This window comes from Caretta caretta, chromosome 5, assembly GCF_965140235.1.
Source record: "Caretta caretta isolate rCarCar2 chromosome 5, rCarCar1.hap1, whole genome shotgun sequence".
NCBI lineage: Eukaryota > Metazoa > Chordata > Testudines > Cheloniidae > Caretta > Caretta caretta.
In genome coordinates this window covers 22,618,853-22,745,265 of record NC_134210.1, presented here as the reverse complement: position 1 = coordinate 22,745,265, position 126,413 = coordinate 22,618,853, and the positions used below count along the sequence as shown (strand labels likewise).

At 41.6% G+C, this 126,413-nt stretch overlaps 3 protein-coding genes across 4 annotated transcripts; all 3 read left to right on the top strand.

The window, feature by feature from the left end:
• The first annotated feature begins 4,831 nt into the window (after window positions 1-4,831).
• Window positions 4,832-34,169, top strand: LMAN1 (lectin, mannose binding 1). 2 transcript variants are annotated; one of them, XM_075128403.1, is made up of 13 exons: window positions 4,832-5,152; window positions 7,405-7,559; window positions 7,647-7,754; window positions 13,853-13,914; window positions 14,839-14,938; window positions 17,882-18,005; window positions 19,375-19,433; window positions 20,173-20,305; window positions 23,000-23,193; window positions 23,317-23,387; window positions 28,843-29,011; window positions 30,625-30,746; window positions 31,269-34,169. In XM_075128403.1, the coding sequence occupies exons 1-13, from the start codon at window positions 4,927-4,929 to the stop codon at window positions 31,303-31,305; spliced, it is 1,560 nt and encodes a 519-aa protein (XP_074984504.1). In that variant the 5' UTR covers window positions 4,832-4,926; the 3' UTR covers window positions 31,306-34,169. The 2 variants fall into 2 exon arrangements, with proteins under 2 accessions (XP_074984504.1, XP_048707626.2); XM_048851669.2 differs by having other exon boundaries at window positions 4,836-5,152; window positions 28,858-29,011.
• A 16,030-nt stretch (window positions 34,170-50,199) lies between these two features.
• Window positions 50,200-87,244, top strand: CPLX4 (complexin 4). Its single transcript, XM_048851553.2, has 3 exons — window positions 50,200-50,460; window positions 53,736-53,823; window positions 83,682-87,244. Exons 1-3 carry the CDS (start codon window positions 50,294-50,296, stop codon window positions 83,907-83,909), a joined length of 483 nt encoding a protein of 160 aa, XP_048707510.1. The 5' UTR covers window positions 50,200-50,293; the 3' UTR covers window positions 83,910-87,244.
• Window positions 87,245-104,576: 17,332 nt separating this feature from the next.
• RAX (retina and anterior neural fold homeobox) lies at window positions 104,577-108,079 on the top strand. The gene is made up of 3 exons (XM_048850373.2): window positions 104,577-105,258; window positions 105,448-105,674; window positions 107,193-108,079. Exons 1-3 carry the CDS (start codon window positions 104,985-104,987, stop codon window positions 107,646-107,648), a joined length of 957 nt encoding a protein of 318 aa, XP_048706330.1. The 5' UTR covers window positions 104,577-104,984; the 3' UTR covers window positions 107,649-108,079.
• Window positions 108,080-126,413: the final 18,334 nt, after the last annotated feature.

Genomic DNA, 126,413 nt, shown 5'->3' with positions numbered 1-126,413 from the left:
GGGAGGGCCATTTGCTCTCAGAAAAGTCTCCCTTTGTTTGAGTGCCAGTGGAACTCTTTGCAGTCCCTCTCAATTCAGAAGATGGGGGAAAGTCAGACTGCCACCTCAGAAGGTCTCCCTCGGAGACATCAGTTGTAATGGAGGGAGAATCTTGACTTGGTGGATTGGGGTGGCTATGTCATTAATTTTCCCTAGGTGAAATTTTCCCTGGGTCAGTCAAGGATCTTCATCTCCTCTTCTAATGGAAGCATGTAGAGGAACCAACAGGAATAATGGGTCTTCTCTCTCTCTGTTCCTTTGTATAGGGAAGAGGAGAAAGAGAATTTTATGGTCATTAAAAAAAAATTCAAACTGTTGGGCTCCCAAGTTGTAGCAACTTCAAGCTGAAGGTCCTCAGCATCTCTGAAAGTCAGACCCCAGGGAGACCTATTTTGGGACCACAAAAACTGGAGCACCAAGAATTAGTGGATAGTTCTGCAACATGTTGCCTTTGCTTCTTTTTTAAATTGACATTGGTATGCTGAGAGTCAATTTGAAAACAAATCCCAAATACTCCCAAACACTTGAATTTTGTATTTTGAATAAGGTACAATCAAGAATTTGCTCACCTCACCTATGCTCCCCAAAATGCTACACTAATTGAATTTTAAACAAATGCATTGTTCCCTCCTTTTGCCATGTCCTTGTCCCATAGTACAAGGATAACTTTACTTTGTACAATAATGCTTTGCACGTCTATAGTATTTTTCATCCTAGGATCTCAACATACTTGGCAAATAAATTAACTTCACAGCTAGTCAGTGAGATAAGTAATGGATACATAGGAATCACTTATTCCACCCTCTCCCTCAATGTGAAGACAAATATGCATAGCTTCTTGCCCGCCTAGATATGGATTGCACAAACTGGGTTATTTTATAAACAGGAAATAAGTTTATTAACTACAACACAGATTTTAAGCGGTTATAAGGGATAGCAAACAGAATAAAGAAGATTACTAAGAAAATAAAACAAAATATGCAAACTAAGCTTGATTCACCAAAGAAACAGGTCACAAAATGTAATTTCTCACCCTAGATGTTGAATTAGGCAGGATGCAGATTTTCTGTAGATTAGAGTTCCAGTTATCTTTTCTTACAGACTGGACCCCTGTCTCAGTCTGGACTCACACCTGCCTTTCCCCTCAGGTACTTTCAGCAGTCTTTCTTCTTGGGTAGGCAATGGAGGAGAGTCAAGACCAACCCCCTCCCTAGCCTTAAAAAGGATCCACCTAAGGCAGGAAACCTTTGTTTGATCCCCATCCCCCTAGAGAGGAAAAGTACCAGCAATGTCCAAGGTGGTATTTTGCATCAGGTGACATTATCACCTGACTTTGCAGTGTCAATGTATCATCCCAGGAAACTCCTCAGGAAGGTGAGAGATTAGTATCTTCCAAGTTCTATTGTCCTTCTTAAATGGCTCATTCCGGCTGATTGCTTACTGTCTGGTGGGCGTTTTCTCAAGTACACACATAATTGTAATTGTTACATAGTCAATATTCCTAACTCCAGATACAGAAATGATACATGCATTCAAGTTGGATAATCACATTCAATAAATCATAATCTTTCCAATTATAAATTACATTAACCATCTTGCATAAAGTATATCTTAGTTATGCCATAATTATATCATAACCATATTCCTATGAAGAATATGGGGTGTAACATCACACACTCTAATACCTTATTACTAATATGAATAATCCTGCATAGTGGATGCACAGGGTTGTCTCAGAATTTCTCATTGTTCTCAAGGTGGTACTACCAGAGCAGAGTTAAGGGACTGGGGGTTATGTAAGCTTTTGTACCACGTTGTGAAAGGAAAGATCTTAGCAGGTAACATATTATCCTAATTGGAGTGGCTGGTGGAGGAGAGCATAGTTTGCTTTATTTCATGCAAATCAGATATAGTCTCCTGGCACTGTGCTAATACAGAACCCTCAATTGGGCAAAGTTTGGGTAGGACCCCTGCTCTAATCTCAATTTGCTGCTCTCCCTCCCCGCATAATAACCAACCAATAGTTGAAAAGTTAGTTAGTTGAAAGCTAACATCAAGAAAGACACTTTCTGAAAACAGGGATATTCCTCTTCCAGCTAGGTAGAAATGTTGCCCATCATTTCAAAATGGAACAGTGCATGCTATAGGCCCTGGCATCCCTGTGAGATGCCTTTCTACATTAAAGCTAAGGGGTGCTTCCAGCAGGAGGGTGCATCTGTATTGTGGGGGCACGGCAGTTTGCAACACCATGCACCCTTGTGCATTTAGCCAGAGGGGAGGGAGTGACACTGACTGCAATCTACTGTCCCTTCCTTCTCCCCAGGGGGGACTCCCCTCCTCCTCAAGACATCCATAGGAAGCTCTTTCCCCTCCCTATGGACCTTCTCCACCCCACCTATATATGACGTTCCCTTCTGTCTCCTCTCTGACTCTTGTGATAACTGGGCCTACAAATTTCCCCAATTTGTGAGCTCAACTGTAAAAAGTGAGTGAAAGTATATAAAAGGTCACAATAACATATAATAACAAATGTTGATGGGAAAAGGTACAAAAGGGAGTCAGAAAGCCTGAATTAGTCCAAACCAAAAGACCTCCTGTCATAAATATAAAGGGAAGGGTAACCACCTTTCTGTATACAGTGCTATAAAATCCCTACTGGCCAGAGGCAAAACCCTTTAACCTGTAAAGGGTTGAGAAGCTAAGATAACCTAGCTGACACCTGACCCAAAATGACCAATGAGGGGACAAGATACTTTCAAATCTGGAGACGGGGAAACACAGGGTTCTGTCTGTCTGTGTGATACTTTTTCCGGGAACAGATCAGAAATGCAAGCCTTCCAACTCCTGTTAAGTTAGTAAGTAATCTAGCTAGAAAATGCGTTAGGTCTTCTTTTGTTTAATGGCTGGTAAAATAAGCTGTGCTGGAGGGAATGCATATTCCTGTTTTTGTGTCTTTTTGTAACTTAAGGTGTTGCCTAGGGGGATTCTCTATATTTTGAATCTGATTACCCTGTAAGGTATTTACGATCCTGATTTTACAGAGGTGATTCTTTTACTTTTCTTTAATTAAAATTCTCTTTTCAGATTGCTGATTGCTTTTTCATTGTTCTTAAGATCCAAGGGTTTGGGATCCAAGGGTTCACCTATGCAAATTGGTGAGGATTTTTATCAAGCCTTCCCCAGGAAAGGGGGTGTAGGGCTTGGGGGGATATTTTGGGGGAAGACATCTCCAAGTGGTCTCTTTCCCTGTTCTTTGTTTAAAACACTTAGTGGTGGCAGCATGCTGTTCAAGGACAAGGCAAAGTTTGTACCTTGGGGAAATTTTTAACCTAAGCTGGTAAGAATAAGCTTAGGGGGTCTTTCATGCAGGTCCCCACATTGTACCCTAGAGTTCAGAGTGGGGAAGGAACCTTGACACCTCCTGACATAACTCAAGGACTGTGTTAAGATCATGCTTGGTAAACAAGAAAAGGGGGGAAACCAGAAATCAGTGAACTAAAACTGGTGTGTCAGAAACTAGGCTTAACTGGTGCACAAAATAATGAGAGGGCTATTCTAACCAGCACTCTTTTTGGTGGGTCCTTAAAGAAAGAGACTTTTGGGGGAAAATTCACTACTGGCACAAGTTTCATCATCATGATTGTTACCCCACCATTTCCTAGGATCTTGGACCTTCTTCATCCTAATTCTGACAGATGTCCTGAGCAGACCAGGATGGAGAGAGGGAGCCAGATGACATCACCACCTCCATCCATTGCAGTTGACTTCTGAACACCATCTGAGATATGAGACTTTATCTCTTCCCCCACCCCCATATGTCCTTTTATTTCTCTACCTTACTTTTTCTTTCTCTCTCTCTCCTTTTTCCTTCTGTCTAATAAGAGTGTGGCTTTGCGAGCCAAGACTGTATATTTTGCAACACTGCTGTAAGGCTGTGACCCGAAAGAGGTGTCTAAAATAAATTCCCTAAACTGCTCGCAGCTGGTACGAGTTTGCCAGGTCTAGGCATGCCTGATAAGACTGTGTGCTGTTCCTGTGTTTGTTCAGCAGTGAGGTTACAAGTGAGAGTCAACACCACAGATGGAAGCTGCATTTTTAATCTTTGCTGTTCTTTTCTTTCTCCCTTCCTTTGTATGTGTTTGTCTTGTTATGGCTTTTAGGTTCCCTTTAACAAGAGCAGCTGCCCATCTCAACTAACTTTTCCCCAAAAAGGACAGTTATTACCATCTTTAATATCACCTAAAAGACTGTCAAATGGGTGGAGGGCAGGCCCGGAGGTTCCTTCTAAAGACCCTTTACAGCCAAAGGGAAAGGGCACAAGGGCTAGTGTTAAAATTAAAGCCTCATCTAATGCTGTTCGAAGCCTTCCACTGTTTTTCCTTCTTTTCTGTATCTTTAATGACAAGTTGGAAGGATTTTTCACAGGGTGTTTGCCATGGAACTGAGCCGGCAACCCCCCGCACCTGCTTGAACACTGTTTGAGGCTGGACAGCCCATATATGCCATCTAAACTAATAGAAGAGGCCCGCCTCTCCATGGATGCCACCTCCCCTCCCACTCCGCCCCTCCAGGGGAGCCGTTTCCCGCCCTTTGTGGCGCCCCCTCCGCTCTGCCGCCCCCTCCTGGCCTGGGGGGGGTGGGGCGGGGCGGGGGAAAGGAGGAGACTGAGAGCAGTGCGGGCGACGGAGTGACGCACTGACGAGGCAGAGGAAGAGAAGGGGGAGCGGGGCGTCCTGGGGGGCGGGGCCTCTCCTTCCCTGTCCCCGCCCCCGCGAGCGGCGCTGACATGTAGCCCCGCGCTCAACTTTGCCCTTTGGCCCGCAGACTCCGCAGCCAATCAGGCAGCGCCCTGTTGGCCGTGCCGGGCTCCCCGTGGCAGAGTCCAAGATGGCGGTCTCCATGCAGCGGGGCTGCCAGGCTGGGGGGAACGTGCTTTGGGCCGCGTTGCTTTGCCTGGGCTGCCGTCTGCTCCTCCCCGCCGGGGCCAGTAGCCTGGGGGCAGCGGGAGGGGTCGCTGTCCAGCCGCACCGCCGCTTCGAGTACAAGTACAGCTTCAAGGGGCCGCACCTGGTGCAGGCGGACGGGTCGGTGCCGTTCTGGGTCCACACGGGCAGTAAGTATCCGCGGCCCGCGCTGGGGCGAGGAGTGACCTGTGACCCCCGCAACCCCCGGTAGCGCCAGTTGGGGGGGGCGCCTGCCTCGTTGGCCCCGCCCCCCCGCAGTACTGACTCCCTCTGGCTGAGGGGAGACCTGGCCTACCTCACACCCCCCCCCCCCACTTACGGCCCCCTCTGGGCCCCTGGGCATTCCCCTGCTAGTGCTGGTCCCCTAAGGCCCTGGGAGATGCCCGGCTCCGTTGGCGCGTCCCTGGGGGGCGCCTGGCTCTGTGGGCGTGATTCCCGGACTACTGGCCCCCATATGAGCGTGGGGACACCGCACACAAGCGTACATGGAGCTTGAGGCTCTGTAGTCATAGTTATCTACGGTACCTAAGCTCCTCAACTACCTGAGAGGTGGTTCCAGAGAGGATGGTTCTAGACTATTTTCAGTGGTAGAAGAGGACAGGACAAGGAGTAATGGTCTCAAGTTGCAGTGGGGGAGGTTTAGGTTGGATATTAGGAAAAACTTCTTCACTAGGAGGGTGGTGAAACACTGGAATGCGTTACCTAGGGAGGTGGTAGAATCTCCTTCCTTAGAAGTTTTTAAAGTCAGGCTTGACAAAGCCATGGCTGGGATGATTTAATTGGGCATTGGCCCTGCTTTGAGCAGGGGGTTGGACTAGATGACCTCCTGAGGTCCCTTCCAACCCTGATATTCTATGATTCCTCGCTCCCACCCACAGAGACCCAGGAGCAAAGCGTTGTGGGGGGACGGGGGGTGTGTATAATCATACACCCCTGAAATCATCCCCTTGTGCCCTGTGCTGTGTTTGGTAGCACAACTGGCTTTGGGGATCACAGTAAAAGTAGGTGAAGAATTCAGGGTGACTATTTTTTTTAAAAAAAGTTTCTCATCACTGTACTGTGGATGCAGCTCTATGTCATGACAACCAGGTATGTAGTGTAATTGTAACCCTGTTGGTCCCAGGATATTAGTGAGACAAGGTGCGTGAGGTAATATCTTTTATTGGCCCAACTTCTGTTGGTGAGTGAGACAAGCTTTCAAGCCACACATAGATTTTCTTCAGATCTTTGAAAGGTGCTCCGAGCATCACAGCCAAATGCAAGGTGGAACAGATTGTGTAGTGTATGTAATTAGCACACATTTTGAGGAAGCTTAAATTCATAACTGTACTATGATGCTTGGAATATATTTCCCCAATTTGAAGAAGAGCTCTGGTGACTCAGAAGCTTGTTTCTCTCACCAGCAGAAGTTGGGCCAATAAAAGATATTACCTCACCCACCTTGTTGCTCTGGTAAATACGGTGTCATTTGTGGCAGGGTGGAATGTCAAGTCACTTTAAAACAATTTTGTGGGAGAAAGACTGATGCACATGTAGTTAAATCCTTGGAACAAGTCCAGTGACAATATGGCATCTGGTCTGTACGGCTATAAACAAATTAGGGTGTCCATACGCAATTTCAAGAGGGTACCTGGCGACTTTGGTCGTGTCCTTGGCATATGCTTTCCTCACATTTATTGCATAAAAGAAACTTGGTGCTGATGGATTATCTTTCCATGATCTCCAAGCACTGTGTTATTGTTAAAGAATTAAGCCTCACAATGCACCTTTTAGACAGGCAAGTAGAATCATTTATCACAATTGTGGTATAGGTAGATTTTGCCTTTACCTCTCTATCTATAATTAGACACCTAAATAAGTGGTTTGACTCTTAAAAGGTGTGCTGAAAATGAAGCTACTAGTTCAGGTTCCTCAGCCAATTATTTTGAAGTGACTTGCTCAAGGTCATGCAGGCAGTCAGTAGCAAGCTTGATAATAAAGCCATGTGTAAATAACCACTTGATAACTCTCCCATTTGCTGTTTATCTTCTACAGCAAATGTATGTTATGTTAGCTCTTTGGCTACAGAGCAGGATTAGGAGTTTCAGATTGTTTTTGGCCTCTTGTATGAATTTGAACAAGTCATTAACCTCTAGGTGCCTTAGCTGTAAAATTTTGACAATGAAATGTTAAATTTAAACATGTTGCTACTTTAATTGCCCCTTAACTGTTCAAATGTTAGGTTCTTAAAACTACAACCCGAAAACAGTTGGCTCTTCAGTTAGAGGGACCATCTATCTGCAAAATTATAAGGTAAAGTGCGCTTAGCAAATCCAGTATTTGCCTTATAATTGCAGGATGTGCTCTTCATGTTCTCTCATGTTCACTGTTGATTTTCTTTTTTTCTCTCTTTCTTTTTCAGATGCCATACCTAGTGCAGATCAGATTCGAATAACTCCATCTTTAAAAAGCCAGAGAGGATCAGTGTGGACAAAAACCAAGTCCATATTTGAATACTGGGAGGTTGAGGTGACATTTCGAGTGACAGGGAGAGGCCGGATTGGAGCTGATGGACTAGTAAATGAACTTGATTTAATTTTGAAAACAAATTTGTTTTGTAAATTTGAATCTTAATTTATTACTTTATTTAATTTCTGTGCACAGGCAATCTGGTTTACTGAAGGTCAAGGCTTAGAAGGTCCAGTTTTTGGGGCAGCTGATACTTGGAATGGTGTTGGCATTTTCTTTGACTCTTTTGACAATGATGGAAAGGTTAGTTGGAAGCAAACTCTTGTAATAAAGGTTCCAGAATGGTTTCACTTTTACCATTTTGTGTTCACGCATCGTTATACTTTTTGTGAAAAATTTGCTGTTTTATATTGGGTTTTTTTGGTGTTCAGCTAGATGCAGGTTTAAAAAAAAAAAAGAGAAAATGAAGCTTTACAACTTTTCTGTTATGCAGTTTCCTAAAAGACTCCTTTTTGACCAGGCTATGGGTTTTTTTTAAATGCTGAAGCTTGAAAGATGAACCTTGCTGTAATTGAGGATCAGTTCCTTTGATAGATTTGAAGGAAAAATGGTTTTGATAGTTAAACAGTTTGAAACCCCTTGTATTTTATTAGGTGTAAATGTTTATGCGTAAGGAGAGGGATACTGGCATATGTATGCAGATCAGGAAGTGCATGTTTTTGAAGCTTTGCATGACCATTGCTTCTTTATTTTAGATTCTTCTGCATCCAACTGCCCTGTACTCTACCTAATTAATACAGCATGGCAGTTTTTTGTTCTTAATCTGAGACATTTCAATCTCTCTCAGTCCAAATTTCCTATTTGCTTGGACTTTTTTGTCCCAGAATGATGCAGACTTTCTACATCACAGGAAATTTTAAAAATAACTGGCCAGAATACTCCCTTGCTCCTCAGGCAGTTTTAGTTCTGTCCTCCCTAGCTGGAGGAATGGGTAGTGAGGTGTTTTCTAGATTCCTTGTCCCTGTCTACTCCTCGGTACCTTTCCACTATCTGGAAAGTGGTTTCTTAACTCCTAAGTGCTTACTACTTTTATAGGCACTGTTATGGTACTACCAAGAAGTATACCTGTGCCCCTGGTATTTTCTGGTTTTAAAAAAAAAAAAGTAACAGTAGGGAACTAAATGTATATAAAAATTCTATTAGGGCAAGGGCATCATTAAGGTTGAATAGTTAAAATGAGTAATGTAATACAGTTGTTAATGTTCCTACAGTGATGTTAACTTTGCATGTATATCCCTGAGTTTTTTCTTATCTAAATATTAAGGCATTTTTGACATCCTAAAATATACAGAATTTGCAGTGTGATCAAGTTGCTTTAGGGATCCAAACTTTTGTATCATTTGTTGAAGATGTTTTGTAATAATGTCCAACTATGAACTTTTTCTTTTTTTCTTTTGGTAATTCTAATAAGCAGGTGAGTCTTATGGATTCTGATAGTCAAATTTTACACAGTAGACAGACGAGAATAAATTCTTCAATTTTGAAATACTGTCAGAACTATCTGTACATATGTTAACCACACTTATTAATACACAGCACAGAAGTTTAAAGACCACAGGTGTAGTACCTCTAAAGGGTATAGCACAGAACTCACAGCCTGGGGACAAGGAGTAAGGGTGTCTTTAAGTCACCATTATGTTCCCCCAGTTTTGGGAAGATCTAGGAACCAGAGTGGACCCTGGCATCTAATTTGATAACCCTGGAGGACTGAGTTGTGGCATCCTGTCAGTGCTGCTCAGAATTGCCACAGCATTATGTCTCGGAATGTATTCTACGCTGAGATTTTTGAGAGTGTCCACGAAAGACAATCTGTGGCTGTCTTCCTCAGTTCCTGTGCCAGAGGCGTTCTCTCTCTGGATGGATCCAAATCTATTTGATTGTCTTTACATAGCTTTGGCCCCTTAACGCTGCATATGGGGAGGGGAGCGGAGGTAAGAATCGAACCACCCCAAAGTCTCATGAATCATGCCCTCAATATCATGAAATTGATTTAAAAATCACAAGGTTTTTTAAAATTCTCTCTCTGCCTTCTGCTTTTTGAGCCTTAAGTTTCACTTGTGTCTCTCTTTTCCATATTTTCTCTGCAACCATGGTGGCAAGAATCTTTTTTTTTTTTTCATTTTTTAAATGACAACTGAAATTCTCATGATTTCAGGAGCTGGAGCTTTAGAAAAAACACCAAATATCACAAGACTTGTGATAATATTGTGGGATAATATTGCAACCCCATCATCTGATGTTAAGATCTCTTTAAGGAGCAAAAATTGTCTTTTTATTCTCTTTGATTTTGATTTCTTTGGCTCTTTTCAAGGCATTATATCTCCTTTCGCTATTTGTCCACTCTTATTTCCAGACATGACCTTTTACAGAAATCAGTTCGCTGGTTAACAATTAATGCAGAATGCTTCAAGTTAGCAGCTCATGTAATCTCTTCTAAAATACTTAAAATCTTAATTGACTGTTCATTAGCCTTTGAAATGCGAATAATTTGTAAACTTAGTCTGAGCTATGTGCAAATATTTTAAAAACTCACTAGTCCCAGTTGAATATTGACACTTTTAAACTTAAATGAACAATTAAATGGTACTAATAAAGTATTTTAACTTCACTAAAACACTTAGGCCACGTCTACACTGCACACCTTAAAACAGCCCAGCTGTGCCGCTGCAGCCATGCCATTTGAAGGTGCGCACTGTAGCCGCTCTTTGTCGCCGGGGAGAGCTCTCCCAGTGACAAAATAAAACCACCCCGAATGAGGGGCAGTAGCTTCGTCGACAGGAGAGTGGCTTATGATAGTGAAGTGCTGTTCGTTGCTGTGCTTTTCCTCTTTAAAACTTTTTTTGCTCAGGGGTGCAAAAAAATAGTTTTATCAAGGAATGTCTTTTCACACCCCTGAGCGACAAAAGTTTTAATGACGAAAGTGTAAGTGTAGACATGGCCTAACTCCAGGATAAACACTGACCTAATTGAATGTGGTTGTATAATTAACCTACAAGATTAACTGTAGCCATAGAAAAGAAAAAAACCAAACAATTATTTCTTGTTTTTGTTAAGTATAATTCCCTATAGTCCTCACACTCGAGGAACTTTTTTGTATTTTGTCATGCTGCAGGGACACAGTCAAATAGGTTAGGGTCTGTAGTGAGGTGGGCAAACTTTTTGGCCCGAGGGCCACATCGGGGTTACAAAATTGTATGGAGGGCTGGATAGGGAAGACTGTGCCTCCCCAAGCAGCCTGGCCACCGCCCCCATCTGCCCCCTCCCACTTCCCATCCCCTGACTGCCCCCCTCAGAACGCCCCGCTGCTCCTTGTCCCCTGGCTGCTCTCTCCCAGGACCTCCCGCCCCTAACCGCGCCCCTGGGACCCCATCCTGTATCCAACCTCCCCCCCCCCCCCCAACTGCCCTGACCCCTATCCACACCCCCGCCCCCTAACAGGCCCCTGGGGACCTCACGCTCTATCCAACTCCCCTGTTCCCCGTCCCCTGACCACCGCCCCCCAGAACCCTCAACCCATCCAACCCCCCTTGTTCCCTGTCCCCTGACTGCCCTCAGGGACCCCCTGCCTCTTATCCAACCCCCCCAGCACCCCTACCATGCTGCTCAGAGCGGCAGGAGCTTGTAGCCCAGCCAGAGCCCGCTGCGCTGTCGGCAGGAGCGGCGGGCCAAAGCGCTGTCTGCATGGTAGTGTCACTGTGGGGGAGGGAGGACACGGGGAGGAGCTGGGGGCTAGCCTCCCCAGCTGGGAGCTCAAGGGCCAGGCAGGACGGGCCCACAGGTCAGATGTGGCCCTCAGGCTGTAGTTTGTCCACCTCTGGTCTATAGTCAGAACTTATTTTAAAAGATTACTTAAAAAACAAAACTGCTGGAGACTTTAACATGGAGGAATTCCCAAATACAATTCAAGAACAATGGGGGGAAAAAAGTGAACTCCAAATTTATATTCCTATTTTAGATTTCTTTCCTTCTTTCTAAGGGCATTTCCTTACTCTTTCTCAAAGGAGTATGTTGTAGAGAATGCAAAGAATTATATAGAATTCTAGTGGAATAATATGTATTTTGAGGGGAAGGAAAGAATTTTTTTCACCTTTTTAGGGGTCTCCCAACTCCATGTTTTCTGCATAACTAATTCATCTTTTCAACTCTTGGAGGCTTTCAGTTAGTATGGTGTTGTAAATTTTCTCTTCTTATATCTTTTTAGTTTCTTCCAAGCTTATAACAACTTAAACCAACACTTTCAAATATATCTCTGTCTGTTATATGTGTAGTCTCTTAGAAGTTATTTGTGTTTTTTTTATGAATGTAATGAAGTCAACTTAGATTCATAGATTCCAAGACCAGAAAGGACCATTATGATGATCTAGTCCAACCTCTTGTATAACACGGGCCATAGAACTTCCCCAAAATAATTTCTACAGCACATCTTTTAGAAAAACATACCATCTTGATTTAAAAATTGTCAGTGATAGAGAATCCACCACTACCTTTGGTAAACTGTTCCAATAGTTAATTGTTCTCACGGTTAAAAATTTGACTTATTTCCAGTCTGAATTTGTCTAGCTTCAACTTCCAGACATTGGATTGAATTATGCCTTTCTCTGCTATATTGAAGAGCTCATTATTAAATATTTGTCCTCCATGTAGATAATTTATGGATTGTAATCAAGTCACCCCTTAAAATTCTCTGTGTTAAACTAAATAGATTAAGCTCCTGGAGTCTATCGCTATAAGGCACGTTTTCTAATCCTTCAGTTATTTACATGGCTCTTCTCTGAACCCTGTCTAATTTATCAACGTCCTTCTTGAATTGTGGGCACCAGAACTGGACACAGTATTCCAGCAGTGGTCACACCAGTGCCAAATTCAGAGGTAAAATAACCTCTCTACTCGTTCTTGAGATTCCCCTCTTTATACATCCCAGGATCGTATTGGCACTTTTGGCCACAGTGTCACACAGGGAGCTCATGTTCAGCAGATTATCCTCCACCCCAAATCTTTTTAATTATTGCTTCCCAGGTTAGAATTCCCAATCACTCAAGTAGGGCCTGCATTTTGTTACTAGATGTATACATTTACATTGTTCGCTTGTGCTCAGTTTACCAAGCAATCCAGATTGCTCTACATCAGTGATCTCTCCTTGTCGTTATTTACCACTCCCCCAATTTTTTGTGTCCTTTGCGAATTTTATCAGTGATGATTTTGTTTTCTTCCATGTCATTGATAAAATTTTTTAAATAGCATGGGGCCAAGAGCTGGAAACAGGCCCATTCAATGACTGTCGCCTGTTTATAGTTACATTTTGAGAACGATCAGTTAGCCAGTTTTAATCCATTTAATGTGAACCGTGTTTGTTTTATATTGTTCTAGTTTTTTAATCAAAATGTCATGATGTACCAAGTCAAATGCCTTACAGAAATCTGAGTATGTTATGTCAATGCTATGACCTCATCAACCAAAATTATACTCTCATCGAAAAAGATGAGTTAGTTTAACAGGACCTGTTTTCCATAAACCCATGTTTATTGGCATTAATTACATTACCCTTGTTTAATCAAGACTTGTATCAGCCACTCCATTATGTTGCTCAGGATCAATGTCAGGCTGACAGGCCTATAATTACTCAGGTCATCCTGATACCTTTTTAAAAATTAGCAGACCATTAGCTTTCTTCCAGTCTTCTGGAATTTCTCCAGTGCTCCAAGACGTATTGCAAATCAACATTAATGGTCCAGTGAACTCATCAGCCAGCTCTTTTAAAGCTCTTGGATGCTTGTTATCTGAACCTGCTAATTTTAAAATGTCTAACTTAGCAGCTTTTGTTTCACATCCTCCAAAGATACTAGTGGAATGGAGGGTCAGTCCTTTACCCACTGCTCCTGTTGTTGTGTAACCAAAGGCAGACGTGCTTATTTCTCCCATCAGTATATAGTGTTTAGGAATTAAATGCTGAACCTTTATTGGATTTGATCATCTTTCAACTAATACCTTCTGTTTTTATTTTTAAATTATCAAATTGCAAGAATAAATAGTAAATATGAAAATAGCCTGCCCATAACTGAACGCCCGTACTTTTTTTTCACTAACAGATCTTTTCTAGAACAAAAGCAGGGTGCTGTTCTTCGTGTTGACTGACACAGTGCCATTTCATCAAACTGTTCAGTTTTCCTACTCCCCTCCCACCAAAGCTGCATCAGAGTTAAGACTTTGGCTGTCTCTATAGCCTACTACTGTGGTGTTGGGAAGGCTGTTAATGAAATTGTATATTGAATCTGTTTATAATTTGTAAAATTACTTAATTTTAAATTTTAAAACCCTGTTTGTTCATATGGTTTGTCTTTCAGAAAAACAATCCATCAATAATTGTTGTAGGCAACAATGGAAAACTTCTTTATGACCATCAGAAGTAAGTCTGTTTAATTTTATGTGAATGAGATAGACCTGTAGTACTGATTGCTGAAATGTTCAGAGGCTTTTTAAACAAGGTTGAAGACACTTAATTTTTATTGGTAAAAGAATGTCAAATAGTTTTTGTTGTGTTCCATGTAGGTGCACATGCCAGTCAGTGTGTGTGTGTGTTATAATATAACTGCATTGATTGAAATCACTTAGAAGCATACACTTTTCCTACAGATTCTTCTTCCATGGAGGGGTTGAATTTGAGTAGAACTATAAAATGCTTTTTTTTGTGTTGGTGGTTCACTAGTATAATTTAATAGCTTTGAATTTTATTTTATCTGTTGTGAATTTAGCAGAAGCTGCACAGGAGCACCAAAATTTTTAAAAAATAGCATAGTGAATGTTGTGGTAATATAATACCGAGTGTACTGGGACAAGGTGGCTCAAATAAATAGGTGAGGTACAGAACCTTTCACCTGTAGATCACTCATTCAGATATGCCACAAATTCTCAGTGATCACAAGTAGCTTCCAGTTTATAACTGTGACACCTTTGTGAAATGAATTGGTGGTCTCATTCCTATTCCTGATGGACGAATGTCTACATCACATTTGGCACCCTTGTTAGCTGTCTGAATAGAGAGATGGTCCCTCTGGGTCAGTACTGAAGCACATTGGAAAGGTAGCATTGGGAAGCTTGTACTGCCTCTGCCCATGCTTGTGTCCTGTGCTAAAGGACTTCACTTCCAGTGCTGTCAATCCTAAACCTTTTGGAAATGCAAAACTTAATTTAACTATCCAGAGGGCTTTTGTTCTTGGAAAGATTTGCTTGACATTTGTAATCCACTAAAATAATGAAATTTTCATGCCTTTTTTTCTAGCTAGTACATAGTAAAGATGTAGTTCTGTAAGCAGATTCTCTTCTTTCGTAGTGATGGTTCCACACAAGCATTGGCATCTTGTCAGAGAGATTTTCGTAACAAGCCCTATCCTGTCCGAGCAAAGATTATATATTACGAAAAAACACTAACTGTAAGTACTCTGGTAGTCTTGAGATAACGCAGTACATTATTCAACTTCTGGAGCTTTAAGAGTTCAAGAAAATTTCATACTTAATTTAAAAAAAAAAAAGGCAAGTGAACTATAGGACTTTATGAAGATGAGGGACTGATAGAAATCAGAGAAAAGTATAGTGTGGACAGCCACTCTGCAAGCTTCCTTAACTCTGCTATGCACCTGCAACATTCTTGCTTCTACATTCCGAGGCTGCTTTTGGCAGGTATGTCCAGTTTTGGTGTTTTTTATGATGTAAGGAAATGTCCAAGAAATTGTTTTAAGTTTGTGATGAAATGAACCCACTCTGGATTAAGAAATGGCACTAGGATGAGGTAGCTATGAAATACACGTTTGTTCTATTTTTAACCTTAATTCTGGGCTTCCATAAAATGTGCCCAAGTACCAAGTTCCAGCTAATTAATATGTTCAACTCTTTTGCTTTGGGGTAAAAGTAGTAAAAGATGTCCTCCAAAAAGCAAACACCGGGAAGCCTCAGAAAAGATGCATCTTTCCTGGAGCCCTTAATTGAGTGGGTCCTGACACTTTCACCAATACTTTAGATCTCAGAGCTGTTAGCCCAAGCAACTCAGTGCATTTTGTGGTGAAGGAGGCCCTCTCTAAGCCTTGGTTGTACATTGAAGCCAAGCTTTTGAGTGGCATCATAAAGCATATAGGAAATTATTACATTTGTCAGAACTTGTGTAATACTCTTGCATGCTGGATAAGAGAACTACTTTCTGAATTCTGTAGACTCTACTTGTATTACTCCAGGGATGCTTAGACTGAGGCTCGGGAGCTGCAGGTGGCTCTTTAATGTGTCTTATGCTCTTTGCAGCATGATATTAAAACACTGTGATTTGGTTAATAACTTATGTTAATAATTAATCAGGATGCTTTTACTCAATTGTAGTTGATAAAATAATACTTGGTCAGTCATTTTGCTGTGAGAATAACATAAATTAGGGCTGTTAAATGATTAAAAAAATAATAGAATACAATTTATTTAAATATTTTTGGATGTTTTGAACATTTTCAAATGTGTTTTCAATTAGAACACAGAATACAAAGTGTACAGTCCTCACTCTATATTTATTTTTGATTACAAGTATTTGCACCTAATACAAGTACTTCACTGCAATCTCTTTATCATGACAGTTGGACTTACAGATGTAGAATTATGTACAAAAATAACTGCATTCAAAAACAAAATAGTGTAAAATTTTAGAGCTGCAAGTCCACTTAGTCCTACTTCTTGTTCAGCCAATCAGTAAGACAAACAAGTTTGTTTACATTTACAGGAGATAATGCTGTCCACTTCTTGTTTACAATGTCACCAGAAAATGAGAACAGGCATTTGCATGGCACTTTTGTGGCCGGCATTGCAAGATATTTACGTGCCAGGTGCGCTACAGATTCGTATGTCCCTTCCAGCGGACATGTCCATGCGGATGATGGGTTCTGCTTGATAACAATCCAAGGCAGTGCTGCCCGACACGTGTTCATTTTCATTATCTGAGTCAGATGCCACCAACAGAAGGTTCATTTTCTTTTTTGGTGGGTCAGGCTTTGTAGTTTCTGTATCAGAATTGCTCTTTTAAGATTTCTGAAAGAAAGCTCCACACCTCATCCCTCTCAGGTTTTGGAAGGCACTTCAGGTTCTTAAATCTTGGGTCGAGTGCTGTAGCTATCTTTAGAAATCTCCCATTGGTACCTTCTTTGTGTTTTGTCAGATCTGCAGTGAAAGTGTTCTTAAAATGAACAACATGTGCTGGGTCATTATCCGAGACTGCTATAACATGAAATATATGGCAGAATGTGGGTAAAACCGAGCAGGGGACATACAGTTCTCCCCCAGGTAGTTCAGTCACAAATTTAATTAACGCATTATTTTTTTAACGAGCATCATCAGCATGGAAGCATGTCCTCTGGAATGGTGGCCAAAGCATGAAGGGGCATACGAATGTTTAGCATATCTGACACATGAATACCTTGCAATGTCGGCTACAAAAGTGCCATGCCAATGCCTGTTCTCATTTTCTGGTGACATTGTAAACAAGAAGAGAACATATCTCCTGTAAATGTAAACAAACTTGTTTGTTTTACTGATTTACTGAACAAGAAGTAGGACTGAGTGGATTTGTAAGCTCTGAAGTTTTATATTTTGTTTTTTGAATGCAGTTATGTAACCAAAAACACCTACATTTGTAAGTTGTGCTTCACAACAAAGATTGCACTACAGTACTTGTATGAGGTGAATTGAAAAATACTTTTTTGTTTATTAAACTATTTAGTAAATTTTAATTGGTATTCTATTGTTTAACAGTGCGATTAATTGCGATTAATTTTTTTGTGTTAATCGCATGAGTTGACAGCCCTAATATAAATGTGCTTTGAGATATATTTGAGATACAAGTATTTCCCCTATCACACTGTTTAAATATGAATATATAGTACTATGATAAATGAAGCCATGAATTCTCCCCACTGTGGTTCTTTTGGGTAATGTTGATCACTTATTTGGCTCCTGAACCACTGAGCTCTGAATATCATTGACTTGGGGAGCTAGCTTTGAATCAGAATTTTTTTTTTTCTCACTGCTACACTTTGGAAAATTTAAGTTCTAACTGCTTTCTTTCACTGTTGGTGTCCTTTGGTATAAAAGATCTGTATTTCATAGCCTGTATGTCTAATGTCTAATTTTATAGTTTTATAAAATAAAGAAATAAAGCATTTGCTGCATACTCCATAATTAGAACTTTAATAGCTAAAATTATGAGGAGTTTTACTACTTATTTCTAGAGCCTCTTTCTAACTTACCTAACGCACTTCGCTTTATGCGAGTTCTATGCTAATTAAACTGGCATGTTTTGAGCATCAAATTCAAATTTGTAGGTGTAATCTAGGTGCCTGTCTTTCTAGGTAATGATTAACAATGGCTTTACTCCGGATAAAGAAGACTATGAATTTTGTGCTAAAGTGGAAAATATGATACTACCATCGCAAGGGTACTTTGGAATATCTGCAGCAACAGGGGGGCTTGCAGGTAATATTTTTCACTGTATTTAAGTTTGAGGTCCATGTTGATGAGATGTGATGTAAAGGACTTCAGTAAATCATTACTTGGCAACTGACATTTTAAGATAGAATGAGGCTAGTTGTAAATGACGGGATGTTGAAGCGGTTGGTATGGAATGATGGTGACGAGCTGAAAGTAAGAGTCTAGGCTCTGCTGACCATAACTGTTTGGCTTGTGTGAAATGAATTGCTGATCGTGCTCTAGTGTCTATTAAACAACTAGCCCAGCTGCAAAGCCATCACCCTAATTAGCACTACTTGGAGCCCTTGTTGGTGACCCACTGTCCCTACAGATAAGGACTGCATATTAGCAGGATAGTCTGAAAAAGCTTGTGCGACTGCTGTCTGTGCTGCCCCTGTTTTATGGATGTGAAATCAAGAAGCCAGCATTGCACAATGCCTGAGTAATTGGTCCTTGTGTAAGGATCAATTCTGGGTTTGTGTGAGTAATGGAATGAATGTTGTCAACCAGTGGACGGCACAGTTACTGTTGCAGTCTTCCTTTACTGTGGTTTCTGGCCACATAATATAGATGCAGTGGTCATGAGCTTCCCCCAAACCACCTTTTATGCTTTGGCCTATTTGTGGCTAGAGCTGAGACTCCTTTAACTGTATGGAGAAGGACACCTGCCTGTGCCACCTCCACTCCTTGCTCCCTGTGCAGTCCCACTGCCCACTCTCTGCATCTGGGTGAATTTTAGAGGACTTCAGTCTCCAACAGTATTAACTGAACACCATTCATGAGTACTAAGCTCACAGGAAAAAAAAAATCTTGAGGGTATACATCAAAGGAATTGTTGAAAAAATAAACTTTTTAAAAACAAACAGCATCTATTTGTTTAGGTTTGAGATTTGGAACTTGGCAGTTTCATCCCAAATTAAACAAAGGAGTATTAGAACATTTTAAAGCTGCCAGACAGACTGTACTTCCCAACTTTTGTGTGTGTGTGTGTGTGTGTGTGTATGTATGGGGTGGGCAGGCAGGGGACAGATGCGTGGAAGGGAAATTATCTAATACATTAGTTAGTGTAACTTTTTAAAGTTAACTTTAACTTCTATACAGTACTTTAAAAAGTTACAAATACAAGACTTTTCTCACTTCTTCAGTCTTTGGTATGCCATTCATCATTCATACAAATCCAAGTGACCAAATAATGAGAAATAAGGTAGCGTACCACAAAATCCAAACCATCAAAAGAAGGCTAGAATTGTATTGTAGTAAATCAGAAACTTCCATAATAAATTATAGTGTGTTAGGAAAAATATTTCATAACTAGCAGTGGTAATTTAAATATTAGTTTATTCAGACTAATTTGTTGTATTTACTTTTTATCCAGATGACCACGATGTACTGTCTTTCCTAACTTTCCAATTGACTGAGCCTGGGAAAGAAGCAGTAAGCATCTTTATGCACTAGAATATATTAATTTTACAGATGTGCATATGTTCAGCATGTGGCTGGGAGTCCATTAAAATGTCAGCATTGAAGCACCTTATTTCATGTTTTTCTTTTCTGTTTCAAAATGTTGATGTGGGTATACAGTCTACTATCTTGGGAAAATGAGACTAATACAGTATAACATCTGAATAGTAAAATGTGGAAAAAATCTTAGACTAGACACTTTGAAAGGGCACTGAATTAAATTGCATAGCTTTAAAAACAAAATATACCCATTTTGTCATATTTATATTAATAGTGAAAAATACATTTTTAAAATTTTCACTATTTCTCTTTTCTGGAAAATGCTTCACCAGTTTCACTTTCTACTTCGCATGGCTCTTGTTTTGTACTGTAGTATTTGTTCACAATGTCTGTCTGTCTCTCTCAGTTGAAAGTTCTGATGTTTCTAACTGAAAAAAAAATTCCCACAAACACAGTAGGAAAAATTAAAATGGTAGGAATCACAATAGGGATGCGTAGTCTCTTATAATATCAACTTTACACTCTGAAGTATGTGTTTCCATAAGTTTTAGATCTTCTAGCAAGTAGTATGAGCGTTGAAGCATGTTTGTTTTGCCTCGGAATGTGAATAAATCTTGACAAGAGAGCCCCTGGGAGATGAGATTTGTTGGAAAGAAGACTGAAAATTTTGAGGATTTCTAGTAATATCTTGCTTTTAAAAATTGTTTTAAAGCCTATCCCAGATGCAGAAATTCCTGAACAGGATAAAGAGAAATATCAAGAGGAGTTTGAGCATTTTCAACAAGAGCTAGATAAAAAGAAGGAAGAATTTCAGAAGGATCATCCTGACATGCAAGGGCAACCAGGCAAGTTAAATTAACAAATTATTAATTGTCAGGGAAAACACGTTATTAAACTTGAAGATGATCATATGCATGTTCACAATTACCTTAGCTGTGCCACTGTATTTAGAACTGGGGCCAAGTCCCATAAATTCTGAGATCCCTCAACTCCCTTTATGTCAATTACTATATCCAGAAGTTCGTTGGACTTCTCTATGCCAAGGGATTGCTGAAATATTAACAGACATGTATGAAGTTCCTTTGTAACTGAGGGAGCAAATAGAAGTCTGTGGGGTGATGGGTGGACAAGTGGCTTTTTAAAGGGCTGGGAAAAAAGTTTGACAGTTTCTTGAACATGCATTGAGAAAACTAACCTCTTCTGCTGATCTGAAAGTAAAGAGCCAGGCAAATGTTTTCTGTGGATCCGCTTTCTGTCTGTGATGTGTTGGTGGTTAAGGCCCTAATTCAACAGTCCATCCCAATTCAGTAAAGCCTTTGAGCATATGTTTAACTTCAAGCAGATATTTGAGTCCCGTTAACTTCAACTCTGCAGAAATAACTAGCACTGAAATATTTAAAAATACCAGTAACTCATGTTAACTTTCAAATCTAACCCTGAGGTATGGCCTAAGTATATTGTATACCATACCTCTAATAAATAGGATTACCAAATTATTAATGTCATGGTATTTAAAATATAAGTACCTAACAGTAGGCTCCTAAACCCATATTTAGGATCCTTCACATGAAGCTCCCAGGGACTTAAATGAGATTTGTGAGTGAGCTGGTCTTAAATTCAGGTCATTTATATTTAGATGCCTAAATATGGATTTAGGCACCCAGTTTAGAAAATTTTAGCTATACCAGGTCTGCTGCTAGGATCATCTGTTCTGTCCAGTCATATGACCACCCTGCCCCCCAGTTTGCATTCCTCCACTGACACCCGCTTTCCCACTGTATCAAACTCAAGCTTCTTGTCTTCACTTTATGACCATCTACCATTTTAGCCTCAACTTGCCTTTCAAATCAGATTCACAGTTGACTTCAGCTTTTGCTTTGCTACTTAATGCTGGTTTTGATTGACTGCTTTTCTCCCATTCCCACGTTGCTTAAGAAGAACTCCTGTCAAAATTTGGGAAGAGTCCTCTTTATCTCAGATTTCTCCTTTAAAATGTACTTTTACGATTATTCCTTCAAATCTCTCCTGATGGACAGTGGTTAGGCTGGTGACTACTGAGGCCACTATGACTACTAGTTTACGTGAACTTCGCTGTCCATATTATTACCTTGTCCTTCTTGCTCATTGTCTGAATCGCAGCTTGAGCTTTCTGAAGCAGTGACTGTCTTTGGTTTGGGTTTTGTTTTTTTACTGTGACTAATACACAGGGTGGATTTGATTTAAATCAAATAGAATTAAATCATGATTTAAATCACTAGTCAGGAAGACGTGATTTAATCATGGTTTCCTACATAAAAGTGCATCCTTGCTGGTGGTTATAACCTTAATGCATATTCTTCACAACTCGGAGATAGATGTAGGTTTTATTTTTAGAAGGTACACACTATACATTTTTAAACAGTGATTTATTTTGAAAGCTTTTCAGATTAGTTTTACAGCTATATCAGAAAATGAATGATTGTTATTTCATTTACCAAAGGTAATTGAAGCAGATATGTATGAAGTCATTGGGAGGTGAACTATCTCCAGTTCAACAGGTTAATCATTAATATTTGGAGCATTTTCTTGCCATGCTGTATTAGGAGGAGAACATAACCAGACAGTCATTTAAATTGTTTTATTTAGCTAAAACAACAATGTTAAGTGTTCTGGATTTTTTTTCTTCAACAGCAAACACACAGTATTTTAACAAAACAAGCATATGTCCCTCGCTTCTCACATTTATCTCCAGATTTCTTCTCCTTGTCCAGATTTATTCCACCCCCAACAATCTTCTATTCACTGAACTTTCTGAAACTTTGCACTTTTAGAGAGAGATAAGGGATTGACTCTGTGTACACAAATTTGCAGAGGGACAATAGAGTTGAGGTCTGTTATTTCTCACCTCTGTATGTTTATTTTTATTTATTTATTTAACAACATTTTTGCTGTTAACAAGAAAGTTACCTCTGGAGACACAAATCCACTGTTTGAGAACTGCAAAACTAAGCATCTCTGATGGTATCCTCTAGACTGAGCACTGAGTCCCATTGGGTAGATAGAAAGATTAACCTAAATCTATATAGAAGCCCCTGGAACCTCAAAAGATTGGGTCCCTAATCCATGAACTATTGGAACTCATTTACAAAACTTTTCTTAAACATTACATGAATATATTGTCTCATACTATAGAATTAGAGTTTATAATCCCTATTCCATGATGAGATATCTTTGAGCTATAATGTAACTTAATTAAAACTATCTTTAGATAAAACACTTTTTGAGGAAAAAACTTATCAAAAAAATCTGATTTAAATAAAAAAAAATCATTGATTTTTTTTTTTTTTATCCACCCTGCTAATAAAAAGGGGCTCTAATCCTAGGCTGGGGTCTTGAGGTGCTGCAGGTATTAATATAAATGCAAAAATGAGTGTACCCCTAATCCCTGGGTGTTTTTTGGGGCTGAGGTGAAATGACAGTCTATGGCATATGAATATGCATGCACATATTTGACTATCTGAAAACGGGGAACTATAATCTACTTATTTTTGTTTTGTTAGCGGATGATTTCTATGAAACTGTAAGTGATCGTGAATTGAGACAAATCTTTGAAGGGCAGAATCGAATTCATCTTGAAATCAAGCAGCTTAATAGGCAGTTGGACATGATTCTCGATGAGCAGAGGAGATATGTGTCTGCAGTAACAGAAGAGATTGCTAAAAGAGGAGCTGGTATTCCAGGCCAACAAGGACAGGTGAACTCAAAATCCGTGTCATTAATATGTTGACATGAATTCAATCATGTAATCAGTTTACTTTTTTCTACATGCATAGCACTGTACTCTGGCATTGACCATTTTTGTGGTTTGTTTTTTCAGGTCTCCCAACAAGAGCTTGACGCTATTGTGAAAACTCAAGAGGAGGTCCTCAGACAAGTGAATGAAATGAGGTAAGCGTGTGTCCTTAGTGTCTTGTTGAAGACCTGATTCAGATCTCTTACTATTTGCTGCAGCAGTCCCTGGACCAGGGCCGTGGGAGAGGCGCCTCTCCCTGCCGCAGCAGCTCTGGGGCCACGGGAGATGCACCCTAAACTCCCCCTCTACTCCCCCCACCCCTCTCTCCTCTCCAGGCCCCTGTGGCTGCATGGCTCTCCTCATCAGGTGTGCAGTCGATGGGCTCCTGTGCAGCCGCGCAGGCGTGCACGTTAGAGGGAACACAGACTGAGCGCTCTCAATTGGGGCTGGATTTTCAAAATAGTCCAGAACCTCTTGTGAGTCAGAGCTTCTGGGTGTTGAGCACTTTTGGAAAAATGTATCTTAACTCTTGAAAACCTGGCTCCAGTTCTATGCACTGGGCCCTTCTGAAAATTCTGGCCTAAATAGCAAAGAAATCCTATACAAGAAAAATAAACCTTGTACTGTGTTTATAATGCAAAAAGTTAGGAAAATATCAACCGTAATTACTTCTAATCATAGTGCTCTCTCATACAATATCTGATGCCAAGCTGCACATTAAATACAGAAATGTTAACTGTAACTTGAGATTTCCTGAGTTCTTCATGTTACGTCATGGTATTAATGTGTTTCTTACAATCTCCTGGATTTTGGCGGGAGAAACATTTCACAATCTCGCAGTCAGAAAAACATTTGCCTTTCAGAAACTGCACTTCAAAATAGATGCATCGTGCATTTCAGCATGTATATATGTTTCTATTCATTTAACCTGTTCAGATATTTATCATTTTAGAAATGAATGTGGCAAGTCATTGAAAAGAATGGATCTATCAATTAATACACCAAAATGTCTTTTGTGTAGCACAATTAATGATATTAGAGGTAGAGCAGGGCAAAAATATTTCAGCAAATAGTTTATTTGCTGAAAAATACAGTTTTGCTAGACTCAAAACTATTTGTATTGAGTTTGACCAATAGTTTCGACTGAACCAAAAAAACCATAAAAATTTCAAAACTAAATGTCAGAAAATGGCAGAGGAGGACAACTGCCTTCTTTATAACCTTTATCCCAGTGGGTAAGGTACTCCCCTGGGATTTGGGAGGCCGAGGTTCTATTTCTCCACCTCTGCCTGATGTGGAGAAGGGATTTAAAACTGGGTCTCCCACACTGGGGGTTGGGGGTGTTGTCCTAGCCATTGGGCTATGGGATATTCTGATATGGATCTTTCTCAGTCTGTTCTGTTGAAGATCTACTTTTTATAAAAAAGCTCATTGGGGTAGGGACTTGAACTTAAGTCTCCCACATCCTAGGTCAGTGCCCTAACTCCTGTGCTATAGTCATTCTGTCTTTCTCTGGTCCAGTGACTGTTCAATGTCATGAGTGACAGTGAATTTCTACCGTGAGTTACAGTTGTCTCTTGGCCAGGAAAAGAGAGTAAGAATTACTCTGTAGCCTGTTAGGGCACTTACCTCGGATGTGAGGGACCCAGGTTCAAATCCCTACTCCAGTGACTATTTATAAAGAGTGGAACACTTCACCAGGCGAGATTGAGAGGGACCCAAATAATGCATGTTTAAAAATCTTTGCTCCCAGTTGTATATTGGCACACATGTACTCTTATTTGAACCTTTTGTAAACTTTGTTCTTTGGTAGTGGCTTGTAGCTTAAGTATTAATAAAACTAATGGATTTTAATATTGGGAATTTTCTGAAAGGCATGTTTATACATTGTATTCAAAATGTTTCACAATTGTATAATTTAATTCCTTTAACTTTGTATTCACAAGTTAAATTAATAATTTTTTGTAAAATTTTGCAGGCAATTTTATGCTATAATTATAAACAATTGTATTTTATAGTATTAATAGTTCAAGAGAAACATCTTGTAATTCATCTAAGTAGGTCAGGTTTTTTTGTAGAACGAAGATTAGAGTACTTCCATTTTCACTCTTGTTCTTCCAGGAAAGCTTTTATTTTAATATTCTTGACCAATCCTTATGCCAAGCAAGTAAATTAGATTTTCTTGTTAACATTGTAGTCTGCCCTTTCAGTGACTATTTATTAGGTATGCATTTGCGTAACATCTTAATATTTTCTGCTTAGATTAAAGTAATGTCTTATGTTATAGATAAGGAAATAACAAAAATGAACAGCCCACTGTTGCTTTATTGGTCATCCCTGGAGGAAAAGGACTTATTGTCAAAGTAATTTTCATGTCAAGATTTGTAGATTTCTTAATCATCTGATTACAGAAGAATCCTTGCCAGTGTAGACAATAGCAACAAATGGCATGTTGTCTTTGTAGGAGCAACATAATTTAAATTTGACATGGCCCACATTTATTTAGAGAACTTAATATTTTCTTTTAATAACAAAAATGGATCATAGTTATTTTTGTGTTTTTTTTAATCTAACCCCATCCTGTATTCTTAGTGCTAGAAGTCAGTTGATTTAGAGAGTTAGAACACCTGCTGCCATAAAGTCATTCCATATATAATGGACAGAAATTATTACAAAAACCAATGTACTGTATTGGTACAGATTTCATTATAACAAGTGTTTATTAGGTGGAGGTCACTATAGCTGTTGAGTATAGCTTGCATGGCTTAGATTACAAGCAAAATTATTTCTCAAATATATGCCATCTGTTCCAGAAAAAGAGTTGTAAAAGTAATTCAAACAAAGGCCCGCTTTCACAAATTGACTTCAGATACAGTGATGATAAAAAGAAAACTGTGTGGGGAAAAAAACATTGGATGAAAAGTTCACTAATCTTTTTTAGCATGTGTATAATTTGTCACATTCAAAGTTTATTTAGTCTTGGAAGGATTAGATTTTTATAGGTAAATGTCTTTAAACGACAATTTTACCATACACACAAACTGGTGAAAAAATATTTCCATCAATGATGATTGAAATTTACATATAGGCTAAGTGAGAAATGCTGCTTGAGAACTTGATTTAAGCATATTTGTATATTTTGACAGGTGATGATGACAATTTGTGTTTTAATAGCTATAAAGCTTTAACTGTTCAAATCTCAATATCTGCTGTCATTAAATTGTCACCCCTTTTGCCTGATCACCATAATTTCCCTCAACTGTGAAAACTTAAATAGATTAAAATAAAAATGCTTAAAAATAAACAGTATCATCTCTCATAATTATTACAAAAAAAAAATTGAATTCTGCCAAGCCTAGTTGTATTTCTGACTGTTGAAGAGGAAAAATACAGAAAGACTGAGAGCTGTTTGTATGGCCATTTTGACTAGTGTTGTTAGCAGTGGCTGGCAAAAGGAAAATGGCTTCAGAAGGTAAACCCCTCTTTCTCCTGTTACATTTTGAATTGTGTTCAGAATAGGAACTTATTTTTGGTAAATACCAAAAGTCCTGCAGTCACTTATGACTGACAATATTTTTGCTTATTGTGAAGTAAATCTCCTGGAATTACCCATTCTAAATTTGAGATTTAACCAGGAAGAGCAGCAGACTGTAACTGTGTTCTTAAAACTCACTTTTTCTTTAATAGCTTTTAAACAGAGTACTGTGGAGAGAGACACTTCTTATGTTAAATTATTTTCTTGTCTTTTTGTGAGAAACCTGAAATGAAAAGGGGATTCCTGAGTTTTGTCATTTAAGAAGACTGGTGGAGAAGAAAAGTAGAATTCTTGAAAAGCTGTACCGAGGAGAAATGTACCTAATAATGAATAAAAATCTAGCATGTTGTTGGATTTTTTTTTTCCCCTGAGCCTCATAAAGAAACTAGGGATAGTAACCAAATTCAAGAAATAGATGAAAATCTAATTGTCTGCTCGTGAAAAGAAGAGTATTTCTATATTAGTAACTGAAAGAAACAAATAGATTTTTAGCCTAGTCATATCTAAATATTATACCAGTATGGTTAGTAATTAAATAACTTGAGTGCTTCTTATTAACTCAGTACTGGTTATGTCTGGGGTAAAACTGAGATGAGTGTTAGCCCAGGATATACAGTACTGATCAAGTTAAGAATCCTCCCCACCAAATGATCTAAATTCACTTCACTGCAATCACAATGGAGGGAGAAACCTCTAGTGAGCTGTGGTTTAACAATACAAATACTACTACAACCAAAGCCACTCACAGAATCTGCAGTGATAAATAGTATATTTGTGGTGTAGTGCTTGTAGATATGTATGGTGCATTGTCCTGTTACCTTTTGGATACTTATACTTTTCACATTTTTTTCCCCTTACAGAATTCCAAAAATAAAAAGACCGATCTTGAAATTCAGATGCTTAGTTTAACAATGTGACTGATAATTAATGCAAAGGTTAGGCGGTGTTTAAAGTTCATTAATTTGTATTATAACTATTAATTTAAAATGACTTAAATTAACCATTACGTTTATAGATTATCAAACACTATCAGCGAAACTTGATCTTTGCTTTCACCTCTGTAGCTCTTACAATAAACGTAATTCTATTTTGAATTTTAAAGAATGTATAAAAATGGTTTGTCTTTGTAGTGTGTGGAATTATACACGTTGGTAACTGCAGTACAACAATGGTAAACATCCAAGCCAAATGACTTGAGTTTTTAGTTGGAAGTTGAGTCACAGACCATTGGATGAAGTTAGTTGTCAAGCTGTCTTGTCTGAACAAAATGTAAAGTTTAAAGTAAATTAAATCCAAGATATAAATTTTGATTATTCTGTTAATAATGAAGGGATTAACATTCACATGGTAAATGTTTTAGCTGTAGACTTTAATCCTCTTTGCAACTGAAAAGAAGCATCACAATAGGGAAAAATTACATGAACATATTGATAGAGGAGCATGCATGTTTTCCTCATTGATTAGTTTATATTAGTTATGGAGTTTCAACTTTCTGTGGATTTAATTTGATTTATTGTAACAACAAAATGAATTCATGTGAACACATTAAGTATTACAGCAGTGTATATGGGGAAATGAGTTTCTCATGTAAAAGGTAATCATGGAACATGGATGGCCCTAAATCTTTTCTTATCCCTAAAGCCTCTTCTTTATTTCTTACATGACTGCATTATTTTTTTTGGAACAGCTTTTAGTTTCCTTAAAAGATAGCATTATACCATGTTTATCCTAAAGCTTTGGTCAGATCCACAGATTCAGAACATTTTGTTTGAGACTTCATCAAAAAAAATAAGCCAAAGCAGATGCTTAGCGAAAGAATATTCATCATAGAGCTGATTTTGCTTTTACAATAGCTTTGGGACATGTTGCACTCTACAAAATTGAGATTCTTCTGCTGAATGCAAGTTTTAAAATCGGTATTTTGAAAAAGTAAGTGCTGCTTCATAGATATTCATGGAAGCTATAAAAAAAAAAGTGCCCTACCTTTGTTTGTAAGATGTTAAATTGAAACTAATGTTAATAGGTTATAACTATAGCATGTATGCAAAAGGGAATTTTTCAGGAAATGAGACCAGTCTTTTTGTTTTCAGAAATTCCATGGGTGACACTCTGAGGTTGGTCAGTGGAGTTCAGCACCCTGGCTCTGCAGGAGGACTCTATGAAACAACTCAGCACTTCAATGACATCAAAGAGCATCTTCATATAGTAAAGAGGGACATTGAGCATTTAGTACAGCGAAATATGGTAATTTGCGTACTGGCTGCAGAAATTCAGCATATGGCTGTTACTGAAATGTTGGGAAAAGCCAGCATGTAATTTACTGTTCAATTAATCTTTCATTAAGCTGCTCTACTGAAACTGTTTTGCCTTAACTGCATGATCAGTGTTTTGATAAGAGGCATAAAAGGCATGAGGTTTTTAACTGCCTTAACTTGAAATCACATTTATAATGTGCATGCAATTCTTGAATTAATATAAATGGCCAGTTAAATGCACAACTGCCCATTTGAGCATGCAGAGTTCTCAGTGTCTGCTGTTGTGCTAATTGCACACTCAAATACAAACATTGTTCAGAATCTGATCAAAAATAAATGTTGTGACCAATTAGAAGGTAATTCCTCAGAATACGCTAATTTTTTTTTCCTAATTGCGTGAAGAGGACCTACAGTAATTGTTATAGCTAATGCTTAATAATTAGAAAAATCGTTTTATTATAAAGGTACCTGTCAGTGCATGGGGGCACATACACTATTTTTATCATACTTGCAAAGCAAGAGCTGCAATAGTTTAAAAACCCAGCTGTAAGAAGCTGTGTGGGAATTGCTGTGAAATACTGCATATTAGTTGCTTTAGTATGGCTGTTTGAATATTTACCTATATAGTAGCCTGAAACTTGTAACCTTTGGAATCACTCAGTCCTGGTGGTGTGTGTTTTTTGGGTTTTTTTGTTTGTTTGTTTTTTTAGTGATGCAATGTTTTCTTTGTAAACTGGGAACGTTGATTCAAATAATTTCCTATTTGTCCATCTAATGTATTTAGCAGAGCTCCATCCATAATAGACAGGTCCTGTCTTTGGTAACAGGCCTGAGATGCATTCTGAGTAAATGCATCTCAAATATTTTTTGGCTATGCCATATTTAACTTCTGTATTTACAAAGCAAAAACTCTTGGAATTTCCGAAAAACTGAAAGAAAAGGTCGGTACCTTTTGTCCCACAACCTGATGTGTTCCCCTAACAATGGCACATTATTTTTCTTTTCACCAATTTCTAAGACCATAAGTAACTGGCTTCAGCATGTCCTTCAGTAATAACATCATCTGCAGACTTCGCAGCTGCCCCTATTGCTGCGAGGAAAGTCCAAGCATGCTGGTGTGCTTTAACATGGAGATTATTTTGTATATAGCACAGGCATTCAGAGCTTCCCGACTACAGTCCAGATATGCTCAAATAAATATGTTAGTCTCTAAGGTGCCACAAGTCCTCCTTTTCTTTTTGCGGATACAGACTAACACAGCTGCTACTCTGTGTCCAGATTAGATAATTCAAGGCCCCTTCACCACTGTTGCGCTCAAATGGCTTATGAGTCCTGCAAGAAATTATTATGTCTGGGGTGCTTAACTAAAAATGTATCCTCACACTCCCAGCCTCCAAGTAACTTCAATCTGTCAGCTCTCGTACACAAAAATAAAAACACAGTTACATCTTGAGTCTCCTACCCACATACTCCTTCACTTCCCCTGTTCTTTCTATAAACCTGTACGTGCAACTTTCTTTTGAAAATGTTGTTTTTTAAAATAGCAGTCTTAAAAATTGTTGGCATCTTTCTGCATTATCTTAACAAATTTTTGCTTTCTAGCCATCAAATGAGAAACCAAAGTGTCCAGAATTACCACCGTTTCCATCATGCCTATCTACAACTCACTTCTTCATTTTTGTAGCAGTTCAAACAGTGTTGTTCATCGGTTATATCATGTACAGGTAAGTTACTCTTTAAAAGATTGATAGTTTTGAGTACAGTTAAAGTGACCATATTCATTTTTTTTCAAAATAAACTTGTATTATTAAGTTAGATTTTTAAATTTTTTTTATTATATATTGGCACAAACTATTTATTTGTCCAGGCTGACAAATTAAAATAGCATATTCAGCTTTCCTCTTTGTTGTATATATCCCTTAGCACAGTGCTACATTGTTAAACTCAAACATGGCAGAGCAATCTTTTTAACTATTTCAATTAAACTTTCTCAAAATACACTAACACTTTTTTTATGCACTGGGCTTGGTTTTCTAAAATATGTTTTTGGGGGGGGGAGGGGGTTTGTTTTTTATAAAACCTAAATTTTGGGTTGAATGTTCTGTTAACCAATCTGATGTCCCTGATGGTGCCATGCTTGCGATGTAATTGAAGCTTTATTGGAAAAACAATGAGTAGCCTTCTCACGTAATGAGATGTACTAAGTTCTTCGTGCATTATCTTCTGCCCTTTTTTTTTTTTTTTAGGAGTCAGCAAGAAGCAGCAGCCAAAAAGTTCTTTTGATGATCTGTTCCTTTTGTGTGTATATGCCTGCAGTATGTATGCACAGAATATTTCATAAGTCTGTAAATGAGGGAAATTCTAGTGTTGAAAATGCTTCAATATTGTAAATTATTGAATTTTTGTTAAACGAAATAAGTTCTTGTTTAAAACATTAATACTGTGGTTAAAAACAGCCCTTGGAGAAAGTACAAAGGAAAACTGTGGACCTTACTTTTTTTTTTAAACGTTTCTGGTAGATACTTGGACTTGACCATGATACTCCTATTGTTTTATAATAAGTTTCCAAGGTAGAGAATTGGGGTATAGAGGTCCAGTTGCTATTGCTGAGTATTTCACGTCCAATGATTTGTGCAGAAAAATATATTTAAGCATCCTGACATACGAGATTTCTTTTAAATAAAAAATTGCATTCCTCTAATTTGGGGGAAAAAGCATTGTTATAAATCTTTTATTTTTCATTTGGATTTCAGTTTGGTAATGATTTAGTGGCTTGCAGATCTAAATTTCACAAGAGTCTGTAGAAATAACTTGGTAATGTGTGGACCCTGAAAGACAAAGGCTTTTAATAACAGTCTGACCAGTAGCTGCTGGAGCATAGAACAAAGGCTCTCTATGCAGAACAAGCAAACAAAGGCTTGTCTCTTTGGAGACAATGGGAGAAAACAATACCTTCTAATAGAGTAGAGGTCCTTTTAAGCAGTTGTGTGGGGATTGTTAGGGTTATAGTAGTTTCATGACTGACCGTAATTTTATAAAGTGATTAATGGAACCTCTCTGACAAAGAGATAATATTGCTGATATTTCTTAAACTCCAATTGAGATAAGGGCATATTTAGACTGACAAATGCCTTTATTTTTATAAGTGGTTTCATGACTCTAATCGAAATATCACAGTGGAGAGACTGCTTAATATTTTACATAGTAAGTGTTGAAAGCTAGGAGTTTTGCGTACACGTTTCCTACTTCCTCACAAGCCGTTGCCTCAGATGTGTTACTGAACCAGTATTGTGTAAGTTAACTAAGTGTTCAGTCTGATGGATTTGAAGATTGTTTAATACTGTTTATCATGTGAACACTTGCTTCAGGGACAAAATGGAACAGATGCTCAAATTAGTAATAAGAAAAGGATTCACTCTACTTTGTTTACATATCCATAGTAATCTGTTCTTGAGTAGCTCTCCTACAAAGTTAAAAGTATTTCGAAGTTTCTGCAAGGCACATGATGAAAACTGGACATTGCGACTGTTCAGTTTTTATTACAGAATGTGTTGGACTCGATATGTGCAGAAATTGTCTAGAACTTAATGTATGCAACTTTGACTCCTTTGGAGGAGGCAACACATGCTGTCAAGTTCAGTGTCATGAAAAACTGTTTGTTAGTATTGTGCCTGAGAATTTGGAAAAATAATAAATCTATGCAATATATTTTTGTTACTTAAATTAAACTATCCTATAATGTGGGTGTCTGTGCTCTACCAATAAAGTGTGATTAGATCCTTTCCATACCTATTTGTATAGCTAAAGTATGTGATACACTATAAATGGTATAGTTTAATAAATTTACTTAAATTATGGGGAGGCTTTATTTACTGTATGGATAGGAGAAACTACTGCCCCAAACTGATCTAGATAGATAAAGACAAGGCAATGGCAGAACCCTTGTTATAGCCTACAGTAACACAAGGCAGTAATTAATTTGCTCTCTTCTCTCACCCCAGTAAGTATTTACAGGTGCCTTGGACTAAAATAAATTAATGAAGAAAATGCCAGTGTTTTATCAGATTGTTGTATTGTAGTTCATTATCTTTCCAACAATGCACAATATTATTTCTTTCACCTCTGGCACTGGAACGTGGTCAAACAAACAAAAAACCCCACTTTCATGATAGATAAATAGTTAGTATGTTCTGCTGAAAGAGTAGGACCATATGAGATATACTTTCCAGAATAAATTTGGTAAAATGATGTGCAGCTCTTAAAGAAATCTTCCAATTAATACATTCTTGTTTCTCCATTTTGTGAATCTCTCCAACTATGACTTATTCAATTTGAAAATTAAAATGTTGAAGCAACCAGTGGTATTGTATCTTGTGTTGGGAAGAGGAAAACACTGGAGGCAACTTGTTTCAGAATTAGCTCACTGTCTAAAATTATGTCTACACTATCATGTTAAATTAAAATGCATTTATGCTGCGGGTGGACCTGATCCCATGGGAAACAGTAGCAGTTTGCCATTGACTTCTGTGAAAACAGAAGGCCCAAAATGTGTAACTTTCAAAAGGTGATCATACCTAATTCTAGCAATGAAACAATAATTCATAGGCTATCCTTGCTACTTGCTGGAGGGGTGGAAACTATAAAACATCTTGGTAACTACTTGACTTTACTCTCGTTCCTACCATGACTTTGAATTGTGGCTTTTTCATCAGACTATCTTGTTAGCTAAAATACTGTTTCATTAGTGCCACTAAGTGTTGCAATGTTGTGTACAAACACATTTGCTTTTTTCAAATAACAGCTGAGTCTTAGAGAGATGAAAAAAAAAGAGTCTAATTTTAAGTTTGAGGGGCAAATTAGCCTCCTCTGAGTCTTAAAATTGAGCATAGCAGAATAAATGGCACATAAAACTAAATTTTGAAATGGAGAGAGAATCTCAACACATTGGTGACAAGTACAGTAATTAGTCATCTGAGCCCTTTAAGCAAAATGGAAAATCACTGTTATTTAAATGGACTGTTTCCTGTTTGAGAGACTTTGACTTGTATTGATGTATCAATTACTGTAACACTGAAAAGGTTGTCCATCTGTTGTTTTGGAAGTGAAGAACATAACCTTATTTGAATAAAGATTCATATTTTAGTAAACTTTTTCCCTCTGAATTTGGTACAGTAACTCCTCACTTAACGTTGTAGTTATGTTCCTGAAAAATGCTATTTTAAGCAAAATGATAAGTGAATCCAATTTCCCTATAAGAATTAATGTAAATGGGAGAGGTTTCAGGGAATTTTTTTTGCCGCACAAGACTGTGTGTGTGTAAGTTTTAAACAAATAATTTAATTCTGTACACAGCAATGATGATTGTGAAGCTCGGTTGAGGTGGTGGAGTCAGAGGGTGGGATATTTCCCAGGGAATGCCTTGCTGCTAAACGATGAACTAGCACTCGGCTGAGTCCTCAAGGGTTAACACATTGTTAATGTAACCTCAAACTCTACAAAGCAGCAGGAATGGAGGAAGGAGACATAATAGAGGCATGGCAGTGGCTGCAAACTTCCCTGCGGAAACTGAACCCACGCGGATGAGCCCACGCTATCCCACTGGAGTGCACCACTCTCCACTTTCCAAAGTGCCAGGGGTGGGAGGGTGTGTGTGCATGTGTGTGCATGTGTACACTTACCTCCAAAGTGATCAATCCAGCGGGGGTCGATTTATCGCGTCTAGTGAAGACACGATAAATAGAACACCAAGCACTCTCCCGTCAACTCCAGTACTCCACTGGAGCAAGAAGCATAGGCAGAGTCGACAGGGGAGCAGCAGCAGTCAACCTACCACAGTGAAGACACCGCAGTAAGTAGCTCTAAGTACGTCGACTTAAGCTATGCTATTTTTGTAGCTGAAGTTGCTTAACTTAGACCGACTTAACTTCCCTCCTCCTCTCTTGTCCTCCCCCCGCCCCGTAGACCAGGCCTGTATGTATGTGTGAGAGAGAGAGTTGCTTTGCCCCTTTAAGTAGGCTGACACCACTCTAAGTACACTGCCTTCTTAAGTAGATTCAACAAGTTGAGACAGCAGTTGCTGCCAGCAAGCTCCCTCCATCCTGAGCCCTGTCCTGTCCTGTCCCCACCCCTCTGCATTGTGGAGATGGGGTCAGGAGCGGGGGGAGAGGGACACCCCGACATCAGCACCCCTCTTCCCACCCCCTGCGCAGCAAGCAGGAGGCTCTCAGCAGCAGCTCCAAGGCAGAGGACAGGAGCAGCACAAGGCAGTGAGAGGAGGGACACCTGAACTGCTGGCAATTGATAGCCTGCTGCGTGGCCGCGACACAGGGAATTAGGAGAGCAGGGAGCTGATAGAGGGGCTACTGGTCCACCCTGGTTCCAAGCCCCCACCAGCTAGCTCCAATGGGCTGCTCTTCCTGCATGCAGTGTACAAAGCAGGCGGCTGCCAAACAACATTATAAGGGAGCACTGCACAACTTTAAACAAGTATGTTCTCTAATTGATCAGAAACATCATCACGTTAACTGGGACAATGTTAAGTGAGGAGTTACTGTATAGCAGTCAATGAAGTCACTTTTAAAAACAAAAATCTTCAATCTGTTTCTCATGGTGTCATGTTGCATAACTTTAGAAAATTTCCTGGGCAGGCAAACTGTAAAAATTCTCTAACTGCTGTTGCTGCTTAGCAGAGATTGGATGCTTTCTGGGATTGGGGCTCAGTGCCTTTAATTTACACTCATGATCAGCATTTCACTGTATCGAGTCCTTCGTGCTCATTGGCCTGGGGACTAAGATTCCATTGATTTGTCTCTTGGTTTAATAATTCAAAATGCTTACAATGAGGATTAACTACACTAACTCTCGCATCAATTCATTTTGTGGAAAGGAATGAATATCCTTTTTATCATATTCTGTTAGCTATACCTACAAATCTTAGTGTTTGACTACTCTCAATCTACTTCAGATCTGCCACTGATTACAGTAGTAGGGTTACACACAAGTTTAGGATTGAATATGGCCTTTCTGTATCTGCTAAACATTTAGTTCCTGATTTCTGCATTCACTTAAACCAGTTTCAGGGTAGCAGCCATGTTAGTCTGTATCCGCAAAAAGAAAAGGAGGACTTGTGGCCCCTTAGAGACTAACCAATTTATTTGAGCATAAGCTTTCGTGAGCTACAGCTCACTTCATCGGATGCAACTTAAACCAGTGTAACTCCACTGCCATGACATTAGTATAAGTGATATAGGAGTTACTTGTCTGTCTTATTTAAGATACGAGGTAAGGAGAATGATGCAGGGTGGTATTACTGCCTGTTAGGTAGAATAAATAAGATTAAAGCTTATGTTTAATTCACACACAGTCGTGCATCTAAGTTGACAATTTTGGCCCTAAAAGTGTTTTCATTGAGCTTCATAACAAACATCTTTTAAAGAGAAGCTGGAATAGTTTGCACCTCTCTGCTGTTTCATTCTGTCAAAGTCAAAGACCTCTTCTACACTAGAAAGTTGTACTGCTTCCTCTATACATATACAGTTATATGTCTATGGATAAAATAGTACAAACCTCCATAGTGTGGGATTTAGTTATATTAGTATAAACCTGCTTTATCCCAATATGGCTATTCCTATATGGGATGGGAGATAACTACCAGCAGGAGTCTTTTTTTATATATATGTGCTGGTATAGTAGTGTCCAATCTAGTACTTGGACTGGTATGATTGTAGTGGTTTTTATAAAAAAAAAAAAAAAAAAAAAAAAATCCAATCCCTAACAGATACAGTTAGTTACATTGGTACGACTTCAAGTATAGACCACTCTAAAGTTTACATTGGTTTGCAACAGGGCTGTCAAGTGATTAAAAAATTAATTGCATGATTAATTGCACTGTTAAACAATAATAGAATACCATTCATTTAAATATTTTGGATGTTTTCTACATTTTCAAATATATTTCAGTTATTACACAGAATATAAAGTGTACAGAGCTCACTTGATATATTTTTTATTACAAATATTTTAACTGTAATAAACAAAAGAGATAGCATTCACCTAATACAAGCATTGTAGTGCGATCTCTTTATCATGAAAGTTGAACTTACAAATGTAGAATTATGTACAAAAAAACCCTGCATTCAAAAATAAAACAATAACACTTTAGAGCCTACAAGTTTCCTCAGTCTTATTTCTTGTTCAGCCAATTGCTCAGACAAACAAGCTTGTTTACGCTGGAAGGAGATAATGCTGCCCCCTTCTTATTCACAATGTCACCTGAAAGTGAGAGCAGGTGTTCTCATGGCAGGGTGGTAGTCAGCGTCACAAGATATTTACATGCCAGATGCCCTAAAGATTCATATGTCCCTTCATGCTTCAACCACCATTCCAGAAGACATGCGTCCATGCTGATGACGGGTTCTGCTCGATAATGATCCAAAGCAGTTTGGACCAATGCATGTTCATTTTCATCATCTGAGTCAGGTGTCACCAACAGAAGGCTGATTTTCTTTTTTGGTGGTTCGTTTTCTGCAGTTTCTGCATCGGAGTGTTGCTCTTTTAAGACTTCTGAACACATGCTCCACATCTCATCACTCTTGGATTTTAGAAGGCACTTCAGATTCTTTGGGTCAAGTGCTGTAGCTATCTTTAGAAATTTCACATTGATACTTTCTTTGTGTTTTGTCAAATCTTCAGTGAAAGTGTTCTTAAAATGAACAACATTTGCTGAGTCATCATCCGAGACTGCTATAACATAAAATATATGGGAGAATGCGGGTAAAATAGAGCTGGAGACATACAGTTCTCCCCCAAGGAGTTCAGTCACAAATTTAATTAGTGCATTATTTTTTTAATGAGCGTCATCAGCATGGAAGTATGTCCTCTGGAATGATAGCCAAACCATGAAGAGGCATATGAATGTTTAGCATATCTGGCACGTAAAATACCTTGCAATGTTGCTACAAAAGTCCCATGTGAAAGCCTGTTCTCGCTTTCTGGTGACATTGTAAATAAGAAGTGGACAGCATTATCTCCTGTAAATGTAAACAAATTTGTTTATCTTAGCGATTGGCTGAATGAGAAATAGGACTGAGTGGACTTGTAGGCTCTAAAGTTTTGCTTAGTTATGTTTTTGAGTGCAGTTATGTAACCAAAAAAAAATCTATATTTGTAAGTTGTACTTCCACAGTATAGAGATTGCAGTTTAGTACTTGTATGAGGTGAAATTAAAAATACTTTCTTTAATCATTTTTACGATGCAAATATTTTTATTACAAATAATATAGAATGAGCAGTGTACACTTTGTATTCTGTGTTGTAATTGAAACCAATATATTTGAAAATGTAGAAAAACATCCGAAGATATTTTAATTTTCATTTGGTATTCTATTGTTTAACAGTGCAATTAAAACTGCAATTAAGCACAATTAATTTTTTTGAGTTAATCGCATGAGTTAACTGAGATTAATTGACAACCCTTGGTTGCAGCCATTAGGCTATGTCTACGCTACAGGCTTCTTTGAGCATAGCTATGTCTGTTGGGGTGTGAAGAGGTATGATCCCTGACAGAAGCCCCAAGTTTGGATGCAGTTCACGGAGTGGGAGCTGGTGACAGTTTTACTCTTCTGCTCCAAACAGCTTTGTCAGAATAACTGGGTCCATACTAGGAGTACTTTGCCAGTATAGTATACCAGTAAAGTGCTCCTAGTGTGGACATAGCCGAAGAAGAAGATATTGTGCAACCTTTAGGCTCGGGGAAGGGGAAGATGTAAATGAAAGCTTGCACTCTTTAGCCACTGAATCTTACATAAATTTATCAAAAAGTGGTAGGCTGAGGGTCAGAATTTTATGTAAATATAACTTTAAGAGAACATCTAAGTGCACTTTCATTAGTACCTTGACTCTAAGACTCTCAAAGCAAAGTACGTTAAAAAAAATTAATAAAATATCTTACAGATTATTAAAACTCAAAACATTAAACCAAGTTCACTTTGCACTAATTTATGATGGTTGTTTTCTTTCTCCATTTTTCATGGACAAAGATAGACAAGTCAGCTCCATTTTATACACAAAAATACACAGTGGTTTCCTGTTGTGTTTTGTCTAGACTGTAAGCTACTTTTGGAGCAGGAACTGCCTTATCTTTTGCCTGTTACTGAGCTGAGTGTCTTATTGGTACCTAAGTCAGTTTTCCTTTCAGGTTCTCAAATGTTATCCAAACCTTCCTCCTCCTAACCCCCCTCCCCCCCCAAACCCAAAAACCTGGTAATAAGAAAACCACAAGATTGTAAACCACTTTAGACGGTAGGTGGTCAGGCTCTTTCAAATGAGGAAACAATCATATTACCACTTCCTGAAAATGCTTCCCTCTGACTGGTGTCAGTAGCTACCGGTGAGGTGCTCTGCTCTGGTTCGATGATAACAGCCGGCTGCGTGCGTGTTCTCTGTGTGCTGCCCCAGCTCTGCGCAGATAGCTGACACAGCAGACCCCGAGAGAACCCCCAAAGACCACAGACTCTAGTAAGGTACGAAGGCACCCGGCCAGGTTTATTGTCAAATGAAGCACAGTAATAGTTTCCTATAGACTCTACAGGACATACTACGAATATGTGCCCCCTGGCAATGGACACAGCTCAGTCAGGGGCGGGACACTCCACTGCCCCCTAGGCTGGACAAAGATATGCACTCCAGGACCTATTTTTATACAGTTGCAGGACAGATTACTCATCCCTACTGACTTATTGAGGTACAGCCCCTTGACTCATTAGGGTGCTGTCTCCCCCTTTCATCATGTTGGTTCAAACAAACAGATCTGTCCATCATGCTGTCCTTTTGACCCTGTCTTTGGGATGCACCTGGCTGTTCCTTGTTATATCTGTGAAGTGTCCTCGTATTGGGATGTCCAGGTGCCATCTTGGCACACATTCCTCTTATTACTACTTATATCATTAGCGCGTGCTTTCTAGGAGCCCTTTTCTTGCCAAGTTCTGCAATTAGGGCCTGCCTCTGGCTTACAGCCCAGCTTTGCTTAGCAGTGCCTGGAAGTACTTTGGTTCAGGCTTTAGGCCTCAGCCCGGGCCTCTGATACAAGGGTTTATGTTTCAGGGCCTCTTACTACACTGACAATTGACATAGTTCTTCTTATCCAGAGCTTTCTTAAATCAAGCCTCTGGCTTGCTGTCTCTCTGCTAGATGTTTGGTAAGGTAAGGCACCACCTGGATCTTAAAGGGCTTGAGATGATTGTCTTCCAACATGTTGATGTTTGTTAGCTTTGTTGTTTGTCTCAACAGCTTTGTGTAAACATGAAACAAAGACTGGTAATTCTGCACCCTGTTCAACTCCACAGCCAAGGTCCTTGAAGAGGAAAGGCAGTGTCCTGTTACCTCTCTCTAGGATCTGACTGGAATGATAAGAAGCAGTGATTCTCTTCATCCATTCTAACTCCTGCTGGCCTTTGCAACTGGCCACTCATAGTTGGTAATATTGAAGACTATTTAAAGATCTAGCAATGTTAGCAAGGGCAGCTGTCCTGATTGGCTAGTGTCCATAACTTCAGGATGCTGAAGTGGCTGGCCAGCCAATTCTTCATGCTCTTCCCCAAATAGCAGGTCATGGTTGCATCCCACAGTTGATGCCCTGACACCTAAGTGGCTCTTCCACAACCTAGACAGAGTATGTTGCTTTTAATACAGGTAGAGCATATCAAGCGCCGGTGTTGAAAAACATCTAGGACTTTGAACAAGCGATAGCATAAGGAGTTCTTACATTACAGCTATGGAAGAAGCTAAGAGATCCTTCTCCAGTGCTCTAGTGACCACATTGCAGAGCCAGCAGAGGACAAAATTGGGAAGGCCAAAGGAGAGCAAGTTTTCTGAGAAGGGTGAATGCTAACATGTCAAGTAGGTCCCAAAATATTTCTCTTCCCTCACCCTAAAAATATTAATACCTTTTAAAGTCTGTGAATGAAGATTATCGAGATTAAAAATGTTGCGATAGAATTGATGCTCTGTGTGCAGTGGAATGTAAGAATTTAAGGGGTGACTTTATTACAATCTGTAAGTATCTATATGGGAAACAAATTTGATAATGAGCGCTTGAATGCAGTGGAGAAAAGTATAACACAATCCAGTGGCTGGAAGTTGAGAGAGACAACCTGGAAATAAGGTAACTTTGTAATGGTGAGAGTAATTGATCATGAGTACAATTTACTAATGGTCATGGTGGATACTTCATCACTGACTATTTTTAAATCAACATTGAATGTTTTACTAAAAGCTCTGCTGTAGGAATTATTTGGGAGAAACTTCTTTCACAGATGTGATAAATGAAGGGGGGATAGCTCCCTTTGATGGACACCCAGCCAGCCAGTTAGCTGTAAAATCCCTCTTGGTAGCTGTTCTCTTACCTTGTTCTCTTAAAGGGTTAAAAAGTCCCCCAGATTTAAAAAAAAAAAATTGGGAAAGAAGCTGTCCCTTTGTTGTCTGCCGTTCTCTCTGGGCTGAAGAGACAGGGCAGCAGAAATGCTGTGTAATGTAAGTAAATTAGGAATGTTTAGAAAGACACAATTAGGGTTTATTTCTGTTATTTTTTTTAAGGTTTGTGGACTCCTCTGTGCTAACCCCAGATGCTTTTGTTTGCTTGTAACCTTTAAGCTGAACCCCCCAGAAAGCTATTTCAGTTGCTTTAATTTTTGGAATTGCTCTTTTTTAAAATCTAGCAAAAACCTAAATTCCAACTGTATTTTCTTTCTTTTTGTTTTTAATAAAATTTACCTTTTTTAAGAACAGGATTGGATTTGAGGTTTGTGCATATGTTGTTTAATTAGCTGGTGGCAACAGCTAATTTCCTTTGTTTCCTTTCTCAGCTCTTCCCTGGTGGGGGAGGGGAGGTGAAAGGGCTTGAGGGTACCCCACAGGGAGGAATTTCCAAATGCTTCTTCCTGGGCCCAAGGGGGTTTTTTGCATTAGTGGTGGCAGCGTTTACCAAGCCAAGGTCAGAGGAAAACTGTAACCTTGGGAGTTTAATAGAAGCCTGGAGTGGCAAGTATTAATTTTTAGAATCCTTGTGGGCCCTCACCTTCTGCACTTGAAGTGCCAGAGTGGGGATTTAGCCTTGAAGGTCAGACTAGATCATCACAATGGTCCCTTATGGCCTTGGACTTTACGAATCTAAGTTTGTTTACTTGCTGCACCACCTAGTTTCTTGTTCCTGTTCCACACTCATCTCTACTCATTAAATGGAGCATCTGTGTCTGGATGTAGTGCTATGTTAGCTTGCTGTGGGTGAAGCCTACATCTGGATCAAATATACCTCCCCTTTTAACACACAAGTAAGTCTTTAAGATTATAAGAGAAGGTTTCAGAGGATTAACTCTTTGGTATTATACTTTGTTTAATATATATACATATAGAATATATTTGTTGTTTACTCTGAGTTTTGATTCCACTTGTGTGAGTGATGAGGAGTTTAACTCTTCTAAAATTCAAGTGTAATTAAGTATTTAACTCTTCACCTGTCCCTCACCTCTTGGCAAAAGAGAGCTACAGGGAGATTTCTTCACAAATGATGTATATTAGAGCTAAGGGCTCTAAGTTTTTGCGTTATCAGTATTAATTACCCCAAAACATTTTTATGGTCCATTAATGGACAGGGGTTCAATCGTGCAATGGCCATGCCTCTCCAGACTACAGGGCTTACGGAGGGGTCCTCAGGAAGTCACCCTTATAGCAGTCTTCCTCATTTCTTGCACGGAGACCCCTTTATGGGCCTGGAACAGAAGTGAGGATCTCACTCTGCATCCCAACCCTGCTTCCCTCTCTTTGGTCTCATGTGACTATGGTGATTAAATTGCCAAAATGCCCTCATCTAACCTGTTTGCATAGCTGTCCTTTGCCTCTGGTTTGCTGCTTGCTCTGTGCAGGGCTTGGGGGCATTGTTAGCAGAAATCCCTGACAAGGTGATGTGTGAGGGATATGGGTGTTAGAGGCAACTAGGAAGCAGAGTTTGGAGGGAGCTAGAGTAGGGCTTTGTTGAACCAAAGACCACTTCTGGTTTGGTGTTTCCTCCCTGTATCAGATACCAGTGAATCAGGGGTAACTTACTAACAGGCTTCGGAAGTGGCTTGCTGCCTTTATACGTGGAAACTAAGGGGAAATGGTACTAGACAGTATTTAGCAAAAAGGCAATTGGGGAGCAAGACTGTAGGCCACAGCAGTGGGTGTTGATAAGGAGACTAGAGAATCTTATATTTCCCATTCCTTACTCCTTTCCATGCAGCATGCACTTCTGTTCTCCACAGCCCAGCTGCGGAAGCAATGTTTTATGTTTCGGAAAGCCAGTCTTGTCAGGTGCTTGAGCGGTGATGGTCAGCATGTGCATAATCTGCAGAGGGATTTATTTTCAGCTGTAGAACACAATCAGAGATGGCCTCTTAGTTCCCTCCTCCTCATGCCCATCTGCTAAATGGCATTGTGCCTGTTCATGCATTTTGACTGGTTTACTACAGCACAGGCTCCAAGGATTTAGACAGGCAGCCTGCATAAAACTAAATGGCCTCTTGTGTCCCACAGGAAGGTCGTCCTCTGCACTGAACTGGCTAGCGTTACATGTCTCTTCTATATTTTGACCTTTACTTTTATTGCTCAGTATGGCTCTTTCTTGTTCTCTTGCAAATCCAAGGGAGTCTTTCACTCCAGGCATCCCTTCTCCAATTTTTAATATATTGTTACCCCTTAATGTCTGAGCTGCAGCTGCATCGCTACTACAAGATAGCATGACACAAAGAGGGCAGAACAACGCTAAGTTCTGAAGCACCCTCTATTCTGCTATGGGGGTAATCCAAAGCTATGCAACAGAAACCCTTCTCCCTGGCTGGGCTAGGAACATCATTCCTGTAGCCCTGCCAGCCTTTTCCTTGTCTAATGAAGGCTCAACTCAAGCACTGGAAGCTGAAGCTAAACAAATTCAAACTTGAAATAAAGTGCAAAATTCTAACAGGGTAATTGATCATTAGAACAACTTACTTAGAGGTGGAGTGGATTGAAATCAAAATTGGATGTCTTTCTAAACGATATGCTCTAGCTCAATGAAACGTTATGGACTTGCTGCAGGGAATACTGGGTGAAATTCTGTGGTGTGCGTTATGCAGGAGATCAGACTAGATGATCATAATGGTCCCTTCTGGCCTTAAAAATCTATGAATCTCCTACAGGGCTGCAAGTGTGGTCACCAGCTAAGCCATGGCTGAACAGCGTAAAAAAGGCAGAGACCAAAAGGCATCCTTTAAAAATTGGAAGTCAAATCTTACTGAGGAAAATAGAAAGGAGCATAAACTCTGTCAAGTCTAGTGTAAAAGTATAATTAGGCAGGCCAAAAGAAGAATTTGAAGAGCAACTAGCAAAAGACACAAAACTAACAGGAAAAAATTTAAGTACATTAGGAGCAGGAAGCCTGCCAAACGATCATTGGAACCACTGGACAATTGAGGTGCTAAAGGAGCACTCAAGGAAGACAAGGCCTCTGTGGAGAAGCTAAATGAATTCTTTGCATCAGTCTTCACTGCAGAGGATGTGGGGCGATTCCCACACTTGAGCCATTCTTTTTAGGGGACAAATCTGCGGAACTGTTCCCGATTGAGATGTCAGAAGAGAAGGTATTGGAGAAAATTGATAAAATCAAGTATGAAATTGCAGAACTACTCACTGTGGTTTGTAACCTATCACTTAAATCAGCTCCTGTACCAGATGACTGAGGGATAGCTAATATGATGCCAGTTTTTTAAAAAGGCTCCAGAGGCGATCCTGGCAATTACAGGCCAGTAAGTGTAACTTCAGTATCAGGCAAATTGGTTGAAACTATAGTAAAGAACAGAATTATCAGACACACAGATGAACACAATTTGTTGGGGAAGAGTTGACACAGCTTTTGTAAAGAGAAATCATGCCTCACCAATCTATTAGAATTCCTTGAAGCAGATGACAAATGTGCGGACAAGGATGATCCAATGAGCATAGTGTACTTGGACTTTCAGAAAGCCTTTGGCAAGGTCCCTCCATCAAAGGCTCTGAAGTCATGGGATAAGAGGGAAGGTCCTCTTATGGATCAGTAACTGGTTAAAAGATAGGAAACAAAGAGTAGGAATAAATTGTCAGTTTTCACAACGGAGAAAGGTAAATAGTGGTGTTCCCCAAGGATCTAGTACTGGCGCCAGTGCTGTTCAATATATTCATAAATAGTCCGGAAAAAGGGGTAAACGGTGACGTGGCAAAATTTGGAGAAGATAGAAAATTACTCAAGATAGTTAAGTCCAAAACTGACTTTGAAGAATTACAAAGTTTCTTATGAAACATGGTGACTGAGCAAGAAAATGTCAGATGAAATTTAATGTTGATAAGTAATGCACATTGAAAAACATAATCCCAACTATACATATAAAATGATGAGGTCTAAATTAGCTATTACCACTCAAGAAAGAGATCTTGGAGTCTTAGTAGCTAGCTCTGAAAATATCTGCTCAGTGTGCACCAGCAGGCCAAAAAGTTTAGGAATCATTAGAAAAGGGATAGATAATAAGACAGTAGATATAATGCCACTATATAAATCCATGCTATGCCCACCCCTTGAATGCTGCCTGCAGTTCTGGTCACCCTATCTCAAAAAAGATACATTAGAAATGGAAAGGGACAACAAAAATGTTTTAAGAGTATGGAATAGCTTCTAAATGAGGGGAGATTTAAAAAGACTGGGACTGGTTAGCTTAGAAAAGAAATGATTGATGGGGGATATGACAGAGGTCTATAAAGCCATGAATGGTGTGGAGAAAGTGAATAAGGAAGTATTATTTAACCTTCACATAACACAAGAACCAGGGATCACCCAATGAAATCAACAGGCAGCAGGTTTAAAATAAACAAAAGGAAGCATTTCTTCACCCAACGTGCAGTCAACCTGTGGAACTCATTGCCAGTGGATGTTGTGTAGGCCAAAAGCATAACTGGTGTGTCAGGGTCAGGCCAGATGGCTACAAGAGAGTGGTCGAAGATAGATACATTAGTTCCAGGTTAAGCAGGTCCCTTTTCCCTGGGTAAGATAACAGGAACTATTCCAGAATACTCAGGAACTTTCTGGAACTAATTAAGGCAGGCAGGCTAATTAGGACACCTGTAGCCAATTGGGAAGCTGCTAGAATTAATTAAGGCTAATCAAGACACCTGGTTTAAAAAGGCTGTCACTCCAGTTAGTGAGGTGTGCGCGTAAGGAGCTGGGAGTGAGAGGACGTGGTGCTGGAGGACTGTGGAGTACAAGCATTAACAGACATCAGGAGGAAGGTCTTGTGGTGAGGACAAAGAAGGTGTTGGGAGGAGGCCATGGAGAAGTAGCCCAGGGAATTGTAGCTGTCGCACAGCTGTTCCAGAAGGCACTCTAGACAGCTGCAGTCCACAGGGCCCTGGGCTGGAACCTGGGGTAGAGGGCAGGGTTAGGGTTACATTACATTAGTACACATTAGTATACATTAGTAAACAGAGGACAGGTCTTTCTTGACCTAACAAAGAGAAAGGGAGTGTTTTCTAGGGCTGCTGTTCCAGAAGCAGCATGGTGAGATTTTTCTTATACCAGTACATCTGAATTTTGTTCTGTCACAATAAGCTACTCCAAGCAAAACTCCCAACTCCTGACCCAACACAGGAGCTTCCACCAGAGGTGAAGGTCTCTGAGCTGGTCCCCGACTCACAGGGTGGATCAGCAGAAACTGCGGGGATTGTTTTTACTCTTTTTTTTCCCATGCTGGCCAGTGATGAGGTTATCTGAGTGAACAGCAGATTTGAGCCATTAAAGTGGCCAAACTGAGCGTTGCTGTGAATCTCTGAGGTGAGCAAAATCCCCCAATAAGCGCAGGACCCACCAAGGTAGAGCAGGAACTTTGTCACACTGGGTTCAGAAAAGAATTAGATAAGTTCATGGAAGATAGGTGCATCAATGGCTATTAGCCAAGATGGTCAGGGATGCAATCCCATGCTCTGGATGTCCCTAAACCTCTGACTGCCAGAGGCTGGGACTAGACAACAGGGGATAGATCACTTGATAATCTGTTCTGATCATTCCTTCTGAAGCTGCTGGCATTGGCCACTGTCGGAAGACAGGATACTGGGTTGGCTGAATCATTGGTCTGACCCAGTATAGTTATTCTTATGTTCTGAATGCAGAACTAGAAGACTGTCCCTGCCCTGAAGAGCTGACAGTCTCCAAATGCTTTATTGTACTGACTAGTAGGAAGTGCCTATGGACAAGTGGTGGTCCATCAATCCAACTGCTGGCCTGTTGGATGTAGCTGAGATGCAGGAACTCTAAATTCTAATCCTGCCTCTGACACTAACTCACTGGATGGGCTGGGGAAAGCCACTTAAAACTATGTTGATGACATTGAGAGTTACTTTGTATCCTCCTTTAGGTCACTGAGGAGTGATACTACCGAGCGCAGAAGGACAGGGACCAAAAAGAGGTGTGAAACAGAAAAAATGGGCGGAAGTCTGTATCTTTTGGGTTTTAAATATAGATGTGGCAGAGGAGCCATTGGTCTGAAGGAAACATCCATCACGTGGCTCATAGCCTCAAGTGGTCTTCATACATAATTGGATTGCTCTCACTGTGCACCACAGCCAGCAAATGCTTGTTCGCTAAGAGGAAGATGGGCTGTGCAGGAGTGTTGCCAGCCTGCTTCTGAGAGGTCATCTCCTGTCTTGATCCTCATGATACGATCTTACATACATTAGTAAACAGAGGACAGGTCTTTCTTGACCTAACAAAGAGAAAGGGAGTGTTTTCTAGGGCTGCTGTTCCAGAAGCAGCATGGTGAGATTTTTCTTATACCAATACATCTGAATTTTGTTCTGTCACAATAAGCTACTCCAAGCAAAACTAGAGAACGCCGGTTCCTAGCTTCAGAGTACGTCAGCTAACCACCTGAAGAATAAAATGCCCTATTCAGGTTAAGATGCACCAGTCATCATGGTATTTGAGTAGCCAAATCCCTGCAGAGCTGCCAGACCAGAGAAAGCTTGTGCAGGGGATTCTGAACGCCAACTCCATTGCAGCTCTCTGGGCACTTTGCAGGGGTGAGACAAAGATATAGCCAGACGTTCTGCAAAGTGTACAGAACCATGTATCAACCCACTTATGCAGGACCTAGTAAAACTGATATTTCTGCTATGCCCACATAGCTGAAACATGCCACCTGCTGTAGATTGGGGCATTCCTCAGCTCCACATGGATTTGTCTGGACTGTGCACTCTACCTGGATTTTACCCTTTAACAGCAACCATGATTCATTTTGGAAGCAACTTCCCCTCTATGATGGGCATGGTGATGCTTATCTATAGAGCTTGTAAAGGTGCTTTGTAAATGTAAGACATTAATTACTACTATTGTTACTCTCTTCTGCGTAATGTGGGCTCATAGTAATTTAGAGATTGGCAACTGTATCTGTGCAAATTCTTAATAGTCCTTTGTCAAACCAAAAGTGATGCATGTATCTGTATTCTGGCCAATGAATGGAACAGGTTGGGTTATTTTTCTTTTTTCTGTTTGCAAACTGCACAACCAGATAATGAGTTTTATTCATTATCTGGCAAACAGTTTGCGCATCAGTTTCAGTCTGTGGCTTGCTCCTGAGCTGCAACTGGTCCAAATTTTCTATTCAAACTGTGATTAGTCACATAATTTGCATATTCTTGTTTCTTGGTCCCTGATTGGATGACTGAAACTTTGGAAAGTACCTGGAGCCCAGTTTTGCTAGGTGCTGAATAAACCAGCAAAGTAGAAGGCAATCCCTACTCCCAAAGAATTCAGTTATGCAGGACCTTAAAGGGGAGCATAATGTTTACAAAATGATTTCAGGCTTTAAAAAAAAACAATAGTTTTGTAAATCTTTTCAGTAGATCAGATGTATTTTGTTTGATTTTAAATTCTCCTAAGTAATATTTATCTGTTTTCAAAAGGAAAGTTAAAGTCTGTTGTTTAATCAGAGATAATCCAGGATTACTGGACATCCTGCACTTTTTTTTTTAGTAGCAGGGAGTGCTTTAATTAGAAAGGTACTAATGTAGATTAGGGCATTAACTGAACTGGACTCCTCCCATATTGCCAATGAAATGACGACTGCATTGGGAGAGCCATTTTGATGATCAGAGCGCAAAAATATTTCATTAAACAGTACCCAATAATCCTCGGTGTGATTATAAAAATACTCCAAAGTGTGCAAGGCATTTGAGACATATGAACAGTTTCCTGTCCCCAAAGAGTTTGCAATCTTAAGTGCCAGCTCCTGCAAACCCTTATATGAGTATACCCAAGTCACACAACTAATTCCACTGAAGTCAGTGGGCTCATTCATGTGAGTAAGGGTATGCAAGACCAGTCCCAAGAAGACAATTTTCAGACAAAGGATAGCAATGCTGTAAGCTAGCTGAACAAAATGCGTTTCTTCTTACCTGACTAAGAACCTTCCGCACTAAATATTCCATGCAGTGCCAATCAAATGATGGTCTAGAGAGAGTTTAGTGCCATAAGTAAATCAGAATGGTGGAGAAAAATGGAAAGATATAATTTCTTCCCTCTATTTAAAAAAAAAAAAAAGTTCTGATCACACTAAGGATTAGTTCATCTGTCCTAGAAACCAACCATTTAAAAGGCTTGAAAAAGCAGATGAAGAAAACCCCCATTGTACTGTACTTTCTGTCCAATGGGATAAAAATTTTAATGGATAAAAGGATTGTTTTTGCTTAATGAAGAATCCTAGTTTTCAAATCTCATTGGACTGTGTACATCCAACAGAATTTGCTGCTCAGTAGCCTGAATTTTACAATTCTGCTGTGATCATGGAATCAACCATGTAATCATCAATTTTATTTCAGATACTGTGTGTTCTGATTAAGGCTTTTTGGTCTCCATGTAATTGAGAGTTTTAAGACTAAAATCAAAATGCTATTGTGAACTATGTGAATTTTTCTGTATTTACAATTAGCTTAAGGTATTAATATTAAAAGTAGGTAGCTGCATCTAATGACTTTTTGGAGTAATCTGAACCATCTGCCTCTAGATACTAAGGAGTTCACCACTTTAATCCAGATTATGGCTGACGAACTGTTTTTGGCATCCACTTCTCGCTAGCATTGTGCCCTTGAAGAGCTGCTGAGGCTGTAGAAATTCCTTTGCTGACAAACGTATTGTTATCTTTCAGGAGCCTGTTTGGTTTGGTTTTTAAATTTTCTTGGGAAGAAAATGGCTTTCTTAATGAAAAGCATGTTGAGCAACCAGGTCAAGAATTTAGGACTTGGTGGTGGAGGTGAGGAAAGCAAAGAAGAAAGTGGTCCTTCCGACCCAGCTGCAGCAGCAGGAATGACTAGAGAGGAATATGAGGAATATCAAAAGCAAATTGTTGAGGAGAAGTGAGTACACATTCCCTTATTATCAATGTGTGACTAATTCATGATGACTTGGCTCATCTGAGAATAACCCCAGAAAAAGCCAGAACATTGTCCCCTTACCCCACATTCCTATTTTAAAGCATAGGGAACATTGCTTTCTGAACAGCCTCTCCAAAACAAAAGCTCATCTAGTTGAAAATTGTAAGATTTTTGTATCATGGTTTCATCCTTCACCCTCATTTCCACCCTCCCCACCTCCCCACACACTCACCTACACATCTTGTGCTGGTGTTGCTTTCTGCTTCCATATGGGCAAGATAATTTCTTTCAAGTTTATTTCTGTAGGTTTAATGGTGTAAATGCTGGTTGCAATCTAAGAATGCAGTGGTTAATGCTGAAAATCATATGATTGACCCACTTAAAACACTAAATCTGACATGCTTAAAATATTTTATCTCCCCCATTTATTGTTGCAAAAATTGAGGACAGGGAAGAATGAAGAATGTAAAGCTGGTAATGTTTATTTGAAGGATGCTTGACTAATTTCAAAACTATAAATTTAAACCATTTTTTCAGTTGTCCAAACTCTCTATTAAATGAAGCAGAGAGGTTTGCTCTCTGTTTACAGCTCAGGAATTTTATTTGGCTGATAATTGCAATCTGTAACCACCTTCTGACAAATAAAATGCGTGGGCATTGTTTACATAGCAGATATAAAGTAAAATAATGGGTTTCAAGCAGATAGGAGTTTAAACCCTGCATAATAATAAAGAAAGACAATTGAATTCTAAATCTCCACTGCATCTAGTTCACTAACGATCAATTACATAATGGTTGTATAAATCCTACATTTAAGATGATTATAGGTGAAAGGTTAATGACTTATGGAATTTAAGAGGTATCCAGGTCTATATTTAGCAGCAGCAATTTCAGTCATAAAATTCTGAATAAATATAACCTGTTTGTAAAAACAATTCAAAATGTTACCTTCTTTTGTGGTACATTACATAGTGGGAGATTATTTTTTCTTTTCAATCAGCCGGCCAAAAGATGCTGTGTTGGAATAGATAAGCAAAGCAAGAAATCTGGAGAGGAGAAAAGATTCGAAAGAGAAGAACATGTTATTTCAATAATGTTTTGAAGTGTGCTGTGTTTTTAAATATGAAGCTGTGCTATAAGTCAATAAGTGAACAATTTCCCTTCCAGCACAGGTGGGGATAGGGAAACTGTAATGAAAATGGTTAAGTGTTTTTGCATAGAAAAACTGAATGATGGAATTGGACACTGCACTAGTTCTGTAATTGTATGTCAGTTCATCCTGGAAACATGATCACAGATACAACATCTGGTTTTAGTGACCTCCTAATTTTACTCAGTTTTAGGGCTGCACAGCCTGAGGATCAAAGAGGTTAAATGACTTGCCCAAGGTCACATAGTGAGTCAGAGGCTCAGACTGGATTAGAACCCCTGACGTGACCCCGTTGTCTCCACTATTTTTGTTTAATCTCTAACCAACACTGCTTAGGTTAAAAATGTGAAAATGCATCAATCACCATTCATCAGGAAGGCATGTAAACGAGCAAATGAGAGACTTGTTAACAGCAAAGGGGTCCTCTAATGAGTCACATAGTCCATTCTCCTGCATTATAAGCAGGTTGATTTCACTATTCATGATAGATGGGCATCAATTCTAGCCTTGATTTTCTAGAACTTCCTCTCTGAAGTCACACTTTAACCCCATCTTCTTTGTAAAGATTTGATGATAGCAATAAATAAGTGGGAAATGACTATCTACAGGTATGTGATGGATGTAAAAATGCAGAAAGAGAATCTCTTATTATTGTACACGGGCAGGCTACCTACAGTATTGGGATGACATTAGGTGAGAAAATGTATGCTGAATATCAGAATAAGTTCCTGAGTGAGGTCTGCTTCGGCTGTGGAATAGCTTTTCAAGTGGATGCTTAAAACTAGTTTACATGAAACTCTAGAATATGTTCCACAGAAAATAATGTTGCAACGGCAAGAGGGTGGATTACACGACCTAATAGATATGTCACAGTTTGTTATGAATCCACAACAGCCCATTAGCCTCTAGTGGACAGGAACAGGAAACTGCATGGCAGGCAATTGCATATTATGTATGCAGGTTTTTAACTTTAAAGGAAGTTTTAAATCTGCTAAATCCACGTATATTGTTCTGAAAGCTTATGGTTAAGATTTGATCAAACCACTTTTGGGTTTTGTACAAAAACCAAACATGTTATGAAAAAAATTCATGAAAATGAAGAAATTTGGAGAATGGGGGGGGAGGCGCGGGGGATAGTTCTCAACCAGCTGTAGTGTTATCAACTTTACAGCTAAAAATATAAACAATCTAACCAAAAAACACAGTGAATGTTTTTAAAATCAATTTAAGTCAGATTTTTCCTTGATTCAGTAAAATGGCCATTCATAAATTTGGCAGTGACGAATGTCTGTTTACCCCTTATTTGGCTTCAGTCTTGGAAGACATTTGATAGGAATGGCCAAATCCTGGAGTTTTGATTAAGGACTGTTGCATTTGGCCCAAAAGTAGCGTCCCTATCAAATATCGCTTGGAAGCAATGGTCATGTGAGAGGTAAACAGACCTATCACCACTTTTATTTTATTTTATTTTATTTTATTTTATTGCTCCCATTAAATTTGTGGTGATATAGCTGCCTCCCTTGAACAGGCATATTTTTACTGAATGGAGGGTAAGAGTCTCCTCTCAGATTATCAGGGAAAGATTTGAACTTTCAGATTCTGCTGTAAAGAGCTCTCCATTGATCTCAGTGATAATCAGTGCAAGATCCAGCCAAGCAGAGAGAACAAAACTGGAGGAGAGACCAAAACATAACTTACATCATTAGACTTGTCCTTCATTTCTTACAGAGATTAATGACCTACTAGTCTGAGCACAGGCCTGGTAACCAGGGACTCCTGACTTCTAGTGCAACCTCTAACCATGACTCCATTTCTAGCTTTGGACCAGTAACTTGACTTTGTGTCTCAAGTTCCTCTGTAAAATGAGCATAATACTAACCTATCTTCTATAGGTGCCATGAAGCTGATTAGTAAATGTTTGGAAAGAGCTCTGCATCTGTTCGTTGTTGTTTGTTTAGTCTGATACAGACTATGCTGTGTTAAAGCATAAAATGGGATGAGAATGACTTCAGCCTTTAGTTTTCTATAGCTGAGTAATTAGTTCCGTGACAATGACAAGTTGTCACATGATGGGTTTCTGGTTACACTCCTCTTATTTTGATTTCAGGATGGAGAGAGATGCAGCATTTGCACAAAAAAAGGCAGAGAGAGCCTGTCTGAGGGTTCATCTGAGAGAAAAGTACAGGCTGCCTAAGGTAAGACCAAGTCACAATCATGACCTAGTTCGCAGGCCAATTTTAAAACAGCTGCAATCAGACCTGCTGTCTGGCCAGGGAGATTTCCATACCCATGTCATCTTCCAGCAAATGTGCACATTGAGACTGTCAAGTCTCTTGGCCAAAGAGATCCCTATGCTATGCTACACTACACTTCACATAACACAAAAATGGAGGAAGGCTGGGCTCTAGGTTCTCAAAAGCGGCAGGTGATTTTCAGGTTTCAGAGTAGCAGCCGTGTTAGTCTGTGTCTGCAAAAAGAAAAGGAGGACTTGTGGCACCTTAGAGACTAACCAATTTATTTGAGCGCAAGCTTTCGTGAGCTACAGCTCACTTCATCGGATGCCTCCAATGAGGTGAGCTGTAGCTCACGAAAGCTTAGGCTCAAATAAATTGGTTAGTCTCTAAGGTGCCACAAGTCCTCCTCATTCTTTTTAGTGATTTTTCAGTGCCTCCATTTTAGGTGCCCAACCTGAGATGCTTTAAAGGGATTTCGTTTTAAAGGGTGCTCAGATAAATCTCCATCAGGTTTGGCACTTAGAATTGCTAGTCACTCTTGAAAACCCTGTCTCGTTAAGACATGGGGATTGGGATTTGGAGATATTAGTTTTATTCCTGGAAGAGGTAGCTGAAAATTTTCCATCAGTATGATTTTTCAAGAAAATTGGGGTTTGATCAAATGAAATTTTGAGCAAAATGTGTCTGCTTTAGAAAACGTTGAGGTTTTTGTCAAATATCTTTTGTTTTTTCAAAGGAAAAATCAAAATTGTCCGGGGGGACGGGACATTTTCTGACCCACTCTAATTCCTGGCTCTTTCACAGCCTGCCTCTTGCTTTGGGACCCAATATAATATCACTTAACCTCTCTGTGCCTTAGTTTCTCCACCTTACATCACAGGATTATTGTGAGGCTTCATTGATTAATATTTATATGAGATACTTCAGATGGGCAACACTGTAGGAATGAAAAATATTTCAATGATAAAATTGTGTCACTGAAATAATTTTTAAAAATAATCTTGTGGTTTCTTACTTCAGTTGTCCCACCTACAATAATGGGGGTGAACTGCCCTTTGCAATATTACCGGGTATCACCACAATCAAATATTTGGGGTAAAATTTTCAAAAGTGCCTAGGTGATTTAGGAGCCTACATTCCATTTTTTTTATTTTTTTTTTAAAGCTACAAACACACTGAGGAGGCTAAATTCCATTGGTTTTTCAATGAGACTTCAGCTCATAAGTATGTTGGTCATTTCTGAAAATGGGATATAAGCTCTTTTGAAAATGTTACCCTTGGTTCTTGGTATGTATGATTAAGCATAAAAAGGGAGGACAACTTGCGGGTGAGACTAGTGTGGCTTTAGGTTCCTGTTGCTCATCAGAGAGAGAATTTTGAAAGGTCAGTAAGCAGAGTGCTTTGGCAGCAAAAGAAAAGAGGAAGTTGGAGCTGAATTGGCATTTGGAGCCTTTTTTAAATTTAAAGCTTCATATAGAGGCTGAACACCAAGCATTGCTGCTGGAATATTGTATGACAGAGTCTGCGGTTAAGTGACATGATTTAGTTAAGGCTTAATTGTTAGGTTTTAACAGCTGTACTTACACTGTAAATATGGGGGAATGAGCATGTTTCTAGCTTTGTTCTGTACTGCACTGAACAAAGGGCCAGTGCTCAGCAAGACACACACAATAACGTTGAAAACTAGGGCTTTCAGCATTTTGATGGCATTGCAAACTCCCATTTCAATGTTGTAGGTTCAAACCCTCTGAACCTTTTGAATGCTGAGTTTCATTTATTCTGCCATTCTTATAAGGTCAGAAGTTTGTTGCAATGGGTCCTTCTCCTGTCCCTGTCCCTAATGCCACTGATCAAATATTAACTGAGAAACCAAAAGGTAACCCTGAAAAGTAAAAGCTGTCAAGCAACAAAGACATCTGGAACATTATTAACAGCCTGGGCAAGCTGTGATGGCATCAGACGCATTGTAGATAGCATGGTTAACCCTTAAGACAGTGACATTTCCTAGACTGGTATCCAAATGAATATGTAGAAAGATGTGTATATGTCTGTCCATAGAGTTAAGTTAATGAGAAATCATAGTATCTGAACTAGTTGCTCCGAAAATTGACAGGGATTCATTGAGACTCCATCCTGTTCTTTCTGAGTTCATGCCTGGCCTCCTCCAGCAGCTGCCAATCTGACCCAAGTATGTGATTCATCTCCACTAATCAGAACTTGCAACCACACCTCCTTTTTCTTTTCTAGTCACCTCCTTTTTTTTCCCTAGTCACTTCTGAGTTCATAGTTGTAGCATTTTGCTATGGTTTCAGCCTGTGGAAAGTAGCAAAATTTCCTTGTACGTTTCTCCGAGACAAGGCCTTAGAGACCACTGTGGAATGTTGTGGACCATAACTCACTGCCACGTGTTGAGGTGGACAAGGCTGGGTTTTTCCGCACAGTACTTGGGCTAACTGAGCTACTAATCAATTTTTTCTGATACTGAACTTATTTTTTTCTCTTATTAGTGGACTTGCCTGGTGGGTTAGGAGAGCTCTGTAGGAAGATTGCTTTGGTTAACTTCATTTGCCAATTCTCTGCTTGAAATTTCAGCTTTTATTCCCTTTCCTCTAAAAGACTGATTTGTCCTCATCGATAATGTCTTTTTCCCCCTTGATTCCCTACTCAACCCTCTTTTTGAAGGCTAAGAAGCCCTGCGAATAATTCTGGGCCATTCAGCCTTCCTGGGAAGCTAATAGCTCTGTGAGCAGCTACACTAGACTAGGCATGGACGTATTTAGGAATGCTTAGTCTCTTCACCTTAAGCCCTTTTATACTGGACATTTCTGTGTACTGTATGAGCAACTGACTCCTTAAAATTTAAAAGCCAGCCTTACATCTTCACTTCCTCGTGCAAAGGTCTGAGTTTACATAATAAAGTATATCTGCTCTTCCAAGACTACCTTGTAATAAAAGTATTTTTCTGATCACAGTTTAACCAGACCAGGAACCAACTAGGTTTCTTATATGGAATCAAACATCTGCTGCATCAATTAGTACTACAATGATTGTCCTTGAAAATCTTTACACTTTTGCCTAGTGCAAAAGGATAAATGGTTCTCTGGCATATTCCATATACAATGAGTACATGTACAGTGGGTGGTATAGCATACAACAGCAATATTAATTACAATTGTCTTTGTAATTTTAATGTCAGACCCTTTGAAATGAATATATTAATCCTCATTATACTTACCATAATTGTATTGCATAATGACAGGTTTCAGAGTAACAGCCATGTTAGTCTGTATTCGCAAAAAGAAAAGGAGTACTTGTGGCACCTTAGAGACTAACCAATTTATTTGAGCATAAGCTTTCGTGAACTACAGCTTATGCTCAAATAAATTGGTTAGTCTCTAAGGTGCCACAAGTACTCCTTTTCTTTTTACCATAATTGAGTCACTGTTTCCTTGTGCTCCCCACATCTGTTTGTTATATCCACCTGTTGTCTCTCATTTTATATATTTTTTTCCCACCTAGAGGGCTTTGCAGGATCAGATCCGTTAATTGTGCCTTATTATATTTGTCTATGCCTTTGTGCTTAGCACATTTAGAATAGAATGAGATGAAGCAGGTTCAAAAATGCTGTTGATATAGAACTCGGTCCAGCAGTTTTTGATCATGTATCTCCAGTGGGACTCTTCATGTAATTTAAGGCTGCATGATCAGGCCCATATAGAAAGGGTATTGGGGAGCCATGTAAAAATTAGAGCGGGGTAGAAGTCAAATCATGTTTATAAGTGCAGAGATAGTGTTTGTCCAAACCCTTCAATCCTCTCCTGTGTTAACTGAGTTTCAAGTTTTCTCTTCCCAGGTTCAGAAATGCATTAAACACTCTGGGCACAATGGCAACACCTCAAAAAACGAAACTGATATCTCTGAATCACCAACACACTTGTTGAATATTGTATTTCTATAGTATGGTCCTGATCCTGCAGCTTGTTGTCGGATGGACTGCTTTGCTACACACAGCCCATGAAGTTGGACTTAAATGGGGCTCCATGCAGGTGCATTGGGGTCTAGTAGTCCATATTAGTTGAGAGCCTAACTGTGGGAAAGTGGATAGAAGGTTAAAAATGGTTAAAGTACCTGTAACAGGCAGAGTTGGTCATTTGTTGCCTTTTCCCATCAACATTTATTTTATAGATGATTGGACCATTTTATAAACTTCCATCCACTTTCCCACAATTAGGCTCACAATTCGGGCAGGCCTATGAGGCTCCAATAGGATCACTTCACAGCATTTTAAAGATTCCTTGAGTGATTCTCTTTCCAGGTTGGATAAAATAGCCATTGTGTACAAATACAACATACAAGGGTGTTTGGTCTTCAACTATGCTGAATTTCTGAGATTTTAGATAGACTCATACTCTCAGATTTGAAGGTCAGAAGGGACCATCATGATCATCTAGTCTGACCTCCTGCGCATTGCAGGCCACAGAATCTCACCCACCCACTCCTGTAATAGACCCATAACCTCTATCTGTGTTACTGAAGTCCTCAAATCATGATTTAAAGACTTCAAGTTACAGAGAATCCACCATTTACACTAGTTTAAACCGGCAGGCAACCTATACCCCATGCTGCAGAGGAAGGCAAAAAAACCCCAGGGTCTCAGCCAATCTGACCCAGGGGGAAATTCCTTCCTGACCCCAAATACAGCGATCAGTTATGGTATATTCCTTTGTCAAGAGTTCCTCTGGATGGCATTGACTGACACCTTCTTGGAAGAGGTGGCATTGTCTTGAGTTCTCTGCTTGGTGTCCTCCTCTGGATCCCTTGTTTGATCCTGTGACCTGCACCCCATCCCCGTTTTTTATTCTTTGTCTCTTGTAATCAGTTGAATTTCTGGCTCTGTGGTCCCTCCCTCACCTGAGAGGGTGGGCTTTCCTTTGTTTTGGTGGACTCTGTCCCCTGACCAGGATTCAAATAGGCTGCATCAAGATACATTTTATCGAACATATGACTGCCGAATCAAGGCCTTATCAGTATAGCTCTAGTAACTAGTGTAGTGTATATAAACTTGTGGTTATTGTAGCAGTAAACTCGTATCATTTTCCTGCAGTCTTCTTTTACTGGGTGGAGGCATTTATCTGGGATGATGGCCCTATTGAATGTTGAGAAGTCTCCATGCAACTTTGTTCTCTATATTAACTAAGCAGCAATAATGAAATTAACAATCCACAGGGAGTTCAAAACATTAAAAATGCCCTCAACTAACGAATTATTAATCCGCCAAGGTACTTCATTCATAATTGCTCAGGGTTACTATCACAGAGGTTATGTAACAGCAGGGAATAAAGAGTCAACCATGGGCCCATTGGCAACCACCTTATTAAGGCCCAACTTAAAGAAAAGTTAAGAAAAAAATCTTCCCATGAGCTGTCAGCTCTTGTAATTTTAACTTTGCCACAGCATAGATTTGGGAATGGATTTTTCTGGGAAGAAAAAATAAGTCTATGGCATCTTCTTTCCTGTGCAAAAAGAATGTGCTAACTACTGAAATGGGTAAGGAAAATGTAGAGTGCCAGCAATAAATCTAACACAGTTGAGCCCCTCTTATATTAACCCCTCTTATCTGAATGCTTCTGTTATCCTAATTTAGATTACGTTCTTCTGTGAGCATCATTTACCTGGAAAAACTCCCAATTTTGTTGACACTTCCATTGACCACAATAAATTCCATGACCTCAGTTTTTATTTGGATAAATGGTGTTTTTACTGTAATAGCATAACCATGGCTGAAGGCTACCGATAGAGCTGGTCAGAAAATCCAGGAAAATGTCACTTTAAAAAAAAAAGTTCCATTTTGCATGATTTCGAATGGATTTTATCAAAATGTCTTATTTAAGAAAAACAGTGTATTATTTGTGGCGGGGGGAGGAAAAGGGGTGTCCATTTTCTATAATGTCTTTTAAAACAATTTTAATAAAATTTGTCTAAAATATAGATTAAAGTGATGACAAGTTTCACCCCAAAAAATGGAAAAAATCTGTCGTCAGTTTTTCTCAAAAATGTTTGTAAAAAGGCCATTTTTTCATTAAAATATTTTTGTGTTGAAAAATTTCCATCAGCTCTAGCTAGCAGTATAAAACCTTTTGCCATGAGTTTTGTTCTTGCTTATTTGAGCACAAAAAGAAGGATTTAACCTGGTCAAAGTTGATAAAAATACTGAAGTCACTTGGTGTCCCTTCTTTGCTTTGATCTGGAGGGTGGTGTAGAAAAATAAACATACTGGAAGAGTTAGACCAGGGTGTTTTTAGCAGATTTTTGTTGGCGGTATTTTTTGTTGCCCAAACTTATCTGATTTAAAAATAGTTTTGAAGTTTAGTGGGAATCGTGGCAGAGGAGTTCAATGTAAATATATGCCTTGTTTATGTATTTTTCAGGTTACTCCAATATATCAATGAGGTACAACAAGCAGTTTCTTGTTCTGGGAGAGGTGCATTTTGATATACTTCCTAAAATGGCTCTGTGGTACCTTGGCTAAAATGCCAAATGTTGTTGTTGTTATTGTCATTAATTATTTGAATTGTGGTAGTACCTTGGAGACAAAGTTATTGTCCAAGATCCTATTGCATGGAGCTGGTTGGAAATTTTTTGACAATTTTTTCATCAAAACCTGCCAATTCATCAAAACTGAAGCTTTGTGAAACAGGGACGCTACTGGTAGCTGTCTGACTCCCTCTAACAACTCTCTGGGGTATTCACAGGAGTCAACCAGCAAAACTAAACTTGTCATGCAGATTTCTTAAAACAATTCCATTTTTCCATTGCATGTCAATAATTTTCCTGTACATGAGTGTTGATTGCTTTAGGAGGCCCATCACCCATCTCTGTGCTTTTAACCATTGTTACTTACAATCGTAAGAGAACTTTCTGCAATAATCTGGCTTAATGTGAGTAGGTAAGCTATCTTGTTTAAGAAATTTACTGTTGCCACTTCTCAGTCTCCCTGAAGAATATTATAACATTCATTAAACCATCACACAGCCACAAATTCGTCAAGGCCTTTGTTAGATCTTGTATCCTTAAGCAGTCTCTGGAGGGCAGCCTGTATGTCTTCATTTGCTTTCTTTCCCAGGGGGTGGCCCTTTTCGGTAGGTCTTTTGTGTGCCACTTTCTCCACCCTGACTCTGTATTTGATGGCACTACGGAGGTTGGAGGGAGTTGTACTGTATAGTGAAAAAAAAATCAAAATAATTCCCTAAAGCATTCATGAGCACAAAACATTTTAAGGAAGTTGCAATCTCTGGGCTCTACATAGTTACCCAGTGCTGTGTATGGGATTTTGGAGAGTCTTGCATCATTCATATATCTCCAATGGTCTGCAAGAAAAATAAATAAAACCCTACTGGTGTACCATCACACTGTCTCAGAGAAACGGTACCCTGACTATTGAAATAGTCTCTTTGAGAGCCTTCCCAAGGCAAAAATATTGTAAGGAAGTTTTCATTCACTTCACACGGCCAGCTTCATCTAATATTTTAATGTCATTCAAAAACTCTTCTGTTTTTTGCATGAAAACCTGAGACTGCTGGTGTGTGAATTAAATGGAGAATTTAAAAACATGTTCCCTAACCTATAGCCGAACTATATTTTACACATCTACCTCCTACAAAAAACATAACTTAGTACTAAAGTAGTTACAGCCACCTCTGCCCAGTAATTTAAAGAATTCCCTTCCGAAACATCAAAAATGTTAAAAAACAAAACGAAACAAAAAAAGCTGGGAACCTAACCACAAAGTAGTTAAAACTGATCTATCAGTTAGAAAACTAAATCACATAGCTTCAGAAAATTATAAACACACACACATGTATTATTTAAAAAGCAAGTATAAATCTGTATATTGTATGTAGTGTAGTTAGATATTCTACTACTAACCTTTAGCCATTGAAGGCCCTCTGGTGACCTTTTCATAAAATTACATCACTCTTACTTTAAAGCATAACCAACTGTACCTAAAACTTATGAGCTTTAAAAGCAAATAATAGCCCTGTTTAAAAAAAAAAAAATCAAACTTGCAGCTTCATAAAATTATGCCATCTTTCTTTAAATGACTTGGCAAACCTTGTTCATTACCAGATGTAAAATATTTTTTTTTTTTTTTAGTGATCCAATCTATCATTTAAAATATACACCCTTCTCCATAACTGAAAATGTGCTGACTGACTTTAATTGCTCACTGACATCAGTGAAAACTGCCGGTATCAGATGTGGTAGGATTATTTTTAAATAACACTGTAAAAATGAAATTGGCCTTTGTTTGTCACCTACTCCCTTTCAGCTCTTCAGTTTTGAATAATACATCTGTGAACTATTAGAAAGTGAAAACAATTTTATATTAGCCCTTAGACTGGGATATTCAAAGACTCCTAAACCTAAAATCACAGCCTAAGAGTCTGAGTGGACACACTTTTTCTTTTGCAGTTGAAAGTTATCTCACTTGTGGCTTTCCATTGGATTTCTCCATTGTAATAGCAGCACTAACGCTTCTTAAATCTTAGATTAATAGTTTCCAAGGTCAGAAGGGACCATTGTAATAATCTAGTCTGACCTCTTACATAACACAGGCCATAGAACTTTCCAAAAGTAATTCCAAGAGCAGATCTTCTAGAAAAACATCTAATCTTGATTTCAAAATTTCCAGAGATGGAGAATCCACCATCATTGGTAAATTGTTCCAATGGTTAATTCTGCTCACTGTTAAAAATGTATGCCTCATTTCTAGTCTGAATTTGTCTAGCTTCAACTTCCAGACATTTGATTATACTTTTCTCTGATAGATTGAGGAGCCCATTATCAAATATTTGTTCCCCATGGAAGTACTTGTAAACTGTGACCAAGTCACACATTAACTTCTTTTTGCTAAACTAAATAGATTGAGTTCCTTTGAGGCTATCACTATAAGGCATGTTTTCTAATCTTTTAATAATTTTTGTGGCTCTTCTCTGAACCCTCTCCAATTTATCAGCATCCTTCTTGAATTATGGACACCAGAACTAGACACAGTACTCCAGCAACGGTTGTACCAGTTCCAAATTCAAGGTAAAATAACATCTTTACTACTCAAGATTCCCATTTTTGCTTCCAAGGATCGCATTAGTCCTTTTGGCCAAAATGTCACACTGGGAGCTCATCTTCAGCTGATTATCCACTGCCACCCCCAAATTTTTTTCAGAGTTGCTGTTTCTCAGGATAGAGTCCCTCATCCTGTAAGTATGGCCTGCATTGTTTGCTGCTAGATGTACACATTTAGTCGTATTTAAAACACACGTTGTTTGCTTGAACCCAGCTTACCAAGCTTTGCAGACTGCTCTGTATCAGTGATCTGTCATCTTCATTATTTCCCACTCCCCCAGTTTTTTTGTGATCTGCAAACTTTATCAGAGACGATGTTATATTTTCTTCCAGGTCAGTGAGAAAAATGTCAAATTGTGTAGGACCAAGAACCATTGCTGTGGAACCCCACAAGAGAAACACTGCTTGATGATGATTCCCCATTTACATTACACGTTGAGACCTATCATTTAGCTAGTTTTTAATCCAGTTAATATATACCATGTTAATTTTATATGCCAGTTTTTCAGTAAAAATGTGCAGTACCAAATCAAATGCCATTTAGAAGCCTAAGTATATTACATCAACACTATTACCTTTATCAACCAAACTTGCAATCTCATCAAAAAAGATATCTAGTTAGTTTGAAATGATCTGTTTTCCCTAAGCCCATGTTGATTGGCATTAATTATATTACCCTCCTTTAGTTCTTTATTAATTGAGTCCCATATTAGTCGCTCCATTATCTTGCCTGGGATCAATGTCAAATTGACAGGCCCATAATTACCAAGGTCATCCCATTTACCTTTTTTAAATATTGGCTCAACATTAGCTTTCTTCCAGTCCTCTGTAACTCTCCCAGTGTTTCAAGAATTATTGAAAATCAGCATTAATGGTCCAGCAACCTAACTTGCATCCAAGAGTTTTAAAAGAGCTGGCTATCTGGACCTTCTGATTTAAAAATGTCTAACTGCTGTTTAACATCCTCCAGAGATTTTAGTGGAAAGCAAAGAGTGTTATCAGATTAAATGACTGCATAATCTGTCCCCCCCCCCTCACAATACAGAATGGAAATATTTATGTAATGTTTCTGCCTTTCCCTGCTTTATTATTGATCATTCTACCATTTCCATCTAGTAATGGATCAATACCACTGTTTAGGAGTCTTTTTGTTGCTAATATTCTTTAAAAACTCCTTTTTATTGTCCTTAGCTCTGCTTGCCATAGATTTCTCCTTGTGTCCCTGTACTTCCTTTATCGTTTTTCCACAGTTCCCTGGCTTCTGATTTATATTCATCACTATCAGCTTCACCTTTCTTCCTTTTGTTGTACTTTTTTTTTTATAGCTGCCTTCACTTCCCCTCTAAACCAGGTCATTTTTTTAACCAGCACGGCCTTATTCCTCAATTATGGGATTGTCTCTTTTGGGGCATCAAGTAAAATGTTTTTAAACAATTATGAATTATTAGTCACATTTTTCTGATTAAATTCATGCTCCTGACTGACTTACCTCATAATTGTTTTCAACTTTATGAAATTGGTCCTTTTAAAGCACTAAGTACATATATCACTGGTCTGGACTTTATTCTGTTTGCATATTATAAATGTGATCGAGTCATGTTCACTCATACCTAAACTACCATTAATTTTTAGTTTTGTGGATCAGTTCCTCTTTGTCTGTCACAATGCATTCTAATATAGAATTTCCCCTTGTTGAATACAACACTTTTTGAGTAAGGAAATTGTCAACTATTATATTTAGAAATTCCATGGATGGCAGCATGACGTTTCCTGATATTTCCTTGGTGATACCCAGGGTGGAAGGTACCTCGCTACCATCTACCATACACATGAGGAAGCCTTGGCTGTACCTGCCCCCCTAGTCTGTCAGCTCCCCAACTCCACCCATAGGCGCCAACTTCTTCTGGTGCTGGTGGGTGCTTGCCCCACCCCGCCCGGCCCTGCCTCCACCCCTCCCTGCCCCCATTCCAACCCCTTCCCCAAAGTCCCGCCCCAACTCCGCCCACTCCCTGCCCCTATTGGACTCCTTCCCCAAATCCCCGGCCCCGCCTATTCCCCTCCTCCTCCCCTGAGTGCACTGTTCCCACTCCTCCCCCTTCCCTCCCACAGCTTGTTACGCCACGAAACAGCTGTTTTGCAGTGGCAAGTGCTGGGAGGAGAAGAAGGGAAGGCGCGCTCAGGGGAGTAGGCAGAGGTGAGCTGGGGCAGGGCAGGGCGGGGCGGGGAACTGCCAGTGGGTGCAGAGCACCCATCAATTTTTCCCTGTGGGTGCTCCAGCCCCGGAGCACCCACGGAGTCGGCGCCTATGACTCCACCTCCCATAAGCAAACACAAACATTCCCCTCTTAACCTATGCAGGCTCTGCTGTCCCTCTGCAGGCACACTGCAACCCCAGGACCCTCTGAGCATCCCGCTAGTTTCAACCTTAACTAAAAATGTCTGAGCCTTTAATTGGTGTAAGACAGACTCTTTGTGTAATTTATACATAGTGTAATAGTTTTATGATAGGCTTTAATAAGTAAGCTCACATAGTTTCAGTGTTCCCAAGGAAGCAGTACACACCAGATTACCAGTTTCACCTCAGATCACCACTCTGTTTAATATACAGCACTTAGATATGCTTATAGTGAAAACCAATAAAAGTAAACAAGTAAAAGTTTATTTAAGAAAGTACAGAGATTTGAGAAGTAGCAAGTCAAAGTATTGGAAACAAATGGTTACATGTCAAATAAAATTATAATACACGTTCTACAGCCTAGACTTAATTAGCCAGATACTTTCCTGTCTAATGAAGTTTAGCTCCCCAAAGTCTTTGCAGTGTTTTCAAGCCAGGTTGGCTGTGACCTTCCTTTCATAAGACAGAACACATTGACAATTCATCTCCTCAGTTAAGGATCCCAGATGTACTTCAGTACTCCAGGTTATACCCTAAAAATCCATTGTCTTTACCCGTAAACAAGATGCTCCCTGGCTGTTTTTGTTTTTTCCTGCAGGTCGCCTCTCATGTGAATTCATAATCTCTTCATTAGCATCAGGCTCAGTAAGACACTGTGAGACATTGACTACACAATGACCAGCCAGAGAGATGAGGGTCTACTACTCGCTCCCTGAACAGAACCTGTGTATCACCTTCTGGTGACCTGTCAGCTCACATAATTTAAGGACATAGTTTTCAGTATGAATGCATAAGTCCTTAAATATTATCTGTACATACATTTCACAATGATCATGATAACTAGTAAGCTACTGGGTCTTGGTAGACACCTTACATGCCGCTCTTTATGAACTATTTTATAGATACCAGATCCAGGGAACCCCTGTAAACCCCTATGTACATACCCTTTATTCCTTCTGCCAGTTTGCACCACCGGGTGTCTGGGTCACAGAGACCTCCAGCACATGTAGCTCAGGTTGATCATACAGCTTTGTTTCCTGCACATTATAGATAGGTGCGTAAGAAGCTGGTCATCCTGTTTCTCTAGTGTGATTTGGTGGTCTGTAGCAGACACGAATTAATTCCCCATCTTGTGCATTATCTGTCAGGATGTTAATCCATAAGCATTCAAGATGATTTTCCTCTGAGTTATCAGTGACATGGAAGCAAGCAATGCTATTTTGGACATAAAGGCCTGCTTCGCTTCCCCTTTTGCCACTAGATCCTTCCTAAATAAGTTATAACCATTGATTGTAACATTCCAAAAGTGTGAGTCATCCCACTAGGTTTCAGTAATACCAACTAGATCAGATTTATAGCTCAGTGGTTTGAGCATTGGCCTGCTAAACCCAGGGTTGTGAGTTCAATCCTTGAGGGGGCCATTTAGGGATCTGGGGCAAAAATTGGGGATTGGTCCTGCTTTGAGCAGGGGGTTGGACTAGATGACCTCCTGAGGTCCCTTCCAACCCTGATATTCTATGATTCTATGAATTCCAGTTCTTGTTTGTTACCCAGGCTTCTAGCAATGGCACAGTCAAAGAATTTTTCTTCATGTCCCTTGATTAAGTTCGTTCTCAACATCTCAATTTTGTGCTAAATGACGGCTCATATCTTCCCTCATTTCACCCTCCCTTTTGTTATTAGTTTAACTCCCTCTAGTACACTAGTCAGCCTGTCCCTGAGGGGATTGGTTCCCCGTCCACTGAGGTGGATGCCATCCAAACTTTTTTTGAAACTGTTTGTTGCCCCCAAACCTGGCACTTATTTATACAGAAAACTTTTACTTTTTTGTCAGTGGCTGGAAAGAGTGGGATTTAGATGGGCATTGACATCAATGCAAGGGGTAGAGCTTATCCTTAGCTATCCACTAATCTCTTATCCATCCAGCAATCTCAATATGACATTTGTTGGGGTCAACATATCATGCGTGCCCCTAAGGCCTGAATACTTCATTCTTGGAGAAATGGGTTTTGTAACATCGGTAAGTAATGAAGAATAAAAAAAAAAAATTGAGGGCAAATTTAATTGCAAAAAAGTTCATTCTGCCACCATAGAACTTAGAAGTAGAGATTGGGTCACAGGCCTAAATCTGTTTAAAAAAAAAAAAAAAAAAAAAACACCAAAAAAAAAAAACCCAAAAAAAACTAGCATTTAAATTAATGGATGAGTAGAAAAAACAATCATGAAACTTTGTTTTGCCTTCTGGGAATGTGTGATGAACCAGCTAATGTACATTCCTTTCCTGGAGCAATATTTTACTGCTGTTACTTCTGTGGGGCTAAATCCTCAAAGGAGTGGTTTTCAAAGGCACTAGCGTAGTTAGGGGCCTAGTCCATGGCAGTGCCTGACGGTGATGATGAAAATCTCCCCTGTAATACTGAGGGTTTCTCAGGGAGTCTCCTGGAATCTGGCTCTATCTCCCGGAGGCTACTGAAGCCAATCCGGGAGATTTTAGCCCACTTAAAGTCCAGTGGTGCAGCAGGGCTAAGGTAGGCCCCTGCCCCTGCCCCCGCACCACTACCAGAACCAGCCAACGCATCCCTGCAGCCCCAGGGAGTGGAGAGGGTACAGGGAGTCTCTGCACACTGCCCCTGCCTGCAAGCACCGCCCCCAACAGTCCCCATTGGCCGGGAACTGTGGCCAATGGGAGCTGCGGGGGCAGTGTCTGTAGGCAGGGGCAGCACTAAGAGCTCCCTGACGCCCCTCCCCCGGGAAGTGCTGCTGCTTTCACAAGCGGTGTGGGGCCAGGGCAGGCAGGGAGCCTGCCTTAGCTCTGTTGCGCTGGCAACTAGAAGCCACCCGATGTAAGCACTGCCTGGCTGGAGCCCGCACCCCTCACCCCCTCCTGCACCCATATTCCCTATCAGAGACCCCATCCCCTGCCTCAGCCCTGAACCCCCTCCCACACCCAGACTCCCTCCCAGAGCCTGCACTCTGCACCCCCTCCTGCATGTCAATCCCCTTCTCCAGCCCTGAGCCCCTCCTGCACCCAGACGCCCTCCTAGAGCCTGCACCCTGCACCCCCTCCTGTACCCAGGGTGCTCAGCTCAGAGCCAGCTCCTACACTCCGAACCCCTCAGCCCCAGCCCAGAGCCAAAACCGCTCCCGCAACCCAACCCCCTACCCCAGCATGGTGAAAGTGAGGGAGGGATGGGGGATAGAGTGAGCAGGACAGGGCCTCGGAGAAGGGGCGGGGCAGGGATGGGGCCTCGGAGAAGGGGCGGGGCAGGGCCGCAGAGCAAAGGTGTTTGGGTTTGTGTGATTAGATAGTTGGCAACCCTAGTAATACTTCGGCCCTGATGCTGCAATAATCTCTACACAAGTGGTCTCCTCTCCCCAAACACACACACACACACCTTTGTCCAAAATCCCAGTGATCCCTATGGATTTGTCCAGTGCTCATTGTAGTATTCTGGCCTCATTTTTCATTCAGTCCTCTGATCAAACTTCCAATGACAATAGTAGGAGTTCTGCCCAAGTAAGGACAGAAGCTCTGAGTTGGCAAAACAGTTAAGCACGTGCTTTGCTGAATTGGGGCCCAACTGGATAAGTGTTGCAAGATTCACCATTTTGGATTTGTGCATCTATATGATCTATTATTTTCTTGGTTGTAACCTAACTTTCTTCCCTCTAATCATAGAAAAAATATATAAATTATACATTGAAAAAAACAAATAATTAGATTCAAATTATCTCCCCCACAAAAGCATAGCTCTTCATTATCCTTATAAAGCACTGCATAATACTCTCAAAAAGGTAATACAACAACCCAAACTGCATTAACCATCTGGAAACATTGGCTTGAATCTAAATAACAGGCTATTGAACTGAAAGGCATAAATGTTAACAATATCAGAAAGAATCCTAAGGTGTAAATACAATAATGAATGTCAGAATTAAAAAGGGCCCCCACATCAGTGCAAAACCTAAAGATCCATGCTATTTGGACCAGATTTATAGGAGAAAACAATTCCTTAATGAACCTTAATCCTATTAACAGCATTGTCAGCTTCGGTTTGTCATTGAAAAGATGTTTTCATCTATGAGAGGTATAATTTGTTGACAACTTTTGCCTCTCCACAGTAGTCAGCATATCACCTATTTCCAAGATAAGATCTGTCTTTACTGCATGTTTTTAATACAGTGAACTGGATTCAGCTTAATAATTTATTTTTTACCCAACACGGGCTTGACCTCAGTTGAATATTTCTTACCCACATACATGGTCCTGTTGAAGTCTCAAATTTGTAGAATTAGGCCTCAAAAAGAAGGTGAAAATATAGATATCTCATGAGTTGCATTTAAAAAGCTTATCTGGGGAAAGTTCCTGTTATCCTAACTAAGGTTATGACCTCCAAAATTGTGTATTAAATAGTGTGTCATTTGAAACGTCATCTATATGGGACTGTTAGGCTAGTCTGAGCAATTGATATAAATGTACAGCTAACCTGAGATATTTTATCAGCCAAGGTAATTCGAAAATCAACCATGAAATGCCAGTAACAATAGGAAATTATTTTAAAGATGATCAACAATGAAAACAAAATTAGGTCTACTATTGTTTCTTTATGATGTATTCAGAGAGCCTTTTTTTTTTTTTTTTTTTTTTGAAAGAGGCTGAATGAGAAGTTGCTGCTTGTTACTTACATTAGAAAGACAGGCCTTGTCTCTTGGTTTTCTTCGAAGACTTAATGGATGACTGGAGAACTGTGAGGACTATGTTATTAGAGAAAGCATGCAAGGTGAAACCTTGATAATGTGTGAGGGGAAGTGATTCTTATTCAAACTGTTTAAAATGTTGTTGTCTGATACCTATCTAATTCAATGGACTGAATAAGAGTTTGAAGAAAGCTCTTTTGGTAAAAATTCTATAGCTTCCCACTTCAATTGAAGGATGAGAAAGTTCCAGATTTATATGTCTGGCTCCTCTAAGAAAGACTTTGAGCAAAATAGAGAAGATGGGACTTGGCTTTCCTAATATTTATAAGGTAAAACAACAAAATTAAAGCACCTAGCATGATGAGACCCCAGTCCTGGTTGGGGGGTTCTGGGTGCTAAGATATAAATATTTAATAATAATGATGATGCACTTTGGGACTGCATGCACAGAGGAGCCAAGAAACATAGAGGTGATTGCCCCTCTCTGCACAGAAAAAGAAAGCATAATGGTAAGGGAACTAATCAGTAATCAGCAAAGCATTCTCTGCGAGATATGGGAAGAGCACAGCTCTCTGCCTTAAACATTGCATTTGGAGACCTGATTCATCTCTACCTAACTTCAGTGTTATGCTGGTGTAATAGTGGAATAACAGTGTGGATTCAATACCTTGACTGGTAAGCTTTGTTATACCTGTAGATATGTTTCTGTGTTCTGCCTACTGTGATTTGTCTAAAAAAAATAGTCTCACCAATGTCTTTGAATTTTCAATCTAACATTTTAATTTTAAATTATACCAAATCTGATGCTAAAAAAATTTGTGCATGTGACCTATCTCTGAATTTGACACCTGAGCATCACCTGAGATGTCAATCTTCAATGTTATGTTCCAGGATTTGATTTATAGCTGTTAGTTAGACAGAGATGGTATTGCATTATTATTTTTAATAAGTCACAGCCAGGGATAGAATCCAGTATACTGAGTCCTGTGCTAAATCAAGAGATAGCCATAGCTTTGCTTCTGTTGGACTTCTGTATCAGATAGGGTTTGTTTTTAAATGTAGGCCTAGACTGTGTTTTGCTTTACACCAGTGTAAATCAAACTAACATGATTATCTTTTTGTCATAGTGGTGCCTAGTGACTCAACTGAGATCCCATTGCACTGAGCTGCACCTTACAGACATACAGTAAGAGACTATCTCTACCCTGCAAAGTTCTCAGTCTAAATAGATGAGAGACAGAGTGGGAAAGGATAATGGAGATGAGATGACAACCTGCTCAAGATTAGTGGTAGAGCTGGGAATAGAGCCTGGGTGTCCTGAGTCCCAGTCCAGTGTCTTATTCACTGGCATCTCCTGCACTACCAACGGCAAAAGTCTTCATGAAGTCTGGATTTACACTGTCGTAACTGGGATCAAAATATGGTTTGGAGTCGTCATCATCCATCCCCCTTATCCACTGGTGCAAGGTGCACCCTGTCTCCTTACTTCCTTATATCTAACCCCTCCCCCGCCCCAAAAAAGGGTCCATTCTTTCTCTGTTTAGCAGTCAGTTTCTCTCCACTTTGTAATAAAATCAGAATGTGCCCTGTTCTTCATCTCTCTCTGGGAGTATAATCTATGCTCCGAAAAGTCAACTGGTTTATTTTCACCTTGGACGGTGCTGCTTCTTGGTTTCCACCAGAGGTGAAAGTAAGCCTGGCTTCCCCAGGGGGCAATTTAAAGGGCCTGGGGCTCCCAGCCCTTTAAATCACCTCCAGAGCCCCACTGCTATTTAAAGGGCCCAGGGCTTTAAAGGCTCCGGCAGCTATTTAAAGGGCCCGGGGCTTTAAAGGCTCCCCTGCTTCTACCGCCCCAGCCCTTTAAATAGCCCCCAGCGCCCTGGGCTGCTGCTGCTACCCTAGTGGAGGGGGCACTTACCTTACAGGGTGGGCTGGGGCTGGCTCTGACCCCCTCAACCCCGCCCCTGCCACCCTAGGCCCCGCCCCTTCCGGGGGCCAGAGCTGGCCCCAGTGTACCGATAAGTCTTACTTTCACCCCTGGTTCTCACCTGTGTTGTGCTAATGAATGCCCAATAATAAGACCGTGGAATGGAATTCTTAGCTCTGATTTTTTGTGTTTATCTCTTGCACATTTAAAGCCCAGACTGGCATACTTAAATCAGTAGCTCTACATCTCACTGCTTATTGTGCCCAGGTCATTTGGAGGTGGCTAGAAAATCTGCTTTCTTGTTGCCTTACCAAAAAAAAAAACAGGTAAGCGGGAGAAGATGACATCTCTCTAGCTGTATATGAATGGCTTATAGCTTCTTTAAAAAGAAGGTATGAGATGGCAGTGAGGAACCAGGTGGAAAAATTGCAGGAAAAATTTTAGGAGACCTGGGCAAAATGTCAGAATGAAATGGTCAAGGGAGAGGGAAAGAATTGTGGGACTTTGTCAGTTTCTTGAATTTTTGTCATGAATATTTTTAGAAGTGAAACGTAAATCCCCCCCTCCCCGCAGCTTTTATGTAAGACTTTGCAAAACACCATCTGGTCTGCAGTTGAAATGTACAGTATAATCTAATCTCCCCACTTTCACTGTCCATTGACATTGCTTTGGCAGATTCCTGGTTGCTGTAAAGAGTCTCAGTCATTGCCATTTGAAGGAAAAAGTTTACAGATATCATCATCCATATAACGGGCTCATTATAAAATGATGCACTTACATTCTCCTTTTTTTTAAAAAATAGTTCAAAAAGGAATACATTCTCCTCTTACAATGCATGAGAAACAAAAGAAACGTATAATTAATTATATGCAGCCTCATAATCCCTAAATACTTTTTTGTATTTTGGAGCCAGACTATCACTGACTCAATTTAATAACTGCACTATTCTGAAAATAAGCGATTTGCTAAACGTTACGCTGCATGCTACATAATCCCTTTCTGCCTCAGAGATATTGTCAAAGCACAGAGAGAAACTTTCCTGAGGAGAATTTGGAACACTGAGTTTTCAGAGAACTGCCTGTACAAAACATATACTGTACTTTCTTACAAGGCCAAATCCTTTGTCTGCAGGCCCTGACCTAGTAGAACAGATGTAGCTCCACTGTAGAAAGAGGAGTACGATTTGGGGATTCCATGCAGGCTCCACACACCAGTTGTGCACCATGGAGCTCTACAGGGGTGGGAGGTGAGATCTTTCTCCATTGCGAAGGGAGTTTGTGGGGAGAAGGGCTAGTGGATCCATAAAGCTGCTAGGCGCTCTTCTCCACAAAAGTGGGAGTGCACCGCGCACAGTGTAACTGCCATCCTGAGGCTACAGCAGTGCCATAGTGCCTAGGGTTGCAGAATTGCTTCCCCTCAGTGCACCATGGCAATCCCAGCACACAGCCACAGGCCCTAATGAAGTCAGATTTTGCAGGCGACTTTCATTGTAGGTGCAGATTCACTCTAATTGGAATTGCCATCTGCCCATTGCAAAGCCCTGAAACAACCCTGACTTCTGTTCAGTGTCACCATATCCAAATACTGTTGTACATTAGGCACAGGCAAATCACATGATAAAATGATAAATCTAAATGTAGTCTGTTGCTTAATGATATTGAGGAGATCGTTTGGCTCCTGTATGGATTAGTCTGTGATCTTTCATCCCTTTGGCTTTGATTTTAAATAGAGTTGATCAGACTGAATGGTTAGACTAGATGATTGCTAATTACACTGATGTATAAGGTCCACAATCAGGGCTCTGGTTTAGAGCAGATGCTGCTTTAAAGGAACTAGGCTAAGGCAAAACGGTGGCTAATGTACTCTATACTCTCAGAAGTGCACGTCCTCAAGCGAGTGTTGAAAAGCACTTGCAGAATCACGTAGAAAGTAGAGTGTGATTCATCAGTAGACCACAAGCCTTCAAGTAACATTATGCTTTTCTCAATGAAAAATAATATTTAAGTCTGTGCTTTCCTCAGCAATGAAAACAATATTTCCACCTATCTACCTTGGGATTTTATACTGATACCTATTCATAGTGTCTGAGCACCTTCCATTTAAAATCATTAACAATAATTCGCTGGCTGGGATTGGTGGGTTTTGGTATAAATGTATTACAAAGGATATTTTAATGTTTTTTCCAGCAGGCTCTGAAATGAATTTGATATTAAGGCCAGGACTTTCAAAATGGGGTGCTAAAGGTGGCCACCTAATTCTGTATATAGGCACCTGAATGATAGAACTGATTTTTTTTTTAAGTGTTGGGAACCAGCTAGCTCCCACTGAAAATTTTGGTCTGATTTTCTAATAGAACAAATCCCTTATTATGTCTATCAGGCTTACGCAAATCAATAAAATCCAGATATCTAAACTAAATTTCCATTAAACAGTCAAAGTAGGAGAACGGGAACTGGAACTCTGAGAAGCTGCCTCGAAAGGAAGGTTGAGGTTTATATTCTTCTTAGTTTACCATTGGTAGTCTGTTCCCTACTAGAATTCTTAGCATGATTAGCAGTCCAGGATCTTCAGTTCTGGGATTTTGGTTCAACCCCATCATCGACCATGGTAGTGGTGGGCCAAGTGAGTACTGTGCATGTATGGATTTAATATACAGTAATTCATTATGTAGTAGTGTTAATATATTTATTGCTACAGTTCTAAAGGTTGGGAAATCTATGGCTGACTGGTTAATGTGAGTTTGTCTAATTTGTAGGGTAACTTTTGTTATCTGAAGTCCACCCTCATCCACCTGTACTACTGGCTGGGAAGAACCTCAAGAAGAGAAACTCCTTTTGTAGCAAAAGTTTCCTTATTAATGCATTGTTAACTGTATAAAGAATATTTATTATAATATTGTTGCTGTCTTCAACAGATTAAGTGGTAGCAAATCCTATTCCTATTGTTTCTTGCAAGCATCTTGATTTTATTTGCATCATATTAACTCTGGTATTGCCCAGGCTATTTTAACAGCATATGAAAAAAATCAGATTTGAGGTAAACAAAGCTATCAAATATACTGTCACGTGGAAACCTGTAACAGTAAATAATGATTAAGCAGTCGGGTAAGCCAATCTGACCTCCCTTGCTATAGAACTGAGACTGAATGTCCATTGCACATGTGCATTCTTGCATTCATTCTTACATTGATTCATTCATACAGTCATTCGGATACCAGAACCCTCTCATTCTCTGAAACACCTCCTGCTGACCGCATTACTGCTTATTCAGATTGGGCCTTAGCCACTGTCATGCTTCATTTTGGAGATATAATGAGGCATTAATGCTTATCTTTGATGTGTGAACTGTGTCAAAATATCCTGCTTTTATGAATGCTGGACCCATCAGAATTCACCATAAAATTTAAACAAAATGGCCATTGTTTGAAAAATTGACATAGTCCCATTGGCAGGGCTTTTCAGCAAGCAAGCAGAAAACAAGCGTGTATAGTATTTGCTGCATTTTGCTCCCTTTAATTGCTTAACTAGTTCCTTCCCTTGCCTCTCGTTTGCATTCTCAGACTCATGCCCAACTTCCATCCTCTCTTTTGTTGTCTAAGTCCTCCCATTACTTCACTTAACAATGCTGCAGCTAGTGCTTTGATTATGCACAATACAACCCCTCACTTTCAGCATGTCACAGACAGACGCTGACTGGAGACCTACAGATAGTTTCTGTTACGTATGTTTGGTTTAAGGAAGATGGAGAAGAATTTGTCCAGTTATTTTATCCTATAAAGAATCTCATACCACACTCGTCACTGTAGTATGTGAGCACCTTCTCATGCTAACACACTTTTTTGAGGAGCCTTTGGTGGAAGAAGTTTTGTTCTGAAGGCTTGTTTACCCATGGAGTAGTTCCTGATTAACTCCATGTATGGACATTCTTATTCCAGCATAAGAGTACCGTGTTCCTGTTTAGCAAACACTTAAATTCCACGTGTTGACAATCCCTAAAATTCCTTATTAGCCACCAGATTCCTTTTAAAGTTAGTTAATAAATGGGGCCTTTCAGAAATTAGCACTCACTACATATTATTTACACTAATACTCCGACACACCACTCTAGCAATGAGAAGGGTTTTGAAAGTGGGTATAAATGTAATTTGCTCCCATGTTAAGACCCTTTATGTTGTTAGAGAGACGTAAAAGGGTCTTAGTGTAAAACTGAACAGGGCCAAATTCCAAACCCTCCTACACCAAATAACGAACATTGCCTTCAGGTAGCACTACCTTCTTTTTAAGGTTGCAGAATAGTTTCCATTCGATTGCACTGTTTTCATATGCTTCTGTCTTCCAGAACTTTTGCCATTTGAACTGAAATGATATATATCTTTATGGTGATTTTTTTGTACAATTTAAGCCGAACCTCTTTAACCTACTTTTCGGTGAATAGAATATTTTAAAAAGCAACAAAAATCTTCCCATTGTCAATAAATTCTAGCCACATGGGAAGAGAAGGGATTTATAAATACTTTGTGGAACTAATAAGATATATGTACTGAACATCACCTCAATCACATTCTTGTGTGCTTAGATACTTTCTCCCAGATCTCTATTGTATTTTGGCTACTTAGATTGTAAACTCTACAAGACCTCTCTTCTCACATGCTTGTAAAGTACCTAGCACAATTTTAGCTGCTATATAAATTATCCGTGGGAACTAGCTAGGGGTTATGGAATAGTGGTAGATAGCTGAGGCTTAGGACAGGAGAGTCTTGATCATGACCCATAGGCCTGTTCCTTCCATTGTATTTTAACAGAACAAAGTATGTGTACAGTGTGAGAGTTTGCTCTCCAAACCACCCTTTAATACAAAAGATGGTTAATCAATGAAGTAGTTCAATTAAAACCAGGCACTGTTACCTGGGGTTATCTGAACCCAAAGCTATGCTAACTAATCTCTGTTTTCCAGATGGGGGACAAAGCACCCTCATCCGATAAATGATTGGTACATATAAGAATGCTTCCACTGGAAAAAAAAAAAAACAAACCTTGTTTTGACTGAGTACAAAATACACATCAAAAATAGCAGTAGTCTAGAGAGCACCGCAGAGATAGCTACCCAAAGTCTGAGGTGCTGTCAAGTGGCGGCAGCAGGTCTCCAGTGGCCAGCCGTCGTCCTTGCCACTGGGGACATTGATGTCAGTCAGTTTGCTCATAGAAAATCCAAACTTCTCCAAAATGCACACTCTTAACTAATCTTTTTTAAGTAGCTCAAAACAAAGCATAACTCAAAGTAACTTCTAATAGACTAACAATTTCCCTAGCAACAGCAAAAAAATCCCTCATAATTTCTACTTATCAGCAAAGAAACTTTCAGCTGAAAACTTACAATACAGGCACCTAGACCAAGGTCAGCTATTCTTGTTATAACTGCAGCTGTGCAGATGTTTTTGTTCTGTCTGCCAAGGCTAAATTCTTCTCGACTATGTGGTGTTCCTGTTTCCAGCTTATGATTGCTGGGTATACAAGGTGGCTGCGGTAATATCTAGGCAGAGGTGAAAGTAAGCTGGTATAGTCCGGGACAGCGTACCGGCAAGAGCCAGCATGCCGGACCGGACCGGCTTCCCCAGGCTGGCGCTTTAAAGGGCCTGGGGCTCCCCGCAGCGGCCGGAGCCCCTGGCCGTTTAAATCGCCGCCGGAGCCCTGCCACCACTACCCCAGGGGCTCTGGCAGGGCGCTCGGGCAGTGCTTTAAAGGGCCCAGGGCTCCGGCCGCTGCAGGGAGCCCCAGGCCCCGCTGCCGGAGCCCCTGGGGTAGCGGTGGCAGGGCTCCAGTGGCGCTTTAAAGGGCCTGGAGCTCCAGCCGCTGCAGGGAGCCCCAGGCCCTTTAAAGCACCACCCGAACCCCGCAGCGGCCGGAGCCCTGGGGCCCTTTAAATCACAGGGCTCACAGCAGGGCTCCAGTGGTGATTTAAAGGGCCAGGGGCTCTGCTGCGGTAGTGGCGGCCGGCATCCGGGGCCCTTTAAACTGCCCCTGAGCCCTGGGGCTCCCAGCTGCCTCTGCAGTTGGTAGCTCTGGGGGTGATTTAAAGGCTTCGGGGCTCCCAGCCACAGCCGGAGCCCTGGGGCCTTTAAATCTTGATTTAAAGGGCCCGGGTATTTAAAGGCCCCACCTCTTCTGGTCAAGGCCACGACCCCTTGCTCAGGACTCTGGAGTACCGGTAAGTTCTTTAAGTTATTTTCGCCCCTGTATCCATGTTATGTTAAGTCCAGTTCTCTTGTAACCGGACCATTAGCCTGGTATTATAAATAGAACACTGTTTGACTCTAGGCATAATATATGTAATTTAGTAGCTCAGATTCACGCTTTTTAAAATAATTGCTGATTATTTTACTTCTCTGTATTAAGCTTACTCCCCATATTTTGATTTAGTGGAAACGTAAGAACAGCCATACTAGGTCAGACCAAAGGTCCATCTAGCCCAGTGCTTTTCAAACTTTTTTTCTGGTAACCCAGTTAAAGAAAATTGTTGATGCCCACAACCCAACAGAGCAGGGGATGTTTGAGCCCCTCCCATACCCCAGGGATGGGGCAGAGGTTTGGGGTGCAGGGGTGAGGGCTGTGGGGTGGGGCTGGAAGTGAGGGGTTCAGGGTTTTGGAGGAGGCTCTGAGCTGGGGCAGGGGGTTGGGTGCAGGAGGGGGTCAGGGCTCTGGGCTTGGGGTGCAGGCTCTGGGGTGGGGCCGGGGATGAGGGGTTTGGGGTGCAGGAACGGGTTCTGGGTTTGGGGGGGCTCAGGGCTGGGGCAAGGGATTGGGGCACGAGGTTGGGGTGCAGGCTTACCTCGGGCGGCTCCCAGTCAGTGGTGCAGTGGGGGTGCTAAGGCAGGCTTCCTGCCTTTCCTGGCACCACAGACTGCACTGTGCCCCAGAAGCGGCCAGTGCCAGCAGGAACAGTCCCCCCCTGCTCCCATTGGCTGGGAAGTGGGGAGCTGGTGCTAGGGGTGGGGGCAGCACGCAGATCCCCCGTGGACCCCCAACTAGGAGCCGGACCTGCTGCTGGCTGCTTCCAGGGTGAAGCACGGTGTTGGAACAGGTAGGGACTAGCCTGCCTTAGCCGGGCAGCACCGCTGATGAGACTTTTAACAACCCAGTCTGTGCTGTTGACCAGAGCGGCCGTGACCCAGTGCTTTGCGTTCTGCTCTGGTCTAGCCCAGTATCCTGTCTTCCAACAGTGGCCAATGCCAGGTGTCCCAGAGGGAATGAACAGAACAGATAAACATCAAGTGATCCATCCCCTGTTGCCCATTCCCAGCTTCTGGCAAACAGAGGCTAGGGACACCATCTCTGCCCATCCTGGCTAATAGCAACTGATGGACCTATCCTCCATTAATTTATCTAGGTCTTTTTTGCACCTTGTTATAGTCTTGGCCTTCACAACATCCTCTGGCAAAGAGTTCTACAGTTTGACTGTGCATTGTGTGAAGAAATACTTCCAATATATCTTTTTTGAGAAGGGGCAACCACATCTGCATGCAGAATTCAATATGTAGGTGTACCATGGATTTATATAGAGGCAATATGATATTTTCTGTCTTATTATCTATCCCTTTCTTAATGATGCCCAACATTCTGTTTGCTTTTTTGACTGCCGCTGCACATCGAGTGGGTGTTTCCAGAGAACTATCCACAATAACTCCACGATCTCTTTCTTGAGTGGTAACAGCTAATTTAGCCCACATCATTTATTTGTCTATTTGGGATTATGCTTTCCAATGTGCATTACTTTGCATTTATCAATATTGAATTTCATCTGCTATTTTGTCGCCCAGTCACTCAGTTTTGAGAGATCCTTTTGTAGCTCTTTGCAGTCTGCCTAGAACTATCTTGAGTAGTTTTGTATCTGCAAATTTTGCCACTTCACTGTTTACCCCGTGTCAAGGTTCCTCCCCCACTCTGAACTCTAGGGTACAGATGTGGGGACCTGCATGAAAAACCCCCCTAAGCTTATCTTTACCAGCTTAGGTCAAAACTTCCCCAAGGTACAAAATATTACACCCGTTATCCTTGGAATGGCCGCTACCACCACCAAACAATTACTGGTTACTGGGGAAGAGCTGTTTGGACGCGTCTGTCCCCCCAAAATACTTCCCAAAACCTTGCACCCCACTTCCTGGACAAGGTTTGGTAAAAAGCCTCACCAATTTGCCTAGGTGACTACAGACCCAGACCCTTGGATCTTAAGAACAATGAACAATCCTCCCAACAGTGGCACCCCCCCTTTCCTGGGAAATGTTGGATAAAAAGCCTCACCAATTTGCATAGGTGACCACAGACCCAAACCCTTGGATCTGAGAACAATGAAAAAGCATTCAGTTTTTACAAGAAGACTTTTAATAAAAAATAGAAGTAAATAGAAATAAAGAAATCCCCCCTGTAAAATCAGGATGGTAGATATCTTACAGGGTAATTAGATTCAAAAACATAGAGAACCCCTCTAGGCAAAACCTTAAGTTACAAAAAAGATGTACAGACAGAAATAGTTATTCTATTCAGCACAATGCTTTTCTCAGCCATTTAAAGAAATCATAATCTAACACATACCTAGCTAGATTACTTACTAAAAGTTCTAAGACTCCATTCCTGTTCTGTCCCTGGCAAGAACAGCACACAGACAGACACAGACCCTTTGTCCCTCTCCCTCCTCCCAGCTTTTGAAAGTATCTTGTCTCCTCATTGGTCATTTTGGTCAGGTGCCAGCGAGGTTACCTTTAGCTTCTTAACCCTTTACAGGTGAGAGGAGCTTTCCCTTGGCCAGGAGGGATTTCAAAGGGGTTTACCCTTCCCTTTATATTTATGACACCCCGTTTTCCAGATCATCTATGAATATGTTGAATAGGACTGGTCCCAGTACAGACTCCTGAGGGACACCAGTATTTACCTCTCTCGATTCTGAAAACTGACCATTTATTCCTAACCTTTGTTTCCTATCTTTTAACCAGTTACCAGTCCATGAGAGGACCCTCCCTCTTATCCCATGACTGCTTACTTTTCTTGAGAGCCTTTGGTGAGGGACCTTGTTAAAGGCTTTCTGAAAATCTAAGTACACTATATCCACAGGATCCCCCTTGTCCACATGCTTGTTGACCTCCTCAAAGAATTGCAGTAGATTGGTGAGGCATTATTTCCCTTTACAGAAACCATGTTGACTCTTCCTCAACAAGTTATGTTAATCTATGTGTCTAAAAATTTTGGTCTTTATTATAGTTTCAACCAGTTTGCCTGGTACTGACGTCTGATTTACTGGCCTGTAATTGCCGGGATCACCTCTGCAGCCCTTTTAAAAAATTGGCGTCACATTACCTCCAGTCATTTGGTACAGAAGCTAATTTAAACGTTAGGTTACATACTACAGTTAGTAGTTCTGCAATTTCACATTTCGCATCCTCTACCATGAAGACTGATGCAAAGAATTCATGTAGTTTCTCCACAATGGCCTTATCGTCCTTGAATGCTCCTTCAGCATCTCGATCGTCCAGTGGCCCCACTGTTTGTTTAGCAGGCTTCCTGCTTCTGATGTACTTAAAAACATTTTTGCTATTACTTTTTGAGTCTTTGGCTAGCTGTTCTTCAAATTCTTTTTTAGTCTTCCTAATTATATTTTTACACTTCATTTGCCAGAGATTATGCTCCTTTCTATTTCCCTCACTAGGATTTAACTTCTGCATTTTAAATGATGCCTTTTTTGCCTCTCCCTGCTTCTCTTACTTCGTTGTTTAGCCACTGTGGCTCTTTTTTGGTTCTTTGTTTTTTAATTTGGGGTATACATTTAAGTTGAGCCTCTATTATGGTGTCTTTAAAAAGTTTCCATGAATCTTGCAGGGATTTTACTTTTGGTGCTGTACTTTTTAATTTCTGTTTAACTAACCTCCTCATTTTTGTGTCGTTCCCCTTTCTGAAATTAAATGCTACAGTGTTGGGCCGCTGTGGTGTTTTCCCCACCACAGGGATGTTAAATTTAATTATATTATGGTCACTATTGCCAAGGGGTCCAGCTGTATTCACCTCTTGGACTGATCATGTGCTCCACTTAGGACTAAATCAAGAATTGCCTCTCCTCTGGTGGGTTCCAGGACTAGCTGGTCCAAGAGTCAGTCATTTAAGGTGTCAAGAAACTTTATCTCTGCATCCCATCCTGAGGTGACATGTGCCCAGTCCATATGGGGATAGTTGAAATCCCCCATTATTATTGAGTTTTTTTATTTTAATAGCCTCTCTAATCTCCCTGAGCATTTCACAGTCACTATCACCATCCTGGTCAGGTGGTCAGTAATATATCCCTACTGTGATATTCTTATTATATGAGCATGGAATTATTATCCATAAAGATTCTATGGTACAGTTTGGTTCATTTAAGATTTTTTTACTTCATTTGATTCTATGCTTACTTTCACATAAAGTGCCACTCCCCCACCAGCACAACTTGTTCTGCCCTTCTGATATATTTTGTACCCTAGTATGACTGTGTCCCACTGATTATCCTCATTCCACCAAGTTTCTGTAATGCCTATTATATCAATATCCTCATTTAATACAAGGCACTCTAGTTTACCCATCTTATTATTTAGACTTCTAGCATTGGCATATAAGCACTTAAAAATGTGTCCCTTTTTAGCTGTCTGCCATTACATGACGTAACTGAATGAGACTTTTTTCATTGGACTGTTTCTCATCAGATCCTACCCGTATTTTATCATCTTCCATCCTCGCCTTACTAGGACACAGGGAATATCCATTTATAGATACTCCCCCTAAGGGATGTCTCTGTCTGAACCACGTGCTCCTCCGCACCTGTTGATTTTCCCCAGAGAATTGATTGTATGGTAACTGCAGATATCGTTTACAGCTTGGAAAGAAACAGATCAGAAAAAATGACTTACTGAGTTTCTAATTTGGGGGTAGGGATGTGGCAGCCCAGCATAACATTACAATGGTCAAATTCTAAACGGGCAGTCCCCACCCTCAGCCCAACCACTGCCACCATTCCTTTGATCGGAGGCCTTTTCCAACGGTCCGAGGAAATCCATTTTTTTCCAGCTTTCACTTACACTGCGCAAAGTGATACATTGGCTTTGTTTTCAGGATCTAATAGATATTCTGTCAGCGTTCCGACAAAAAAAACAACAGCAGCACAATTTCGCTAAAGCTAATGCCTTCTGGACCACCTGTATAATCGACTTCTTAGCCTCAAAAACATTGCTTCATGTCATCTGTAGGTCACAGCTGAAAGAATAAGCTTCCAGAAGTGAGTTTATACTGCAGATTAGCTCCGGGAGTTGCAACAGGTTGATTTTGATGTTGTTGTTCGTTGTTTATGTAGCTAGATCACACACACAGAGTACCAACTTGTCACCACAATTAATAGTGATGACCAAGATTTTCAAAAGTGTCAAGTGATTCTGAGTACCTCCATTTTTGGCAGTGTTGTTTGAAACACCCTAAAGGAACCTGATTTTCAGAGGACATGTGCTCACCACTTTCTGAAAATCATACCTCTTAATGGTTTCCCAGGCTGGGCACCCAAATTCACTTGTTGTGTCTAAAAATCACCTTCAACAGCTGATAGATCAGGTTCTATATTAGCAAAGGCAGTGTGCTGTCATAATGGAATGGACTATATTTGTTTTTCTCACAGAGTGAAATGGATGAGAACCAGATACAAATGGCTGGTGATGATGTGGATTTACCAGAAGACCTTCAGAAAATGGTGGCAGAAGATCAAGTAGAAGAAGAAGACAAGGAGTCTATCCTTGGACAGTTACAGAACATTCAGAATATGGATATAGACACTATTAAAGAAAAAGCTCAAGCCACTTTCACTGAAATAAAGCAAGCAGCTGAACAGAAATGTTGTGTCATGTAAAAGAGAAACCAGGGCTTGAGAGCTTTTTGCAAACCAGATGAATTTAATACTGTATCATGGGAGTTGCTGCACGGTACAAGCAAAATTGATGGAATGCCATATAGTTCCAAAGCAGTATGTGTACATATGAGAGAGCGAGAGAGAGACTTCTAAACCTCCAGATTTAAATCAATGTAGGAGATGTACCTGCTTAAATCACACTAACCTAGAGCTGGTCAGCATTTTTCAAACAAAAAATTTTTCCATGAAAAAATGGCATTTTCAAAAACAACATTTTTCATGAAAAATTGTCAAATTATTTTTTGCAAAAAGTGCTGCCTTTTCCCCAAAATTTTTTATTGAAAAGATCAAAAAGTGTATCAGAATGGTTTTCAATTTTTTAACCAGAAATTGGGTCTTTGGTAAATGAAAACTGTCCATAATCACTGTGATATTGTTTTCAGAAAAAATAAATCATGAAAAAAAATGTTAAAAATGAAAATTGGGTCCGTTTCAAACACTTCAGAACAAAAATAATGTTGAAATTTTGACATATTTTGCAAAACTAGACTTCCCTTTTTTGACCAGCTCTATGCTAAGCATAAAAAAAAATCCTGAAATGTATAACACTAAGACAAATGCTTTATGGATTTAGAACTTGCAGTAGATGCTGCACAATCGCATGGCTCTGAGTGAATATAGTGATTTTTGTGGTGAGTCAAAGATAGGTGGCTAGCACTAGAGCCAGGAATAATGAATAATGCAAATTTCCTCCAATTACTTTAACTGCTCCTCAGTCCTGAACTACAACACAAACTTACTCTTACAGTAGTGGGTCTCTCCTGGACTGCCATTTGTGCCAAATGATGTGGGTTTCTGATGTTGATAAATATCCAGCATAGGCTAAACTGAGATAACCAAATTTATTTTATTTAATACTTATTCTACAGGTGAAAGATGCTGTAGAAATGCAAAGTATTATCATTGTTATTAGATCCCAGATCTCCAGAAGTGACAGGTGAGTATTTTTAAATTCATGGTGTCACCTTGTACTCCTGCAGTTATCTTTGTTGTGCATCTTATACTATATACACATGTGGTGTGTTAGCAGTGAATCTGATTGAAGTCTGGGATTTGCGCAACTTGAATAGAAGCTTTGTTTCTTTTTCAGCTGTTGATTTTTTTTCTCTCCACTATTTCTCATGCTTTTCTGTAACTCTAAATTACAATTATTAGCCACTGTAGAATATATTTTACTTCTCATGAAATGTGCTATTTATAAATCTCAGAACAAAGAACCAGTGAGATCAGGAAAGAAGAACCAGTGCACTTGTTAGACATGAATATTTATCTTATCTGCAGTTTTAAAGGTATTTAGAGTGGGCTAAATCCTAAATTCCTTACTCAAGACAAGAGTCTGATCAGCTACACCAGTGTCAATTCTAAATAATTCCACTGACTTTCTTCTCATTTACACTGCTGTGACAGCAGAATCTGGCCTTTAGGTTTTAGTCTTGACTCAAGTAAAACTTTCATCAATGTCAACCAGAGACTTGCCTGAGTAAAGCCGAAGTAAACGCCAAGAGCCTGATTTCTCCTTTCACTTACCCTGATATAAAGTGGGAGTGACCGTAGCATAAATGGGAAGAATTAGGTCCTGAATAAGGACTTTGGGATTCAGTCCTGTAATCAGGTGAACACTAAGATAGGATTAATCATAATTTGATTGGTTTAGCCCTTTTCATCCCAAAAGTTCTCAAAGCACAAAGGTATGCAATGACCAGCTTCCCGCTGAGACAAGCTTGGCACAGCCTCTACTGGCAGACATGAGGCATTTTTTTTTCTGAGAGCCTATAATAAGAGACATTAAATTAGGGACTATGAGATAACTTGTCGATAGCTAGTGCAGAGCGTAGTCTTGTGGTTAAGGCAGTGAACTGGGACTCAAGATCAGATTCAGTGCCTGGTTCTGTCACAGACTTCCTGTGTGCCCTTCAGCAAATTATGTACTCTTTCTCTGCTGGAGTTCTCCACCTGTAACACAGAGGTAATAACACTTCTCTGTTGTAAGAATACACTAATTAACGCTCAATACTGCGGTGACGTGGGCTGTGTAATTCCTTGGACAGATAGACCAGGATGAAACTGACTAATATTCTACAATATGTGTACCTGGATTAATGCTCTTTGAGAGGTTTATATGTCTGTCTCTCTCTCTCTCTCCCTCTCCTCCCCCTTAGTTTACATTGAACAAATGCATTAAAATATGGTCGCTTTTTCATTGTGAACACACAGGCCAAACTTGGTCTCACTTATCTTCCTTGAAACGGCCAAAGGCAGCTTTAAAGTGGACTTTAGATATGAGATCCATGAAGAGTTCAACATCACTTCCCCCAGTCCTCCAGTTTTTAATTACTTCCCAACAGCTTCCACCTTTAATATTGGACTAATGGATTTATTTGAGTTAAAACTGGCCTCTGGGGGATCAGCCCCCTGAACTCCCTAGGGGAGGGAGTGCCTTGTATCTTTCAGGATCTACAAAAGTGGTTCTCAAACTTTTGTACTGGTGACCCCTTTCACATAGTAAGCGTCTGAGTGAGACCCCCCATTCCTAAATTAAAAACACTTTTTTATATATTTAACACCATTATAAATGCTGGCTGCAAAGCGGGATTTGGGGTGGAGGCTGACAGCTCATGACCCCCCATGTAATCACCTCACGATCCCCTGGGGGGTCCCGAGCCCCAGTTTGAGAACCCCTGATCTACAACGTGGTCAGTGAAGGAGCTTTGTTGAGAATTTCCAAAGGAATTCCTGTTTGATGGTCTTCAGAAAGGAGGTGTGGTTGCTTTGAAATGGGACCTTCAGAGGGTGGGTATAATGTGGAAGTAGCTGGGCATTCTCAGAGCCCAACGGTAGATACAGAGAAACACCTGCCTCTCTATTATTGAACATTTAAAGGGATTCTGTCAACTTAAACCAGGTCTGCTACACACATTCCTTTTCCTATGTTACTAATCATACCCTAGGTACTAAATGTGAAAGACCCTTTAAAATCTAGTGTACCAGTCTTTGCTGATGCTCTCTCTTTACCTGTTGCATATCCCTTGGCTTGGCACTGAATATCAAAAGAAGCCAGTTTCACTTTCAGGATTTGGTGCTGCAATGATTGGATTGCAATGTTTTTATTGATTTAAACACAATGGTTTTTACTGGAATTTAAAAGCATTGAAGAGACATTTATATTGATCCTAAGCATTAGTTTTATAAAGTTTTGCTTTCACAAAATGTATATTTTGCTCAATTTAAGAGGGCAACATTCCCTTGGAATATAAAGTTCTTCTCCCTTTATCCCAGCCCCCTACTTGAATAAATGTAATAAATTTACATTAAATAAATAAAATAAATAAATTTACAATAAATTCACTAGCTTTATGAACAACAGCATATAATGTTTTATTGAACCAGAAAACATTCATGTGAACGGCTGCTGACAGTTTACTCATCCCATGTATGTAAGAAAGAGGAATTAGAAGATCTCAGTAGGGGATTGATCCTGCACCATTCAGGTCAATGGGAGTTTTCCACTCATTTGAGTGGGAGTAGAATCAATTTCTAAGGATGGGTCGATTCTCTAAATGTAATATATTCGCCCGCCTCCCCCACCACTCCATCTTGTTAGCAATGTCAAGGCTTTGGCTTAGGTGTTGTATCAGTGCTTGCATTTAGCCTGCAAGCTTACCAATATGATACTCAAGAAAGAAGCAATATCTTAGGTGCTTTATCACAGGAAAAAATAGACTGGATAAGTTCATCCAAAACTTTTACAAGCTTATCATCTCATCAACAATGTGTCCCCCATCCACAGTGCAACTCCAGTTGCTCAAAGGGATTGAGAGCACTACATGGCTTCAGATGTTCATTATATATCATATCAAGGGCCATTTTTGTATTCATTTGGCGGAGTATATTCATCATTTTAAACTGGTTACCCTTTTGTGTGGAGTGGGAAAACGTAGGCAATCTTATTTAAAATCTTTGTTTGTTTCCCAGCACTTGCTTCAGAAAATATGCTCTTATCAGTTAGGGTTATTTAGCGATTTTAGCAATGTTTATGTATTTAATACATCAGTCCTGGCTGTTGAGCAGTTAGGAAAGATTTGAATGTCAGGGATGGGTTTATGGGGCATGAAAGAGACTCAGGATATTGTGTCCAGTCCATTTTTGCTAGCATTATGTAGGTAATATTGTTTCTATGGTTGATTTGAAGGTAGATAGTAGCAGCAACAGTACCCAGCTGTAGCCCCACTTTCAGACCCTCCCATCAAAGTAACTGTAGTTCAAGCCACCAGCTGTACTGCTCCGTTCACATCAACTGTCCCGATCTCTGTGTTTTTCTGTCTCTCAATCCCTCACCAAGCAGGGAAAAAAAACCCTTTAAGGTTGTGGTTATCAGTCCCAAACTCCCAGGCAGGTGTCAATCAAGTACAAACACACACCACGGCGGCATCAGTCTGATGTTGCCTGGCTTCTCAGAAGGGGCACTTCATTTTAATGTAATATATGTGAAAGGAACTTCTGCCTTTGAGACCGTGTGCTAAGAATGATGGAAGTTCCCCATAAATCACAGGTCCTGAGTTTTTAAAGGTGACCCCTGCTTTTTAGGTCCTTTTTGCTTTTCTATGATGTTTAATGAAAGTCTAAAATTTTTATTTTTTTTTAGGACTAAATAAATAAAAGATTACTGGGAGGGAGAGTTTCCCTACTTGGTCTTTTCCATCAAAAATTCAGGTCCTCTCTCTCTAGCATTTTGTGATCCCAGAGATTGAAAGTTGGGCAACTACAGCCCTGATTGATTGTGAGACACCTGCAACTGACTATGGAGCTTAAAATGGGTGCAGGGCTGTGCATATAATTATAACTGCATATAATTAATTGCAGGATCTGGGCCTGAGAGGAGGTGAGATTTGAATCAAGGTGTTGGCCATGTTTACATGCAAAAGTTGTACCATTTTAACCATACTGGTATAAGTAAAGTGGTACAATGGCTCTGGAGTGGATGCAGTTATACCTGTATATCTTAGGGCTTGTCTACCCGCTGGATCAGCGGGCAGCAATCGATCCTGTGGGGGTCATAGAATCATAGAATATCAGGGTTGGAAGGGACCTCAGGAGATCATCTAGTCCAACCCCCTGCTCAAAGCAGGGCCAATCCCCAGTTTTTGCCCCAGATCCCTAAATGGCCCCCTCAAGGATTGAACTCACAACCCTGAGTTTAGCAGGCCAATGTTCTCCTGTCGACTCCGGTACTCCACCAGAATGAGAAGCGCAAGCAGAGTCGACAGGAGAGCGTCAGCTGTTGACTTACCGCAGTGAAGACACCGCAGTAAGTAGATCTAAGTACATCAACTTCAGCTATGCTATTCACGACCCCGCACCGTAGCATAGACAAGCCCTTATGCCTATATGGGCAGGGGGAGAAGATATATCTGTAAAAGGCATCTTTACACTGGTATAACTGAGTCTACACAAGGGATTGTCTCGATATAACTACATTGGTAAAAATAAAACCACATTCCTTGCCAACATAGTACAAAAATGGTGGGTAGAGCTTGACTCTGAGTTTGAACACCATTTAACTTTAATGACTTTGATTAACATTTCTGGGGAAAGAAACATTTGCTAAAGATTTAGTACTGTCCTTCAATTATGGTGGGAGATCCAACAATATAAACCTGCTACGTCCTCCAACAAGACCAGGTGAATCAGACCTATCATTCCTAATACCGGTAAGGTAAGAAAACAGAAAGTAGAAGAAGAAAACCTTTCCTCCCCTCTTTGTACAGTTGTCAAGAATCACAAATGGTACAAGACCAAAGTTTTAAAAGTCCTTCGCAGGTGACTTTTAGGACAAGCTCTGAGAAGGCTTCAGCACATTTAAAGGCTTCTCTTAGAAAGAGGAGGGAATCTTCAACACAAACTGTTTCAATGAAATTATTATTTTTTGTATCTTAACTGCTTTAGCAACACAGGTAATGCATCCTGTGAAAATGGGCTATCATCTTGACCGAGGCAGAAGTTGCATTTATTATCAATGGGGGTTCAACCTGTGTCAGGCATACAAGACTGGTTTCAAAATATGGCAAAGGTGATGTATAAGTAAAGAGAAGGGAAAAAATTGTATATATTTATTACCAGTAATTTATAAATCATGCTTCCCAAAACATGTGCAATCAGCATTATAAAACAGTTAGAAAAATCGGCTGTCAACTCTGATATTGTATAGTAACCAGTTGATTACAGATACACTGCATGACACCCAGTGTGTCTCCATTATAAACATGAAAAAAGACTAAAACAGGAACATTTAAAGCCTCTTAAAATGTATTCTTCTCCTTCTGATGGGAAGTTGCCTATGCTTAACCCTGTACAGTTAATCAAGCTGTTGGTAGCAATTTTGTCTCTGAGTCAAGTGTTGCAGGTTCAAGTACCAGTACAGGAACGTTGGCTCACACCCACTGTGGCCACTGTAGGAGGTGCTATAGTGCTAGATGAGGGATGACACATCTAGCATGTTTAAACTGACTGTCCTTTGGGCCTCCCAAGCTGGAAGTTAAAAATCCAGCAGCCATGTAGAAAAGAGGAAAGGAAAACTCTGGCTTTGTGTGACGGGGGTGGACTAGGCCTAGAGGCCCCCTGCTGGAGGCCTCGGGGTCCTGCTATACTCATCCCAGGGAAGAAGCAGTGGAGAGGTCCTCCAAGCAGACCAGAGTGGCTGCAGGGGAAGCAGCCAATAAGGGCCCAGGAGGGCCCTATAGAAAGGAGCTACAGAGCTGGAGACAGGCAATTCCTTGCTGGAGCTAGAAGAGTGCAGAGGGGCTCCTGGCTGGCAAAGGGAAGACCAACACAATGGACAGCTTAGTGCTAGTAGAGACCAGAGGAGCAAGGAAGAGCTCCTGGCTGGCTACTGGGCCTGAGCTTAGAAGAGCCCTGAGCTAATGGTTAGGTATTGGTCAAGGCTGGGGCTGCAGGCAAGTGGCCCAGGGAACTGAAGATAGTTTTACTAAAGGGACACAGTGGTGCATGGCTGCTATTCTTAGAATTCCTAGGCTGGGACCAGAGTCGTGGGTGGGTCTGCCCTCCTCCCCACTCTGGGGAAGGGCCTACAATTGGACATCAGTAAACCCCCAGAAAGGGACTGAACTGTCAGGAGGCCCAGGTGAAGACTGGGGCCAAAACAGGCTAAGAGAGCAAAACCATTGCCTCCAGGGAGGAAGCCCTGGGGGTGCAGCCTGATGGCAGGGCTGGGACTGGTTGAAAGACCGCAGACACACCTAACCAGAGGGGGCGCTCATGAGAGGCGGATGCTGACCCCGTTACAGTGTGCTTGACATTTCCTCTCTAAATTTCTTGAAGAGAGATGCTAACGTCTATGCCTGTGGGTCAGCTATTGCTAAGCTCCTAATAGCTACTTCATTTGCCTTTGTATTCACTGCAATACCAGTAACTAAGGGCCTTGTTCTTTGAGGGGCTTAGAACCCTCAACTTCTGCTGCAGCTGAGACCTGGGCTTACTAATGTTCCACCTTTCAAACATGGGGGATACATATACTAATTAGTTCTCAAAATTATCCAACACCCTAATCCTCCCTGCAACTGATTCTCCCTCCCACTGAGGGAGCTGGCTCACTCCCAGCCTCTGACCCAGCCCCACCCTCACCACCTAGCAATCCAATCTAACACCTCATAGGAGTTATTTCCTTCTTCTTAAGTGCTGCCCTGTTACCATCTGCTCCAGCTTCCCAACAGTTCCTTCTCTTTGGAGAGGCATACATCATCCAATCACCTCCCAACTGCCAATTCCTGACCTAGTGGTCCAACCTGGGCAATGGTAAGGTAAGTCACATGGAAAGCACGTGCTAGAGATAGAAGTAACGCTGATCAAAAAAATGGACAAACCAGTTCATGTGGAAATCTCAGCTGTTTCCACTGTGCAGGGTTTGAAGCAGAACGATTTTTTGATTTTGAATATTTTCTAGGACTGTTGTTTAATCGCAATTAACTCACATGATTAACTCAAAAAATAATCTCAATTAATTGCAGTTTTAATCGCACTGTTAAACAATAGAATACCAATTGAAATTTATTAAATATTTTTTGATATTGTACATTTCCAAATATATTGATATCAATTACAACAAAGAATACAAAGTGTACAGTGCTCACTGTATTACTTTTGATTAAATATTTGCACTCTAAAAATATTTTTCAATTCACCTCATACAAGTACTGTAGTGCAATCTCTTTATCATGAAAGTGCAACTTACAAATGTAGATTGTTTGTTATATAACTGCACTCCATAACAAAACAATGTAAAACTTTAGAGCCTACAAGTTTAGTCAGTCCTACTTCTTGTCCCCAATCACTAAGAGAAACAAGTTTATTTACATGTATGGGAGATAACGCAGCTTGCTTTTTATTTACCATGTCACCTGAAAGTGAGAACAGGTGTTTGCATGGCACTTTTGTCACTGGCATTGTAAGGTACAGTATTTATGTGCCAGATATGCTAAACATTCATATGCCTCTTCATGCTTCAACCACCATTCCAGAGAACATGTTGATGATGCTTGTTTCAAAAAATGAATTCGTTAAATGTGACTGTCCTCCTTGGAGGAGAATTGTATGTCTCCTGCTCCATGGGTTTACCCTCATTCTGCCATATATTTAGTGTTATCATAGAATCATAGAATATCAGGGTTGGAAGGGACCTCAGGAGGTCATCTAGTCCAACCCCCTGCTTGAAGCAGGACCAATCCCCCAATTTTTGCCCCAGATCCCTAAATGGCCCCCTCAAGGATTGAACTCACAACCCTGGGTTTAGCAAGCCAATGCTCAAACCACTGAGCTGTCCCTTATGTTAGTCTCAGATGATGACCCAGCATATGTTGTTTGATTTAAGAACACTTTCACTGCAGATTTCACAAAGCAGGTTCCAATATCAAATTTCTAAAGATAGCTACAGCACTGACCCAAGGTTTAAGAATCTGAAGTGCCTTCCAAAATCTGAGAGGGATGAGGTGTGGAATGTGGTTTCAAAAATCTTAAAAGAGAAACACTCTGAAGCAGAAACTACAGAACCCAAACCACCAAAAAAGAAAATCAACCTTCTGCTGGTGGCATCTGATTCAGATGATGAAAATGAACATGTGTCAGTCCATGCTGCTTTGCATCATTGTTGAGCAGAAGTGCAAGCATCCAGAGGCCTCAGTCAGTGTTCAAGACCCCATTGTGCTAGGCTCCCCATATTGTAAACTATGATTTGGATATTCTCATTATTATCTTTAGATGCAAAATTTAAAAATAATATAAGCCTAAGGTTTGGTCCTTGATTTGGTTACAGGTAATTTATTTAATTCAGTTTAAGAACCTTTAGTGACACAATGAGTGATGAAATTCAAAATTTTATTATGATAAAACTAAAACATGCATGTATAGAAATTGCAGTATAACAAATTAACGCTACATTTATACTCACATTGCTGAGATGAAATAACACCACGGGGTGATCACTCCTTTGCTGAAGGAATGGGTGTAGGGTCCTCCCTTTTAAGCTGTGTATGGGGCTCTCCATAAATTGGTAGCTACCCTCTTTATAAGAAATTACAATTAGCTAATGAATAGTAAATAGTATATCTCTTTTTCCACCACTATAGTTATTCTGTTATAGTGATAGATGCCTGAAGGGGTTTGATTAAACAAATTATTTTTAATTCCTTACAAATGGGCTAGTCCATTTAATGCCAAAGTTGTACAATATGTACGTGTGAAAAGCAAGGTGTTTGAACTCTAGGACTTAAGTGTGTGGGTGTATATAAGGGTGTGGTTGTAAAAAGACATAGTTTGATTTGGCACAACCTGTTGTTTCCACCAAATTAGCCCTATATGTAATGCAAATTTGACCCTGATCATGCCTAGGTTGACAGATGTCAATATGGGCCTTTTTTGTGTTTCCTATGTAATATTAAGGGGCGGGGAGGAATGAACTCGTGCCACTTTAAAAAAAGCTGGATTTGATTTTTTTTGTTTTATAAAGTCCATTCTTGTCTGGCCTAGGAGACTGAATAACTAGGAGAATAACAGCCCAGATACCAAGGATGTGAAAGCTGGTTATGTCCCCAAATTCTCACTCGTGCTTTGCTGCACTACAAGTGTTCTTACTGAAGTCAATGGGCTACTAATAATAGTAAAACTAAGCACATGCGTGAGTTTGGGCAGGGTATAAATGAAGGCTCAAGTGATTTTTTTTTTTTTTTTTAAAGACTGTTTAAGTTCTTGGGCCAGAAAGTTTTCTTTCACTCTTACAAAAACCTGACAGCCTAGGTTTTTGCTTTGTCATCTTTGCCATGTTTACACTTTATGCACAGCTATTGGCCAACAGATTCCTGAGTGTTGAATCAAGCCATTTAGTTTTAATTCAGAATCCCCTTATAAAAAAAGGGCTCCCAGTGCCTGTGACCATGGGATCATAGAGTTAGTGATGATAAAGTTCTGTAGATCCATGCAACTAACTTCATCATCTAGTATAAGGTAGTTCCATGTGGTATATTTTCTAAGTTTTTTTTAATCGACTGCGATGCAATAGAAGCTGCTCTGTATTAATTTATGAATACTGTGTGTAGACCTGGTTATTGAGATATTCACTGTATGAATATATTGGTTTAATTTTAATAGGGGACTGTCAGGAAAGGAAAGAATGACTCAAGATAAGTCACTTGAGCGTTGTTGAGGGACAATGCCAGAGGAGGATCCTGGCTCCATCTCCTACTGAGCCTACAGGCTGGGTTTGTCCAGAAGGGCCAAAGCTCAAGAATGCAGAACAAAAAAAGAACTCTGGCTGTTTAAAAGGAGAGTGTCTCTTAATGGAATGAAGAGCTGTTCTGGGAAACCAGACTGAGAGACAGGAACTTGCTGGCATGTCTGAAGAAGTTAGGCCTGCCTAAGTTACCATAAGGGGATGGTATCAACTGTTTGGTTTTTAAACCCTTTTTTCCCCTAAATGCTTTGTTCTTACTGCAAAACAAACACCATTTTTAGTTTAAGAAGGCTGTCTTGTCACTGTGTTTACCTGTGGACACAGGCTCCTGAAGGGAAGAACTGCAGGTGCCACACCCTGTCAGATCTGGTGGGCAAGCCTGGTGGATCCACAGGGGACTATAGCCCCAGGGCCTGGTCTAAGAGTGGAGGAATTGTGAAATTCCATCCCAGAACAGGTGAAGACATGAGGTCTGGCACCTGGAAGATGGATTCGGAGATACCAGAGTGGGGCAATGGTACAGCTAGCCCTGTAACTGTGACACCCATTGTGTTGTATCTCTGGGCAATTATTGTTTCAAAGGTGAACTGCAGTGGATTGCCAATAACTGGATTTGTTATAATATGGTTCTCCTCTAAGCCAGCTACAAGCATGGGGCCTTCCCCCCAAAAGGGGGGGTTATTTTGGGTGTATGTTTGCTTTTTCACCTTAGAAAATAGCAGGAATGTCAAGTTTTGGTCTTCCTTTCTTTTTCTGAAAGGCTTCTGGGACATCTCAAAGGTGTGTATTGTGAGTACTTGCATCTTAACTGAAGGGGTGAGGATAAGCTTTAATAAAGACCCCCTTTCTCCAAAGAGTACTTTAGACATCAGAGTTTAATGTGTTTTCTGCCTGAAAATCCCGCCCCCCCCCTTGCTTGAGTTTGTCTCTTGTGATGTCATCATGTCACCAGTCCCCACAGTTTTTTCCAGAATGTTTTTACTTAGGTTAAAAACAAAACAAAATAAAACAGATTTGTGTTAAACTAAAAAGTTTCAGCCTGCTTTTCTACATCACCAAGGGAAAAAAAGTCACAAGCCCAATTTCAACTTATCTTTTAACTTCTGGTGATCAATCCATGCCTCCATTTGTATTTTTTCCCTATATCAACCTGATACTACCTCCAAACCTTTGTCTAGCTTTGCAGATTAAATTACCTTATCTAAAAACACCACAGTAAACACATCTAAAGCATTTGACCTTTGAATTAAAACGTGACCGGAACATCTTGAAAATCTTATTGAAAGCATCTAGTGGTTTCAAGCAGCTAATTAAATTCGTCAGTACATATAGGATCAGCATTTTCACAGTTTAAAGGGTCAAAGGAGAAAGTACAATCGGAATCACTGCACAAGTGATTGAGATTCCATAAAAATTAAGGGTTGAATGAAGCGAATAGATTTGAAGTGTAATGACAAGTCACTGTTAAAAAAGACTTTTCGCTGTATGCTGTCCCGCATTACTAAAAAGTAATGTATTTTTTTAACGTATGGGTGATCTGTGCCAAATTATAGGGGTTGGGGGCAGCTATATAAGAACTTCAAAGCAAATGGGTGCTGTCCCAGGGCTGATATTAACAAAAGTGAAGTGAACTAAAATGCCTTTTGAAAGGTATCTGATTATTCTATGCACTATTTAAAAAGATAAGCCAAGGACTTAAAACAAAAACACACCAGCTAGAATTTTGAACCTTGGGTGACTAATATTTGGTACCTGGATCTATGTTTAGGCCCCTAAGTAAGGGGCTAGATTTTTCACTGGAATCTGTAAGTGTTCAGCTCCTCTGGGAATCGAATCACTTATTTGAGACAACTTTCAAAACTGTATAGGGAAGAGATGGCACTTTGCTGAAAGAGGCATGGTGCGGCCTACAAAAAACACCCCCGAGGACTTGTGGACTGGAATGCAAACACACCTTGCACTTTGCGGAGAAATCGGTTGAGATTCCCAGCCGGGCTTAGGTTAGCAAAAAATCTAAAAGCAGCAGCCAGAAGAGAAAGAAAAGCAAGGGGCCTGGCCAGTAAATCCTTCCGGGCATCTGACCCACGGGCTGTCACTTAAAGACGATGACCTCATGCGCTGCTCGTTAAAGGGCTCATGTTTTCAGAAATTAGCTTGCCACTTTCTTCAACGGCATTTACAAACCTCGACAAATACTGAGGGGAGGAGTTTCTGGGTAATGGACAGGGGTTTTTTTGGTTTTGTTGTTTTTGTAATGCAGGAGTGGCATATGGGAAGACATTATTTGCCCCAGTAACTGTGAGCACTAGGTCCCCTGCCTTCAGTGAGATCACTGGCAAGAGATGGTTAAATATGGGTGCACATCTTTGAAGAATCAGTGTCTTAAATTGCCTCACAGGGAATCTAGCAGTTTATTACCAGTCAAAACTGACAAATTCCTTAGTAACACCACTTACTTCTTAAATAGCACTTTTCTTCTGTGGATTTCAAAGTGCCTTACAAAGGAGGGAAGTATCAGTAATATCTCCGTTTTTCTGGTGAGGAAATTGAGGCACGGAAGTGAAGTGACTTGCTGAGGTCCCTCAATAGGTCAGTGGCAGAGCTCTGAACAGAACTGATTTTACACACAAAAAGAGCTCAGCCATCCCACCTGCATAAATCAGAAGCACAAGCCCCAGCGGGTACCACTCCACTGGTGGTAACAAAGGGGGAAGGGGCAGGGTAGACCTGCTCGGAGCCTGTCTGTCTTTTTAAACACAGCTGTGACTGATCTGCTCCCATGAATGGGGCTGCGCAGGTGCTCGAGCAAACGGGAGAAAATCCTCAACGCAGACCAAGCCCGCTACATTTCTGCCAGTTCACCTCGTATCGGCAGGTGTCTGAGCTTTGTGGAGGTGGCTCTGGACGTGTGGGACTCAGTCCATGCCTCCGAGTCCTCACTGAAACTCATTCAGGGGGAGTCAAGGCTGAGCCCTGTGTCGCTCCCCTCTGCTCCCCCTCGCCCCTGTTACTTCTCAGAGAAATGATTACTCTTATTTCTTGTGCCTAGAAGCCTCCGCGAGGTAACACACACACAACGTATAGTCACGCTCAGTCCTTCCTACTCCCACCTCACGTGTAGTAACCTACAAGGGGTCTCTAACCTCTTCAGCGTGCGCTGTTCATGATGCATGTATGTTTCATCTGCACTGGGCTGAATAGCAGCCCGCGAGTGAAATGTTTTATTGTGGTTGTTTGTATTATATGTGAAACTCCACAATTTACTTGGTGCTACACAAGACACAAAATGAGAGTCCCTGCCTCCAGGGGGTTCCCCTCTAGGAGCAGGTTTTGGTTTGCTTTGGTCTCTTCTATGTTTCTTGTTGGCACGTTGTTCCATTTTAAAGGCATTGCAGTCTTAGACTGTAATCTTCATTAGCTGTATCTCACCCTGAATGTTGTGGCACTGGTGGGCCTTTTAGAAATAAAGCTTGGGATTTTCCAAGGAGTTTAAGAGATTGAGAGTCCTTTGATAACCCAGCCGAAATGATTCCTGTACTGCTTATTTATTCGTGCATCTGGACAGCAGGAGTGTTACTGCAGTTTTGCATTTACAGGGCACCTAACACCGCTTCACAAACGTGAATTCACTCTCTCTGCATGGCTGGAGGTAGGTACACCTCTCCCCTTTACAGGTGTGAAAAACGGAGAGACGGCAAGTCCAAAAGAATGTCATAAAGAGACGCTAGTTGTGAGCGCCTTGAGGGGCGGTGCCCGGTTTGAGACCCCCCTATTACCAGCAGGAGAGTGGGGTGGGGGGAGAGAAAACCTTTTGTGGTGATAAACACCCATTTTTTCATGGTTTGTGTGTGTAAAAACAAACATCTTCTGTACTTTCCACAGTATGCATCGGATGAAGTGAGCTGTTATTCAGGAAAGCTTATGCTGAAATAAATTGGTTAGTCTCTAAGGTGCCACAAGTCCTCCTTTTCTTTTTGCCAATACAGCCTAACAGGGCTGTTACTCTGAAACCTTGATTATCATACACATTGTAAGTAGAGTGATCACTTTAGATAAGCTATTACCAACAGAAGAGTGGGTTTCGGGGGTGGGGGAGAAAACCTGGATTTGTGCTGGAAATGGCCCAACTTGATTATCATACAGATTGTAAGGAGAAAGAAAAGGAGTACTAGAGTGATCACTGTAGATAAGCTATTACCAGCAGGAGAGTGGGGTGGGGGGAGAGAAAACCTTTTGTAGTGGTAAACACCCATTTTTTCATGGTTTGTACGTATAAGAAAATCTTCTGTATTTTCCACAGTATGCATCCGATGAAGTGAGCTGTAGCTCAGGAAAGCTTATGCTCAAATAAATTGGTTAGTTTCTAAGGTGCCACAAGTCCTCCTTTTTGCAAATACAGACTAACAAGGCTGCTCCTCTGAAACCAATAATTAATAAATGATCTTGCTCTAAGTACTTTCTCTCAAGGTTCTGGTCCCCATTTCCCGCCGGCAGGGGGCCGCCTACGTGGGGGCGGGGGGGCTCGCCAGGGAGACAGCAGATTAGCAGGGGTCTGTCACATGGGAGCTGCTGCTGCTAAAGGGACTCCACCTGGGATTTGCATTCTTACCGCTAATAGGATCGCTAGAGCTCAGAGCCGTCATCCCTTCAAGCTAAACGTCTCTGGTGCCCACTTTTAAGCAATCTGAATTCAATTAGGCTAAGTGGAAAACAAGTAAAGAAGGATTGCATTAACATAGCTTTGCTGCATGAAACTCACAGCTCCGCCCTCTCGGGAGAAATCACTGGTGCAAGGGGCCCAGGTCTCAGAGTGGTCACACACCTGGCTTATTCACCGAAGGGAGAAGTGACACATGGTGTATTTATTCTTTAACACTGCTCCTATTCGGGAAGCACCTTGACGCTTTAACCAAATCGGGCTTACTTGTGCTGGACGCTGAACAGACAGTTAATCTCAGTCTTTCATACTCCCACGTGTAGTAACCTACAGGGGATAGCTAACCCCTTCACCGCGCGTTGTTAATGGTGCGTGTGTGTTTCATCTACACTGGGCTCAGCAACTATAATCAACTCTCCAAGTGGATGGGAACTGAAAATGTGTCTCTCCAGAAATAAACGGTACAGGGGACTGCAAGGGAGCCAGCAACAAGTATTAAACTAAGGACGCCAGTTCCCCAGTAAAGTTCAAGTTGTGTTTTCAAAAAGAGCTTTTTAATATGCAAATAATATGAACTATTTAGAGACAGGAAAAACACAATACACTTCCTATAGCTTTTTATAACAGCAACAGCCTGTGCCCTATGGGAAGGTTCGTATTCCCTGTTTGTTCCTCCAACAGACTGTCTTGTGTAATTTTCTCTCTTAGTTTAGACATTGCTGGCCATCCAGAGAGCCATATTTACCCTTCATAAGAAGGACCATACTGGGTCAGACCAAAGGTCCATCTAGCCCAGTATCCTGTCTTCCCACAGTGGCCAGTGCCAGGTGCCCCAGAGGGAATGAACAGAACAGGTAATCATCAAGCGATCCATCCCCTGTCGCCCATTCCCAGCTTCTGGCAAAGAGGCCAGGGACAACACCTCTGCCCATCCTGGGTAATGGACCTATCCTCCATTAATGTAACCAGTTCTTTTTTGAACCCTGTTATAGTCTTGGCTTTCACAACATCCGCTGGCAAAGGTTAACTGTGCTTTGTGTGAAGAAATACTTCCTTTTGCTTGTTTTAAACCTGCTGTCTATGTTAAGCCTGTGTTCGCACTCTGTTGTTTCATACACCCATATTAGGAAGTATCCTAACGTTTTAAAAACTGTTTATGTACCGTTTAAATGTGGGGGGGGGAGGGGTGAAGGCAATGATCATTTGATCTAGACAAATAAAGGAGATGGGAAAGGGAAGCAGAATTCTGTGGGTCAGTGCTTTGTGGTTCTGCTTCCATCCTGCCCTATAAGGGAGAAGTTGGTGCATATTGCTGAGTATTATTGACATGAGATAAATTAAGTCTCTTCTACTCTGGATCATGTGTAGAAGCTGGTATATAAACGCTTCACAGATTCTCTATTTTTGTCTCACACGTTTTTTCATAAAGTACCTGCAACAATAATAGTAACAATACAAAGCACTTTTGCAAGAGGCTAGGGAGCGGGGAGGGGCGGGGACTATCTCACAAAGGCAGGGAATATCCCAGCTACTTGGTTCAGATGATGGATATTTTCAGATCTTACCCTATTCCCCTGTTTGTCATTTCCAAGTGGAAATCGTCTTTGCTAAGCCCCGGCCCATCGTGGGATCAGTTTCTGAGACTTCACACTAGCGTGAGATGGGATTCAGTGGCGTGCAGAGGATTTACCTAGCGGCTAATGCCTTACTATCAAAGGAAGACGTCCAATCACTTACCCTTCCTCCTTTTGTTAACCTAAACTCTGCAAGTGTTAGACTTGGTTGGGGGGATAAAGTAAGACAAACTTGTTACACTGTCTGTGTAGTAATCGCTAGTTGTCTCTGAGGGAAGTTGACAGCTGCCCCCCTCACATTATATACATCATGCTCTGGTTAGGTAGTCCAAGCCTGTGTGGTAATGGATGCCATATAGACATTTATAATAGATTATGAAACTCTAAGGAAAAAATAAAAGAGGGGCCCCTTAGCCGCGAGGAAAGAACCTTGGGTATTGGATGGGACATTATCCTGCTGTGTTAGGTCATAGTGGAGGACCCCTGCCCGCTGTGGTTTGGGAACCTGGGCCCTCTTGCTTCACTCTCCCTTTGATCCAGCCTGGTGAGACAAGAAAACAGCCCATCCGCAGGACCACAGTCTGTGGCTTTGGCAGAAGGTGCGCTACCCGGCTTCCCTGTCTCCTTTGTGCCCTTATTCCCTGCTGGGGAGCTGACCAGCAATTTGCAATTTCATCTTCTTGTGCGTTTTGCTGCATCGTGCAGATAGATTCCGTGCCCCGCGTTACTGGAGGGACCGGCGCATTTTGTGCGCGGGTGTGAAGGCCCTAAACATCCAGCTCCAAATGAGAACAAATTAGGGACATTGCACAGTCCATTCATCTTCACTAATAGAGTTCTTGGGAAATACACATGTACATTAAACGAGCACAATGACCCCCGGCTGATTGCTTTGAGTACCCTCCAGTGCCCCCACAATGGTATTGACTGGCTTTTTGTACTGCACACAAAAGCTAGCCTACCCTTTTCTTGTCCTTTCTCCGTCTCTTCCCTCCTTGCCAATGGCGGCTGAGGTTTTGCCTGCTTTCCTCCACTACACAGTAACTCCAGGCTAACCTCACCAGGCGCTATTCGGGAGAGCCGGGCAGCTCTAAACGGAATTATCTTTGGGGAAACAAACAAAACCATAAGCCCCTTCGCAGCGTGTGGGCAGGGGCGCAGGAAAGCGCTGCCAGTCTCCGTTGGAGGAACAAACACGGAACCTGAACGTGCCCACAGGACACAGGCTGATACTGTCTTATGTATTTTTCTCTCTCCATTTAGGCTTTTCTGTCCACCCAGAGAGAGAGTCTAATATGAATGCTCGGTTTAATATTGAGCATGCATTTTATGTAAACTTCCTCAAGTAGGGGGAGAGACAAGTGCCAAGGAAAAATTAACTAGCTCGCTAACTTCCTCTCCCACCTGGTGAGCAGAAACTGAACAGGAACAAACTCCTCTCTGACTGTCCTACGTGATGGGCGCACGTTGGCCATACCACTGGTGTAACTGTTAACTCCGACGCTATCCGAGACAGCAAAGTACTACGAATGGTTTCCCTGACCTGTGGGTAGTTCATTTGCAATTTATTCAGTCCCTCTTCTTAGCTGAAGGTCCACTCAGTGGCCCCCTGTCTGATCACCCAGTACAAAATCGTTCCATCTCTAGGCATTAGGTGCATCTGATCACGTCCTCAGTGCGCCAGGTTTATCGGCTCGCCAGGAGCCAGGCACTCCTTCCAGACGTCGGCTAATTCAGAGTCTCAGCTTTAACCTCCTCTTATTTATGCTCAGCTTGTTTTAGGAATAATGCCAAGATCCGTTTTTAGATTTAGAAATAATGGTAGATCAATAACTGGTGATCCCACCAAATAACCCCTCTTCGGTTGAAGTCAACTTCTATTTGAAAGCTAATGATGGTTTTTTTAAAAGAAAATTATATTGGCGAAATTTTGGAGAGCAAAACGTCAACAGATCGTCAGAGAAAACGTCTGCCTTTGAATGGATTCTTTATTGTTATGGTTAATGTAATTAACGGTTTCTGGTGAGCTGAGACACACGGTCGAATTTTAACTACCCTGTCGGACTTCGTGAAAGGCTCAAGTGACCCCATTGTCAATTTTATGTCGGTTCTGCCTGGGATCGCCGAGCTCTGAGCGATGAAAAGGGGTCGCTGTGCTCTGAGTGCTTCGCCTGGAACCTACCCAAGAGTGTCTCTCCAGCACCCCTAACTGTTGCTGAAGAAGTTAGTTGGTCTATTGAATGTGTAGCTGGTACCCAATGCAGAATTGCTGGAGAGCGCTCCCCTGGTGAAAGGAAATGATCTGATCCGTCCCAGCGGCTGAACAGCACCAACTTTGACGCCCCGTTCTTCCTGCAAATAATCTCTGCTCACTACCACGAATATAGCCCGTAGGGCACCCCTCGGGCGGGGCGGCGGCGAAAGTCTGCCTACGAAGTCTCTTCCCTTCCCTTCCCTTCCCCAAGCCTGCACTGAGGTCAAGGCATGACGCCAGACCCTGCTTGTTTTACTTACTCCCACAGACCCACTGGCTTCAATGAGACTGGGACGTTAGTGGGACAAACTGGGAGGAGTAAAACGAACAGGAAGGAGCTGAAGATGTCAGGAAACAGCGCCCCTTTTCGTGCAAACCGGAGTGAAGAGGAAACGTTTAAATCAGAAGCTGTGTGAAGCCTGCGGTGGGTCCGGACCGCTTTTCTCCAGGGTCTGAGGCGGTAGTTAATCTCTGACGCCAGTAACGTTTGGATTTTCAATACACTTCGTTCTCCGGAGTAACCATCCCTCTTTTACTGGGAGAAACGCGTCTCATACTTGTTTGCCTTTCATTTCCGTTCGCTTCGTTTTTCACACACCTTTGGAAATCGATCCACAAATCTGCACTAACACTGAGAGCAAGGACGGATTGTTTTAAAAAAGCGGAATAGAAAAAAACAATTCGCCTGTGTATTGCTGAACGAATTTAGGAAAAGGCATTTCCCTCCCAACAAAACAGAGAGCCGTTAAACATATTACAGAGGCCATTAAACCAAAAATATCCAAATACAGAGCAAACTAAAAAGGGAAATGGGATAACAAGACAACCCAGAACGCAATATAATCAGAGTCTAGCAAGACGGCCTGATTTCTTTTTAATAAATTCGATTTAAAAAGTAAAAAAAAAATATGTTTTTTTGAAAGCATTCTTCCCAAACTCAGGATTCCGCTAAGGCCGGCGGAGTTGTTTGAAGCACTATGATACCAACACAGTAGGTTAGATTTCGAGAAACACAGCATAGGTCACTACATCTGATTAGGGCAGGAGCTGCATTTTCCCCTGGGTTGTGTGATTGGCTTTGGTCAGTTGAATCCACTTTTTAAAAGACCAAGTGGTTTTCTAACCGGGCCTTCCCCCACCTTCGGGTCTGACGATGCAAACCCGGCCCAGCGCCAAGAGGATTTCAGAGTCAGGAGTAACTGTGGAATAATTGTTCCTCCTCTGGCAAGCCTCGGGCTAATTCCAGCTTCGGAAGCTCTGGCCCCGCGAAGCTGGGCCTGAATGCGTAGGGCGGCCCCTGCTCCCTGGCTGCGCGGGTAGGAGTCGATCGCCCCATTCACTCAGGTGGACACAGCGTCCGCAGGAAGACAAAGCCGCCGGGCTGAGGCTCATCGTGGCAGTGGCGGAGAGGAGCCCGCAGCGGGCGCCGCTGACCACTGCCCGTGGAAGGGCGCTTTAAAACTCTCCGGCGAGCCCTGCCCGAGCCATTGGGCGAGGAGAGGTCACCGGGCGCCCAGCCGCGGCGCTTCAAGGACAAGGAGCCAGGCCCCTAGAAGGCGGCCACGGGCTCTGACACCCAGCCCAGCTTAAGGACTCAGAGCGTGCGCAGGGGCTGGTTTGCAGCCTGCCCGGGCTCTGACATCAGGGGATCGGGGGGCGGCTTCCCCTCCTCCCCCCCCCTCCCCAGCCCGGAGCTCCGCGGGGCTTCGCCTTGGAGTCAGCCCAGCCCAGCCCAGCTCGGAGGGGCAGCGGGTGAGCGCCGAGGAGGAGGGACGAGCCGGGGCAGCGGGTCTCCATGCACCTGCCCGGCTCCCCTCTGAGCATGGCGGACGGGAGCTTCTCTCTCTCGGCCCACCTGGGCAGGAGCCCCGGCGGCGCCCCGTCCCGGCTGCACAGCATCGAGGCCATCCTGGGCTTTTCCAAGGAGGACGGGCTGCTAGGCGCCTTCCAGCCCGTGGGCAGCCCGCGGGCCCTGAAGGAGGCGGACAAGCGGAGCCCCCGGCCCTGCTTCCCCAAAATGCCCGGGGAGCCGCCGGAGGAGCAGGAGAGCGGGGCCGAGGAGTACGAAGGTGAGCCGGGGGCTGGGCGGGGGGGACCCGGCTAGGACGGACTCAGCCCCCTTCGGGGAGGGGGGGGCCCGGGCCTCTTTCCCCGGGGAGCAGGGCACGTGCGCCCTGGGCCGCGGCCTGGCTGGGCAGCCCGCGAGCTCTGCCCCGCCCGGGAGCCGCCTGACGGTCTCTTCCCCCCCGTTGCCCCAGAGCCCGGCTGCCTCCAGCACCCGCCGGAGCGGCTCAGCCCGCCGCTGCCGGACGCCAAGCTCGCGGACGAGGAGCAGCCCAAGAAGAAGCACCGGCGCAACCGCACCACCTTCACCACCTACCAGCTGCACGAGCTGGAGCGGGCCTTCGAGAAGTCGCACTACCCGGACGTGTACAGCCGCGAGGAGCTGGCCGTCAAGGTCAACCTGCCCGAAGTGCGCGTGCAGGTAAGCGAGCCCCGCTGCCCGCCTCGCGGGGCCAGGCCGGAGCGCCCCGGGCGAGCGCTCCCGAGCGCCGCTTTACCTCGCACGCCCAGGAGTCGTGCGGGAAGGGATTTTATTCCTCGCGCCTTTCGCAGCGGAGATTGCGAGCTGCCTGCGTTTGTTCCCAGGAGGAACATTCCCCGCTCGCTGCGCAGCCCGCAATTTACCTTAGTTCCCACCGCGCGGCGTTTGGGTGGTAAACTGTTTTGCTTTGATTATGGCCTAATTATCTTTAATCCCCGGGTCATTAAAATGTTTGAAAAGCCTTCAATATTTACTAGTCGTCTGTGAAAAATCTGGGAGCGATTCCAAGCGGTGTGGGGGTTTTAAAACTGCCTGCAAGGGACATTGGCGCTTATTTCATCACAGCGACTAGTGGTGTAATGAGACCAGATGTGGGTGGATGGGGAATTACTTGGTTTGGGAGGGTGCCCCTAAATTGCCTCGAGGCGTTTTCTTTTAAAAAGATCAAGCTTGATTTCAGCCGGGGAGCCGGGATCCCGCTTTAACGGGTTCTAGCTGCCACTCTAGCTGCGGGATCTCTGGAGCCTAGCTCGCAATGAGAGCTCACCGCTTTGCTTTCGGGGCGTGTCGTGGGGCTGATCCAAACCCGCACTGAAGTCAGTGAAAGGCTCCGATTAACTTCAGTGGGCTTTGGATCCGGCCCGAACTCATTGCGTTTAAACCAGGGCTGTTTCCCATCGGTCCGGACAGTGCATGAAATATTTCTGTGTCGTGATTACCAGTGCCTCTTGGAGAAGGTATTCGGGATAACTCCAAGCACCGAGCAAAGCTATGGGTGATGACTGTTTCCTGCATTAAGGCCAGAGTATTCCAATAAAGCCACACCGAAGGCTAGCAAACTTATCCCAAGAGAACTCCAGAAATAGCTAGAATTTTCCACCACAAATAAAGTGAGAAGAAATGATAGATTTGTACGTGTGTTTTCCTATCCCAGACACTTTCCTTGTCTTGCTTTCTTCTGCCATGCCTGTCTCCTTAAAGGAGTCTTCAGATCTATTCTTCTGGCTTCAGAAAGTTTCTCCCCAACCCAGAAACCAGCCGATTTCCCTCCAAAAATATATATGGTGACTCTCCGCATAAAAAGCAACTCTGCCTCCTTTGCATCGCGGATAACCCGCATCTTTTCTCGCTTTTTTTTTGCTTTCGGATGAAATTCAATCCCACCCATATCCCGCAAGCGATTTTGAAAAGACTTCGGTTTAAAAGAAACGATTTCAACCCAAGGAATCGCTTTTTCCCCCCCAGGCCGCGCTGGAACTAGTTCAAGATTCCAGCGTTTTTGTTGGCCGCTGTCTCAGCTTGCCGCAGAGCTGGGGCATTCTCCGAGAAGCAAAGAAGCACAGTGGGTAGACGGATTGTTGTTACCCCATGATTTTATGATTTGCTCTTTGCATTGGAGTTGACAGGAGGAAAATTAGAATCTCCTTTTCGGTGCTAATCCCCAAACTGTGTTTTTAGGTGTGGTTCCAGAACCGGAGAGCCAAATGGAGAAGGCAAGAGAAACTGGAAGTCACTTCAATGAAGTTGCAGGACTCCCCTATACTCTCCTTCAGCCGATCCCCCCAGCCCTCCGCCATGGGCACGATCAGCAGCAATTTACCGCTGGAGTCTTGGCTCACCCCACCGATGGCTAACAGCACTCCCCTGCAGACTTTGCCCGGCTTCGTGGCTTCCCCGCAAAGCCTCCCCAGCAGCTACACCCCTCCACCTTTCCTGAATTCGCCGCCACCCATCAGCCACACCTTGCAACCCCTGGGGACAATGGGGCCTCCTCCGCCCTACCAGTGCGGGACCAATTTTGTGGACAAATTCACTTTGGAAGAGACGGATCCTAGGAACACCAGCATAGCTGCGTTACGGCTCAAAGCAAAGGAGCATATTCAGTCCATGGGGAAGCCGTGGCAGACAATCTGAAGGGACACACAGACATCCACCTCCCCAGAACAACAGAGGACCCTACCAGCATGGCTGGTAGCTTTCGACAAAGATTCCCCCAGGAAAATAAGTCACGGATCGTAGATCTTTCCTCTGCAGTAGGCATGTAATTCAGAGGAAGGAACAGTCTCCTGGCACAAGCTGCTCACATCCCAGATGGAGCTAAGCACTAAAGAAATGCGTTTCCTAGATCCCAGTAGCCTCCCGCCCCTGAAGTTGCTTTGTTTGTATTTTTTTGTGTCCCTTCTGTATCACTGTGCAGATTAGGGTTTGATTCTAGTTTCAGGAGCTAATAATTTGATATTACTTGTTGACTGGACATTTGGTTATATTAAAAACTACAGTAGGGGCAGAGAAATGTGTAGTCTTAGGGGGGTTTGTAACATTAAAGAAGGACGATTTTAAGACCATGCATTGTACTTGTTGATTCCGAATGGATCTCGACTAAATATGATCAGCAGCTAGTGTGTCTTCTGTTTCTTTTTCCTGTTTTAGTACACAGTCTAAATGCATGGTCTCATTAAACCAGGGGTCGGGAAGGGGGCAAGCTCCAGGTCCCGGCGTGGAGAACCGCTGTGTTAGACTATTATTGTTCTCCACAGTTAGAGAGGAAAATACAGAGTAGTGTTAAGGAGGTAGCACACAACGAGGTGTGTTCCGGATCCATTTCCAGTGCAGAGTGATCTGTGCGTCGCTGCCACCCAGACAAAGTCAATATACAGGTATTTGTGTGACAACCACGCAGGTTAAAACAGCTGTAAGTAAGAGACAGGGCGCCTCTCTTTAAATTCTCATTACCTCCCCCCTCCCACCCCCATTTCTCTGTTTCAGTCAAAATGTCATTTTGCAAATGTTTTGGCCTTGTCTTTAATGAAATGACACGAGCTTGGGGGGTGGGGGGGAGGTACGGGAGGCCTGCAGGTTGTACCGCACACGTTTGGAGGGCTGTGAATATAATCTTTTCACCCCCTCAAATCTGCTGTAGCCGCATGTTCCTGCCATTCACTTGCATCTCTCTCCCGCTGTTCCCTGTGACTAAAAAGTCACTGCGGTGTGGAGCCGGGACTGGAAAGATCAAAAGAGCAACCAGAGCTTTTCAGAGCGGGCTGGATTCCATTGGTGTTGCAGAGGAAGGGATAAAGAGTAAATTGTTCCTATCCAGTTGTCACTTTTCCCGAGGCTGGCCCCCTTTCCACAGCTGAACTTCTCCTGCCTGTCCCGAGTCTGACTCTGCGGCCACCTAGGCGGTGCAAATCAGAAGTAATTAAAAACAAACAAACAAACCACCCTTGTAAGGGCTGCCTCCTGCAAGTGGCTGAGCATGCTGGTCCCAGCCCAGCAGAGCCCAGTATGTAAATACCTGCTTAATGTTAAGTGTAGGAGTAGCCCCAGTGACTACTACTCAGGGGCTTAAAGTTAGGCGGGTGAGCAAGCGTTTTGCTGGCTGAGGGGCAGAGTGCTCAGCACCCATCTGCCCCCAGCCCTAACTGAGGGCTTGTTTGCTTTTTACACCAGTGTACCTACTTCCATGCTGCTGTATCAAAATCAACGGCTGGTGCGAATTTCCTGCGCTGGTGTAAAACGTGACTTGTACCAGCAGAGGAGCTACACGGATGCAGAAAACCCAGCGCCCGGAGAGCCTGAGACGGCACTCAATCAGGCTCAGTGAGGTCAAGGGACCTCAAGCCGGAAGGATCCCTTCCTAGTCTACCCCAGAAGTTCGAGCCCTTACGACATTCAGAAGAGCTATCGCGCTGTGAAGCGGGGCTTCGTTTTCCTATAACAGGGGAAGGGAATTTGGGGTTCAAAGGGGGGCATTCTAGTGAATATTGAGTTAAGAAATATCACACGCTTCCTTTCCTTCCTGGTGCAATCAGAAAAATCCCACCCACGCCCTCGGGAGCCCGCTGCCTACCGACTCAATAGCAGGATCCAGTGTGAAAGGAGAGCTCTCCCTTGAACAGAGATATCTCGCGATAAGGGTATAAAACTTTGAGACAAGAATGCAGAGGGCGATTCACACGGCCAGTGTAACTCCTTTAGCTAGGCTGGCACGCCTAAAACAAAGGTTAGCTCTGAACTTTCCGGTCGTTCAGCTGTCCTGCACAATATCGTAGTGAAATAAGGAAGTCTAAGCTGAGCAATGAATTCTGCATTAAACCGTTTTTCTTAAATCCGGAGCATGACAGGTGTCTGCACAGCTGGGTCACTGGAACCTCACATTAAAACAAAAACCAAACAAAAGCATGGAAATAAATTCCACCCCCTCTGCTGCCCATCTATCTATTTTTGCTAAAATTCTTCCAGTTTTACTTGGCTGGTTTAGATGTTAAAGCACCTCCCTGTTTTAACTTCTCCGGTGTAGTTTGCACTCAGGGTGACGGATTGAAGTTATTTCTTGAAGTTAAAAGTGTCGTATTGTTGCCATTTTGAAAAGGCACGACAAATATTGGTATACTGTCCACACCCTTCCTCACCCCACCCCCCCTTTTAGAATTCCTTCCTTGGGGCCTGATCCAAAGCCCTTGAAATCAATGGAAAGTTTCTCTTTGGCTTCAAGGAGTTTTGGATCAGGCCCTGTCCATGTGAGTCACTCTCGGAAAACCAGCTCTATTGCAGTGCGGGGGTGGAAGTGTCCTCACCTCTGTCTCTTCTGTACGAGGGGCCAGAACTCCCCACAGGGTCTCGCACACCCTGATCGGGCGGCCTGGTCCTGCCGTCGGAGCAGCTGGCCCCAGCTGTCTCATACACTCTCTGTGACTTTGGGCAACTCGACTAACTTCTCGGCGACTCAGGCGCCCCATCAGTAAATGGGGCTAACACTTGTTCACCCACCTCACAGAGATGGGTTGAGGCTTAATGAGTAACTAATTAGTCTGTAAATATTATGATACTGTGATGCACCCATGGGGTGAAAAACTGATGTCAGCTTCTCCTCCGGGAACCGCTCCGCCTTTCCCCGGGACAACCTTCCAAAATGCCCCGGAAAACAGAAAAATGGAACTGAAGGCTGACCGTATTTGGCTAGCAAGTCCGTTAGGCGCTGGGAGAGTTGCCGCTTGCCCGTGAGCTCCGGGAGCTCGTGGCTGACACAGGGAGCTGGCTGGGCGTGGGCAAGGTACCGGGAGAAGCCACAGCCCTGCCATTGCAACAGGTGGAAAGGGCTGGTGACGCGCACAGCTCTCTGGAGGGTCAGGGGCAGAGGTGCAAATGTGACAATTGGAAATCAGCTTCACACTGGCTCCCACCCTGCAGTCTTTACACAGGTAAACCCCCCCCCCCATTACCTTCATAGGGGATTTAGGGTCAGTGCCCCTGTCTTGCACAGAGCTTACTCGCCTGAAATTTCTGCGAGGAAGTGACTTTCCTCTCGCTTCTTTATTACTGGTCCGTTGGGTTTGTTTAACATCATCAGGCACCAATCCGCAAAGCCCCCACTAGCGCGTGGGAACTGCGGGATAATCATTACCCTCCCCGCATATGGCAGGAGATCGTTAACTAAATTGTCGGGCCAGGGGATGAACCCAGTTTGTTCCGGTGCAAGCCAAGAAGTGAGTTCCCCGGAGATGCTGTTCTCATCCACGGGGCTAACATTGCTCCTTCGAGCAAAAGCTCCGTGCCGGGTAATGTTAAGCTGGGGCTCTTCGGAAATAAAGTCCCAAATCTCTCTCTCTCGCGCACGCGCACTTTCCTAAAGCCCCCCCGCCCCCACCCCATCGCAGGCAGCTCGGGGCTAGCCGGCAGATTGCAGGGAGCAGCCCCCCGAACGTGTCCGGTCCCAAGGCTGCTGCCCGGGGGAAGCTGCAGGCTCCACGTGAGGGAATCAGCGGCAATTAAAATTACACATCTGCAGCGAGCCCCTCGCCATTGTCCGAGCTGCAGGAATTAAAACCACAGCGTTTTTATTTCCCATTATCTCTGTTACCACATTTCCTGGGGCTGAGAACCTTTTAAAGAAAACACCCCTTCTTTTGGCTGGGCACAGGGTGCTTTACACACTCTGGAAATTGTGGCAATTAACGTTTCTCATTAGGGGAAGGAGAAGGACTCACAAGCCCGCTCATTGTGTCCTGGGGACGGGTCAATAAAGACGGGGAGCCCTCCTCTTTCAACATTTCCCACTCATTGTGGCCAGACAAAGGCTGGCTCCTAATTATATTTTCACAATCTGTGCGTATCTTTAAGGGTCCTGTCAGAAACAAGCACGTCAGCTTTGTTCAGCTTCACTTTAGGGAGCTTTTTAACCTTAGACAGCAGTTTCTAAACAGCCCTTCCCAGCAACGTGGCCCATTTGCAGACTTGAGAGCTGCTTTTGGAAAATAATAATGGAAATCGCTGTATTTTGAAAACAGCCTCCTCTCCTTCCATCCCCCTCCCTTTTCCTTCTCCAGAGTAGAAGGACATAAACTGCTTTGGGGACTTGAAAACCAACAGGCAGATCGTAGGGGCACTCCCCCAAATCATCTCTGACCACTTTGAGGACTTCACTTTCCAGCAAAACATACATCCATTTCCCCTGCCCCTCCCCACCTACTCTGGATTCAACACATTATTAAATATTGGGCCTAATCTTAGCACTGACTTCAAGAAGCTATGGATCAGACCCATTATGTACTAATTCCACTCTCAGTCACGCTGGGTGTAAAGCTGGAGTAACTCCATTAATGTCAATAGATTGACACCATCTTCACAGAGGTGTAACTGAGGGCGGTTTGCCCCTTGGCCTTCAGTAACAATAGCATTTCATTATCTTTCATGACCAAGCAAAGTAGTTTGTAAGTTTCTCATAAACCCAGGTGAATAAAACACTGGCTATAGATTGCCAAGGAAAGCTGTTTATAGCTTCAGCTGTGCATGTTTAAGGCCTGATGCTACAAATTCATAGTTACTTTTACACAAGCAGAGATTTTTTCCCCCTCCGCGGAGGGGAACATCTATTTTTCCCTTTGGCTGGCATGAATACCCATATTAGTATATATGTAATATCCTGTTCATTAGCCATGCTCTGAGACCTTTTCATCGGTTTGCAAAGTGCCCAGCATTATTTAGGCTCTAACAATAAAGGACAAAACAATGACAATACTAATGAATAGCTACTGCCTCAGTGGTAATCATCATCGTCTGGCAACAATTGGTCTGATCTTGAAAACACTTAGACACCTGAGTAACTGTTTGCATTAGGCCCTAATTTCATTGTTGCCTGATTACTGCTCTGTCTGTTCTTTCTAGTGATTAATAAGTAACTTGCTGAAATTTCAATGACAATGACAAACATCAATCTATAGATAGACAAATATATACATACATACCATTTTTTAAAATCTAGCTCTATGAAGTCCTGCTCCAAAGGCTTCATGTATTGAAGTCAATGGAAAGACTGCTAAGGACTTTAATGGGCTTTGGATTAGGACCTTAATAAGTGTACACACACACCCCTAACATATAATATATACATATAATGTAACAAATAGTTGTAGAATTATACATTTATGTGTGTGAGAGGGAGAGAGAGCATACATTTGTGTAGACAGATAGTGTATGTGACTCTAGCACACCAGGCCCCAGCTCATGCCACAGTCCCCCTGTCTCCACTGATGAATACAGAGCTGGAACCAGTCTGGCTCACCTGTGGGTTAGTATTGTTAAAATAGGTAGAATTCTAAGACTCTGTTTAATGTTTAGGTTTGATGGAATGCTTACCAATTGCCGCCTGCATTAATCTCACTGATAATATCTGTATCCCGTATTATAAGATAATATTGAAGTGTTTGCATGATAAGCCTCTGTACCTGTGGCAATGTCTACAGTACAGACCTTAGAGTGGCACAGCTGTACCACGGCTATAGAAGGTCTCCTGTGTAACCGCTCGATGCTGGTGGGAGAGAACGCTCCTGCCGGCATAATTAAACCACCCACAATGAGCGGCAGTAGCTATGCTGGCAGGAGAGCGTCTCCCAGCGACATAGCGCTGTCCACACTGGCGCTTTTGTCAGTGAAGCTTATGTCGGTCAGGTTTTTTTTCCCACCACACCCCTGACCGACAAAAATTTTGCCAACAAAAGTGCTAGTGTAGATGAAGTCTGTATAAATCATCAGACAGGTGAGAGACATTAAATAGTGTGACATACTGGTCTCCAACACAAGGCATTATTTCCTGCCTTACAAGGAAGGCCCATAGGCACCAGACGGACTAGAGTGAAACTTTAAAGAGGACAAAAGACTTTGCTGTTTATTCTCGCTGTCCCTCATGAAGATGAGTCTTGCAAGTAAATTCCTCCCATCAGCTCAGTTTGCAGTTCAAAGCAGAAGGGTGGAGAAGGGAATAAAAACCCCTAGCAAGAAGGAATAATATCTTTATGTTGCTTGGATTTTGGAGTTGTGAGTGGGGGAAGGATTATTAGGTACAGTAGAACCTCAGAGTTACAAACACCTCAGGAATGGAGGTTGTTCGTAACTCTGAAATATTCGTAACTCTGAAATGTTCGTAACGCTGAACAAAACGTTATGGTTGTTCTTTCAAAAGTTTACAACTGAACGTTGACTTAATACAGCTTTGAAAATGCTGATTTTAACGATCTTAATTTAAATGAAACAAGCTCAGAAACAGTTTCCTTACCTTGTCAAATCTTTTTTTTTAAACTTTCCCTTTATTTCTAGTAGTTTACGTTTAACACAGTTCTGTACTATATTTGCTTTTGTGTGTGTGTGTGTCTGCTGCTGCTGCCTGACTGCATCCTTGTGGTTCCAAATGGGGTGTGTGGTTGACCAGTCAGTTCGTAGCTCTGGGGTTTCTTACTCTAAGGTTCTACTGTATAAGCAAAAGATCATCAGTGCTTGGCCTGCGTTAGCCCTAAAGGCTCATATAGAACTTGCTTATTATAGAAGGTTCTATTACTTTTTGAAACTTAAGATGGTAACTCATTTGTTTGTTAACCTTGTAAATAACTCTCTTGCTTCCTTTTCCTATATAATAAATCTGCATATAGTTTATTATAGGATTGGCTACAAGCCAATACAAGTCTTTGGTGTGAGATCTAAAGTGCAATTGACCGGAGGTAAGTGACTTGTCCTTTGGGACTGGGAGTAATCTGAATATTGCTGTGATCCTTGGTGTAAGGAACCATCTATCACAAAAGTAGGTTACCTGGGTGACAAGACAGATTGGAGTACCCAAGGGGACTGTCTGTGACTCCATGCTCAAGCTGTTAGAGTGCCTGAGACGTTTACACTTGATCATTGGTTGGTGAAAGCTCAGTATAGATCTCACAGCCAGTTTGGGCTTTGTGCACTGGTTCTTAACTGGCTGCCCTGAGGTTGGTACTCATGCTCTTGAGCCACAGCTGGACAGCTTGATTGTATGCAATCATGTCCTTAAATAGTCCATAACTGCACACTGTCTGTCTACACACACAGTCTCTCTCTCCATCTCTCTCTCTCTCTCTCATGCACAATTTTACAAATATTTGTAAAATGTTTTATATATGAGTGTGTGTGTGTGTGTAGATAGTGGTCAATCATGTCCTTATAAGAAAACTATATGTTCCTCTATTGCTGAAAATAATGAAGATAAGCAGGCAAATAACCTCATTTAGGAAAAAAGACTTAGAGAAAGTGAAGTGACAGCTCTAGGCACACTGCAGATGTACACATCCATACATTTTTGTACCATGGGTAGTTTTTTTGTGTCCATAATGTTTCTCTCAAATTGTTCTGTTCCATTGTAAGAGCCCACTTGTTCAGTTTGTTGTAAATATTTTCTCCTCCTTAATTGGGTACTGAGTCTAATAATCCTGCCTCAGCTTGTTAACTGTACAATAGCAGTCAGAGTTAATGACCCATTAGTGATTAATTCCTTAACCAGCATCTAATTGCTCACTGTAAAACCTTTTCTTAAAACTGGATTAAATCATCTAGATCCTTAACCACTTCTTTCCTGTAACATTGCTAAGGCTCTTAGCCTGGCCCTTCCTGAACTACCGATTTCCTGTTTTACTTAAACTGTTTTAGAAGGATAGTAATTTGAATGTTTGTTTCTAACTTCCTTGCAAGCCCTCAAGTTCTAAAGGACTAAAAAGGCTGTGGAAGGGGGGGAAATGAAAAGATATAAATCTCCTTTAAGTTGATCATGTTGCTCCCTTTCTTTCCCTTCAGAATTGTGGAGCCACATTTTGCAAAGCCGTGAGTTAGGGCCACATTTTGCAAAGCCCTTAGTCAAGTGAATAGCACAATTGCACTCAGTGGGCCCCGCTCTGCATACAGAGCTCTGTGACAGTGATGGAACAACTTGGGTGAGTCAGGGTTACTCACAAAGGTCTGGAGGCTCTGGCCACTGAAGTTGTAAATAATTAGTGAGGTTTTCTATGGCAGTGGCTCTCAACCAGGGGTACACGTACCCCTGGGAATATGCAGAGGTCTTCCAGGGGGTTCCTGGAACTCATCTAGATATTTGCCTTGTTTTACAACAGGCTACAGAAAAAGCACTAGTGAAGTCAGTACAAACTACAATTTCATCCAGACAATGACTTGTTTATACTGCTCTATATACTATACACTGAAATGTAAGTACAATATTTACATTCCAATTGATTTATTTTAGAATGACATGGTAAAAATGAGAAAGTCAGCAATTTTTCAGTAATAGTGTGCTGTGACACCTTTATATTTTTATGTCTGATTTTGTAAGCAAGTAGTTTTCAAGTGAGGTGAAATCTGGGGGGACGCAAGAGAAATCAGACTCCTGAAAGGGGTACAGTAGTCTTGAAAGGTTGAGAGCCACAGTTCTATGGAATAGATTCAGCCTTTGCTCGATGCCCTGAGCATAGGACAGTTAATAGCTGCCCTTCCCCAGGGAGAACCTGTGAGGAACCGTGATCCTACTCTTTCCTTGGTCATGGGGCAAAGTAATGTGCCACACCTTTAGGCACAGATTATTTCAACTCCCTCCTGATCCTGCCAGCTGAACTCTGCCATTCCATGCCAAGGTTCTGCCCCCCCCTCCTGCTCCACTCTGCCCAACTGCTCATGGGTAGGTGAGGAGTAAGAGTCCTGCCATGCCTGCCATCTCTCTGACATTAGGAGCACCAATCCAAGCAGACCATGGAGGAGTGTGCATGTGTGGAGAGTTGTGGAGGATACAGCCCTTTGCTCCCCGGCACAGCCACATTGGACTGGGCCACATCTGGCTTTCCGTGTTGCACACAGCTACTGGAGTGATGAAAGCCAGCATAGGAGCCTAGCATTGCTCAACTGTATAGCCAGCTGTTCAACTACAGTTGTGGTTTGGTATTAAAAATGTCCTAGAGACCAAATAGCCAAGCTTAGCCAAGTTTATTGCCTAAGACAAAGCAGAAAAACACAGAAAGTAACCAATCCTTTTGGGAAGCTTGTTCTCGTAGGTTTGCTTTGAAATATGTCCCCCAAACCATTTATATTTATAACATGGTTGTTTACAAGTTAGAAAGCACTTTCTACACCATCTAAACATCCAATCCACCAGTTTGTACCAGTTCCTTAACTTGTTGTTCTGTACCTTTCCTTAGCTCTGTTTTGGATACTACATTTAAACCAGTTGCCTGTGAAGGTTCCTGTACTAGGATATAGAATGAATGTATCTTGCTTTTGATGGGCTTTATTAACGGGTATACTCTATATAGCAGTACAGAGGCAATGACAGAAGTTGATAAAGTACTGGTCGGAACTGAAGAGAACAATCAGACGAAAAAGAGTCCTATTCAGTTACATCACATGAGGGCAGACAACTAAACATTGATAAATGTTTGCATACAAATGCTAGAAGTCTAAATAAAAAGATGTGTGAACTTGGATGACTACTGTTACATGAGGATATCGATATAATAGGCATCACAGAAATTTGGTGAAACTATGACAATCAGTGGGACACGGTAGTACCAGAGTACAAAATATGTAGGAATGACAGAGTGGGTCTTGCTGGTGGGGGAGTGGCACTGTATGTGAAAGAAAGCATAGAGTCAAATTGTAAATGACTGAATCAAACAGTACCAGAGAATCTCTATGGATAGTGTGATGTTGTACCCCATAATGCTTTATGGGAATATCACATAACTGGAATACGTTTTATGCTACATGTGCCATATAACATATCTCTGTAAAGATTATGATCTACTGAATCTATTAATCCTATTTGTATGCATGTATCATTTTTGTACTCGAAGTTATGAATATTGGCTGCATATTTGTTTGATTCTGAGTAGGTTGTAGTGAAGCAGTTGGTCAGCTTCCTGAGAAAAGACTATTCTCAGTAAGTGCCCAATCAAGAAGCCCTTAAGCCAACAATGAACTTGGAGATGCCAATCCACATCTGGGCTTTCCCAGGAATGTGGCTTGGCTGGTAAGGAACTCAGTCATGCACAGACATGTGACTTGCCCAGGTGACTCCAAAACTCCATTTTGTAGCTGGACTTTGCATAGGAGAGAGGAGGGCGTCTGCACCCACAAGAGAAAGTCTATTTAAACCCCTGGGAGACCCCTCCATTTTGGTCTTCAGCTAGCTAAGGAGAGAGCCTCTCCACCCACAAAGACACCTGAAAGAAACTGGAACAAAGGACAGTAACTACAGGGGGTGTGAGTGATTGCTGGACCCAGACTAGAAGGAGACTAGTCTGTAAAAGAAAGCTTACTGGAACTGGTGAGGTTTTTAACTGTATTCAGTTTTATTACTGTACTAGACATAGACTTGCATGTTTTATTTTATTTTGCTTGGTAATTCACTTTGTTCTGTCTGTTACTATGTGGAACCACTTAAATCCTACTTTTTGTATTTAATAAAATCACTTTTTACTTATTAATTAACCCAGAGTATGTATTAATACTTGGGGGGGGGGGGAATAGCTGTGCATATCTCTCTATCAGTGTTATAGAGGGCGAAGAATTTATGAGTTTACCCTGTATAAGCTTTATACAGGGTAAAACGGATTTATTTAGGGTTTGGACCCCATTGGGAGTTGGGTGTTAAAGGCAGGAACACTTCCTAAGTTGCTTTCAGTTAAGCCTACAGCTGTTAGGGGACGTGGTTCAGACCTTAGGTCTGGGTTTGCAGCAGGCTAGTGGGTCTGGCTCAAACCAGGCAGGGCACTGAAGTCCTTAGCTGACAGGGCAGGAAAGCAGGAGCAGAAGTAGTCTTGGCACAGCAGGTGGCAGTCACAAGGTGTTTCTGTGATCCAGCCCGTCACAGATAGAAATTCCCTCCTTGAATAACAAGAGGATAGCATTAGAAATATGATATTGACCACCTGACTAGGATGGTGATGGTGACTGTGAAATGCTCAAGGAGATAAGAGAGGTCCCCAAAACAGAAAACACAATAATAATGGGGGATTTCAACTATCTCCATATTGACTGGGTATGTGCCATCGCAAAGATAAAATTTCTGGACACCATTAATGACTGCTTCTTGAAGCAGCTAATCCTGGAACTCACAAGGGGAAATGCAATTCTTGATTTAGTCCTAAGTGGACCACAGGATCCGGTCCAAGAAGAGAATATAGCTGAACCATTCAATAATAGCAATCATACTTGTGGGGGGGGGGGCATATCAAAGCCCCCACGACCGTGGCCTTTAACTTCAAAAAGGGAAACTACACAAAAATGAGGACATTAGTTAAATGGAAATTAAAAGGAACAATCAAACAAGTGAAATGACTGCAAGCTGCATGAAAACTATTTAAAAAATACCATAACAGAGGCTCAAACTAAATGTATATCCCAAAGTAAAAAAAACAAACAAAAACAAAAACAAACAAAAAAACAGTAAGAGGACAAAAAAAAAGTAACAATGGCTAAATGTATACCCCCAGAGTAAAAGAAGAAGCTAGAGGCAAAACGACATCCTTTAAAAGTTGGAAGTCAAATCCTGGAGAAAATAGAAAGGAGCATAAACTCTGGCAAGTCAAGTGTAAAAGTATAATTAGACAGGCCAAAAAAGAATTTGAAGAGCAACTAGTGAAAGACACAAAAACTTAAAGCAATTTTTTTAAAGTACATTGGATGCAGGAAGCTGCAGGAGCACTCAAGGCACATAAGTCTGTTGCAGAGAAGCTAAATGAATTATTTGTATTGGTTTACACTGCAGAGGATGTGAAGAAGATTTCCACACCTAAGCCCATGGGTGGTGGGTGGAGCCCATCTCTGGGGAGGCTAGCCCACAGCTCCACCCCTTCTTCCCATGCTCTCCCCATGGCTGGAGCCCTGAGACCTTCTGTGCACACACCCGCCCCACAGCTAGAGCCACAAGCCCTCCCCCCCAGTGGAGCCCCAGTCTGGCTAAAGCCCTCAGCAACTCCCCCTCACCCTGCCCAGAGGAGGTCTGGCTAGGCTGGCAAAAACCTCAAGCCTCCTCCCCCAACCCACCCAGAGGAGCCCCGGCTGGGCTGGCCGAAGCCCCGAGCCCCGCCACCAACTCGTGCCCAGAAGAGCTGGAGGATCCCTGGCTGGGCTGGCCAAAGCCCTGAGCCCCCCTCCACACCAGGAGGAGCCCCAGCTGGGCTGGCCAAAGTCCTGAGCCAAGCATCCTCTGCCCAGAGGAGCCCAGCCCTGTGCCTCCCCTCACCCAACCCGCCCACCGGAAAAGTGTCTGCAGAAGATGCTTTTGATATGCCCCATGCAGGTTCTGGGGCAGCTGAGGCAGCAGTATGTGCCTCCTCAGCCGCCCCGGAACCTGCATGGGGCATAATAAAGCAAAAACTTTGCTGCCAAGCCCTACAGCCTGGGATCCGGTGGCTGTGGTCACAGCAGAGCCTCCCCTGGCCTATTATAATTGCCGCCCATGCCTAAGCCTTTCTTTTTAGGAGGCAGATTTTAGGAACTGTTCCAGATTAAGGTGTCAATAGACACAGAGATACGAGATGTTGGGGGAAAGTCCAATGGCTTTTGTAAAAGAAAATCATGCTTCACCAATTAGAATTCTTTGAGGGACTCAACAAGAATGTGGGCAAGGGTGATCCAGTGGATATAGTGTGCTTGGACTTTCAGAATCCCTTTGATGAGGACCCTGACCTAAAGCTCTTAAGCAAACTAACCAGTCATGGGATAAGAGTGAAGGTCCTCTCATGGATCAGTAACTGGTTTAAAGACAGGAAACAAAGGGTAGGAATAAATGGTCAGTTTTCACACTGGAGAAAGGTAAATAGCAGGGTCTCCCAAGGATCTGTACTGGGACCTATACTGTTCAACATATTCATAAATGATCTGGAAAAGGGGATATATAAACACTGAGATGACACAATTTGCAGATGATACAAAATCACTCAAGATAGTTAAGTCCAAAGCCAATTGTGGAGAATTACAAATGGATCTCACAAAACTTGGTGACTGGGCAACAAAATGGCAGGTGAAGTATCAGTGTTGCTAAGTGCAAAGTAATTCACATTGGAAAACATAATCCCAGCTATACATACAAAATGATGGGGTCTAAATTAGCTGTTACTACTCAAGGAAGAGATCCTGGCATCATTGTGGCTAGTTTTCTGAAAACATCCACTCAATGTGCAGTGACAGTCAAAAAAGCAAACAGAATGATAGGAAACATTATGAAAGACATAGACAATAATACAGAAAATATCATAATGCCATTGTATAAATCCATGCTATGCCCAAACCTTGAATACTGTGTGCAGTTTTGATTGCCCTATATTAAAAAAAGATATGTTAGAACTGGAAAAGGTACAGAGAACAGCAACAAAATGATCAGGGATATGAAACAACGTTCATAAGAGGAGAGATTAGATATATTGGGACTGTTCATTTTAGAAAAGAGAGAGCTAAAAGGGGATATGATAGAGGTTTATAAAATCATCAGTGATGTGGAGAAAGAGAATAAGGATGTTTTATTTACCCCTTCATGTACCACAAGAGCCAGGGATAACCCGACGAAATTAATAGGCAGCAGGTTTAAAACCAACATAAGGAAGTACTTCGTCACACAATGCACAGTCATCCTATGGAACGGTTTCCAGGGGATGTTATGAAGGCCAAAAGTATAACAGGGTTCAAAAAAGAATTAGATAACTTGATGGAGGCTAGGTCCATCAATAGCTATTAGCCAAGATGGTCAGTGACACAACCAGTGCTGTGGTTGTCCCTAAACTTCTGGCTGCCAAAAGCTGGGACTGGAGGACAGGGGATGGATCACTCAATAACTTCCCTGTTCTGTTCATTTCCTCTGAAGTTACTGGCACCGGCCACTGTCAGAAGACAGGATACTGGGCTAGATGGACCATTGGTCTGACCCAGTAAGGCCATTCTTATGTTCTTATTTTCAATAATGCCAAAGTCTATGTTAAGTTTTTCAGAGAGTGGTGGGATATATATCTCTTGACATAAGCAAGCAAAGTGGACAGAATTGTTGGAAAGGCAATATCATTTGGTTAACCTAATTGCCCACATGTTGGGTTTAATACGATATTAATATGGTATGCCCTACACCTAATACTAGGGCATAACACTAGAGTAATGCTAGTAAGAATATAAATAGAATCTTTTATTTATCTCATATTTTGTTGACTGTACAAGATAAAACACTTTATAATTTTGCTAATACTGCCAGTTAACATTTCTGAATCATTTCCATTTAAAACCTGACAATGGTTTACGTTTTAAAATCAGGAAAATGATGTATGGAAATATATTGTGACAGGGCAAGGCCAGGTGGCTATAGTAAAGTAATGGGAGACAGATATATTAGCCACAGGCTAAACAAATCCCTGTTACCAAATGGCAAATGGCAGCTGCTTCAGGTCAATTAAGACACCTGTGGCCAATTAAGATCTTTCCAGAAGGCAGGGAGGACAGCTAGGTTGATTGGGACACGTGAAGCTAATCAGGGGCTGGCTGAAACTAGTTAAAAGTCTCCCAGTTAGTCAGGTGGGTGTGCGTGTCAGGAGCTGTAGGAGGAAGCTGCGCTGTTGGAGAGACTGAGCAGTACAAACCATATCAGGCAAAAGAAAGGAGGCCCTGAGGTAAGGGTGAAGTAGATCTTGAGGAAGTGGGGGGCTGCTGTGGGGAAGTAGCCCAGGGAATTGTATGTTTCTAAAAGGTTTATAAAGAGTCAGCTACCATAGATGATACTATTAGGGTCCCTGGGCTGGAGCCTGGAGTAGAGGGTGGGCCCGGGGTCCCCTCTTTGCCCCCTGATTAATCACTGAGACTGGGTGTCATAAATATAAAGGGAAGGGTAACCACCTTTCTGTATACAGTGCTATAAAATCCCTCCTGGACAGAGGCAACATCCTATTACCTGTAAAGGGTTAAGAAGCTCAGCTAACCTGGCTGGCACCTGACCCAAAGGACCAATAAAGGGACAAGATACTTTCAAATCTTGCGGGGAGGGGGGAAGGGTTTTGTTTGTGCTCTTTGTTTATATGGTTGCTCTCTCTTGGGACTGAGAGAGGCCAGACAGAAATCCATCTTCTCCAACCCATCCTAATCCAAGTCTCCAATATTGCAACCAGTATAGGTAAGCTAGGCAGGGTGGATTAGTTTATCTTTTGTTTTATGTGAATTTTACCTGAGTTAAGAGGGAGGTTGATTCCTGTTTTCTGTAACTTTAAGGTTTTGCCCAGAGGGGAATCCTCTGTGTTTTGAATCTGAATACCCTGTAAAGTATTTTCCATCCTGATTTTATAGAGATGATTTTTACCTTTTTTTTTTTTTAATAAAATCCTTCTCTTAAGAACCTGACTGATTTTTTCATTTTTCCAAGATCCAGGGGTTTGGGTCTTTGACAATTTTGTAACAAATTGGTTAGGATATTATTCTCAAGCCTCCCCAGGAAAGGGGGTGTGTAGGGCTTGGGGGGATATTTTGGGGGAAGACGTCTCCAAGTGGTCTCTTTCCCTGTTCTTTGTTTAAAATGCTTGGTGGTGGCAGCATACTGTTCAAGGACAAGGCAAAGTTTGTACCTTGGTGAAATTTTTAACCTAAGCTGGTAAGAATAAGCCTAGGGGGTCTTTCATGCAGGTCCCCACATCTATACCCTAGAGTTCAGAGTGGGGAAGGAACCCTGACACCAGGAGACAACAGAGACTGTGCAATGGTGGGTAGCTTCTCCTCACCTCCCTTGCTGGTTTATGATGAAAATGGCTCAGTAGGCTGTGCCCCTTGCCTCTAGAGAGAGAGAAGGGTTATGTGAAGGGTCACAGTGACCCTCTGAGGCTAGTGAAATGTACCAGGAAATGCGGGACCCACAGAGACAAGGACAGAGCTTTGTCACAGTATTTAGTTGTCCAGTTTGCTCTTGGCTTTACATTGTGTTGGAAAAAATCTCTACCTCCACCATCTATATTAATCGACTGATTGACAGATACTGTTAATGTCAGATGACTTGCCATCAAGATATTGAATGTACACAGCTCATAACTGGTAGAGTCTCTATTACCTGAAGTCTTTAAATCAAGGCTGGATGTCTTTCTAAAGGGTATGCCCTAACATCCAGAAGTTATGGGTTTGATGCAGAAATCACATTGTAAAATTCTAGGGACTGTTATACAGGAAGTCAGATTAGATGATCACTGTGGTCCATTCTGGTCCATAATCTATCAATCTATGAATTAATAATTCTGAGGAAAATATCCAGAAGAAGCTCACTCCCTGGGCCAGATCCTGCAGTTATAATGCAGGCAAAAAGTCTATAGAAGGCATAGTCTAATCTCTTTCTTCCCCACACCTATGCTTAAGTACACACGTCAAAGATCTGCTCCCACTGAAGTAAATTTATAGCTTTGGACTTCAGTCATGGGTCCAGGATTTCAATCTAATTAATTTTAAGTAGAGAAGGATTGAGCCTTCGGGCACTTTCTATCACAAATCTAAACAACTGTTTATTCAACCTATAAAATAAAGCTCCTGGCCAAGTCTCTCTTTAGTACAGTATCCTGGGGTATAGTATAAAACCAAAGTTCAGTATGCACCCTGTGCTCACTGAAACCCAGATCCACAAATGTATTTAGGCTCCTAATTTCCACTGAAATCCATGCAAGTTAGAAGCCTAATAAATTTTTGGCTCTGGGCCTGAAAGACTTTCCGTTGATTTTGATGGGCGTTGGATCAGGTCCTAGGATTCTTTCCTACCCGCCACACACATCTTCCCTTTGTTCCTCTGTTTTTCTGTGCTATGAGATGTAATACTTTAGGGCTTCTTCTATTTCATTGAATAGATTGAACTATTTGAGGTGATGGATGCAGATTTTCAAATATTTTTACCATAGAAGAAAAATAATGTAAAAATTTTAAAGAACAAGAGGCAAAAAAAAAGAAAGAAAACTCTCATTTCTCTTTATACACAAATATAGAAAAGAGACTATTTAAAACTAGACCTTGTAGGTCTTATGCAGTTGAAACTCCCATGAATAGCAAGAGGGCTCTTGACTGAGAAAAGAGTGCTGGATAGGACCTTCCGTGAGTAAATCTAGTCCAGTGCACTGCATGCTATTCACGTGTGAAGTAATGAAACTGCTCTGTTAATTAAGATGCTAAGGCAATTAGTTTTATTGTACTGGCATTTTTTTCTCCTGCTAAAGCAACACATTTTATGGTCTTCCACTGATGTCAAAAGGGGTTTAACTACATTAAAGACTCTGGAAGTCGGCTCAAAGTGATTGAGTCCTTGACAGAGAATTAGAGGTTAAAGATGGAAAAGATCAGTTAGGTAACTAAGAACCAAAATTGGAGTCCTTACTTGGATAAAAGTTTAATAGGCATCAATGGGATTTTTGACTGAGTAAGGCTGAGCTGAGAACTGAAGGATTTGACTATTATGTATGACCTTGTGGATATAATATAATTAATTAATCAGTAATACTTAATGTGTACATAGTTTGAGTATGGAGCAATTAAAACAAATTAAAATACAATCAGTTCAAAATTAAAGCCAGCAGCTGCTACTCACCCTCAAGCCAAAGGAAAATGACCAACCACCAGAAAATGAAACCCCAGCAACCCCCTCTTTCCCTATAGAGATCATCCCATGTTGTGCCCCACCTTCCCCTGTTAGAGATATTATGAATCATGTTTATTAAAGTAGTGCCTAAGGATTAACCAAAAATGGGATCCCCTTGTGCTTAGCGCTAAACAAACACAGAGTAATAAACAGTCATAAACAAAGAGCTTACTATCTAAACTGACAAGCCCAACACAAGACCGGGGACAGGGCAGAACACACTGATGGAGTGAACAACATGATAGCAGCAAATGACATATCAATTCCACAGGTTTTTTTGGTGGTGGTGGGGAGGGGAGTGTAGTTAGGAGAGAATCAACTAATGTAAAGAAAAGGGAAAGGAGAAGGGTCACTGAAGGAAAGGGACACGGCAAGGGAGAAGTGGGTAAGGGGGCAGGTGCGGAGTGAAGCTGAGGTGAGGAGGTTGAGAGTGGGAGGGAGAGGGTTGAAACAAATAGCCCAGCAACACAGGACAGAGAAAGTCCAGTCAAAACTGTATCAAGTTATCTGAGGGCTTGTCTACACTTGAAAAGCTGCAGCCACACAACTCTAGCGCAGCCTTCAGTGTAAACACTACCTATGCTCATGGGAGGAGTTCTCCCACTGGCATAAGTAATCCACCTTCCCTGTGGAGGTAGGGTGGTGGAATAATTCTTCTGTCAACTTAGTACTGTCTGCACTGGAGGTTAGGTCAACTTAACTACACTGCTCAAGGGTGTGGGTTTTCCATGCCTGAATGTCCCAAGGTCCCTGCTTTGGCTACTTCTGCTCCT

Bases quoted from the DNA above. Each gene is read 5' to 3' on its own strand.
- LMAN1 (XM_075128403.1), top strand. From the start codon at position 4,927: ATGGCGGTCTCCATGCAGCGGGGCTGCCAGGCTGGGGGGAACGTGCTT. The intron at 18,006-19,374 runs GTAATATTTTTC...CTTTTTATCCAG, and splicing joins AGCAACAGGGGGGCTTGCAG to ATGACCACGATGTACTGTCT. The intron at 30,747-31,268 runs GTAAGTTACTCT...TTTTTTTTTTAG, and splicing joins ATCGGTTATATCATGTACAG to GAGTCAGCAAGAAGCAGCAG.
- CPLX4 (XM_048851553.2), top strand. From the start codon at position 50,294: ATGGCTTTCTTAATGAAAAGCATGTTGAGCAACCAGGTCAAGAATTTA. The intron at 50,461-53,735 runs GTGAGTACACAT...TTTTGATTTCAG, and splicing joins AAGCAAATTGTTGAGGAGAA to GATGGAGAGAGATGCAGCAT. The intron at 53,824-83,681 runs GTAAGACCAAGT...TTTTTCTCACAG, and splicing joins AAAAGTACAGGCTGCCTAAG to AGTGAAATGGATGAGAACCA.
- RAX (XM_048850373.2), top strand. From the start codon at position 104,985: ATGCACCTGCCCGGCTCCCCTCTGAGCATGGCGGACGGGAGCTTCTCT. The intron at 105,259-105,447 runs GTGAGCCGGGGG...CCGTTGCCCCAG, and splicing joins CGGGGCCGAGGAGTACGAAG to AGCCCGGCTGCCTCCAGCAC. The intron at 105,675-107,192 runs GTAAGCGAGCCC...CTGTGTTTTTAG, and splicing joins TGCCCGAAGTGCGCGTGCAG to GTGTGGTTCCAGAACCGGAG.